Source organism: Peromyscus maniculatus, chromosome 3 (assembly GCF_049852395.1).
Source record: "Peromyscus maniculatus bairdii isolate BWxNUB_F1_BW_parent chromosome 3, HU_Pman_BW_mat_3.1, whole genome shotgun sequence".
In the NCBI taxonomy this organism is placed as follows: domain Eukaryota; kingdom Metazoa; phylum Chordata; class Mammalia; order Rodentia; family Cricetidae; genus Peromyscus; species Peromyscus maniculatus.
The window spans coordinates 163,269,472-163,410,165 of NC_134854.1; the positions used below are offsets into that span (position 1 = coordinate 163,269,472).

The following is a 140,694-nucleotide window of genomic DNA, read 5'->3' on the forward strand; positions in this document are numbered from 1 at the left end:
GCCACCCGGCAAGGCAGGCACTTTCTGAGGGGCCCTTTAATATATTAAGAAGGGGGAGCTGTAGAGACCCACAGGTTTCCTAGTGAGAACTTACTTAGGGTGTGAGAATCTGAGCTTGCTTTACCCAGCAGGGCTGCTAAGGTGATGATTTGACCACAGACATGGTTACCAGGTGTTTAGACGGGTCTACACTTGGGCTGTCCAGTGTGCTTTGATCTAGCAAGGGGGAGGTCTTTTGTCCCAACCCTTGGCATTGTTATAAAAAGCCCTTTTGAAGAAGCAGAAGGGGCCATTGAGTATTGACTCAGGTCCTCCTGAAGCTATCCCATGTCTGTCTTTCTCCTCTTCACTATCTTTCTATCTAATATTTTCTTATCCTTCTCTCTTCCTCATAGGAACCCTGGAAAAGGTGGGAGCTGGCCTCCCACAGTGGTAAACACCATAATGCTACATCTCAAACCCTGAAGATGACAAGAGGGAGTGAGGAATGGGCTGGAGAGAGAGATGTGGGCCTGGGACAGCATAGAAAGGCAGGGGAAATCTGGGGACATGAGAACCGCTTCTTAGCACTGCAATCAGGTGGAAGCTTCTTGCAGTGGAGAAGCTAGAATTTCATAACAATTGAACAACCACTTGGGCCCTTCTCCCTTTGCAGCCATGAGCCCAATCACCAGGAATATCAGCGAACCCCATCAGAAGGGAAGAGACATATCCTCACACCCCAAGCTCTGTGCAAAACTGTTGGTTCATGGTTTCACTTTATCAGACTCTAACTCTATCCAGGCATCTCTGGAGACACCTATTGTCTGGTTTTATCCAGAGTGGAAAGGTTTCTTAACAGCCTTCAGAGATGTAACTTGTCAATCTCCAAAAGGGTATAAATGGCTAACACTAGGACAATAGCTTAACCTTAAAGAAGCCCATCCACAAGTGTGGGTCCCTCTTACTTTTCCCTCCTTTCTTGGGAGCATCACACACACACACACACACACACAGTTGGGTGTGCCTTACTTTCCTTTGAATAAATGTTTCCTTTTCTTAACCCTATATTAAAATATCTTTAATAAAATCACTAACCCTGCTTGACTAAACTGGCTAGTACTCACTCGGTTTAGTGTCAAAGTTGTGAACCCCTGTTGGCCTGAGTCAAGGTCCCCAAGGCTACAGGAATGCCTGAGGCTGGAGAGGGTGGAGCATGGAGCTAGCCGTCTCATCACCACTGACAAGCCTGGGACCTTAAGGAAGGGCTTTTTCAGCAGTGCCACAGGCTGGCAGACTAGCTGGAAGAAGGAAGACTGAGCACAGCACTGTGAAAAGGACATCTGAGTGACCAGGAAAGGTCTCGTCTGCTGAGTCCTCAAAGGCTCTAATTACCTATGTCCACCAACTCTTCCTTCCTCTGCTGATCATTTATGAAACCCTGGCCATGTCCAGGGTTACTTCAGTATGAGACAGATGAGAACCTGACACACCAGAAGGTCCTATGAGGGGCTGAGGACAAAATGTCAGGGCACACTGGGAAGGAAACACTTAGAGTTAGAGGGCTTTTGTTATCTAAGAAATATCTAGTACAGCTCCTTCCCATCTGTCATGCCTGACATGGTGCCGCACAAAACTGCTGGGACCCAGCTGTGTGCCTGTACAGGGTCTGCACTCAAACACCAGGTTCCTGAGACAGGCAGTTGCTTCCTCACCTGGAAATGAAAGAATTTCCTCTGTGGACTGTAGATAATGAAATCAAGGCGTGTGGCTTGTTCAGCCTCTGTGGGGATGGTGACACTGCTCTCACTAGTATCCCTTCGATGCCGAGTGACAAGGGAAAAAAGACCAAACCTTTGAAAGCACATATTCTGGACCCAGAAGCATATTATGACTCCATTTATACAAAAGGTCCAAAATGAAAAGTCATAGCAACAGAAAGGTTAGTGTCAGCAAAGACCTGTAAGGGTTTGGGGTTGGAAAATAGAAACTGCTACTAGGTCTCCTGCTGTTCTGTGCGAAGAGAATGATCTGAGATAACACATGGTGGTAGCCAGGCAGCTCTATGCCACGCTGATCAGCAAGAAGTGCATAATAGGAGTAAACTTATGAGAATTCGATTTCAGCAAAGCTGTGGTAGGCTAAGAAAAGGTTAAACCAAACTGTTTATCAGACTCCCTGACACAGAGTATTAGGCACTACATACATACTTCAGAAATGCTTCAGCATGCAGGTCACTGAACTGGAAGATGCATTCGAGAACTTGCATACATTTGCTCCTGACCTACAACTATGCCCTGTGATCTAAAAGACATTCAGTAGCAGGTATTGAATAGCTAACTGCCCAAGGACAGCAGGAGTGCCATAAACACACACCCACACAAAATGAAGATGAGGATCCACCATACAGTAGGTGCTCAGGATATTTACTGACTTCAGGAATGAGTGTGTGGAGATGAAACAATGGTAATGATATGTATCACATCAAAAAGGCAAAGAAATAGGAATACTCTGTTTATAAACTTTTTATTTAAAAAATAAAATTATAAACAAAATACAGAAAAATATTGACACCTGTATAACAATAAGATGACTTTTCATCTTTAGGGTAATTTGTTGTTCTGAGAGAATAAAATCCTAAGTTTTATAAGGAAATTTTGTTGGGCAAAGGAGGACTTTGATATTTCATTAGCAGTGGGTACCTGGCATAGGTAAGACTTAATACACACATCCAACACTTCACAGCATATTCAAGTCTCATTTCCAAGTCTATACCAAACAATGTACCTCTCCAAAGTCCCTAGATTAGTAAGAGTGCAACTTAATATTATTAGAAAACAATCCTGGTTTTCCTAGGTTGACTGTATTTTCACTACTTGAATACATTTCACAATGGTGTCTCCCCAGTTAAAGCCAAGCCTCTTCTAGACAATTAAATACGAAGCAACAGACGGTTTTGAGGCATCCCCCTCCTTCCTCAATGTGGACATCCAGTCCTGAGGCATCTCCCCACTCCTTGATGTGGACACCCAGTCTTGAGGTGTCTCCCTACTCCTTGATGTGGACACCCAGTCATGAGAGGTGTCTCCCCACTCCTTGATATGGAAGCTTCCCCAGGAAGCTCCTTCGAGCATCAGACAAGACTGCAGATGCACTCTGTAGAATTTTCCTTTTAAAATATGGCTGAAGTACATTACCTGTCCAGCTAACAAATTCATTTCAAGCAAAAGGTACTGAGAAACCCACAGAGCAATTTTCTGAAAATACACAGTAGTTTCCTCCATTTCTCAAATCAACTATGGACTCATTAGCAATCTGGATTCCTGCTTAGTTTTCTAAGTTACAGAAGCTACTTATCGCAGCCTCTTAACAATCTTCTCATTTCATTTTTAATTATAATTTATTAAAATCAACATAAATTACAAATAACTCCCATAACTGAAGGTGCTAGATTCCGTGGGGTCTATCTGTGTAAACAGGGCAAATGAAGTGTCAAGATCAGAAATTCTTAAGTCTCCAAGACGTCCACACAAACCAAACCAACTCATACTCATTCCTCCTTAGTCATCTATCCCAGGCTGAGGTTTTTGGTCTGTGAAGATGACGACAAACAATGGAGACAGATGAATTTCAGTGAGCTGAGCTCCTTCTGTCTTCAGGTTGTAACTTCTCCAGTACACGACGGCTGGCAGTTGACAGCTGGCTGCTGAGTTGACATGACCTCTAAGTCAGATTCACGAACAAAAACCACCGCATCACCACTGACGTTGATGAGACACTGCGCCTGTGAAAACAGCAGACAGAAGCCCAGGTGCATGCAGCCACAGAGGTCAGATGCCTGCTGTGCAAGGGGTCTGGGAGAAACCCAAATCCAACACAGACCAATCAGCCACGAGATAAAAGAACGCAGCAGAAGCTCAGAAAAGGAAATGTTCACAAGAAAAGAAATCCAGAAAGTCTGGGGACAAATGACAAAATATTCAAGCCTGCCATAAACCAGAGATCTATACACTGGCAAAAAGAGTCCAAAGTGCCGTAGATACTGGGGAGCGGTGAAAGCTGGCTCTTACGAGGTGCTGACAAAGGCACAGGGCAACAAACAGTACTGGAGAAGAGCAACCACTCTGAAAAGCAACCTGTCAGTCTCTCACAGAGCAGAAAAAAGTATGTACTCTGCAATCACCATTCCGGCCTGTATTTTGTATTTTCTTCCTCTAGGGGAAAATCCTGGATGGGACTTTTTATGGCAGCATGTTTATAAGAGGAAAATACTAAAATTAATATAAATATTATCAAGAAGAAAGTGAAAATACAGAATAGTTATACCTGAAATACTGAAGAGAAGTGAAAATTACATAAAACTCTATCAATATGGCTGAGTGTCATAAATGTGATAAATTAGTGAAACTAATTAGAATGTGAAAAATAGTTTCAATGGGGGCAAATTCTGTCCCTGTATGAAAACTACAAAAATGAAAGGCCTTCCCTATGGATACACTCACTGTGCTAGCCCCCCCTTATGTCCATGTTAGTTCTTAGAGCACTGTATACATCAGAGAAGCAGTCAACAGCTACCTCCTACATCAATAGGGAACAGCTAAGGATTCTGAGTGACTAACACTATGGAGTGCTGAGTGGATGAAGGAACAATGAAGACAATCTTTTGGCCTCAAGCTGAGATAGTCATCCCCCCCCCCAAAAAAAAGAAGAAGTGAAAAAACAAGCTACAAAATCATGTGCATAGCAGTGTGCAGAAGTGATGTGGAATGTGTACTTGCTTGTGTGCAGCTAAGATACTCTCTGTATCCTCAGGAACAGAAGTGACAAGAAAATAGACAAGAAGAAAAGAAAGGCACTAATGACTTTGGCTGTATGGAGTAAAGAAACTGATTGGCTAGAACACAGAACAGGGAGAAACTTTTCTATTTATTTTTAATGTTTTTGAGACAGGGTCTCACTATGTAACCCTGGTGTGGTGATTTGAAAGAAAATGGCTCTCAAAGGGAGTGGCTCTATTAGGAAGCGTGGCCTTGCTGGAGTAGGTGTGATCTTGTTGGAGGAAGTGTGTCACTGTGAAGGCGGTTTTGAGATCTTATATATGCTCAAGCCATGTCCAGTGAGTCCAGACCACTTTCTGTTGCTTTCAAGTCAAGATATAGAACACTAGGCTACTTCTCCAGCACCATGTCTGCCTGCACACCACCAGACTGCATCATGATGATAATGGACTAAACCTCTGAACTGTAAGCCACCCCAGTTAAATGTTTTCCTGTATAAGAGTTGTCATGGTCATGGTGTCTCTTCACAGCAATAGAAACCCTAACTAAGACACCTGGGTAGCCCAAAGCTATGGGGACCGGGCTGGCCTCAAAGTCATACAGCTCTGCCTGCTTCTACCTCCTACACTTATTTTTTAATTGAATTTTTGAAGTTTGAATAGGGTACAACTTCTCCAAAACATACACTAGAATATCATAATATAAAAAAGACTACATATATGTCCATATGTATCTTGAAAATATAAAAACAACAAGGTCAGGATGGTTTCCTCAGTGGGAAGAACACACAGGCCCATGAAGTGTGTGGGGTGGGGTTAAGAGGCTGCAGACTCTCTAGTCTGAATGTGTGGAGACCAGATGTCAATGTGGTATCTTCCTCAAATGTCCAGCTGAGTGCCAGGGCCCTTCAGGGTGTGTGACAAGATTCTCTCCTTGTAACCTGCTTCACCAAACATACCAGAAAGCTGTCTCTGGCTTTCAGAATAGGACTATTCTTTAACATCTATTAACATTAATAGAACAAACTAACAAGAAGAACTGAAAAGACTGTTAAATGGTTTACCTTTTTCAAGAAATCGATTAAATTAATGGCTCTGAAATAAGGCTAAAGCTGTGTTTGACTCTCCTCTTACACTGCTTGCACACTTATGACAGAAACTCGCTGTGAAGCTAACTTTATCCAAAAAAAGCCAGGAGTACTGAGAATGTAAATAATTTGTCCTTAATTATAATATCTAAGCATAGAGCTGGCAGCAAAGTCCATACCCACACAGACACATACATCTCCTCTTCTCATTCCTGTGAAACCTGCATTACAGTCTCCTGAACGCAGTGTCTGCCTGCATATCCCATGCTCAGGGTGCAAGTACTTCTGTCCATTTATCATGTGTGTCATACAAAATATGATTTCTGTATGTACCAAGTGGAGTAGGATGGGGCATGCTGCCTTCAGGATATTTTGTTACTTATATAATTATTTAATTTTAGAAGAAATCTTTAAAATATTTGAGCTGTTTAGTTAAAATTAATAAAAGGACGATATTCTAAGGTTTAATCTAATAAGACCTCTTCTTCTTCTATACCCCATTTACGGAGTAACATTTAGTAGAAATAAATAAGCAATCTGTCCCCACTGTATGCTCCTCACCATCAAGGCAGGTAAAACCTAGGCATCCCAGCACACAAGAGTGAGGGGAGCCTCAGATCTTCTGAGAGAGGATATAGCCACATCCATATTCCCAAAGTTCACCACCGAAGTGGCAGGAGCAGTAACTCAGTGCAGAAATTCCAGCAATGCTTCATTAAGGGTGACAGCTAGTCATGGGAGATGTGGAACAGAGCCTGAGCAATGATGACCGCATGATTAATAAAGTCACTTAGGTATGCTTTAAGCATCTAGAATCAAATTCTAAAAAGCAATTCTTCTAGAAGGGCATGGATGTGAGCAGGCCAGAGGGTCATTCTCAGACTGCCTTACATTCGAGATGTTGAGTCGTCTCACCTGGTTCTTACTGGGATTCTCCATGAAGACACACTGCTTCATGATGTAGGAAACAACAGCATTCCCTCCCAGTGCAGCGACGTGAGCTCTTACCATGGCAAACACTTCAGCAATGAAAGCATGGAGGAAACCGCTGACTCCTCCTTCCTGCAAAGAGTTTATGAGACCATCATATCACATACAGGCTAGGAACACACATAAAATGTCAAAAGCACATACACATTCTAAATTGCCTTAGTGTACAAGACAATCGTTTACATTTTTCTCATAGTGAGGATTTTTTTGCATTAATAAACACACTTTTTTTGTTTTATTGTGGTTTTTTTTTGGTTTTTTTTTTTTTTGGTTTTTTGAGACAGGGTTTCTCTGGGTAGCTTTGGTGCCTTTCCTGGAACTCGCTTTGGAGACCAGGCTGGCCTCGAACTCACAGAGATCTACCTAGCTCTGCCTCCCGAGTGCTGGGATTAAAGGCGTGCGCCACCACCGCCCAGCAATAAACATACTTTTAATAAACACACCTCTGAGTAAGGATTTTAAAGTACTCCCATTAAAGCTCAGATAAACTGTAATTTGTCCATGACTAGCTTTTATTATACACAATGTATGATTTATGAATATGGGATGCTAGAGAACAACCCCAGGGCTTTGTGCTGCCCAGCAATTGCTCTACTCTACTCATCTACACCTATCCTCATCGCCATCGTCATCATCATTTGGTACACAGGGTCAGAATCATGACACGAGGCAGCGCACAGGCAGTCCTTGCTGCACCTGTTTTCCACATCATATACTAATGCACAATTCAGCACTACACAAGCAGCATCCATACGCATTGCCAGAGGATGAAAAGAGCAGCATGGGGAACGTTTTCTGTTACAAAACCAAACAAAACAGAAATTAAAAGTCAGTCAATAGCTTAAATGCTTTTCTACTTAAGTTTTCTATCAACTCTACTGGAGGTGAGGTTAAGGACAATCAAGGACATTTCTGAATTAAACTGGAGTCAAGGAACAGCAGAGTCTACTACTAGGACCTAAGTTATTTTCTTAAGTACATCTTTTAAAAAAAGTTGACATGCGTGAGTGCTTTGCCTGCATACATGTCTGTGCACCACATATGTGCCTGGTGTCCAGAGAGGACAGAATACGTGCAGGTCAGTTCTAGAAGCACAAACGAGTGTGAGAAGGATCTCACCAGGCAACGACACATGTGGGATGCTGCGCCCTAGGCCAATGATGCAGGTCTCTGCTGCAGTGAGATTGACCAGGCAGTACCACCGCAGCAGGGAGTAAGGAAATGAAAACGTGGACTCCAGTGTGGCCAGCAGCTTGTGCATGAGCCCCACTATCTATCAGGCTGAGACAACAGGATCATGTGTGCCGTACACTACTACCATACACTACCACCATACACTACCATACACTACTGCCATACACTACTGCCACACACTACTACCATACACTACTGCCATACACTACCACCATACACTACCGCCATACACTACTGCCATACACTACTGCCATACACTACTGCCATACACTACTGCCATACACTACTACCATACACTACTGCCATACACTACTACCATACACTACCATACACTACCGCCATACACTACCACCATACACTACTGCCATACACTACTGCCATACACTACTACCATACACTACTGCCATACACTACCGCCATACACTACTGCCATACACTACTGCCATACACTACTGCCATACACTACTGCCATACACTACTGCCATACACTACTACCATACACTACTGCCATACACTACTACCATACACTACCATACACTACCGCCATACACTACCACCATACACTACTGCCATACACTACTGCCATACACTACTACCATACACTACTGCCATACACTACTGCCATACACTACTGCCATACACTACTGCCATACACTACTACCATACACTACCATATACTACTGCCATACACTACTGCCATACACTACTACCATACACTACTGCCATACACTACTGCCATACACTACTGCCATACACTACTACCATACACTACCATACACTACTGCCATACACTACCATACACTACTGCCATACACTGCCATACACTACTGCCATACAGTACTACCATACACTACTACCATACACTACCGCCATACACTACTGCCATACACTACTGCCATACACTACTACCACACACTACTACCATACACTACTGCCATACACTACTGCCATACACTACTACCACACACTACTACCATACACTACTGCCATACACTACTACCATACACTACTACCATACACTACTGCCATACACTACTGCCATACACTACTGCCGTACACTACTGCCGTACACTACTGCCGTACACTACTACCATACACTACCGTCACACACTACCGTCACACACTACCGCCATACACTACCGCCATACACTACCGCCATACACTACCGCCATACACTACCGCCATACACTACTGCCATACACTGCCATACACTACTGCCATACACTACTACCGTACACTACTGCCGTACACTACTGCCGTACACTACTGCCGTACACTACTGCCGTACACTACTGCCGTACACTACTGCCGTACACTACTGCCGTACACTACTGCCGTACACTACTGCCGTACACTACTGCCGTACACTACTGCCGTACACTACTGCCGTACACTACTGCCGTACACACATACACTACCGCCGTACACTACCGCCGTACACTACCGCCGTACACTACCGCCGTACACTACCGCCGTACACTACCGCCGTACACTACCGCCGTACACTACCGCCGTACACTACCGCCGTACACTACCGCCGTACACTACCGCCGTACACTACCGCCGTACACTACCGCCGTACACTACCGCCGTACACTACCGCCGTACACTACCGCCGTACACTACCGCCGTACACTACCGCCGTACACTACCGCCGTACACTACTGCCGTACACTACCATACACTACTGCCGTACACTGCCATACACTACTGCCGTACACTGCCATACACTACTACCATACACTACTGCCATACACTACTACCGTACACTACTACCGTACACTACTGCCGTACACTACTGCCATACACTACTACCATACACTACTGCCATACACTACTACCATACACTACTACCATACACTACTGCCATACACTGCCATACACTACTGCCATACACTACTGTCATACACTACTACCATACACTACTGCCATACACTACTGTCATACACTACTACCATACACTACTGCCATACACTACTACCATACACTACTGCCATACACTACTACCATACACTACTGCCATACACTGCCATACACTACTGCCATACACTACTGTCATACACTACTGCCATACACTACTGCCATACACTACTGCCATACACTACTACCATACACTACTGCCATACACTACTGCCATACACTACTACCATACACTACCATACACTACTGCCATACACTACTGCCATACACTACTGCCATACACTACCATACACTACTGCCATACACTACTACCATACACTACTGCCATACACTACTGCCATACACTACCATACACTACTGCCATACACTACTGCCATACACTACTGCCATACACTACTGCCATACACTACTGCCGTACACTACTGCCGTACACTACTGCCATACACTACTACCATACACTACTGCCATACACTACTGCCATACACTACTACCATACACTACTACCATACACTACTGCCATACACTACTGCCATACACTGCCATACACTACTGCCATACACTGCCATACACTACTGCCATACACTACTGCCATACACTACTGCCATACACTACTGCCATACACTACTGGCATACACTACTAGGAGCAACTAGAAAAGAAAACAACAGAAAAAAAAAAAACACGCCAATTTTGAAACAAACCTATTTTGTCAAACTTAAGTGGACTTTAATTTCTATTAAGAGGTTCTGAGACTACATGGTTTATTCTCCACATAAACATAATTAGAGTACAATTAAGATAGATTATCTTAAAGCAAGCATACACCTAATTAATTAACCTGTCAGACATTATTCATTTATTTACAGAAAGACATATTGTGCTTGCTCTGTGCCAGGCAGGCTCCACGCTGGGAGAAGGAAGTGTGGCGTGGAGACAGCTGTTCCAAGAGCACAAGCACACAAGAGCTTCCCGTGACACAAAGCAAAGCACAGCTGAGTCATCTTGTAAGAAAGGCACTTTCCACAACACAAACTGCGAGGCAGTAAGACAGACAGAGATGACAGGTTTCACACCTCAGTAATTTCAAAGGTTCCCTATTCATAACACTCATTTGTTCAGCAGCCCTGACTCATAAGATACAATATAATTTCCTTTTCTGTTACAAATGACACAATAGAGTGGCCATGGTTTTGAAACCGAATCATATCACATAAAATTTCACAACCACTATGTAACAGTCCCCGTGTGCACTGAGAATGGGGAGAAACAGCGCTCTGTGCACTGTCAAGACTGAGAGCCAGCGGGAAGAGAGCAGAGGTAAATAAAGTATCTCTGCATCACACAGCTACTATAAAAATCCACTACTTCTAAATGTGGTTCCTTAAAACTGCTGTTTAAATATACCTCAAAAAATAGCTACTTAGAAAACTTAGGATGTCCTGTCAGGGCAGTTTTAAATCTTGGATCAAATATAAGAGGAAGTTATTTGTTTTACAATAAGGATCTAGAACGTCTAACAAACAAATGAACTTGAATCAGATACAACTCTTGTAAAATGGGTGACTGTATGAAATGCAAGTCTTATACAAAAATCCATCTGGACAGGTCACAAATAGGTAAGTAAAATATAAGAGTCCATGTTATTTAGAAGAAAACAATTTAAAACTTGGTTTTATTACTCATTCTTTCAAGAAAAAAAATTTTAAGTTTTGTAAAGTTACCTCACGGAGAGAAGTAGTTTCTCTAATAAAAAACATGTTAATGATGCCGAGATATTTTGTTATCTTTGCTCCAGGAATGAAAGAAAGAGGCGTCATCTTAACAACCCCGACTGTGGAACTTGCACAAGGTGGAGCAGAGCGATTCCGGAAATTTCCATCACCCATGGGACTTGCTTTCTCAACCGTCACAGCTAAAATGGGAGAAATAACGAAAACATTAAGAACAGACACTGGGAACTCGATAATCCCCTAAGGTTTCCAAACAAGTGGTGACAACATTCAGCTGTCTGTGAGACTAAGCCATGTCATGAAAGAAAAGAAATTATCATGCACCACATGCAATTCAGAGAGAGAGAGAGAGAAAGAAACATGAGGAGATGCTGGAATGGAATTCTTTGGGAAGGAAAATGGCATTCCTGCAAAGGAAAATGTTGATGCAGTGTAGCTAGACACACAATGATCGGTTACACAGTGGAGAAAGAAAAGCGCCAGAGCGGTAAGGTAGCTGCTGTAGAAACAAATTATCCAAGGAGAGTGTGAAAGTTGTTACATTCCCAGGACATTTTCCACCTGTTTCCGACACTCCATCCCTGTTGAGAGCAGGCAGCCTAGGTAACACTAGGTGTGATACATATTTCCTTCCCACACTTTTCTGATTAAAACAGCCACATAACTTTAACCCTTAACAAGCAGTCTTGGCTGTCTAAAGGATGTTTTGGGAAGTAACAGGTAAAATAGTTACCACCACTTACTAAGTAACTGCAATAAACACACATCCCCTTGTTTTCTTAACCTCACAACCAGCCACAGGGTCACCATCATGCCTGTTTCCACAAGAGGAAACTAAGGTTGTCTAGTTGTTAATTTAGCACCTCTAGGGTTAAAAATACGATTCTGTTCTATTTTCTGTATCACCCCCTTTAAAATGTAGCTCTTTCCCTTGTAAATTCACTCAAATATTGTTTTCTCAGAATCTGCCAAAACGCAGGCTCTAAAACATGCCTCTCAAGTCTGGCGGTGAGACAAGCTGTCAACTTTGTAGGCACACTTGACCCTTTCGGTGCCCTGTCTCTCAGGCTGAGGAAGCTGACAGCCATGCAGTCAGTAGCTCACTGGGTCCTGGAAGAGTGTCTCGTCAACAAGAAAGCTGGCCACAGCCTCCTGAACAGGGATGTAATACGCATCCATGTGCTTTCAGAAAGTTTCGTAAATATAAAATGTAAAAGACAGTTCTACAGCTAGAAGTAACCACTGACTCTATAGTAACTTCTCACAAAGGACCAAGCATCTGCAGCTTTCACACTCAAATACATGACTGATTGGCAATGTTGTTACTAGGCAGTAAGGTCTAGCCTTCACCACTGGGAAATCAGGGATATGCTTCTCAGGTCATCAGAATGTGGTAGAAACATCCGCCTACTTGTCTTAATTGATCCGCGCCTTATGGTCTGAGCTTTCAGTTTAATGAGCTCTATCCAGCTGCTGCATCTGTCTGCAAAGGAACTGTAATCAACTGACGTTGCTGAAAACACAGACAGAAAACAAAAGAAAACACAAAGAAAAATATGGATGACGTGTCTTACTTGCCATAATCCTCCTTGATGATGTAACTTAACTTGGCTGTAGCTTAGGGAAAGAGCGACCTTTTCCGGTCAGACCGGAGAGGGAGAACCAGTGGGGGGTGGAGCTTAGACATTCAAGTGTCCACACCCAGTATGGCGGAGGGCTGGGCGCATGACCCTGTGGTCTCAGGAGGACAAGTGCAGTCCAGCTGAGGCCTGAGCAGAGGACAGACTGCTTAGTTGTTCCCGCTCTCCTCCTTCTAAGAGTTTCATTGCTTCTATTTGATTTTAATTTATAATCCAACTTATAACCAACCCATTATGAGCAACCCCTCCCCCACTTTAGCCAAAAATCAAAACTAAAAAAGAATCAAGTGCTAAAAAAATACTTGAAGGGGAAAACAAAAAACAACAACAACAAAAACCCCACCACCTCACTAGCTGACCTGTTTCTTACTAAAGTATCTTCTTTCCACCATCATTAACCCAGCTATTAAACCGGTGGGAAAAACATGGGGTTGTTGTCATCATATGTTCTGCTTCCAGGTCGGATTTCTGGCTGCAAGGTCTCTGGCAAGATTTGTGGGGGGGTGCAGCTAGCAGCCCTTCTACGAACAGTAACTTTTACATTGCTACCATTTATAAAAGATTAAAGAGCTAAAACCTGAGAAACTAGAACGACTATTGCAATATTAAAAAATAATAACAAAGTAAATAGTCAATGAATTTGTAAAACATTCTAAATACAATAAAGCCATATCTGAGGTCTACTCCACTGTCCAGTGCATGTCTATGTCTATAACTGTATGTCGACTCAACCTCAGCCTCACACGTATGGTGACTGTGTGCTTAGCCGGGCAAACTCACCTCTCTGTGCAGCTGGTGTACCTGAGTTAGAACTCGCACTCTCCAGGTGTTCTAGTAAGACAATACGAACAGCATTAGCTCAGATGCGAAGCACAAGCCAGCAATTCTTCCTGCTGATTGTTAATATCTTCTGTGAGCCCGAAGAATAGAATAAATAAATCTTTACAGCTTCATTACAAAGGCAAACCAAATACAAGTATTAGGATTTAAAATGCAGTTCCATTATGTGAAAACTAACCCCATTAATAAATACCATGCCAAGATATTTGCTTACTACGACACAAAGTGAGTTTCTGGAGAAAATACAAACAGTAGCATGTTAATAGAATGATGGTACAGGGTAAGAAGATTGGACTGAAGAAAGGGTCAGTGTGCTGGGGAGGGCTCGGAAGAGGAAAATGGAAGGCAGTGTTTTAGGAGAGGAATGAGAGCTAGTACCACAAAAACCACACACCAGGTAACCACCCATGCTCCACACTTATCAATCCCACTTCCTAGCCTTGGCTCTCCTCACCTCAAACCTCTCCATCTGATTTTATCAGCAACTCCCTCTGCTGGTAACAAGACTTTGTGGTACTTAAGGGTGACTGACAGATCTCCAGAGAGATGACTAAGAATCCCAGGACCACCCAAACAGAATCACACTCTTCCTAACAGGCTGGAGAGTAGCATCCAGACAGGCATTTGTTGTGCATATGTAAGATATTGTGAAAATGTAGAAGTACTATTAAAGTCAATATATTTTTGTTGTTTATGTTTTCTCTGTACTAGCCTATCTGAATTTTTGTTTCAAGGAATTGTAAAACTGAAAAAAAAAAAGGAATAGCTCATTAGAAACACTAAAAATTATTTGGGACATCTAATTTTTTTAAAGTATCAACTAAGTAAATACATTTTCAATCTCTAATGTATTGATCTTTAGGTAATATTTTCAAATTAATAAAATTTAACTACGCAAGATATGATTTGTACAGAACATTCTCCTAAATGGAGTAGCCCTCTCAACTGGTAGCTAACACTGGAGAGCATGCAGGAGTTAACAGTCCTCCGAATGTGGAGCTGATTAATAAATGGGATCACTGGGTGCAGGCCACAGAAGACTGGGAAGGTGCCATGCTGCAGACATGCCTGAACATCAACCATCATGTCCACAGACTACATACCTAACTGGTACAGTCCTTGTGATTCAGGAGACTAAGGAACTTAGCAAGTCCAGAAGGAGATGGGAGTACAGGAAGAAGACAGGGAGGCCCTGACACGTATTCAGAGGCTCAACAGTCTCTAGAGACCACACAGGACAGAAAGGGACTCCATGCATACATGGAGAACAGCCAGCCTACTCCAGGCTTAGAGGTTTCCAGGGTTCTCCGGGGCTACTGCTGAGCAGGATAGACTCTGGGAGCATATATTTACAGGAAGTATAGTTGAGCTGGGTGTGATGACAAACACTCACCTATCAACTTGAAAGATAGAGGCAGGAGTTCCAGGCTTTCTCAAAAACAAAAAACAAGAGGTAGGGTATTGTAGCCTCATAATAGACTGCCTAGCATGCATAGGCTCTGGAACTTGATCTCCATCAAAAGAGAAAGACAGAAAGAGAGGGAGGGAGGGGGAGGGAGGGAGGGAGGAAGAGAGGGGGGAGGGAGGGAGAAAAGGAGGGTAGTTTGGATTGGGCATCCTAGGAACTGTTTTCTCAGAAGCAAGAAGGAATGACTAAAATCATCTTAGAAACCACTAAAATGAAATTCTCTCCCATAACTCAGTATTCCTGTGTATGATTTAATAGCAACCCTGAACTGTGCCAAGTAGAAACAACACAGTACAAAGCAATATGAAAAATGTTTGTGTTTGTAAACACACAATGATGAGCCAAGCATTTGGGTACACACTTGTAAACCGGCATTTGGGAAGAGGTGTGAGGAGGATCAGAAGTTTAAAGTCATCCTCAGCTATGTAGTGAGTCTGATCAGTCTAGGCTACGTAAGATCCTATCTCAAAATACACAAATAAATAAAATTATGTTATTTTCTACAGAGAATAAGCTAATAAGAGTACATGCTTTTGAGAAGGGAAATAAAAGGAAAAGGAAACTTTCAGATTACATGATTTTATAGTGCATACATTTCTCTCTGAAATTACCTCTCCCCCTAAATACTTATAAAGGGGGGTCTTTATTCCCTAATTTCAATAGTTTTCACAGACATTCTTCAATGTTCAAGGAGCCTTTTTAGCACACCTGGGAGAACAGTTATCACTAACATACTTGCTATGATCTTAATTCTTAGAGAAACGCTCAAGGTCAGCTGGTTTGGGGACAAGAAAACTTTGGCACCTCAGTCCAATCTGCACACCTTAGACACCGAAGCCCTCAGAATCTTGGGTCCTTCTCAGTATAGTCTCGTTTCCCAGGCAACAGGCTCTCAAGCTGAAGGCACTACAACTGTTTGCAGTGTGGCTCATCAACACACTGGTAACTAATTAACAATAAAACAATAAACAATCTCCAGGTCATTTTTAAATGGAGGACACAGATTTCATTTTTCTCATTAAGTAACATTCAAGCTCTGCTGGGGAGCTAGCACTGAATTCTGTGTCATCAGAACATCTACAAGGAGGAGACAAACAGTTCTCATTCTCATGTGAGAGTCCCACTTTTCCTGCAAAGAGCTGTTATCAAGACACACAGCTGTCCACGCTTTCACAATTTCTGTGTGTGTGTGTGTGGTTGCACACATGCCATGTGAGCAGTTAAGGGGCACTCTGCAGAGGGCATGCTTCCTTCTTCAATCATATGAGACCTGGGGATGGAACTCAGGTCAGTCCCAGAGCTGGTGGCAAGCACCCTTCCCTACTGAGTCATCACACTGGCCCTGCTTCTCATCTTTAAGTCATCCTCATCAGTGGGCATGTGGTGCATGCCTTTACCCCAGGAGTCTGGCTCAGGAGGTTGACTGAATATTTACAGCCAGTGTGGGGCTACATAACAAGTACCAGATCAGCCAGATCTACATAGCACAGCATGATCATGTTAGCAAACTAAAAGTAAAACAAAAAGGTATCATTAAGTGATAACTCTGTCACTCTCAGAGAAATAAATCTAACCAGGTAAAGCAAATACAGTTACAAATTACTCTCTTAGCTTACTCTAACAATACTTAGCAAACCCTATGGCCACAAATATGGAGAAAACAAACTCAGGCAAGAATGGGCTAGCAGAAATGAGCATATTAGTGACCAAAATAACAGCAGCAGCAGAAGTGGCAAGGCTTCCTCCTCCCTCCTTTCATACGCTTCTAAAGTTCTTCTCAGTTGTCTGTCACAACCAATGACAAAAGCACCTGTCAACCGTAGCTCCTTGAGGTACATGCTGACATTCTGTTACCATGAGAACAGTATTACAGCGGGTTAGGCCAGACAGCTCTATTCTCCAGTGACATGGGTACCACTGGAAAGGGTCAGGTTGGTCTTTCCTCCACACTACAATGCAGCAAGAAGGCCCTTCCAAGTTGCCAGAATATGATGTAGGCCTTCTCAGCCTCTGGAAGCCTGAGCCACTAAGTTTCTAAACTTTCTAAGTCACCTTGTTTTCTGGTGAGCAACACACACTGGACAAAGACCACTATAACACAAATTACTAACTCTAGTGACTTTTTACATCTCATTATTACAATATATCAATCATCTTTACTATAAATTTTTTTAGAGTAAACATCTTCTTAAAAATTACTAACTTAAAAATTCCTACAAAAATTACTCTCTTGTAGAGTAAAAGTAAAAAAATATTATATTGTAGCCCAGAGTCTTTAATTTTTATTATTTTCTCATTTAAACATTCAGTCTTAAGTTACAATGCTCACAATTGAGTTTTTACATTCTTTCAGGAATTTTTATCAATATAATAAATGATTGGATATACTTTATATGTAAAAAGGTAGCTTAATAACTAAGTTAATGATGAATCTAAAGATAGAAATAAACCTATCCATAATGCTACTTAGATGTGGATGGACTGATAAAGTAATTGCCATATAAGAGTTGTAAATTAAGGCATGAAGATAGAAATAAGAGCTTCAATTTGAATAGTGTATAATGGAAACCCAAAAGTAAGACATCAGTAATGTATACATTATTGAATGTGTAACACATAATGAACTTCCACATGGGTCACACTCTCCAACTCAAGACAAACATCCTCCACTACTTTGTCCTTTTTGAACTCCCTGTCATAGTCTTGCACCACTTCTGGGCATCTGTTCTTCATAGGACGATGCTTTGTGGCTTCTCTTCCGAATACTGTTCGCTCTCTCCTTCATAGTCTAGGTCTTTTTCTTTGCTTGCCCTCCTTGGCCCCTTCTGCACATTACCTCACTGTCCTCAAGCTGCCTGAAGATAGAGGGAACGCTACTCTATGCCCACTTTCATTAACTCCCTTCCTTCCACCCCATCTCTTGAATGAGCCTGACACTTGTACCTATCTTTACGTTTTGTTTCATTCCTTTGTTTGTTTGTTTTTGAGAAAGGGTCTCATACTCTAACATCTCAGGCTAACCTACCTCAGCCTCACAAGTTCTGGGGTTACACCTGGTTTGCCTCTCTTTAGTTTTCATATTCCTCATTTTCTATCCTGATAGCTTCTCTCACCTGCCACTGCTTTGGCCATCCAACTATATGAAGACTATTTACAGATTCTTTTTATTGCTGTCACTATTTTGATCATAATGTCAAAGTATACAGTTTTTAAAAAGCAGATTCAGCAGGTATATGAGACGATTCCTATATAAAGGTATTTGTAGTAGTATAGGGAGCTACTTTATGCAGTTAAGAATTCAGAAATATTTATTTGTAGGAAAAATAAAAGCTAATGTTCACAGATGTTCCTGGTGGCTACTGTAGTCAGTGACTGATTAAACAGAGACCCCTGCCCTGCAGACTACAGCACCTGCCACTGAGCAGAAAGGACTAAGCAAGCACCAAGCAGCAGAGACAGGAAACAAGAGTGTATGGAAAGGTCCTTGTCTGCACTTTAACCAAGAGACACTAAGTTATCCTAATGAAACTTTTTGATAGTATTAAACTATCAATATCCAAATGAATCTGTGATAGATTAGATTTATACCATATTTGAGATATATTTAAAGTAGTATATGGCTTATAGTTGTTTAAGTCCATCAGCTCACTGTAACTAGTATCTCAAGATTTATGTCTTCAGATTTTTGTATTGTTTTTGGTTTTTGGTTTTTTTGAGACAAGAGTTTCTCTGTATAGCCTTGGCTGTCCTGGAACTTGCAGAGATCCTCCTGCCTCTGCCTCCCAAGTGCCAGGATTAAAAAGGCAGGCACCACTGCCAGGCTCTGCTTATTTATTTATTTGTTTGTTTGTTAATGATGATAACTTCAGGTTTTAAAGTAGTGTTGTTTGTTTGTTTGTTTATGATAACTTCAGGTTTTAAAGTAGTATTGTTTGTTTGTTTATGATAACTTCAGGTTTTAAAGTAGGGTTAACCTTTTACAAACATTAAAGGACAAAATTACTGAGCTTATCCACATTCTATGAGAAAAAAAAATCTCATTTTTTTAATCCAAGAATATCTTTACTTAGATTTTACATTTTTACCGTATTTATCTCTCTCCCTTTTTTCTATAAGTATCATTTCAAAGCACCTTTAAAAAATGCAGGAAAAAAGCCTCGTGTGGATACTGATGAGGCTGAACCATTACGGTGGTGTAGAATTTGTGCTGCCCATGCTTTTTTACAGCACAATCTTCTGAGAAAAGCTGCAGGTGATACCACACAATCCACATTCCTCCTAAAATCCTGACAGCCTTCACATGACATTCTTTAAGAAATGACTGAAATCAGCACGTTCTAATATTTCACAGCAAACAAATCTAAGGAAATATCAAGGTAACACTGAGTCAACCAGAAATCTGAGACCAATAAACTTTTGTTACTTTGAAAAAAAACACCAACTGGGCGGCAGTGCCACACGCCTTTAATCCCAGCACTCGGGAGGCAGAGCCAGGTGGATCTCTGTGAGTTCGAGGCCAGCCTGGTCTACAGAGCAAGATCCAGGACAGGTACCAAAGCCACACAGAGAAACCCTATCTCAAAAAACCAAAAAAAAAAAAAGAAAGAAAGAAAGAAAGGAAAAAAAGAAAAGAAAAGAAAAGAAAAAGAAAAACATCAAATTCTTCATCATGAAATGGAAAACCTGACTATGGCTAGACAGTTCCGACTCTGGTTTACTCTATATGGTGAGTAAGGATAGATACATGTAATGAAAGCGGTACATGACATTTACCCTTGTTGATAACAAGAAAATAATGAGAGGTTTATCTAAAAGCAAAGATGCAATTGTTAATAATTATTCTTGGCTCTTCAAACTACTCTCCCTGTCAACATAAAAAGAGAAAAACAAGTAACAAATCCCTCTTTCCCCTTCTAAGAACATGAATCTGAGGGAGCAGGCTAGTCCCTGGGCATTCTTCCTAACCATACACGGCTGCTGTGGGATGATCTGTATGTCAAATTGCTCTTATTGGTCAATAAATAAAACCTGATTGGCCAGTGGCTAGGCAGGAAGTATAGGCAGGACTAACAGAGAGGAGAAAAGAAAGAACAGGGAGGCGGAGGGAGACACTGCCAGCCGCCGCCATGACAAGCCGCATGTGAAGATACCGGTAAACCACGAGCCACGAGGCAAGGTATAGATTTATGGAAATGGATTAATTTAAGCTATAAGAACAGTTAGCAAGAAGCCTGCCACAGCCATACAGTTTGTAAGCAATATAAGTCTCTATGTTTACTTGGTTGGGTCTGAGCAGCTGTGGGACTGGTGGGTGACAGAGATTTGTCCTGACTGTGGGCAAGGCAGGAAAACTCTAGCTACATACGGCTAAACTTAGGTTTTCACATACTTTCTATTTCTACTCAACACTTTGTCATGTTACAGTACATACACACTCCATTCACGCTATAAGACCACTGAACTAGTCTTCAGAGCTTTTATAACCCACCTTACCCTCAAATCTTCCAAATTACCTTGAAATAACTTTTAAAGGCATATTTAACCCATGTCCTGAAAAGATGGAGGAGGTAAAGCCAATCTACACATGCAACACAAACCAGAATCCACACAAGTGTGTGAAAGGGAGAGATACTCTAAGCACTCACTGGAGATGCTCATATTCCAGAAAAGCACGGGTGTTCTGCATGGAGCACTGGGTGGCACACGTTTTTTTTTTGTTTATTTTTTTTTTTTTTGTTTTTTTGGTTTTTTTTGAGACAGGGTTTCTCTGTGTAGCTTTGCGCCTTTCCTGGAACTCACTTGGTAGCCCAGGCTGGCCTCGAACTCACAGAGATCCGCCTGGCTCTGCCTCCCGAGTGCTGGGATTAAAGGCGTGCGCCACCAATGCCCGGCATTTTTTTTTTTTTTTTGGTTTTTTTGGCACACGTTTTTATGTACATTAGTAGACAAGATGGTTCTGATATTAAGATGGTAGTGAGGGTGGTGTGGTGTGGCTCAATGGTTTTCCAGCTCTGGCAACCCTTTCTCAGGTACTATCTAGGAAGCCCACGCTATAAGCATGGAGTTGAAGATCTCATTGCACACCTCTTGTCAGCACCTCCCACCCAGAGGCTGCGCTGAGACCGCCAACTTAGAGGAACTAGGCTGGCTGGTCTAACCGACTGGAGTTTCTTGGAAACACTGATAATTACGGAAACTCTCTGATCTCAGGCATGAATTCAGCTTTTGATTTCATCTCCCCCCCCCCCACCCCCCAGACAAGGTTTCTCTGTGTGGTCCTGGCTGTCCTGTACACTAGGCTGGCCTCAAACTCAAGAGATTCGCCTGCCTCTGCCTCCCAAGTGTTCAGATTAAAGGCGTGCGCCACTCCAATACAAACATGTTAATAATCATAGACACACAAAATACAGAAACTGAAGGAATTTTTAAAACTTCAAAGCTAAGAGGAAGTATAAGACTTTTCAGATTTTCGACGTGAGAGGCTGAGGCTGACAGAGGTCCGTAGTCAGTCAGTCTACTTGCACACCTGCTCAGCAGTAGTGCTGCAGACAGGCATTTCTACTGCTTTCCCTCCACCTCGGGCCTTCATGCTGCCTTTGAAAATGAGCTGTACACACTTTGGGCAGTTCACAAAAAAGATATTCCATCCAAATGCTTCTTTCCGTTGTTCTTTAGTTCACAATCATTTCATAATACTAATCGTATAAGCAGCAATTGTCGTTGACCCTGCAACACTATGGAAGCCATCAGTATAGATACAGCAAATCTGCTACATCTGGTCAGCTAATATGCACCCCGACTCCAAACATATACTCTTGTAAATTAGCAACAGATTCAACCTTTACTGACTAGGTTTTAGGGGTGGTTTCTTACTGAAGAGGTTTCTCTTTCATCCCAGAAAAGAGTGGCACCTAAGGAGCTCAAGGAAGATATTTTTAAGACTTATTTATGTGTGCGAATGTTCTGCCTGCATGTATGTCTACGCTGAATATGTGTACCTGATAACCAGTGGCCAGAAGAGGGTATCAGATCCCATCAAACTAGATATAGGTAGTTGTGAGCTGCCATGTGGGTGATGGGAACCAGCAAGAGGTTAAATGCCCGTAACCTCTGAGCCATACCATCAGGCCCCTCAAGAAGTCTCTTAAGGATGATGTTTTCTTCTCTGGAAACCATGTTTACTCAGGTCTGAATGCAGACACTTCAGAACTGGATTTCCCCTTCACTCTTCCAAGGACGTTAAGGAGTACCAATACTGTGTACAAGTCCTAACTTGGAGTGGAAAGCTGATACAAGGCAGATGACCAAGCTACCAGGTAAGAAAGTTCAGAATTGGACCATGGTTTAGCTCAAGTCTCTGGTAAAACATATACTCTTGCATGGAGAGACAGGCTTTGCACTGACTGATTTAGTACGTACACACACACACACACACACACACACACACACACACACACACACACTTACTGTTTTACACATAATTTGTTTTCAAATAAAAATCTTCATAGATGGAACAATTTCAAGTGTTACAATCATAGTAACTGATTTCCTGTTAAATAACTAATGAGTCATTTCTCATTTAAGAACTTTAGGAAGAATACAAAGTATATCTACTGAATATGTAATATAAGATTAGACACAACCGTTTTGAAAAGTTAAAATACAAATTATACTAAAAACAAAAAGAGAGAGAAAAAAGAAATCTTCCCATTCTTTTCTACGCACTGTAGAAAACTCAAGAGAGTTTTCCCATTAAGGGGAAATTATTTTGTATTTGAAAAACTATCTGTTTCTTATAAAAACAATATCCTTTGATTACAGCCATGGTGTAAAATGTGGAAACATTCATGGCTAACCTGAGCATGCCCCAGAGAATCTATGAAAATCCAAAATGTTTAAAAACCTTTACTAGAAGAAAACTAACCAGATAAAATACCAAATACACTATATATAAGTATTTACACTGGGAAATTCAAATCTTCAAAAGCTAAAACTTCAGTAGAAATGCGGTATAAGAATGGAACATGAGAAAAATGACCTTCACAGTTTATAAAGTAAAGAAAGAAGATTATTTCCCCCATTTATACATATGGAGACACACAATGACAGATGAAGGGCAGACTCCTCAGTGGATTCTAATGAGGAGGCAGAGAGGAGCAAGTGCCTCCCATGCCATGAGCATCCATGGAACCGACCTTTAGTTGCTGGGAAGGCATGAGAAGGCAGTGAGTCTGAGCAGAGTTCCAGCGGGAACTGCAGCAGCTCTTCGTTATCTGTGGAGGCTGGAGAGGAAACACACACCAGTTATTCAGCAGCCATCGACTGCCCTGTTTAAACCTAAGAACCTAGCACACAGCTGGGACAGACATCAAAATTTACCTCTCTGCAATGACTTTTCGACATGGGCTTTTGTGGTCTGTAAGGCCTGGTTTTTATCAAAAGTTATTGCAACTGCTGTGACTGTAACCTAGAATTATAAAAACAATCATGATTAGTAAAATAACTACTAATAAAATTAAATTTCTTACAATTTGCTTTCAGCACCGCACCATGGGACAACCTGTATCAACTTACTAGTTTGCCCTTCCTCATTAAGACTCTCAAAATTCTATGGAAACTCAGACGTGCACCATGTCTAGCTAAACCTAGACATTTCCGAAGAGCTTTCTCTGAAAGACAGGGCTGTTAAAGTCCTGGACAATGAGCCCCATTCTGTTTACTGTGTCCTCCCTGGGAGGACACAGGTGAATCCCCTGCAGATAACCAGCAATAACAACATTAGATACACAGCCTGAAGCATGCTAATATACAACTTCAGACAGTCTGAGTTCAAGCACTGTGCTGTAGTTAGCTAATTATGGTAACATTAAACTAAAACAGATCACAAAGGGCTAGAAGCCTCTTCTACAGTCAATGGCCCCTTCATTACCTGGATTAACTCGTCTTCAGGCAGAGACACGGTAAAGTTCACATGGCACAGGCAGCAGGGGGTCATGGAGCGGAGTTTGAAATATAAGCTCTGCATAAAAGAGAAGACTGGTGACTTAATTCTTCACTTCATGCTAATGGATTCACAGAGTTAACTCTGTCCATGAGCATTACATCACAAAGCTGAAAACCAAGAAAGGAGACCAAAACTGGCCCCTTCTCTTTGAAAGTACAGTGCCAGTGACTGCTGTCAGGAAGGTTGAAGTGCTTGCAGGATAGGATCATGTAAACACAGAGGGCATGAAATCACAGGCAGGACTACCTTCGAAGGGAGGGACTGAGGGGAGCCCAGTCACAGCATACACCACAATGAACTAACACAACTTTACGAAAACCACCACTCTATGCAAAGAGCACGCGCCAATAAAGGTTTAATGTTTGTCAACAACTCAGGCTCTGAAAACCATTCTCCAAATGTACTAGATTTTTATGGAAGTTAAGCTACTAAATTAAGTAGCTTTTTTCATAACAGTGTCTCTTAGGAGAATGAGGACAAGTTAGTGCCTCACTGTGGCACAGGTGGGGCCTACAGGTCACAGAAACAGCACATCCTGGGCCTGTGAGGTACTAGGGACAAAGGGGTTCTGAGTGGCGGGCTCCTACCTTGAGCAAGTTCTCACACAGGCCGTTGAAATTCTTATTGAGAGCTTGGTTAGTCAGGTTGAGGCTGCTCAGTCTGACCACTCTTACTGATGTGAACATCTAGGGGGAGACACAACAACACAACATCTTGTTCTTTTTTCCTAAAAGTCTAATAATTGATAAAACTGGCAAATAATGAAGAAATAATGGAATTAAAAAGGATAGTGCTTGTAATTTGTACTTGGTGTCAAAAAGAATAGGTATTTAAGTGAAACTTACTTATAATGTATATGGTATTTGTTTCAAATTAATAAAATGATTTACCTGTATTTCTGATGTCCAATTATTTATGCCAGGCATAATTTCTGTATTACAACTATAAAAACCTGCCGAAAGAAATTATAATTAAAATTGATATTTTACTGATGATGGTTTTAGAAATGATGGTTCTCAACAATCAAATCTAAATATAAAACTTTCATTACTTTTGACTATATACTGAGTTCAATGCCAGCCTGAGATACATGAGACCCCATTTCAAAAACAATAAATGATTGAATTACTAAGTAACTAAAAAGAAAGCTCTTACAAATAGGAACCAGAGCACTGATACACACAGGCTTTATCTCGGAGCTAGCTTGCTGTGTACCTGAAGGAGGAGGAACATCAGTAAGGAGGGAGTGCACATCTTCCATGGCATCAGTGTCATCGATCTGAAAACAAAAAGATACAACTACTAAATGACATGGCATCAGTGTCTTGGATCTAGAAACAGAAAGATAAAACTACCATATAACCACTAAACACGGAAGTTGTCCTGATTCCTTAAAATTACTTTCATTATCTGAAAGGAGATTTAAGAACTAGGAAAACGCAGAGCCATTTCCCCCTGCCAACACATTTAACAAGGGCTGGAGTTAAGGATACCTGCTGCTCTTTCCAGGACCCCAAACTGAGACACAACAGCCTGAAATGGCAGCCTCAGCAGATCCAATGCCCCTGTGGTGGTTTGAATGAGAATAGCTCTCACAGGCTTGCATATCTGAATACCTGCTTTCCAGGTGATGGAACTGCTTGGGAAGGATTGGGAGGTGTAGCCTTGTTGGAGGCGGTGTGCCATTTGGGGTAAGCTCTGAGGTTTCAAAAGCCCATGACATTCTCAGTTAGCTCTCTCTGCCTCCTACTCGGAGATAAGGATAAAAGCTTCCAACTACTACTCCATCACCACACCAACCAGCCTGCTGCCATACTCCCTGTCATGATAGTCAAGGGCTCTTAACCTCTGGAACCATAGCCTCAATAAACTCTTATCTTCTAGAAGTTGCCTTGGTCATGGTATCTCTTCACAGTAACAGAAAGTAACTAAGATAGATACCCTTTTCTTGCCTCTGCAGACACCCACACATATGCTCACAGACACACGGAGAGATACAGGCATATAAACAAATAAAAATGTAACATAAAACAAAAATTCTAGCATCAGCAATTTCTTCACAGTAACAACTTCAAATACTTCTAAGTGAAATCTCTTATATATTGAAGTATACTGACTGAAGTTATGCTTATGTAGACTTTTCAAAATGCTTATTAAAACACTCCCTATATAATATAAACAAGCCTAAATAACACCATAGTGTTCTTACATCACAACAGCCCACAGCCATGTTCCCCTCTACTTCAGCTTAGCTGCCCAGTCATGGCCACACGTCAAGCCACGACTCCCCGAACACTACACAAGCAGGATCACAAGCATTCCCCATCCTCCCCTCCCCTTCTGAATCTGCACCTTGCCCCCATCTTCTACCCACACTGGCAGCACTTTTTCTTGTGTGCCTCTGCCCAACCAGGATCCCAGCACTCTGAACCAAAATTCAAGTGCTGCTTAGCCACCTCGAGAGCTTGTTAAAACATTTTTAGGGCCCACTTTGAAATTCTCTTTTCCTATATCTAAAGTAGAGTCCTAACATTGCCCATTTCTTGCAAACTCCAGGCAGTAATGCTGTTTCAGCTGGGCAAGGTAACTTGTACAGCCTCAGAGCCTGTGACCTCCTTGAGCCACACTGCTCTTCCGCTGATCTCCCCGTTCCCCATCTCAAACTGCAGAACAGTGGAGAACAGACTACTACTTCTGCAAGTGAAAACTCAGGGGCCAGAGGCATGGCTCGGCAGTTAAGAGCATATAATGTTCTTGGAGAAGCTCTAGCTTTGGTTCCCAGATGCTGGATGGTTTATAACAAATTCCTGGAACTCCAGATCTGGGGATCTAGATCTCTGTCTTCAGGAGGCACCTGCAAAAACTCATGAGGGTGCACACACATACACATGAATAACAAACAAACAAACAAACAAATAAATAACCTTTCATCTCACTATAATTGCTCGTCTCTCATGGAGGACATCCTTAGGACAGTCACTTAAGACACTGTTTGGGACTCTCATCCCAACACAATTGTGCTACCAGCTTCCAGAGGCACTGGGTAAAAGCACCAGACTCTACTCCCTAATATTGTCCTCACAGCATGCATATGTCATTCATTTCCTTCCATTCCATATTAAAGAGATCTCCTGTCTCTCCAAAAGCTAGTCTCAGGGCAGGGCAAGAGGCACTGATCTGAAAGCAGTGAACTTCTAAGCACCAGTCTATGGCTACTCTCTGGGAAGGGAGTTTACTTGATCTAAGTGTCTTTTAATAAAGACTGTCAAAGTATCTCCTGCACTCAAAAGGAACACACATTACTTAGTATTCAATGAGATTATTACATATTGCATATTGCAATACTTATCAAATACAATCATAAAAAGTGAAAATTATACTGTGTTTAAAATGGTACATTTTCTGATCTAAAGTCATTCAAGTTTCAAAGGTAACTCCAAATGTTTACTATTACAGGTAAATGTCCTTTCCCCAGAATGCTGGGACCAAAACCCTCCAGATTCCAGTGTTTCAGACTCTGACATCTACACAGATTTAAAGAGTTGAACATTCCTACTCCTAAACTCAAAGACTAAAATGCTCCAAAATCCAAAACTTTTAACATGAACTTTCTATTTTTTTTCTTTTTAGTGGGGCAGGGGATAGGGGGACAGGTCTCATGTAGTCCTAGCTGGCCTTAAACTCACCATCCAGGCTGGAGTTCCAAGATTACAAACTTAAGCACCAGGTCCAGTTCACATGGTGCTGGGGATCATGCACAAGGCCTCAGGAATGCTAGGCAAGCACTTTGTCAAATGAGCTATATCCCCAGCCCCCAAATTTGGAATTTCTGGCAATTCAGATCTTAGGTCTTTGATGAGGTTGCTCAACTTGCCTGTTACTATTATTCCAACCCAAGTGGCTTCAGAGCTGCCAGCATTACATCAGGTACCCAGTGCTATCTTCATGCCTGTAACTTCTACAATTTCTGTGAGACTTGTAAGACTTATGGTATAAATTATAAATCATAAACTATTTATCTTCTCAAACTCTTAGGACAATATTCCAATGCAGTCTTACCTCTAAAACAAATGCATCTTTTTTCCCATGTGAAAGGTCTAATTCTGTAACTTCATCAGAACTTTCTGACTGCGATCTTAGAAGTCTTGAGCGCTGTCTAGGTTCTGGGATGGGTGACCCTAGAATCTCTTCAGGTACTTCCTGAAAGACATGCAATTATGGAGGCTGAAGTTTTGTTTGATTTTCAAGTTTTATATTAATAGGCAGTTTCCTGAGGAGAAAAAAAAAAACCCACACAGTACATTCAGTGAACTCTATATTTAAGTTTAACCTTTCAGATTATAGAAGACACAGATATTTTCTTTTATTTACAAAAGCTGACATCTAGTGCACAGACAGGGAACTACTCCAGGCTACAAGTATCTCTACATACTGTATGTCTTTTCTATGAAGAATTTCAAAGTACAATTGGCTATATAAAGATTTAACAATTTTCCAGGAAAGGGTACTACTTTTTCACAGCCTTTCTTATCCAGTAGCAATTTTTAAAGCTCTAACACAGTTAAATGTGAAGAATAAGAAATGTATGTGTATATGACAAGACAATATATACATATACAAATGCATGTACAAGATATACAATTTATAATGATAAAAAACCTTCAATGGCAACAAAACTGGTCTTCTATAATCAGAGTCTGATGGAATCATCCTGCATGGATGTGTGTGTTTTAAACAGCCAATGACCTGGGCTGCAGTGTGACAAAAGGCAAAGCCTGCTACTGATGTACCCGAAACTTCCTTTACAAAAATGAGGGTTATAACAGAGGTTTTCCAAAATGGCATGTTAAATGTTCACTGCTGGTGTGTGCCTAAGTAAAAGGCAAGCAGTGCAGTTCAAAGCTACCTGTGGAGTACTGTCACACACGCTCACATTATGCATAGAACCTGCCTTGCACACATCTAAAAGGATGTCATTATAAAGCACAAAAGATGAAAAAAGGATGCAACTCTTAAGCATCTTCTAACTACAAACTAAATGAGGAATGCATGTAAGGCAGCAGTTCTGGTGGTTTTTTGGGTTTTTTTTTTTTCTTCACTAAATACAAGACACTTCCTCTTGGGATTGTGTGTTTTGAATTCTGTGACTGCCTCTGTTTGCTACTAAATGGTAACACTTTGGTATTTGGTATATTTAAGTCTCATATGTTAGGCTTTTACCACTAGTATTATTATTATTATTTTAAAAGTTTCTCTTACTTTGATACCACATATTATCTTAATAAAATTTGAACATCAAAATATTTTCAATTTACTGAGGAAAATCCAGTAAGAACAGTCAGTTAGGGGTATCTTCCTAAGTGAAGGAACACTGGTCCACATTTCTATTTTAATATTAAGAGATATTGTCTAGATAATGTCTAGAGAGATATTCTGGATTAAGAGATTAAGAGCACACAGTTCTCTTGCAGAGGACCCCATCACCTGTAAATAGAAGTTTATGTCCCACCAGCAACTCCCAAATGCTAGGCAGCTGTTTTCCAAATTGTCACATAAAGGCTTATATTAATTACCAATGCTCAGCCGGTAGCTGAGGCTTATTACTAACTAGCTCTCATGCTTAAATTAACCCATAATTCTTATCTATGTTTAGTCACGTGGCCTGGTACCTTTTCTCAGTATGGCATTCTCATTTTGTTTCCTCTGCATCTGGCTGGTGACTCCTGACTCCACCCTTCCTCTTCCCAGCATTCTTAGTTTGGTCACCCTGTCTATACTTCCTGCCTGGCTATTGGCCAATCAGCATTTTATTAAATCAACTCAAGTGATGAATCTTTACAGTGTACAATAGGATTATTCCATAGTATTTCCTCCTTTTTGTCTAATTAAAAAGGAAGGTTTTAACTTTAACATAGTAAAATTATATACAACAAAAACCTTTATTAAGTAAGAATTACAGTAACACTATCTAATCCATTTGCATTTGGCAAAATTAGAGAAAATAATTATCCATCTTACCTTGGTGAGTCTAAAGTTTTGTGTCTAATTTACTTTCTATTATAACTAAGAAAAGCTATAATTATAACTATTTAGTCTTCAACTCCATCAAAGACCCAGAAGGATAAAATGTTACCTAATGACAGGGACATCAGGCTGCTCTACACTCCTGTTTACTCAGGTAATAGTATATCCTTCTCAGGTCTCTGATGAAGTTGAAGACTAAAACTAGTTATAGTTTTCCTTGTTACCAGACTCAAAAAAGAAACTCACTAAAGAGGTGTAAAGTGTATGAGGTTAGGAGACAAAAAAGATAGTTTTGGGTTGGTAATAATAGGATAGAAAGTGAATTAGGTACAACACTCTGGAATCACCAAGATAGGACAGATAATGGAGTATTTTTTTCTGAATTTGTCAAATGCTAATGGACTAGACACTGTTAATGTAATTATTGCCTATATATATTTGTATATAGTTATTGTACTTATTGTATATAGTTTTTCTATGTTAGTTAAAACCTTCACTTTTTCTTTAGACACAAATTGAGAAATGTGTGATATTTTGTTTGTGTTCTGACAAATAAAGCTTGCCAGGAGATGAGAGGGCAGAACTTGCTAGCCACTAGTTAACCATAGAGGCCAGGCAATGGTGGCTCACACCTTTAATCCTAGCACAATCAGAAGAAGGAGACAGGAAAATAAAGTGGGTCAAGACAGGATCTCAAAGTCTGAGGATTCAGAAAGCTAAGAAGTGACTGTGGCTGTTCCTTTGCTTCTCTGATCTTTCAGCTTTTATCCCAATATCTGATTCCTGGTTTTATTTGATAAAACTACTTGGGATCACGTTTCAATCACCTTTGTCAGGTAGCTAATAATCACCTGTAACTCCAGCTCCAGGAAATCTAACACTCTCTCTAGCCTCTGCAAGCACATGCACTCACATGCATATACTGCTGCCCCCCCAATACATACATGACAAAAATAAAATCTATAGTTTAATATTAACATATTAAAAGGTGGGTACAGAATGATTGCTATACAAAATTTAAAATGTGAACTATGGCATGGTCATGAACCCTGGGTATCAACTTTTAAAAATAAAGACAATAAAATACTTAGTGTCTGAAGTAAGGAAAGACATACTGGAATAAAATCTACACCTGCTGAAATTTTAAAAATCATAAGAGATTTTCTTCTTCCTCAAAAGTTGTGTGAAAGAAAGAGCAACTCAATGTTCACTGGGTAAAGTAACTTAATTTGTATTCTTATTAAGTACATCTCCAAGGGGCTCTTACAGCCATCCCTCAGTATTCATGGACCCCATGGATATTAAAATATGTGGGTGCTTAAGTAAGCTTCACCAGATGACATAGAATCTGCACATAACTTACACACAATTTGCTGTGTGTGCTTTAATTATTTTGTAGAAATGGAGGTCAAATCTAGGGCCTATCACATGCTAGGCCAATGCTCTACACTGACACTTGGCAGGCAGTGTGGCTGCAGAGCACATGAAGGAAAGTCTCTCCAGTGGGCGATCGCGATGGAGTCACATAGGCAGTCAACAGTGAAAGAGCAGCTGGCACCACTGGAACCAACAAACAGAAACGACATGGAGCTCCAGTGTAGCTTCATTGAACCCAAAAGGCATAAACACGGTAAGTGCATGTTCAAATACCAAAATATAATTACAAAAGGAAAACAATGTACTGCAAACATTATTCAGCAAGGGTTATGACAGCTTTTTAAGATTATTATCAGATATTAATATAGTAACATATCAGCATTTCATTGCTTTTAAGTTTCAAGTCACTGCCCAACAGAAACAAAGCAAGTGACACTAGATAATCAAGAGCTCATCAAATCCCTGAGCTCTCAGTTATCTTCACCACTTTGCTCCAAGAACATGACAAAAGATATAAATGAAGCGAGAATTCTGGAGCAGTATTTTAGAAGACCAGCCCAAACTAGAATAATGTATAAAATGACTAAAACATTACTCAAACAGTATTCCTTTGTGGGAGTTGTTATTATCTGAAACTTATAAAAAGATAGTTTCATTGTAACTGCAGTACATTTCTTTTCATTCAGTGATGGGAATGTTGTTCTGTATTCTGTGAATGTGTGTTGCTCTGATTTAGTTGATACATAAAATGCTGATTGGCGAGTAGCCAGGCAGGAAGTATAGGCGGAATAAGCAGACAAGGAGAATTCTGGGAAGGAAAAACAGAACTGAGAAGGAAACGCCAACCTACCATCGAGGGAGCAGCATGTAATGGCACACAGGTAAAGCCACAGAACACATGGCAACATATAGATTAACAGAAATGGACTGAGTTTAAGTGTAAAAGCTGGTCAGTAGTAAGCCTAAGCTAATGGCCAAGCAGTTTTAATTAATATAAGCTTCTGAGTGATTATTTTATAAGCGGCTATATGGTCTGTAGGGCTGGGCAGGACCAGAGAAAACTTCAGCTACAAATGGCCCCCAACGGCTCAAGTTTTCACTTACAAACTGAGAATACTCAATAAGCAATTCTAAATGGATCCAAAACCAGGTTCCTGCTTCATGTCTCATATAGGTGGCCACAACATGTGGGCTGAGTTAAATCAATGTGTATATTTTAAAGTTATCTTGATTTCAAAATTAATGTCTAAGGATATGTTGCTTTGGAAAAGAGGTTCTGCTTTTGTTTCCACAGAAGATGAGAACCTGTGGATTGCTTCCAGGCTAATATGGTTTGATCAGCCAAGACCCCTTGAAAGGTTTCAATGACACCATGACCCAGATCATCCAACATCCAAAATCAACTTCAAGGCAACTGGCTCAGAGAATACAGCATCACAGAACACTCCAGTCAAGACTTGATCCTAATTCTTAATTTTCTCAGGATCCTCATTAGATTGTCAGTACCTTCATCCAGCAAGAAGTAGTATGAAAAGTGATGCCCAAATTTCTAAATATTGTTTATAAATGTTTATTTTTATTTAAAGCAGGTTGGTTATGAATGCAACCTCTTTCTAAAGAAAAGGGGATATTATAGATATGATAGGATAAAGAGTAACAGCTTGTTTAAAATGTTTTCAATGCTATGGATTTTAGTTTATTGATACAAATTTAAAGTTAATTTCGTTATACTGTATTATATTTCTACTCTTGTTTAAGGTATTATGTTTGTGCAGCTCATTTAAATTATAATGGATAATTAAGAAATACAGATTAATAATTAGTCTTCTATGATAGTCAAACTTATAGTCATGCTAGTTAAGTTTTCTAGATATACATATATATAATTCAGTTAGGTAGGTAATCTTCAAACACTTCAAAGACCTACAGAATATGGCATTTAAAATGTTTTAAAAACTTAGACATTCTGGACAGTGAGACATGTCTGCTCCTGGCAGGACCAATTTACTTCAGAGAGGAGAATGGGCATCAAAGACACGCCATATGGAATTTATCTTCTTCTTGACAAAAATAGCCATTTGGACAAGAAACTGTTCTTGCCTGGAGTGCTTAACAAAATGCTGTATTGACTGGACATGCAGGACCCAAAGAAAGGTGACCACTGAACTTTGCAAGGCAAAATGGCCCTTCAGGTTCCTGTTTCGTAGAGGAAACTGCCAGACATTCTACAGGACACAGAGAGAAGTGACTGAGAGACTCTAGGACTGTGGGCTGAAGATGGATGCCCCAACGTTACAGAGGAACTTTGGGTAACTGTCCAGGTAGGCACTTGTCTCTGTCATCCTAGATTTTTGGAAGTTGCTTACAATGTTCTTTCTGTTTACTTAGGTAATATTATATCCTTCTGAGGTATTTGATGTAGTTGAAGACTAGATGGTTATAATTTTCCTTAACCTTAGACTCACAAATATAGGATAGATAAAAATTTTTTCTTTAATTTTACAAAATACAAATAGACTAAATATTGTAACTGTAATTCTTGCTTGATAACTGTTTTGTTATACATAATTTTACCATGTTGAAGTTAAAACCTTCCTTTTAAATAGAAAGAAAAGGGGAAATGATGGGAATGTCATTTTGTATGCTATGAATGTGTTGCTCTGATTTGGTTGATAAATAAAACGCTGATTGGCCAGTAGCCAGGCAGGAAGTGTAGGCAGAGAATTCTGGGAAGGAAAAACAGAACTGAGAAGAAAACGCCAGCCTACCGTCCAGGGAGCAGCATGTAATGGCACATAGGTAAAGCCATGGAACACGTGGTGACATATAGATTAACAGAAATGAGCTGAGTTTAAGTGTAAGAGCTAGTCAGTGGTAGCCTTGAGCTAATGGCCGAGCAGTTTTAATTAATATAAGCTTCTGAGTGATTATTTTATAAGCGGCTATATGGTCTGTGGGGCTGGCCAGGACCAGAGAAAACTAAGCTACAATTCAGAGTATGACTGAAGGCATCTGTAGTGTGTGACAGTGTGATGCAGCTACAAGCTTGGCGAGCTTGACTATGGCAAGAATGGCAAGCAACCTGAAAGAAGGAGCAGTCGCTGAGACATCCCTGCTACTGCACTTTCACACTAAGCAATCTTTTTTACCAAAAGGGATCTGTTTCCTTTTTTTCTCATGAAGAGTCTCACTCTGCAGCCCAGGCTGGCCTCAAACACACAGCAATTGTTCTGCTTCAGCTTCCCAAGGGCTGGGATTACAGGTGTCAATCAATATGCCAGCCAAAAAAGAGCATTTTAAACCATTTACATAACAACCATTTAACAAATATTTACTGAGAGGCTAGTATTTTAAAGAGACCTTTCTATGCCAAGAAACATGGCTGTAATGGAGTTTTACTCTACAGGTCACAATAGGCAAGAGAAAAATGTTTAAACCCTTTGGGTATGTACAAAAGTCAAGCATGTGAACATGCACACACACATACACTTAGAGCACACCCACATGGGTATCTCAGGAAACAAACAGAGGAAGCGACAAGAAGCAACACTTGAAAGGAGAGTTGCACCTTGTCCATCGATGTCAGAGGAGTCACATCCAAATGCAGATGCTTAATCAAAGATAGTAGGGAAGGTGGAAAACGTTGATGTCCAAAATAAGATCCCCTCCAAACACGCTGCATCCATCTACCTGCTACACTCACCATGCAGGCTCTATTCACTCACCGGAGGATTGATTTCATACAGTTCTTTGTTTCTGGCGATCGTGTCATTTATTTTCTTCTGCATGTGGGAGATGTGCTGCTCATAGGAGCCGTCATTAGGGGTCTTCCCAGCAATCTGGATACCACCGGGCGTTGGTAAAGCTGCTAAGTAGACCCCTGTGGCCGACTTGTGAAAGTAACAGGGATATAATCAGACGGAACATCAAATGACAATGGCTTCAAGTTCCCTACCTAGGAATGCGCACTTCGCTCTGTACAAAAGACACATGGCCAGGGCATGTCTGTAAGAACACACAAAAACACTCTGCTAAAAGGTGTTGGTCTACCCAGGGAGGTTCCTAAGTATATGGGAAGCAACTGTGAAAGGGGACCTGTAAGTAACCAACTATAGCTTTTAAAGCTTTTGCCTCATTATATTAAAAAAAAAAAAAAAAAGTTGTATTCTGAGCAGTTTGGGTAAGAGAATATGATGTTCTAGGTAAGTCTGTGCTTTCTTTGTGAGTTCCAGGCCAGTCTGGGCTATATATACCTTAGCAAAAAGAAAAAAGTTACTAAAACAGTTTTACCACCAATGAGTAGACAGTTTGCCTTTAGAAGGGCAACAACAAAGGAGAAGCGCTGCAATCACATATAGAAAGGATGAGGTAAGAAATGCGAGCAGCCTCATCCCTGCGTCTTATTCTCCCACTTACTCCATAGCCACCAACAGAAACAATTTATCTGACACATTTATTTTACTATTTAACACAGTGACAATTTCTCATTCTACAGCAGTCACTCTACATTATGAGTATTGGAAAATGATGGGAACTATAAAGCAAGATAAAATCTGCACGTGCATGTGTGTTTAAGCTATCACAAGCAGAGCAAAAGGTAAAGAAATCTAAGCATTTAGGTAGTGTAGAGGCACATGCCTGGAATCCCAGATCTTGAGAGGTAGAGCCAAGAGGATCGGAAATTCAAGACCAGCCTCAGCTACATAATAAGTCCAAGATCAACCTGGGCTCTACAAAACCATATCTCAAAAAGAGCAAAAAAAAAAAAAAGGGCTGGAAAAATGTCAAGGAAAGGCATCCTCTGCCAAGTGTGATGACCTGAGTTCCATGTTCCATCCATGCAACCCACATGGTGGAAAGGGAGAAGTCACTTCCACAGGTTGTCCTTTGGTCCCCACATGTGCACCGTGGTCTGTGCATCATGGGGTGCACATACACACAAATAAATATGAAACGGCAACAAGAGCAAAAAAAGAAGCATTAAAGTGAAGGCATGGGAAACAGCAGTTCTTTCAACTTTGGATATTTGTATATTTAATCCATCAACTGTCAACTTTTTGACATTCTATAATGATGTCTACACATCATCTGAAACTGGTTCTAGGCAGTAGTCTTCCAGAATGTAATCAGCATAGCCATAACTTAGGTCCTCATATCCACCACTAAGGAGCCCTGCCAAGCCTTAATATCACCTAAATACTTCTGCTCCATTTGCTGACTGATGTCACATAACAGCCTTGAATTGCAGAACCAGATGGGCCTGGGTTTGAAACCACTGACAGCACATACAACCCTGTCACTCTGGAATGCCAGCCTGTGGCAGCACTGTCTTCTCCTCTTCAGTGACACCCAGCAGGGGCTCCTATGTCAGCCATCACGGAAGCTAGCTTTTGGATCGTGAGGCTTGGGTGCACATAGTGCAGCAGCACAGGGAATGGCAGGTGGCTGTAAATGGCATCACTAGGAAACACAAAAGCACTACCTGGAGCAGGCCTTAGGTTACATCAATGCCAAAAACTAATCAATTCACCACAATCACATAATGATTTCCTACATACGAAAATGTACAGCTGAGAATGGTGGTGTGTTCCTGCAGATACAGCACTCAGGAGGTGAAGCAAAAGGATCATGATTTTGAGGCCAGCATGTATTAGCAAGAACCCTCCTCAAAATTTAAAAAATTAAATAAAATTTTCATACTTGTACTAATAAAAATAGGAAATGAAATAGGAAATAATTTTGCATCTTAACTATAAAATTTTATAGAGAAAAGACTAGAATATCCATAGATTTTATAAGTTAAATACTTCTACATGTCTTGAAAATATGGCATTAAGGCTGGGCGGTGGTGGCGCACACCTTTAATCCCAGCACTCAGGAGGCAGAGCCCGGCGGATCTCTGTGAGTTTGAGGCCAGCCTGGACTACAGAGTGAGTTCTAGGAAAGGCGCAAAGCTACACAGAGAAACCCTGTCTCAAAAAAACAAAAAAAAAAAAAAAAAAAAGGCATTAAGAATTAAAATTTGAAAGCTGCCAACACACAGATGAAAATCCTGTAAATGTCAACAGCCCAAAATATGAAAATACAATAACAGAGTTCAGATCATTGGTTTCAACTCAATAAACTAAGAATAATAACTTTTAGACTGATCACAATCCCTTAAAACCATGTAAAAGCCAGTCACCAGACTCACTTCCTAAAGTGTCTCCAACCATTAAAGGCTGGATGTCTGCTTCTTTAGCTAAGTCTACTTTTGTTTGCTTATTCTTCTGAGAAAGGTCCTTGCTGTGTGGCCCAGGCAGGCCTTGATCTCCTGATCCCTGCCTCAGATGCCTACATGACTATAAGAGTGCATCATCACATCTGGCTATGCTGTTTCTTGGACTATAAGGATGCACGACCACATCTGGCTATGCTGTTTCTTGGACTATAAGGATGCACGACCACATCTGGCTATGCTGTTTCTTGGACTATAAGGATGCACGACCACATCTGGCTATGCTGTTTCTTGGACTAAAAGGCTACACGACCACATCTGGCTATGCTGTTTCTTGGACTATAAGGCTACACGACCACATCTGGCTATGCTGTTTCTTGGACTAAAAGGCTACACGACCACATCTGGCTATGCTGTTTCTTGGACTATAAGGCTACACAACCACATCTGGCTATGCTAATCTTTATATAATCCTCTGAATCCCACACAATACACTCTACAGCTACAGAACTGACAAAAGACATGTAAGAGCTTCTCAACTCACCGCTAAGCCCATCAACATGTTTTCACCCACTGTGATCTGAATTCTTAGTCCAAACAAAGCATTCATTCCTTTGAGTTTAAGCTTGTTCATCAACTGAGTGTGGACTTCATACTCCATAAATGGCAGGAGATTACTGATAGCTGTAGCATTGGCTTCTGCCTGGGCTTTCTTTTTTAAGCGACATAACCTACAAAGGAGAATAATTCTGTCAGTGTACAGTATTCCTGGTAACATCCTAAGAAATGTCCAGATGGGGATCTGGTTCAGTGGAAGACTTCTTTAGATTTTTGATGTCTTGGGTCCAATCTCAAGCACCAATGAGAAACCGAAGGCTCCCTAAAAGCATGCTTAGTAAAACACTAGTCTCAAACATATTTGCTCTACTGTAATCTGTTGCTTTGCCATTTTTGTCACTAGGTGTGTTTTTACTGAAAGTTGTAGTTCAATTATACAGAAATTTAAAACCCCAGTGTCTCAAGAAATAAAATAATTAATGAACAGAACCACTATATAATTAAAAATCTTAGGTTCCAGGGCTGGAAAGATGGCTCAGCAGTTAAGAACACTGGCTGCTGTTCCAGAAAACCAGATTTCAAGTCCGCACACCCACATAGCAGCTCACAACCATATCAAACTCCAGTTCTAAGGGATCTGATGCCCTCTTCTGGTATCTGCAGGCACCAGATATGCACATGGTGTGCATGAATATCTCTATGCAGGCAGGCAAAACACCCCCACACATAAAATTTTTAAAAATCTTAGGTTCCATAACTGTGTGTGATAGGGAATAGATGAATAGCTGAGAGGAACAGTAGGTTATGCACACAAGTTATCTGAGTATTATGTAACAGAAAGCCTTTAAAAGGACCATACTTAGATCAACACATACTCATAAACAATAATGACCGCCAGAAGACTTTGATAAAGGCACTGTGCTAAGAAAACACTTGCAACATTAAAGTAAACACATTTTCAGACAAACAAAAACAAACATTCATCACCAACAGATCATCAAAATATACTAAAGGATATATACTTAGGGAGAAAGGGAGACAATCCCTGAGGGAAGCAGAAAATAGAAGAGGAAAAACACCAAATAGAATAGAAACATATCTTTATGAGATGGATAAGGCTGAAGGCACTGGGCCATGTCTTAAGCAAAGAAAGAGCTGTGACATGCACAGAGAGCACTCTGGCCAGAGGAAGCCTGACCCTTAAACTCCAAACTGGAAGGTGATGATATGCAGCCCCAGAGCCAAACAAGAAACACCACAGTAGCTAGGTGAAGAGCTCACCAAAAATCCACATATATAAACTCCAGCCCTTTGTTTAAATAAATGAAAGTTTGCTTGCAACCTCCCAGAGTCTGTGTCACTGACTCTGCGTCTACCCACCCCCCAACCCTACCCTACCCCACCATCCTAGGGAGCAGAAACAGCGAGACCCCAGCTGCAGAGCCAGGAACATCTTAGAACAAAACTCAATGTAACTTTGGAATTAAGCTGAGTGTGAAAGTTAAGAGAACAATATCAACAATTCCCTGGACATGTATGGGGTGCTGTTTACTTACAGAGATGAGCAGGAAGTAGGGGACCATCAGTTCAACTGGAACAATGTGAGACATATATGTCTCATCACATTAGGGTGCAAAGTAGAGAGCTCTGTAGCTCTGAAGCTCAGAAGCATGTTTACACTGGATTTTTAAATATGTGCTCACAGGCATAAACATAGCACACATACCTATAAGTTGACAGAGGGTCCAAACCCATGGCTCCCATTAGGATGAGTCAACTGACTGAAGAGCATTCACTATATTCAGATAAAGACTCAGTGTGACACTGTAAAACCAAAGGAGTCTCAAAGAGAAAAGGACCAAGTGTTTCACTACCACTGAAGTTTCAAAGTGAGGACAGAAATACCCAAGGGACCAGGGAACCTGGCAGCTGTTGGTGACCTAGACACTTTGTGGGGGAACAGCCCTCACACTTATTTACCAGGAACTCTTGAGGAATGAGGGATAAGAGACTTAGTCAGAAATAGAGAGGGAGAAACAAAGAGAAAACACAGGAAAGACTTGGGTGAGCCTGGATCCTTATCTACCAGCCCAGAACTTTATTCCAAAGGTCTATTTATAAAAATGCCAAGGGGTGGAGCAAAAGATCTCCCCCTTGCTAGTTAGACCCTTACAAACAGCTGGTACCTGGGCCCATGGTCCAATCAACCTCCCATGCAGTCCTGCTGGATACAGCCACTAGGCTCCAACAACACTTAAAGCTCTTTGCTTTAAGTGCCACACTGTAGGATGTCCTATTCTAATGCTGAACAGCTGAGTGCCATGTGAAAGAAACAGTATGAAACACAATTCTAAAAAAACAAAAAAACAAAACAAAACACCTAGTTCTAAAAATATCACAGGTCTCTAAAGCAGTTATGTTTAGCCACATTCCAAGCCAGTAGAAAAGTTAATGCATGCATATAATAAAAGCTTGTACAACAGAATTGTAGAATATTATTTTAAGATGTATTATATTTGTTTGTGCTGTGGAACATTTGTTTAGTGATGCAAAGATGTGTTGCATTCTTTTATGTTGTACTTGTTTAACTCTGTGACACTGTGTATCTTTGCCTGATAAAACACCTGGTGATCTAGTAAAGCGCTGAACAATAGTGAGGCAGGAGAAAAGGACAGGCAGGGCTGGTAGGCAGAGAGAATAGAGGAGAAATCTGGAATAAAGAATAAGAGAACAAATGGAGGATATCAGGGGCCAGCCACCCAGCCACCCAGCCACCCAGCCAGCCACAGAGTAAGGGTGAAAGTTAAGACTTACAGAAGTAAGAAAAGGAAAAGGCCCAGAGGCAAAAGGTAGATAGGTTAATTTAAGTTAAAAGCTTGCTAAAACAAGCCAAGCTAAGGCCGGGCATTTAAAATTAAGAATAAGCCTCCACGTATATTTACTTGGGAGCTGGGTGGTGGGCCCCCAACAAACCAAAAGAGCTAAAGAGCCAGAAGAGTAAAAAGCAAAAACAACCAACAACACAGAATTGAAACATTAAAGAAGTTCTTGAGTGTTATAGAAAGTGCTTTTTTTGTCAGCTGTATAAGGGTTAAAGACAAAGTTCAAATAGAATTGCCCAGTTGGTCCAGGATCAAACATATCAGACACAACAGGTATTGTACAATGGGTTTATGACTCTGTACCTCATGGTTTTTCAGAGACATCAGATACAGTTTTCACAAACATACCTTGCCTGAATAAGACAACCTTTTCCAACAACGACTGCATCAGTGGGCAGGTCTATTGTTGTAAAGAGAACATCAGGGACTTTTTGTTTCCTACAGTTGTAACAATATGTGAGATGAGCTGGAAACGGCATGTTTAGTTCATCATATGGTATATGGCAGAATCCACAGCCCACAGGCAAATTTTCTTCAATCCTATGCAAATATATTTAGAAAATAATTAGGCACTCTACTCAAGATCCAATACCTAGTCATCCTTAAAAAAAAGAAAAGAAAAAATAGCAAACAAGTGTCATAGAGCATTTCTACAATATCTATGACACTTAAACAGTATATATTACATACATAATATCTGTGTATAAACCCATACAACTTATACCAGAGCAGTGGGAATACTGCTGTGACTGATAAATTGCTAGCAACCATGAAATTAGAGCTATTACTAGTCCTCTAAGGAAAAAAGGAGTCATGTTATACTAATCCTGTTTGCTCATTTGCCATAATGTGACAGAGATGACTTCTGATGCAAAAATTAGGCAAGTGAATATTATAAAAACAGAAGGATCGATAGCAAGGGTAGCATTTCCCTAATGGTTAGTAAATACAAACACACACACATACCAAGCAAACAAAGAATAATAACTCTTGGTTGCCCACGGGAACTGAATGGTAAGATATTACTGAAGACACCATATGCTTTGGTTGCAGGATACATAGATACCAAACTAGAACTGACCTGCAAACCTTCACCCACCCTGCCAACCAGCTCACAGAATACTAAGTGATATTCTGGCTTCTGGAGGAAAGTGTTACCCAGTAGTGGAGCCTGTGAATTACAACACCAAAATGTCAGGCAAAATGTGGTACAATTGTGGCATGACTACTGTTAGTAACCAACTGCTTTCTGATTGGATTTGAAGCTCACTCCATAAGAAGGAACTCATACCTAGGACTAGTCAGGAGCCCATGGCTGGAGAGGTCAGAGAGCCAATCGAGGAACCTACTGTTGTCTTGCTAAATGGACATGGTGTCAAACTGCCTTCTAAACACTTACATTTACATCCATAAATGAATACTGATCTTAGCCTCCTTCAGAGAAGCTTCTATCGCAGTGGGTAGTGGTTAAAGCAGAGACTCATATGTAAAAGTGCTGAGAGTAAGTGCCTCAATGTTGAGTGCTGAGCCCTAAACAAAACATCTGGATAAGCCCCACTGTGGTCAGGGAGCATTGCAGAAGCAAGGGCGGAAAGAATTATGAACACAGGAGGCTGGAGAGGAGTTCTGTGAAACACTGTCTTCTGTAAATGACATGACCATTTACTCATGAACACACAGCCGCTGTAGTTACCTACACAAGATCTGCACAAAATAGGGACCACTGACATCCCATCGTGCATGAGGGAGGAGACCCTGAGACCCACTCCTGTTTGAGGCTACTGATATATAGATAGTTAATGGCTGCTGAGGGAGGAAGAACTGTCTTCGGTGGAGTGGTCACTGGTATGTCATCCATGCTCCAGGAAGTAATTTCCAACCCACGTTCCTAGAGGCAACCCTAATTAAATTTACTGGGATAGCGAAAGACATGAAGCAGAGGGGACCTGTTGGGGACAAGAGGTGTTCCAGTGGGAGCAAAAGGGTGATGAGAGATGGTAACAGATAACAAAATGACCATAATACACTAAACACATGTGTGAAATTACCAAAGAACAAAACGTAAGAATTATGGGAAATTTTTAACAACAAAAGTGTTTGAGATGAAAAAACAGTATTAAAAAAAGGTATACACTAAGATTTCTTATTTCTAGTAACTATTTTAACATTCCTAAAAGGCCAAAAGACCTACTTCATATGACATACATATAACAAATAAACCCAACCATCCCATTCACTGCAAGCAGTTCATAAACAGTGTGACTCCACACCAGTTACTTAACCCATCACAGCCTCTTCTATAAAACCGGAGTGACTATTTTGAAACTTTTTTTGGGTTTTCTTGTAAAATTAAGAAAGCTACAACTAAATATACCTACCTTGCAAACATAATCTCCTCCTGACAGATGTAAATGCAAGACTATTTAAGCTGAATCAGCTGGGATACCACATCAGCCTGCTAAGCCACAACTGACCTCTCCTTCGAATTACCATTTATTTGAACTCAGGAGGATAACTTAAGTAGAACCATTTTTACTTAAGCACTCTGCACAGATTTGAGTATCTACAGCAAAATCACCAATCACAAAAATCAGAGCAGTATAATTTATCAAAACATTTGAAACAAGAAGTACAGAAAGAATGTTCTCTGAATACTGAGATTAAGGGAATCATTTATCATTTTTCTTTCTACTCTGATGTTCTCCAAATTATGTCTAGTATGCCCTAATAATCCCATGAGTGTGGAGGGGATCTGGTGAGAGTAGTCAGCAGTAAAGGGAGCTGCCACCCAGTCTGACCACTTGAGTTGATCCCTGGGACCCACACGGTGGAAGGAAAGAGCTCACAACACATACAAGTTGTCTTCTGACTACTACCCACATGGCATGGCATGTGTGCAATACACACACACACACACACACACACACACACACACACACACACACACGCAAAAGATGTTTTAAAAATATTTTATTAGAATTTGCTATACCCTTCTAAACCACAAAGCAAATGCCAAGGACGTTTTGGAAAACTTATCAAATTAGGTTTCTAAGACACTGGGGATGTAGCTCAGTGGCAAAGCACTTGCTGAACATAACAAAATCCTAAATTTGACCACCAGTCATCTTCTACCTTACTCAAGAATGCAGTTAGATGGAGATGTCCCTGAGGCACAGCAGGCTGTAGCCTGCCCAGCAAGCATATGTCCTGGTTCATTCCTCCGCCCAGGAGCTACACTATGCATCAGGCAAATCCCTCAGTAGTATAGTCCAATTTCTGAACAATGTCCCCGACTTTGAAGGCTCTAGAATATAGAATGGCCGATATCCATTCAAAAGACACTAACTAAGGTCCTCTTCTTTACCAATGCTAGCATATCATTCTACATTATTTCCTCTTGCAAAGTTATACTTAATTGGAACATAAAGGACTTTCATATTTTTTCCTTAATTTATATAATTAGGTTATTTTTATCACAGTAGATGCCAATATTAAGCTAATAATTCTAATATATTTAAATACATTTACTTACATACACATTGGATAGTGTCATCTGTTGATAAAAACATTTTTTACATTCATAGACATTAACAGTTTAAAGGTTACAATAATTCAGTAAGTTAAAAGTAAGCTAATCTTACCTAACACTTTCATTTTCCATTTCACATGTATTAAAGTTATTTTTCTTTAAGCTTTTAAGCAGTTTAGCACAATACAGTAAGTGCTTTTCTTGTTTTGTGAAAGAGAAATTTATGAAAATGAATTCTGTTTGTGAGGTCGAGACAAAAAGAGAAAAATTAAGTAAAAGGAATTAAAAATGTACCCTTGCAATCCTTCTGCTGTTAGTCCCACATAGACTTCATCCAGACACCAAAATGATATGTAAGACAGAATGTTGTGGGATATTCGTGCACTGTGTGAAAATGTATTTCTGTGATTGGTGTAAAAAAAAGCTGAATGGCCAAAAACTAGGAAGAAGTTAGGTGGGACTTCCAGGGACAGAGAGGACTCTGGGAAGAAGGGAAGAGACACCAGGAGACAAGGAGAAGAAACAGGAGGTGTAAGATGGAAGAGAGGTAATGCCACATGATAGAATGTAGATTAATATTAAATGGGTTAATTAAAGTTATAAGAGCTAGTTAGAAACAAGCTAAACTATAGTCTGAGCTTTCATAATTAATAAGAAGTCTCTGTGTAGTTATCTGCAGGCTAGCCACAAGGGCAGAATCCTGCACATCGATTACTTAGTGCCTGGTACTGGCTATGACACTCCCCAACTACTGGCCAATTACACAGAAAACTCTCCCAAGCTGAGACTTAACAGTCCAACTCTCCCTTCTGCTTAGGAAAGAAGTTGTGACAACCTCTGATCCAAAGAGCCCTCCACAGTGCCTTCCTGCAGAAACCGTGGGTTCAGTACAGCTGCCGTGCCAGATGCCGATAAAATACAGACTTCTTCACTAGAAAAGAGAAAGAAAAACACAGGTTAACATTCCCAACAATAAACCTTCAGAAAACACTAAATATCAAGAGTGACAAATTGAGTCCAAGTCAGACAGTCCCATATGTTAGATAGTATCTGAAGACTACGCCCCTAAACCTAGGGCAGAAACATAAGCAAAGCACATATCAAATGCAGAGGGCAAAAATTGCTGCAAATTAAAAATTGAAAAAGATAAAATAACAGTAATAGCTTCCTGAAAGATTAAATAGTTCATACTGTAAATCTAGTAACAAGCTACCAAACTATATTACTCTAAAAGTCTCTGAACCTTTATTAAAATTATTCTAAAAGTACAACTATGAAAATTATCTATAGTGCTATAGTTTCATCTGAATTAGAATCACAAAAGTATCTAAAACAGTACCAAAATATATTAAATGAAATAAAGTGTATCATTCATATGTGTGTATATATGTATGTATATCGTATATATGTATGTATATCACAGTAGATGCCAATATTAAGCTAATAATTCTAATATATTTAAATATATTTACTTACATACACATTGTATAGTGTCATATAGTTTCTGTCATATATACATATATATCACAGAAAACTTATTTTAAAAGGAATTCTTTTAAATTCTTCATTACAAATTGCCTGTCTTAAAAGCAAAAATAATTAGGCAATAACAGATGTAATTGCTGAGTGGTATCACCCACAGCAAACTTCATCAGGCTGGTCTTCAGCCACTCTGACTCTTCCCTCCAGCACGCTCCACATGTGCGTGTCCTCTCCAGAATCCACACATGCCTCTTCTCTGCATTTGTGTCATTCATGTTCATTCTCCATGGCTTAGTGCAAGCGTCAGTCATCACTGACACTTTTAAATGACAGTACACTAATATTCCATTTCCACTAACTTTCCTACCCTATTTCAGACTTCTGGTCCTCGGGGATCCTGAAGCATCCTGGGATATCTCAACAATAAAACTTACTTCTCCAACAGAATGTAAATTTCAATGCAAAAATCATGTCTTAACCATCAAATCCTTCAGACATAAAAGCATATGGCACTAAACAAGGCAGCACTTCCTACCAGGGAGCAAGGTGGAGCAGTTACACTAAGCCGGCAGTTAACAAGAGCAAAAAAGCTACTACAGAGGCTGGAGAGATGACTCAGTAGTTAAGAGCACTTGGTGCTCTTGCAGAGGACCCAGGTATGAGCTCCACTACCCAAAGGGTAGCTCACAATCACCTATAACTCCTGTTCCAGGGCATCCAACAGGCACACACATAGTTATATACATGCTTGCAGGCAAAACATTCCTACACATAAAGAAATAAATCTTAAAAAAGAAAATAATCTATTCTGTGGTAATAGAAAGGTTTAAAGGTAGAATTGTGACTTGAAACAGCAAAAAAAACACAAAATAATAAATAGCATGGCTTAGTTAATGACTTTTCTCTGACAGTAATGGTCAACACACGAGCAGAGAGTCTGGTAGGAAGAACTATGCAGAGCAGAGCAGAGAAGACAGACAGCACAGGGTCAAATGGCTCTTAATGACCACAATGATCAACTTTCTAGAGGGGCATGAAGATGGGGTTCAAGGATGGTAAAATAGCCAAAGCCAAAGAAAAATATATGTGCTTAAGATAACAGGGTCAAAACTGAGTATAAAGGAGCAAGTGGTAATGGTGGGAAAACATTAGGTTCTAATCTGAGAGTAAAATTTCATAATTTCAAATTTTTAAAATGGTTTCAATGGCTCCATCAACAAGTCCAAAACATACTCAAAAGTGGCAATAGAAGACTTAACAACAAGAAAGGCTGATTCTAGCTGCAAGGAGGGAGAGCTGACACGTGACCAGGGCAGAAGGACAACTGGAGACAGGAAGCCATCAGCAGAGAGCATGGCTCTGGGCACAGCGGAGAGACGGTGCAGGTGAAAAGGTATGAAGAAAAGAACCCAAAATACGAAAGCCCCTCCCCAACTTAGCAGTTAGGTAGGAGTGTTTCACTAGCAAGAAAGTGTCCCATTCCAGCTTATGAATGAAAGCACAGTGGCTTTGCTTTTTTCTTTATAGAAGGTCTAGGTAGCTCTTGGCTGGCCTGGAATTCACTATGTTGCCCAGGCTGGCCTCAAACTCACTGAGAGACCTCTGCCTCCCAAGTGCTGGGATTAAGGCTGCCTGAAGACTAACTAGAGACAGTTGGCAATTCATTTACAAGACACCTACAGCTCCCTCCAAATGTCCCACTGGAAGGAGTCAGCAGAATCAGCAACTGAAGTGCCACAGGCCAAGGACTACTAAGTAGGTGTGCTAGTTATACACTCGTATGACCCTTCAAAGCTCAGGACAGTTTGTATCCTCATTTTAACAGGTAAGCCGAGGCTCTCGAGTTTACAGAGATCAGGTGTGCAGGAGGCACCTAGAACCTTATTGGATACACTCAAGGCCCAGCTGGCCCCCCAACTGTGCTCCTCTTCTCAGATGTGCATCACACCTCTCCCCGCTCACAAGACAAGCCCATCACAGTGTCAGGAAATCCAAGCAGCCATTTACCAGATGCTAGTTGACTCGCTGTAGCCCACTACAGCATGGCAGCCTAAGGCTTTAGCATGTGACTTTATCTCTTGTCTGATTTCTGCCCACCATGCATCTCGAGTTTCTGGTTCATCTGAAAAATAAAGTTTAAGTCAATTGACCACTTCACAGCACATTATACATTAACAGGACATGTCTGCAGTAAGCCTGACTCTAGAGAGGAAGTACCGCCCCATTCTTTACACTTTCCCTTTGTGAAAGTGCTGATTGCACACAAGAATCAAGATGGAGCTCTGCAACTTGACTGCCAGGACAGCCCACTCTGCTCTACTAGCTTTACCACTTCAAGGGACACTTGCAGGGCATTTATTTCAGTATAACGACATGCATTTTAAGAGCTATAACTTAAAATGGAGGACTCAACTTTCCAGATTCCAATCTGGCTTATTTGTTTGACTGATTTTGAGGACAGCATCTCCTATAGCTCAGGCTGGATTCAAACTCACTAAGTAGCTAAGGATAACCTTGATCTGATCCTTCTTCCTCTACCTTCTGAATGCTAGGGTCACAGGCATGTGCCATCACACCAGCTCAGATAATAAACTTGAGAGGCACATTGTGTCTCATTTCACTGAATGAATAACTTATATGTCTTATTCATAAATCTGATTTAAATTATGATTTCATAGTCTATCATCTACTTTTATGATTCACTACATTCTGAGTTCTTCCCAAGGTAGAGATTCACCAATATTTATAAATGGTATAAAAACTTTATTTGCCATTCTTTCATAAAGATGTAAGTCCTAGGGCAGAGTAAAAGGGTATAAAAGGACAAGCTAATCTAAAAAGAAAAAAAAATTGAGGGGGGTCAGAAAAAGAAAGTACATTTAAAAGGTTAACACAAATAATTTGGTTGATAAGGGAAGGGAAAATTTCAAACACATAATTATATACTCCATACATGGCCTGTGACTTCAAAAGTAGATGATGGGCATGGTCACCTGTGGCTGAAGTTGTGGCTACTTGGGAAGCTGGACCCATGAGTTTAAAACTAGCCTGGTCAACAAACTAGGGTTTCTGTCTCTACCATAACAAAGACTGCTTAGGGACTAGGGATCAGCTAAGTGGTACGGGCAGCATGTAGAGGCACTGGGTTCATCCCAGTCACAGGGAACTCTAACATCCCTTGTAATGGGGCAGCATGGATGGAGGAGTGGCCACATGCTTCTTAATCACCTGCATTTTGCAAGTGAGTAAGCACTGCAAGTGAAACCCAGTCTCCACGGGCAAAGGTGTGAGACTCAAAAGTGGACTGTAACAACGAGTGTATCCTGACTGGTTTCTTGGTGTGGTCACCGCCCATGTGGGAGGACTCTAAAAGCTTAACTAGAGTATAATGCTAAGCTCTCACTGTACATTTGTATACAAAAGGTGCAACTAGTACAAAAAAAAACAAGCAAATACCACTTTCTATTTTTACAAAGCCGTTATATCAAATGCTCAGCAGAGTTTTTCAAAATAAATGAAGTGGAAGTATACTCACTGGTAGAATAGAGAAAAGAGAAAAGAAGGAAAGGTTAAGAAGTGTGTTAGAACTCACATCCCTGTGATGAGTGTGTCTCCTCCGCAAGGAAGGGACAGCAAGGGGAGAGATGAGGAGGTAAATGTCAGCCAGCTCTTGATTAAGTCTGGGGTTAGAGACAGAGCTACCCTAAAACTTTCCTTCAGAGGAAAAGGAAGAGGCGCAGACTTGAGGAAACTGGGGAAAGATGAAAGTGCAAGATAAAGGAAAGAAGAAAGAACAGACGGGCTCCGTCTCATTCTATGAACTGAGAGCCACAGAAACATTCAGGTGGCCATCTGCATCACCAGCCATTACAAACCTGCTCTCACACTCCTGGCTGAAATGAAAACACTGAGAGTCTGCACTCACTTCAGCAAGCTAGAGACGCATGCCTGTTTGGTGTTTGCTTTGTTTGGGATAGGACTTGCCTAAGTAGCCTCAAACTCACTACAGAGATCAAACTGCTGGAACTTGCTGCAATTCTCTGTCTCAGCCGCCCCAGTGCTAGGATTATGCCTGGCTGGACATGTGTGCTTGTATGTTAATTTAAACATCCATGTAACCTTATCCTTTCCCAAAAGGAAATTATAGCAGAGAACAAACTATTACCTATGTAGTATTCTCATCTATCAAATTATTTATATTTCTAAGAAAATAAGTATCACAAATAGAAATAATTTTGTCTAGAAAATAATTATTTTGCTAAAACACTGTATCAAATAAGTCAAGCTTTTCTCAAACTCATGAATAGAATTTGCTATTTACTTTTTGAATCACTATAGAAGTTTGGACTATTTTCTAAGGCAATTATCGTATGCCATGTTAAAAAAAAAAAAAAAAAAAACAGTTTTCTCACAGTAGACTCACCTTATCTGTACCACGAGTAACACAAGGTAAATTCCCTGTTTTTAAAAAAGGGTTTTATAGGCAGCAATCTACAACATCATTTTAAAAATAATGAAATGGAGGGAGCTAGTTATTTTAAGCTTGAAATGTATTTGTTTAGAAATGCCCAGCATGTTGAAATGGAGAAATATTAACAGTTCCCTTGAGGTATGTGTAACCACGTAGAATACAGTTATTGCACATCACACTTACCTGGGTATAAATAACATAAAACAACAGATAGTTAAATCAAAGCCATGGAAGAAAAAGTGGCTGATTACACCTTGAAGAGAGCAGGAGCGAGAGCGAGCTGACTGAGCGCAAGTGCAGCATTCATACCCCTCAGGCAAGCTCACAAGCAGCCTTCATTTTGACACAGCCACACAAGTGCATGAGATGCCAGTACTACACTTAGCAAAGTATTGACGAGTGTAAAAAGCTACTTCTATGACATGGGCACCGAGGAAGCAAATGGCATGTGTCCACACTCTGGAAAATGTTCCACTTGGTTTGGGCTAAAGCAAAAGCTGAGGAACAAAGGGTTTGCAAAGCAGATTTGGCAAACAGGAGCCAGGAACGGTGATGTTTTGGCGCATGCTCGGGTCAGGTGAAAGCATGGACTGAAAACTATGGCAGCTCACTGAAATGGTCACAGAAAGGAATGGCCCTAGACTCTAGGTGAGAGCAAGGCAAGCATACAGGAGGAGCACTTCATCAGTAGTCACTCTGGCAACCATGGCCACTACACTGTAAGCAAGAGCAAGGGATGAAAGTTATTTGACTGCAGAAAAATTCAGACTATTCAGTTTATTTAGTATTCAGAAAGAGTCTATTTATCTTTAAAACCTGCACTACAATCATGGTAAAAATGAACCACAGACTCAGAGTATTTATAATTAGTATGATCTTATTATCAATAAAAAAAATCAGCTATATCACACTATTTAATCTCTATAAAGGGCTTTTTTAAGGTTTAATAATTACTAACTAAATTTTAATAGGAAACACACTATTGAACCTATTTATTTTATTCACTGTACCAAAGCATAAATCTGACATTCTATCATACTTTTATAAAAAGCAAAACAGACTCTGGCTTAAAAATTATCCATGTAGTACATGGGTACTATTAGTCATTTTAGAAAATACAGCTGAGATGTGAACTCATTTAAGAAGCATTCCAAAGGTAATAAGAAAATGATTTCCACATAAAATGCCATATTCCTAATATCTATACAATTATTTTTAATTAAAAAAATTTTTAGGAAAAATTCAATTTTAACTATTATACAAATTATATTTCACACTATTTTTAAGCTTCTTTTCTATGGGTCAAACTTACACAGATTATACAACTCTCTTAACATCTCCTTTTAACAGCTGACATGAACTAGGCTGTATTCCAGCATACCGCTAGTTCTCAGGGTGGTACCACTGTGGCTGGCAGCAGAGCCCACCCTTTTCTACTGGTGCTTTTCTAGAGCATGGTCACAGCTTGATATCTTGCCATCTTTTTGTTTCAGAAGTGTGGGTGGAACTACTGAAGATTTTTAAATGCCAGTGTGTATCTCTGGAAGTACAGACATGATCAGCTCAACAGAAAAGGCCTTTACTAAACTCAACCCTTTAGTGACTTTAGGCAATTACACATTCATAACCAAGACATACCTGCCTACCCAAGGAAATTAAAAATCAGTTCTGTTTAGAGTTATTCAACATAGTTTTTGTTTGTCTTTTGCTGAAACAAGGCTCAACATGTAGCCCAAACTAGCCTCAAACTCCCAACCCTGACTCAGCTTCAAACGTACCATGATTATAAGTATGAGCCACCACATCCAGCTTAATCTAACTTAAAAATGACCAGGAGATAAAGGTGTTGGGCTGGATAAAGCAAAGGCTGACTATGACCATCTCTAGCTGCTGAGGTATACAGAGAAGCTGCATTCCCAAACACTGGAAAGTGACCTCCCCTGGAGTAACAGAAATTAAAGAGTTCAGCTTCAACAGAGTACACAGCCTCAAATTGGGTAGGGATTAGAACCAGACTGAGAAAAAGATCCTCACTGCACTGGAAATGGTATGTAGGTAAAGAGAGAACATCAAAGCCTAGATGTCAGTGTGGTGGCTGGCATATAAGCCATACTGCATCTAACTGAACACTGCTACTTTTCAAAGCTAGACATAATTCACTGTTACCGAAACCTCACTGACTATACATCATGTAACAGGTGCATACAGCAAGCATGCCACACATGCTGCTGCTAGGACTTCTTGGCCTTACCACTTCCTAAAAACTGACTACAGTTGAAAATCAAAAGCTGTCTACATCCACCTTCTCACCTGAGCCTCGGTGCCCCAGAAAAGAACAGCTGAGGCCTTCAGCAGAATTCACACTCCCAGGGAGCCTGCATGACTTCTAACTAATGACTTAGCATTCTAAAACTAACGAAACCATTCATGAACAGGATGCCAACCTGACTTAATGATGTCCCTGGGTGCCAATGTAGTGCTCAACTCACATGAGTGTGCCACAAGCATTCACTGACGGTTTCCAGAGTGTTTAAGGTTTGTTAAAACAAACCAACAAAATGATGAACAAATTCAGATGTTATTTCCTTACACATCAGCTGACTCACATTTTTTTGTTTGTTTGTTTGTTTTTTTTTTTAGACTAGGTCTCTCTACATAGCCATGGCTGTTGTAGAACTCACTCTGTAGACCAGGCTGGCCTTGAACTCAAAGACCTGCCTGCCTCTACCTCCCAAGTGCTAGAATTAAAGGTGTGTACCACTACACCCAGTTGGTCACATTTTTTACAATTAAATATTTTGTAAAGTAGTAAATTTATTTTTCAAGTTTTTAACTGAATTTTTACTCCCAAAATGACCTTTCTAAAAAAATATGATTGTGATTAAGAAAAAAGCAGCATTTTCTAATTCAAACCACTAAAGCTTACCTTATAATTCAAGCCTATTATGATTGAAGAAAAAAATAAATATATGTCTTAAAATTCATGATTCATCTAAAAATATTCTTAAAACTTCAAAAAAATTCTCAAAACCAAAACCAGCAATCTCCTTTTAAACAATTTGTTTTTCCTAATTCTGGACATAAGACATCCAATCAAAAACACTGGGTGAAGATAACACCCTCCCCTCCCCTTGCCTGAGAGCTGTCAGGCACCTATTCTGCATGCCGCATGTACAAGCAAACCCTGATGGCTTCATGCTCCAAGTATGCTCCATCCATGGTTAAGATGTAGGTCCCAAAGCCAGGTCACTTAGGCTGCGACTGTGGCTCTGCTGCCTTCCACTGATCCCTTAAGGAAACTACTGTTTCGCTTTGCTCACCCACAGAATAGGATTAGAGTCTCCCTCAAAGATCTCTTGAAACTCAAATAACTTGCTATTGTAAAGCACTCAGATGGGATCTAGCATGTAGCAAAATCCTCAAGACTCTCTGGCTTGTCTCTAGGTCTGTGGAGAGGCAGTGTCTGCCAGGATGACCAAAAGGCATGTTATCATTATCTCATTACCATGATATCTCATGGCAGCCCAGAGTGTCAAGGAAGAGCAGTAACATCTCAGCCCCCTTTCCAGCTGCTAATATCCACTCTACCCCCTACCCCCACCCCATGTCCCATTTTTCAAATTCTGTTCACAAAACAGAAAAATCAGGAAACAAAAGGTAACATCATAGTAAGTTCTCAGGTTCATGAGAAGAAGGGTTCACTTCTTCCTAGTGCATAAAAATGCCCCATCACTGTGGTTAACTTGGGACAAGATGGCTAAGACAAAAGCAAAGGACAAGAGGCTAAGGCAGACCCTTTGTACTCTGTGAAGCAACTATCAGACCATCAGAGGAGCACTGGCTAAGACTGACTTAAATGCTGGAGGTTTAGAAGAGCAGAATATGCATTTGTACGGGGTTAAGTATCTTACTGAAAGAATCAGAAACTTATGAAAACCTGATATACAACCTTCAAACATGAGCTTAAGAATGAGCACAGCCCCCAACACAGTTAGCCATGCCTGTTTCCACTCTGTATATCACACAACACAGTAACACACTTAATACTTTTCTATCATCTAAGAACACAAATTTCATAAAGACAGAGTGACTGGCAATCTTTGTCCTCTAGTGTCTAACTGTACAGTACAAAATAAATACCAATTCAGTGATGTATCACTCAATGATAGAGACACGTGTTCTGAGAAATGCCACACTGACCAGTATTCACCACTGTGAAAACATCATGGTATGCAATGGCACACCTAAGGCAGCCAATCCCAAGGCAATATGATCTTATGGGACAACCATGATGCATGATCCATGACCAAAAAGTCATTATGCAGCATCCCATTGTAAATGCTATGTGGTGTATTTTTCATCCTGTAAGATTTCTGAACTAAGAAAGTCTAGTAACTAACAAGTGTTTAGTTTCTCATTCAGAATTCTCTTTTCTCTTGCTCTTCGATGACTATTATCAAACTGACTGAGGCCTCACATTATTTACGGTGTCAAAGAACTCAAGAAATAAAGTATGAATAATTTTGAAATTAAAACAGTATTGACAATTATTATTCCTACTAATGGGAGTCAATTCTTTGTTTGGATTTTTTGTTTGTTTGTTGTTTTTTGAACTTTTATATATGGGTGTTTGCCTGCATTTATGGTTGCACCATGTACATGCAAGTACCCCCCATGGAGGCCAGAAGAGGGTACTGGTTCTCCTGGAATTAGAGTTAGAGACAGCTGTGAGCTGCCATGTGAGTGCTGGGAATTAAACATGAGTCCTGTGGATAAACAGTGTGGTCAATTGTGACATTTTGACATTATGGGATAGCAATATCAAAATATATCCAAATTACAGAGGATATATAAAAATTATTTGAATATATTTACCAAACATAACATATTTTATTCAGAATTATCAAATTGTTTTTTCTAAATTAATATCAAAATCAGCCTTATTTCTAAATGTAACTATTCTAAGGCCTGGATCATAGGATGGTACTATGGACATATTAAACTAAAAGCATTATCTTTATACTCTTGCTGTTCTGTTATTTGTTTGGCTCATTCTTCTGAGAACAGTCTCACATCACAGCTTAGGCTGGCCCTGGAACTACCTACACAGCCCAGTCTGCCCCCTCTCCTCCACCCCTGCAACCCCTCCATGTGGCACAGCCACTTCTCTTCTGCACACTTCCCATATGACATTACATTCAGTGATGGCAAGATATACTGCTTCCTCAACCATGTCTGTCCTTGCCAAACTGTTGCTGTTTGCCTGAGACAGTACCCTTGTGTCCCAGGGATTTAATTTCTGCCCTTTCCTTTTATAAAACTTCTCTGTCATCTGACCAACAACTATCACACTCTAAAAAAGTGTCTGATCTGACAAGACTTCACTTCCTTAAGTTGTTAGTAGTCAATATCATTTTTATACACAACCTATTTTTTTAATTGTTCTAAGCTAACTGTGTATTGGAATATATTCTTACTTTATAAAACAAATCTAATAGGGTATATTTCATTTTCTCACTAAAAACCAATCAACAAAACTACCATTTTCATTTTAGTGAATGTCAGCACAATGGAAAAGCTTGTCTAGAAACAGAGGTAACTTCCTTAAAGAGTCAGAAATTAGGATCCCTCTACATTTGCACAGGCTGACAAGCCAGATCACGAACATGACTCACTCCTCGTCCAACAATACACAGCAGAGCTTTCATCTTTGACTCTTGCATACAAAGAATACTGAAAGGAAAGCGTTACCTGAAATGCTGAGCCCTTTGATACTTTTGCTTCACTATAAAATACGCTGACACAAAGAACTGAAAACATTCTTTAAATACCAGCTTTAGTGTTTAATTAAAATAGTTCCAAATTTAATCTCAAAAATAATTTTAGATATTTATATTAGTAAGAAAATATGTTTTTATCAAAAAGAAACTAGTTGGCATTACTAAAACACATCATCAGCTGTAAAGTTTTCTTGTTTTTTAATTGCTACAGACTATATTCCAATTACTTATAAAGAGAAATTGGAATGTCATGCGGAAGGAGGAAAGCTTAGAGATGTTAATCTCCCTGGAAAATCTGTCCTGCTATGAAATTTTAGAATACTTCTAGCATTATATATGAAAATGCTAAGAGTCACATTTCCTGGTAATTTATAAAACAGTAAAAATTCTCTATTAAATCTGATCATGCAGTTTAAACATGCTTTAAGGTTTATCTGGCTGGGTGTTTAATGTATTTAACAAATGCTGCTTGATGGTAAAGCTAATGCCTGTATCACTTACCAGATATGAAAACACTGGCCAAAATTCATAAATAGAATTTAATTATATTCCGAAAGTTAGTCACATAAGCAAAGTCATTCATAATTTATGGTATGGTTTTGATGTGCTTTAGCTCATGTATTTTTATACTTGCATTTCTATGCAAATTACAAGTTGTGACATAACTATTACAGAATGCATCCATGTAACTGAATTGATCTATTTAATCTAGAACATCTCTAAAACCTCACTGAGCTGCCATAATTTCTGTCAGCATATGTAATACTGAATGACCAGTAAAATACCTGAATTGAAACTATTCCAGTCTAGCAGTTTGTAAGATCTTGTGTTACCCATAATTCCGACAAAGGCTGAGTTCAAAACAGCAAATTAGTTGATCAGTTTTAGGTGCAGAATAGTAGGAATAAAAGGAAAAAAAAAAACTACAAACAAGAACACAATTGACAACAGCACTTGACAGGAACTGGAAGACAGACAGCAGAGTTAATAAGAAATAGAGACAGGAAAGGCAGGAGAAGCAAGCTACAGTCACCTACAATTAACTGTCATTTGGTCCCCTGGGTGCCGGAAACCACCCCGTCTGTTTATGCTTCTACTTGCCTGGTATTTAACAAAGGAAGGAGCGCTAAGAACTCAGAAGTCATCACCAAGAGAACTAATGGCAATGTGTTTGGTTTGGTTTGTTGTTTTGTTTGTTTTTGTTTTTTACAAGACAGAGTTTCTCTGTGTAACAGCTCTGGCTGTCCTGGAACTCACTCTGCAGACCAGGCTGGCCTCGAACTCACAGAGATCTGCCTGCCTCTGCCTCCTGAGTGCTGGAATTAAAGGCATGTGCCACCACCACCCGGCTAGGGCAATGGTTTTAAAATAAGGTTGTTTCCCTTTTCCACTAAAAATGAAATTAAAATGTTTCATATTCACTAGTTAAAAACTAACTGCAAGGAAACACACTGCACAAGCATCTCTCCCAGCACACAGCAGTGCCCATTCCACTACGGCATCGCTGTGCTACGTCTAATCCGGGGCTTCACCGAGCGTTACCATCACCTTTTCTCAACAAACTCTATCACTGTAACAGAAAAATTACTTGAGGGCCTGAGAGAAGCTGTTAGGTAAATGTTCCATTTTAGTGCATAATATGTACATAAAAGAATCCAAAGAAAGTTTATTTTAAATCAAAATAAGATATTGGAACCATTAGAATTACACTTGGTAAGTATTAGACTAAAAACAAGGCAAACTAAAAATGTAACTCTGTACTATTTCATAGTATTTGCATACAGATATATGCACTTGAACTTCTGAGAATAATCCACTAATAATAACTGAGGCTTCCCATGCATGATGGACAGCTATTCTGAGAGAGAGGAGGAGAAAATGGTGAGCAGCTAGTTATAGCATACAAAACTCATTCTAAAAGGACACTCTCTCTCCTGGGTTCTCAGGTTTCTAGTACAGCTGGAAGGAATTGGTGGGTATGATAAACTCTCAAGAAGATTTTGTAAATGTAAGCAACATTTTGAGATAATTATCTCCATTTAAAGCTAATTTAAATAACTTATTTGGAAGCAACAAAATGAAAGAAGACATCAATTGAATACACTTCTAAACTGTTTTGGACAGTATCATGTCAATGAGTGCCATCAAAACATCAGTCAGTCATCCACGGAAAGCACAGTGACTGTCAGGTTCCTTACACTTCTTGGAACTGAATTTGCTACAGAAAGTTAGAATATCATGTGCTACATGGTAGCAGTCTGACGGGCCACTAAGTACTACAGGGTGGACAATACAGTAAGAAAAAGGAGATCTTACACTGACCATAAAAGTAAGAAAGGGGGGAAAATAAACCAAACTGAAACAAAATACTGGAGCAGAGAGGATGTATTTGCTCACTTTAGAGCTAAATAAACATGAGTAGCACTGCCTTTCTGAAGTCACATTTGCAAGTTAGAAGAATTCTATTCTTCTCAGGTAAAATCAAACCACAGAGCACCATTTAAATTTAATTGTAAAGAATAGTTAATGCTCTGTTATACTCAAAAGCACTATCCATAATATTTTCCATCCCAATCATTTTCAGAGCATTCTTTTCTTCTTTTCCTACATGTCACAAAGAAGTTGCTGTAAGTGACGAATTAATGGCTTCTAAAATACGCAAAAGTACAGATGCCAACATTACTTCAGGTTTACGGTGCTTGAGCAAATGTCTGGGCATGAAATATAACTACCTAGGGAGCTACCATTATTGATGATGCTTGATGTCGAGTGAGAAAATTCACCTGGGGGTTCTAACCCAAGGCCCTAAAGTGCCAGGACCAGGCTTGCCTGCCTTCTGTGTCATTCACATGCTGTTCTTTACAGACATGAGCTACTGCTCCTCCTTGTTTGGCCATACGGGCAAGTGAAAAACATAAACAACTTCATGTAATGGCCATGAAGGCCAAACAGTAAAAACCTTTAACTCCTTAAAGCAAATATAAAGCTAACCCAAACATTAATTAATGAGCCCCTCAAAATGATAACCTAGCCAGAAATAAATCAAAATGTGCTCATTTGATATACATTAAAAATAACTAATATATACTTCTTAGTTTACCTTTAAGTGCAATTACTGAAAATATTTCAAAATAACATGTGCCAGTTTATATATCTGTTTTCATCTCTCTTCAGGTTAAATTTGCTTTCAATATTCATCAAAATCAATTTTTACAACCACACCTCAAGTAAAAGCAGTAAAATCAAACTTATCAGAAAACATACCAGGATTGTGGATCCGATCTAAAAGCTTCACAGAGCGTGCACTAACCACACCACCGACATGCACAAGGAGTCCAGGAGGAAAGGCCGTCAAGGTGAGGAAGGGGAATTCCTGGTGAAGACAAGGGCAGAACAGATGAGACCAAATGGATAGTAGAAGGCTCTGCTCATGCAGATCCTAACCCAGGAAATGCATGGCCTGAAAAAAATACACTACACCTGCTTTTTCCTTAAATTTCCCAGATGCTCACAGCTCCAAATCTGTTCCCCTACATCCGAGGTAGAATCCAGCAGCCTTATCAGTTCTGAGTTGGGGAAAATGTTCAATAGTCCCCAGCTGAGCTACTCATAACATACTCTTCTCTCTTCTCAAACTCTACTCCAACACCATTTCCCAATGGCACAGGGCAGGACAGCCTGGCAACCCATATGCCTTTCTCAGTAATGATGTCTCGACATGCAGGCACACAGGCTATTGGAAAGTATTTATTCCCAAGGCCTGCATGCAACAAGAGGCCTGGATAAAGGAAGTGTGGGACATGGAGTGAAAGGACAGGCAGTCTAGAGAGTGAGAAAGAGAAAGTAAACAGCTAGGTGAAGTGAGAGCCAATCTCTGTGTGACCAGGAGCAAAAAGAGCCACATACTGTATGTTAAGCAGAGGAAAGAAGCACACAGTAGAGTCAGGGAACACACAATCCTGCAGGCTCTCCAAGCTGTGGCTCCCCTTCTGCCATAAGGATGACAAGAAGAACTCAAAAGAAAAATGAAACGATAGGGAACTCACTCAACGAGCACCAGCAGGAAAGGGGAATGTCTGTGGGTGCCCAAACACGGGCCATGTGCCATGGAAAAAGTGGATACAAGGAAGAGATGATGGCTACCTGACCTGCCTGGCTGTGAGATGAATGCAGCTCTCTTAACCAGAAGTCATTAACCAACAGCCCTGACCACTTTCAACATAATAAGAGCTGGAAAACAGCCCAACAAACCCTCAGAGGACTGCAAGTATTAAGGTTCATGCACTGCATTCCCAAGGCATCTCCATAGAGGATGCTCACACTGGTAGAAAGTAGCTACAGATGCTAAAAATACTTGTCAGTCTAAAATTCATCATTATCAAATTTTCTAGGCCACAGCAGACTAAATGCAACAAATAAAAAAAAAAAAAGAGCAACGACTAAAAACAGGCACATATAAAAGCAGCAAGATGACCTTGAAGCTGCTTGAAGCATGGAATTACAAGACTGCTGAAGCACAATGCATATGGCAGAGCAACTTGCAATTTTTAGCACAAAGGAACCGTCCTGCACACCTGCATAAACGTAAAAAGTGCACATGGGTGTGCATATACATAAACACATTAAAATCCAGTCAAAACTCAGAAGTGATCTTTACTTTAACAAGGGCCAGAACTGCTACACTGTATAAGAAGGGTAAAAAGCCAATCCATAGAATTGTTTATGTTTGACCTAGACTGAAACATGGAAGTGAATATTAGGAAATATATGGCGAAAGGTATATAATACTTTGTGTCAAAAATGTATTATTTTCATCTGAACTTTTATACGTTAAATTTTAAATCAGACATGTATAAGTGGCTAATGTTATTTAAATGTAGTAAATTAGGTCCATAGAATTTTCCAGGTTTTTTTTTTCAATTTTAGGAACAATTCTTAAAATATCTAAGTTATATGATGGTCTCAAAGAATAAAATGTACTTTATACTTATTCTTTATACATCCATCTTTTAAATATTAAGACAAGAACCACTGTAAAAAAAAAAAAAAAGGTTTGTAAACTAAATGGAAGACTTCCAGCCCTGGGGACAGCAACGCAATATAGAGTCTGCCTAGCTGTGTGCAGGGTCCAAGGTGTGATCACCTCTACGAGGGATGGAGAGACAAGTAGGAGGGAAGGAAGAGGGGGAAGTGGAGGGGGGGGCAGATCAGGGGACTTGATAAAGGATGAGCTATGAAGTTTCATACTAAGACCAGTCAGAGCAGAAAAACACAATGGTGCTTCCAGAGGTGCCCGCTCGCTCTGCTGATGAGTCTCTCTTACACAACCCCAGTCCAGCCAGCCAGCACACTGATTCAATCAACAATAGGCAAAAACTATCAGAATTATTCGGGCCAAGTCCATATGCAAAGTATTCTCCAACTAAAGAAGTTATTGCCGTTACTGACAGCAAGTAAAACACGGCCACCTCCACATCGCACGAGACTGCGGGCCCATGCTGACCTATGCCAGGGCCTATGTTAAGTGCAGAAAATGACTTTCAAAAATGCCCCAACAAAAGAGAGGTGCTACTATAACTCCACATTTTAGAAAACAGAGCATGGCAGGGCCCTCTATTCCTGTCCTCCTTAGCAGTAAACCTTAACACCTACATTAGTTCTTATTTCTCAGTAAGCATCACTCAGAACTTGGTTGAAGTCGCACAGTCTGTGCATTACACCTGCTGGATTTACAGAGCTGCTCCTTTCTTCTCCCCTCTGACAAAGGCAGCTTCCCCACGATCAGTCCAAGCATGCTATGCTTTCAATGTCTGAATGTCAGTTTGAGAAACTAAAAAAAGACACATTCTCTAGAAAGTCCATTAATGTTTAAAGTATCCTTCCCTGTTGTCCCCAGACATTTTACTTGTTGACCTTTGATATAAGCTAAGAGCATGAATTATAAGAATATTTGATAGTGTGTCTTTAAAGAAAGGTAGTTGAAAAATCAATAAAACATAGCAGAAGTATTATCTTCAATAGATTTACATGGAGTTTTTCTTTAAGATATATAAATGGCTCAATTTTTATATCAACTCTTTTGTCATCCCCAGAGCACAGAGTGAATTTCTAAAGCTGGAGAGATGGCTCAGGAGTAAAGAGCAGCCACTGCTCCAGAGGATCCAGATTTGGTTCCCAGCACCCAAGTCAGTTGTTAGCTCACACCACCTATAACTCCAGGGGATCATGCCTTCTGCTGGCCTCTGCATGCATTCAAACACACATGAGCATACACATACAGACACATGCACATCATTAAACATAGAAATACATCTTAAAAACAACCCAGCACCATGCTAGATCCCTGCAATGGTTTATCATACAATTTTATTCTACTTACTAATAAGGAGATCTTAATTCACTATAAATCCACTTTTTATCCATGTTTCCCCAAATTATGTTCCTTGGGAATAGGTAAATAACTAGGCTTCTTTCCTTTCCTTTTTCCCCATGAAGTCCAGGCTGTTCTTGAACTCAGAACCCACAAGCCCCAGATTCTAAGTGCTAGGACTGTAGGTATATGCCTCAGCATCCAGTTCCAGCTTTCTTTACTGAGGAAAAATACACAACTAAAAACCTATGTGATTACTTTTAAAACCAATTATTTTTAATGCTCTTAGTATATCCTCGCACAGATGTTTTCATACACACCTGCACACTTCTGCAGAGAACTTACTGTACTGCTACATGCCTTTTCCCCAAACAAAAGTGACATCAACAGCAGCCAGAGGTGACTGGAAAAGCCAAAGACACTGCTGCTTTTGCTGCTTCTTCTGAACTTAGGGGAATGCTAGGGACTACTACTGCATATGGGAATGGTACAAATGCAAAACCATAACATGTCAGCTTTTACAAGGTCTTACACAAAACCGTAGTTCTTAATACCTTTGCTTTTAATCCTATGAAGACTGTCTACTAACATATACCTGTAAGACGAATTGCTAAACAATCTTATATGAAATAAAACCTGGAGCCAGGTATTGGGGTGAACACTGAAAGATCTGAGAAACAGAACAAGCCACAGACAACCTCACCTCGCCAATTCCTCAGCTGATCTTATTTCCTCATACTGGAAGCCTCTGTGTCCTCACCCGAATGGATCTCAGCTGAACTGCTGCTAAAAGCCTAAAAGCTTAACAAACTTAGTTCCTGGTCCTCACGCCTTATATACCTTTCTGCTTCCTGCCATCACTTCTTGAGATTAAAGGTGTGTGTCACTATGCCTGGTGGTGTCCAGTGTGGCTTTGAACTCAGAGATCCAGATGGATCTCTGCCTCCAGAAGGCTAGGATTAAAGGCGTGTGCTACCACTGCCTAACCTCTACGTTTAATATAGTGGCTATTCTGTTCTCTGACCCCCAGATAAGTTTATTGGGGCACATAATATATCAACCACATTTCCCCTTTTTTTGTTTAAAATAAAAAAAGTTATAGTATATGCCCAGTGCGCTGATGTGTCCAAGATTTTATACTCTTTAAAAGCACATCAGAGGCCATCAAGATGGCCTAGTGGGTAAAGACACTTGCTGCCAAGCCTGACAACCTGAGTTCAACTGACCACATGAAAGTAGAGAAGCCACTCCCATGAGTTATTCTCGGGCCTCCATATGTGCACCACAGCATTTATGCACCCACAAACTTACCTCCGCCCATACAAAATAAATTTTAAAATGTAATAAAATACAGTTTGAAAAGTACAAGTAGAAGCCTAATGTGTTTGTGATGCCTATAAATCCCAGTTTGAGAGGTAGAGATCATTCTTAACTACATAGTACGTTTGAAGCCATGCTCTGCTACATGACACTGTATCTCAAAAAAAAAAAAAAAAGCATATTAGAAAATACAAATCTGAGCCAGGCACACACCTTTAGAACCAGCACTCAGGAGGCAGATGATCTCTATGAATTCGAGGCCAGGCTGGTCTACAAAGCAAGTTCCAGAACAGCCAAGGCTACACAGAGAAACTCTGTCTCAATAAATAAATAAAAATAAATTAATTAATTAATAAGTAAGTAAGTAAATAAATAAGAAGAAAAGGAAGGAAGGGAGGGAGGGAGGGAGGGAGGGAGGGAGGGAGGGAGGGAGGGAGGGAGGGAGGGAGGAAGGAAGGAAGGAAGGAAGGAAGGAAGGAAGGAAGGAAGGAAGGAAGGAAGGAAGGAAGGAAGGAAGGAAGGAAGGAAGATAAATCTGGCCAAATTCTGTGGCACACACCTATAATACCAGCATTTAATCGGTAAAGGCATGGGCTGGGCATGGTGGCACATGCCTTTAATCCTAGCACTTGGGAGGCAAAGGCAGGCAGATGTCTGTGAGTCCAAGGTCAGCCTGGTCTACAGAGTGAATCCCAGGACAGTCAGGACTATGTGGAAAGACCTGGTCTCAAAAAACCTAAATAAATAAATAAGTAAAATAGCAACAAAAACAAAAAAAGAGGCAGAGGCAGGAGTTAAAGGTGATCCTTGGGTACACAGTTGGCTCAGGCCAACCTAGACTACATGAGACCCTGTCTTAAAAAAACGAAACAAAATCCTCTACATGTTTTCACTCAACTGACATTCCTATCTCCAAACCCTCAGATGCTCTGATGGGCGTACACAACCCGGACTAACCAGAGAAACCAAGAAAATATAAAGGGGCCATAGATGTGGGGCAGTGAGGGGCAGTTTGCAGGTAACACAAAGTAAGAAACATTAAAAAATGGGGAGTGGACTCCAACTACAAAAGAATGGAGCTCAAACATATGGTGAAGAAGGGAGGCAAATAATACCAGGGCTATGATTCCTTGAAGGTTGTTTGATAAACCTTCAATGAATCATTTTATAGTTACTTAAAATTATAAGCAATACATATGTGTATATATGGGTACAAACACAAACACACACACACACACACACACACACACACACACACACACACACACACACCAGCTTAAAGGAAGTTAAGCCACTTGGGCTAACAACACTCCCTTATAAGAACTATAGACTAACAAAAATCCCAGTACCAGACATGAGAAACCTCCTTTCAAATGGTTGGTCAGGGTAGTCCAAGGGACTCCTAAAACAACAAACTGTAAATGTAGACTTTTGCTGTCTTTCAGAGATCAAGGGTGGGCCCCTAGTGCTGAAGATACCACAGATTAAGGACACAAGACTCATAATTTGAGCTGCACCTGACGTGAAAGTTTCTTTTTCCTGCAATCAAACCTCCATGGTACCAGAGAATAGTATGCAAGCTATCAAAAGAGAGAGAGGATTGAACAGCCCTACCCAGCTGCAACACCTGTGAACCATGACAATGAACAACATGCAAGATATCCTAGAGGTTCAACAGGACACTCACATGGTGGTGGTGATCACAGCTGTTGAGTGGACTTAAAGCCCACTCAATGAGGGATATCATTGCTGACTTATAGCTTCCTAGCTAGTGAGGTCATGGACATTAGAAAAGACTCTGCCCCATTACTAACCCAGCATAATTCCTCATTACATTATAAATCTTATCCTTAGACACACAGTAAGTGTATAAGGACACACCACCACTCTTCAGCAATGAAGCCTCTCTTTACAGCAAATGAAAACCATCACAGAAAACTACAGGTGGACACAAGGAAGGGATTAATGGATCTGAGGATCCCAGCCCCAACAGAAACATCTACATCACAGCTCCTGCATCTATGGCTCAGAGAAGCTCTCAGAAAAGGGAGCAGAAAGACTGTAAGAGCCAGAATCCCAAGAAGTCTGCTGTAAAACATCCTCTCCTAGAAATGGCTACATAAACAAACCAGAAAGAACAATGGCAGTATCAATAATGGACATGCCAATGCAGAAGGGGTAATCTCATGGAGTGCCACCCCTAGACAAAGAACTACAAGCTACTAATGACTATTCAGAGAAGGATTAGCTTCTCTCAGGGATGAGTCAACTTACTGGTTGTCTAATGCAGAGTGGTCAGCGCTGAAACCATATGCATACAAACAACAAAAACAGACTTAGCAGGTTGTACTTACATATTTTTGCATATAAATAGATATGTATGTATGTAATAATGATTCTTATTTATTTATTTATTTTGGTTTTTCGAGACAGGGTTTCTCTGTGTAGCTTTGCGCCTTTCCTGGAACTCACTTGGTAGCCCAGGCTGACCTCGAACTCACAGAGATCCGCTTGGCTCTGCTTCCCGAGTGCTGGGATTAAAGGCGTGTGCCACCACCGCCCGGCTAGGCTCACAACCAAAAATAATAATTTTTAAAAATAGGCTATTAACTTGAGAGTGGGTAGATATGGGAGGAGCTGGACAGAGAAATGGGAGGGAGGAAAGTGATGAAATTCTATTTCAATTTAAAACATATTTTAAAGAAACACATACAACTTTTACTTAGGCATTGTAATCCCAGCATTTACAAGGTTAAAGCAGTACAATTATGAGTTCAGAGCTAGCCTGAGCTACATAGTGAGATCCCTGTTAGCCTGGGCTACAGATTAGACACCACCTCAAAAAATAAAAACAAAACAAAAAAGTCCACAAATTTTATCTAAACCAAATCCAAAATTATTTGAATATCTCCCATGAAATGGTTGTAAAGGTCTGTGACACAGACAGTAAAGTCACCAACCAGCATGTCACACAGCCACATTTCCAGTCCACTATCTCATCAACCAAGATTTTCTCTTTATGTGAATTCTAAAACAGCAATTAGATTTAAAAAAAGAATGGGAGAAGGCAAAGATAAAACCATTCTGGCCTAAAACATGATGAACAGACACGCACACCTCCACTCTGATCCTGTTCTTCATACTTTAATCTTTGGCTCTGACTGTGGTGGTGGTGATTGTGGTGGTGGTGGTGGTGGTGGTGGTGGTGGTGGTGGTGGTGGTTGTGGTGGTGGTCGGTGTGCTGCCAAGGCAGGAGTAGGTGAAGAGCAAGTGCAGTTTAATGGGGCACAAAACAAAGAACTGAAGGCTGAGGACACAGCTCAGTGGGAAGGTGCTTGCCCAGCATGTACAAGGCCCTGGGGTTCAATCCCAAGTACTGCACGAAAACAAGAGACCTGGCTAGAGCTCAACTCATTACCACACTTCAGCTCTGCTCACTTCACCCTTGTCTAAAAGGTAAACAGGACGTAAATAGCTACTTGCAACATAAGAAAAAAACTGCCTAGAGAATAAACTTATCGTCTGCAGTCAGAGAATCAGAAACAAACTGTTCTCGGAGGCAGACTGCAGAAAGAAGGTGTGCCTTTTACGGTGTTCACTCCACCTCACCTTTGTTCTCTCCCAAGTGCTGGTATAAAATGAACAAACAAAATAAGAGTCTATAAGTGCTTATAGCTTCCGAAGCAGACCCAAAGAAAGCTGTGGAGCGCTGTCTGAATTGAAGCACAGGACAGGACACACGGAACCATGCACTGCATTAGCAGAAAAGAACAGGAGCCTCACAGTACTAAGTTCAGAAAAAGGCAGCAACATTTGTTAAAAGCTTAAATAAAACTTAGATGAACAAGATGAAAAGTAGAAAAGCTTCTAACACAAGGCACAGGCTCTCATACGTGTTCAGAAACATACCCGCCTTCTACAGAACCTATGAGGCGATCCTCCCTTAGCAATGACGTTTATAAAGAGAGAGAGAGAGAAATCATCCAAAAACTAGACTCAGTTTCCCACTCAACAAATTAACTAAACATTAAGCATAATTAAAATATTATACTAGAGAACCACTCTATTAATTTTAATCTACAGAGATATAGAAAGTGTGTCTTATTTCTAATAAACAGGCCAGTGAGAAAAATTATATCAGCAGATAAATATGTTAATATACTAGGGCATTATTTTAATGTAATGTTATTTTACTGAAAAATATTAACCATTTTCTTTTCTATATTGTAATTTTAATGAAAAAAAGAAATGACTTCATCATTCAGTGGATATTTTCAGGAGAAATATTTTAAATTAAAGATTAGAACACAAAACAAAAAACTTACAGAATTTTTCCAACAGAAAGTAAGTACTGGTAAATAAATTACTGTGATATCTTAAAGACGTTTGATCATTAAAACTACAGCATTGCAGATATGATCAAGAATACCTTTCAGAAGTCTTAGAGCCCACAGCAGCCTGGGAACACAAAGCCATGGCGCCAGTGCAAGAACAGAAAGTAAAGTGGTGACTCTTACCCGCTGCTCCAACGCCGACTGAGTCTGTTGTCGCAGAAGAGCTTTAAAGGGCCCCCCTTCTTTTCCAGCACTACCACTTCCCATTCCTACAGGACATCAGCACACAAATAACAACCAAACAACTATAAAACAGCAAACCAGTGTGAGTCAAAACACAAGAAAATGATCCACACATGTCACATATTTTGAGATGGCAACTAACACATTTTACTCTACTATACTAAGACTTTCTTTAAAGCAAGACATCGAAGTTCTGGTCAGAGCTAGTTTTAGAATCAATTTATTCTAATAAGAATATTATAACAAGGTAGCAAATCTTCGATAATATTCTATATTTAAAATGAGACTTTTGATAAAAAATAATCAAAAGACTAACTATTACTATGCTAACAATTTAGGCACACCAAAATAGCTAATTAAATATAAAGGAGAAACATACTAACTGCTCATTTAAAATATCACAGGAGAGCTAAAGAGCATGGAATCAGCATTCAGAATGAAGTTTATTCTCTGCTGACACCCACCCCTGAAAATGGTGTCACACTACAACAGTGTGCTCATTCACAAAAATCAACACAATTTTTTGGAGAAAAAAAATTACACATGGGTAAATAAATCTCAAATGTACATAGTCAGGGATGAAAGAATTCTATTTCCTCCCTCTTAGATGTATTTTAATGTCACATTTCTTTCTCTGCCATTTGTTGTTCCTCTTGTTTTGATACTCCTACAAGAACAAATGTGACCCAAGACTTGTATGGACATGGGATGGGTGAGAAGCTAGTGCTGCAGACTGGGGTGAGCCCACCCTCCTGAGACCAAGATGCACACAGTCCAATTTACTGCAGTGCCTTAAAAAGGAACTAATTCACATTTACATTTTTAGCTGTTCTTGGATAAGGAAACAAAGGTTAGCATGTGTGTAGTCCCATTCTGTTTTTTAAAAATAAAATTTTTCTTATAGTAATCTAAACATTTTTAAGAGACTATACAATGCTAACCGGAAATAAAACTAAGATCTTTATATGAAGCGTATTAAAAGTCACAAAATAAAGATAAGTTTGCAGTGATAAATAAATTACCAGAAAACATAGCAGAATAACTTGATTAATGTAGTGGGTAGAAAAAAGATACAATAAAAGAATATCACCAAAATGAGACTTAAACTGGTTCAAACAGAATAATTTTCTCATGTAGCCTTATGGTTTAGCAACAGGATGGCACAGGTCTGATGTGGATGGAGCAAGTATGGAGAGAAGGGGGCAAAGCACCTACCACAGTCCCTTCAGAAGGACCTAGGTAGTGATAGTTACAGTAAACATCCACATCCGTGTCCTGAGACATAATCTTTTTAGATATAAAGTTTACTATATACTCATAGTTATCCATCAAACAACCTCCAATGACATCTTTGTAATTCTGATTAACTGTCAGTAAAATAACTAGTAGACACATAAAGCACACAATCATTCTTTATGGTATAAAATAATATGTTTCAAAGATGATTTAAAATAAAGGGATTAAAAAAGCTGACATAATGTGATCCTACCAGAAGCAGCCAGGAACAGCTCTTCACTGAAAGAAACACTTTTCCTCAGAACGGGGCTGACAAGGCTAGAGTGATGAGGGGTAAGGCTAGATTCCGAGAGGAGGCGGGACTTAAGGTGAAGGGAACCACAAGAGAGGGGGGTGGAGCTGGGGCACAGGTAGATCCCAGGCCCCTGTGGGTAAGGTGCTGTGGAGGAAAGTAGCAAAGATGCAGATTCAGAAGATCAGAAAATGCAGGAGAAGGAAAGCAATGATGAAGCAAAACATAACAGTCAAATGGATTTCAAATGCAGACAAATCAACACTGAGCCTAAGAACACCCACCCGCCAGAACCCTCTAGCCAACACAGTGCAAACCAAAGATATCTTCTAAATTAACAAAGCCCTTTCGAACTCTGCAGTCATTAAAAATCTTTAAATAACTAGCAAGATTTTATGCCATTTACATCACTTTTAACTGACTTCTTCAAACACTTCAATTGCCCACCAATTTTTGTTAGTTGGTTGGTTGTGTGTCTCAAAACTTGTATGGTTGAAAAACACCCCTCTTTAGTATTATGATGAGAAACCTGTTGCTTCAGTCATAAACACTTATTTAAAGTGGTAAAGTTTGGTACCTCCAAATGTTACTAGCTAAGATACTGAATATTGTGGTATTAATGGACTACTCATTAAAAAATAATCAAAGAGTACTGCCTTATGAATTCAAAATCCTTTTTTCTCTCCAATTTTGAAGTATAAATTAATACTTTTACTTTTCTCTAAAATTTTTCATACTTTAATCTGACCATAGTACTATTTACAGAGATTTATTTAAAGATTAAAAACCCTGTGGATAGTAAAAAGTATATACAACAGATTGTCTAAGAAAGTAAAATTAACCCCAAATCAAGTGTGTAAATCTTTGTCATATGCCAGCATTCAAAAATTTCACTCTTATTAATTGAGAACTTGGGGAAAATATTTTTAAAGTCTCATTTTTTAAAATGTCATAAATTGGATTCTAATAAATAAGAAAAAATTTAAGAAATCTAAAAGAAAAACAGCATTAATTATAAACAGAAAAATAATTTTCTCAGGCTACCTTTAATATGTCTGCTCTATTTTTGACTTCTCAGTTTATAAATAATAAATCAATAGTAATCAGTTATTCCACTATTTCTCGGAAGGCTGAGTCTTGAATGTAGGGAATTAGAAAGCAGAGAAAGTCGCACACTGAATCACAGCTTTAGGAATGTGAGAACATTATCCTGCCATTTCCTAACATAAGTGAAGGCCCCTCTGGACCACTGGAAGGTGATGAAGGACTGGCAGCAAGGCCAAGAGCCTGGGGATGCTAACATACACTAATTAGTTCCTGAGGCGAGTAAACAGAATCAAGCACTCAGAGTCCGCTTATAAGTAAATGTTAGAATAGCACGTGGTTTGTAAATGAGATTTTAAGAACCAAAATTACAAAGGCCATTGCTAGTACAGATGATGCCAGTCAGAAAGCTTGAGAGACCTGGTTTGGTCACTTATCTGAAAATCTTTAGGTTTGGCCTTTTATGGAAATTAAAAAACAAGAGGCCAAGAAAACACTTTCAAAACTTTATCTATGGTATAACAAAAATAATCAGTAAGTGTACGGAAAAGTAGCCTAGAACACAGAGTAAGTAGCCAAAGCCTTAAAACTATTGTTAGAAAATCTTACTGTTCATGAGGGCACAAACCCAGAGTCCCAGCTACACCTAGCAGCTAATGGGTGACTGCTTTGGCTCACAAGGCAGAGATCAGCCTCAGCAACTTAACAAGATCTGGTCTCCAAAAGCATCCAGGAGCTAGGGGTAAAGCTGAGAGGTAGAATGCTGGCCCAGGATGCATGATGTGATGTGTTTCATCTCCAGTGCCAATAAAAGAAGAGCAGAGACAACAGTACTATCCTAAGTCTATCTTGTTCTGACCATCAGGAACATTAAGGCCAGTCTCTTTTTTTTTTTTTTTTTAATTTCATTACAATTTGAATGGTTCAATTTTTATGGCACAAAGATAGCTAAAATGACCCATTCCAAAGCATCCATCACTATAAAATACTATATAAAATGCTACTGTATTTTCAACTGTTACTCCTAATTAACACTAGAGAGTCAACCTTCAGCATCTGTAGGGATTGGTGCTGGAGCCACCATCACCACCTTCCTCCAGTTTCTTGTCCAGTGTGGGGTATTATCTACAAATAACCTGTGCACCTCCTCCTGCCTATGTTAATCATCTTCACATTGCTTATGATAAGCACATGCTAAGCTAGAGAACAAGCTCTAAGGATGCATCGTCTGGGCAATAATGAAAAGGAAAAGTCACCTGTACTGGGAACAGATGCAATCTTCAAGGATTTTTGTCCTGCACTTGGTTTAATATGCTAAGACTAAGCATATACTTAGAAATAAAGTAACTGTGTTGGAGAGGTGTGACAGAGATGGTAATAAAAACAAAGAGAAAGAAATGGGTGCTTATAGTATTTCTATTCTGTGATCATATTTATAAAAAAGAAAGAAAGAAATTAAGTCTATAATAAATAACACTGCTTTGGAAGTAAGATTTTGTTTGATTGTTTTCACAAGATATGAATCCATTTTATATTCCTCTCCTAACAATAAGATAAAACATTAAAGGTTATTAAAGATGATAAATTCAAAATAATATAAATAAAAACTGTTTTAATCAATCTGATAGGAAAACTGCTAGAAATAGTACTTAAAATACTAGAAATAGTAAGTCTATAAATTTTCAATCTTTCTTTAAAAATTATTTAAATAATTTAATTCTTTAGGAAGAAGCTAATTTAATCTTTTATCAACTTTTTATCAAAAAACATTAACAAAAATCCAGAAACCATTCATAATACAAACAGGGGAGGGAAAATTATAAATTTAATGAATTGAAAAATATTCAAGGCCAAGGAAATTTAAAATGCAGTTTCAACCTGGAGAGCAAACCTAGCAAAGCTAAGCACCCTGATCCCATGGAGTCAGTATCAACAATGACTAAATAGTTACATGTCATTCATCAAACAAAATAATTTCCCTATAAAAATTAATTTTAATAATTGAAATGATCAGTATTTACATTATCTTTTTTGTTTGTTTTTTTGTTTTTCGAGACAGGGTTTCTCTGTGTAGCCTTGGCTGTCCTGGAACTCGCTCTGTAGACCAGGCTGGCCTGGAACTCAGAGATCCCCCTGACTGCCTCCTGAGTGATGGGATTAAAGGCCTGCACCACCACTGCCCGGCTATATTATCTTTTAAGTTAACGTGTAAACAAGTTAATAAATAGATGTGACCAATGTCATTTCCTCTTCTCTTTTTGACTTTTCCTTTTTTTCTGTTTTTCCAGTTAAACTCAGGACAATACTTTACACTGATCTAACCTTAAGCCAATAAGCAGATGGATAGACATCTGTACAGCTATACAACCATTCCAGTTCTGCAATGTTTCCATAATAAAAACACAGAACTAAGTTCTGAAATAAGAAGGATTATCTGAGTGCAGCCCACTCTGGCAGCTGTTCAAGCGCCTCCAGCCAGCACTCTTCTGGGCTTGAACAGGAAATGAACACGTCAGCACCCAAAAGTCACGACTTTGGACTTGATATCGGCAATGATTAAAGTAGTTAAAATGTCACTCTCCAAACAATGGCTCTACAAAAAATTAATAACTGAAATGATCAGCATTCACATTCACTTTTAACTTAAATGCAGAAATAGGAGGAAAGACTTGGATGGGAAGCTCCTAAGAAACAGAAACAGTTTTAAAAAGGAAACACGAAAGGTGGGTGGAAGTGCCTTACCAGTCTTGGGTGTCAAACTCAAGTCTGTGTCAGAAGAAGAGGACTGTCGACTGTAGGACTTGGAAGGTGAAAAGGAATAAGTTTGGTTTTTCAGAGGGGTTGAGGGTCCTGATGAGTGAGGATTGGGATTGGGATCTTCATTGAAGGGAATCCTGCCAGAAGAAGGTGGAGACATATTAAGCAATCATGTGCCAAAGGGCTTGACAGTTGGCAACATGATCCAAACATCGGGAAAGAACTGGGGTGGGGCCGGCAGTCATTTCTTAAGTGTGGAGCTGGGAATGAGGCCAAAGACAACGGACTGCTATTTAACCATTCATCATTCTCCAGATAAATATTCTCTGCATTGAAACAGTTAATAAGCCGAGTGGAAAAGCAAAGAAGCATGAAATGGTAGACTAATGGGGATTAAAAATACATATATTAAAAGGAAAAAATAAAAAGAATAAATAAATGACAAAATATTTAAATAAATGTTTTTGTAAGTTACAAAAGAAAATGATGGCCACAAATGGTGTGTGGAAATATCTGTAACTGTCTTCATATTTACACACACACAAGTATCTCGAAAAGAAAAAACTGTTTCCTTATCCTACAGCATCAGAGTGCCACAGCTAAAAACACAGCAGAGAGGACAATAGGTAGAGCTACATAGAAACACTGCGTTGCTTACCTGTTTTCCAATAGCTCTCTTCCACAGAATGAAACAGACCCTATCGTTTCAAAACCCTACAGACTTTGTACATAAAGAAAATAAGCAAATCAAAGTGTCAGTGTCTGCTTCATTAGAAGCATTATCGATTTCAATTCTAAACAAATACAGAAATAGTCACATAAACACAACTGGAGGGTTCTCAGAATGTAATCCACAAAATCATAGGGCTCTGGGAGGATCTGTGGAAGAGACTTTGGAAGCCGGAAAAACACCTTCGCTTCCATAGTCAGAGCCTTTGTGTCAGCTAAACAGAAGTCCTTTATTGAAGCTGGATTTGAAGTAAGAAAGGGAAGAAGCAAAGGTTTGTGGTACCTGCCTATGCTACCTGCCTGCCTGCCTCTGCAGCCACTCTGCCCGTGGCCTGCCTCTCCCCGCTCTGGAGTCTGAGCAGTCTCGTACCAGTGTAGATGAGAGTGGGAACAGACACAGAGAAGTTCTGAGAAAGCCGTGAGCCAGTAGCAGTGTGAACTGGGCTGTTGTGAGTCGAGCGGCATCCATGGCTTGGAGGGTGAACCAGCGGAGACCTGAGGGAGTTTGTGGTCAAAGTGGAAGAAAAGAAAACAATACACACAACAGGTTGCAAAAGTTGTGTTAAAATTATTTTGAAGGCGCTTTTGTTAAGGGAGAAAACTTATTTTTTAATCCCTAGCATGCAAAAAGTTAAAATTAAAAAAGAACAGCCAATAATTAATTAGTTAGGATATAATTTTAAAGGATCAGATTAATCAAGAACTGTAAGAAAAATAGCAAGTATAATTGTTGATGGAACTAAGAAAGACTACTTGAATTTTAAGTTTCTTTTTAACATACTTGTTTTTTGTTTTCATCAAAAAAGGACTTGCTATTATGTTTAAGGGAGGAAAGCACCCAAAAAGTGAAAGTCAAATACAGAGCTGTCAGTTCTTTTAAACTAAGATATGAATTGCTTATTTAATTATATCTTTCTATGAAAAAAGCTTAGCAATTATTTATGTTTTTAAGACAGAGGTACTTAAAGAACTGTCAGCAGGGAGAGATAATGAGGGAAGTGACCAGGTACAAACAGTTACAGTTCATCCTTTTAACGTACAACACATACTGAGTAAGAACAGGGTAATCTAGCAACTGGACAGCAAGGGAACACAACACGGCTTTCAAACTCACTGATGCTTTGCTGTGGCTAACGTAAGTCTAAAACGTGTTTAGTACGACTGACACTTTAAACCTCTTAGAGGTGGTCTGTTTTTATATGCACAACTGAGGGAGTGGAGTTCTTCTCTCCCCTAAAGCGAAAAAGGGCCTTCAAATTCTTCAACTTGGAAGGTCTACAACACAGTTCTGTGCACACAAGAAATCACATGTAAGGCACCTGGAAAGCATCTGTGTGCAGAGCAGTGATCAGTCACACTGAATGCAGCTTTACCACAAGGAGAGCTCAGTGAGGGAAATCAAAGGGATCAGTGTTGCTATACAACAGCTAAGAGAAACGAAACTTTACAGAGGGCATACATGCCATTAACGCAGGTAAAATATTACAAACACTGCAAAATTCCAAGTATGATATCAAATCAAAGTTCAAATATCTTAGAGCACTACCATGATAGATTCTGAGTTTTATCTGTCTCCTTGGATGAAAGGTTGCCTCAAAATAACACATTTCCAGTGTTAAGTCCATTCCATCCATTCTAATCCTTCATTCATTTAGATATTTATAAAATCCAATCTGTTTCTTTTTACCAAATTCCAATTTAAAACCAACAGTGTTATACAATAACCAAAGACTAGATTAGTTATAATAAGATAAATCATAATGAATGCTAAAGTATCACCCAAACTAATTCCTTATGACAAATACAGTATAGCCCATGGAGACACAGCAGCCTACATCCCAGGGGGCTTTCTAAACATGGCCTACGTTGTAAGAAGCCTTCCAAAGACCCTAACAATGCAGGGTAGAACACTTCACTCTATGTCTCACAAGTTAAAGTATATGGCTATGAGAGAAAAGGAGAAACAATTCCTCTAGGGTTTACTGAGGGTCTTTTCATGAGTGCACATAAAACACAACCCTGTGGTTTCTTCTTCTAAGGTTCCACCAAGAAAAACACTTTTCACTCAAAACCTCAGCGTACAGATTACTTCAGAGATGCATCTGCGGAAGCCAGGGCTCATGAGGTGGAGTTTTAAACCACATGGTGGCAACAGACAGACTCAGGTCTTTTGTGTGTGTGTGTGTGTGTGTGTGTGTGTGTGTTTTCATTCGTTTGTTTATTTATTTATTTATTTTGAGGCAGAATCTTACCAAGTAGCCCAGGCTGGCCTCCAACCTGAGAGCCTCCTGCCTCAGCCTCTCAAACATTGAGATTACAGGGATATACCATGGTAATTGGCTTCAAGAAGCAAATCTTCAAATTTGGTATAGAAAGGGGGACAGGGTCTGAATCTATGTGCATCTAACTCTATCTGTATCAGCTGAAAGTCCACACTCTTGCAGGACACATTTTATTTATGCATTTTTACTACAATATCATGAACGCATCCAGGACCTCATGCTTGTTAGGCAAACACTCTACATACCACAGAGCAACATCCCCAGCCTTAAGACACATTTTTAAAGCAAACAGAAGTTACAACTTTTTAAATAATTTCATTTGCAAATACATTTCCAAATAAAATTTGGTACTACTGTGATAAATCTTGTGATCAGAATTTAATCCAAATAACTATAAAGACCATCAAAGGAAGGGGCTACACAAGTATATGCTCAAGATAAAGAAAATTACATTTTTCACAAAGATCACAAGGGGGAAAAACTTTTTTGAGAATTGAGATTATTTCCATTTGCCTTTAGCCAACTACAGAATTTTGACCCCCTGATAATCTAAACTAGGAAAGTCAGCAGACTACACCTGAAGCCGATCTACCTGCCATCTGATTTGTAAAGGAAGCCTTACTGGAACACACAGTAGCACTCGAAGTTTTTATGTTGCTGGTGCTACAATGGCAGAGTTACACAGCAGTATCAGCAACATACCTGGGCACACAGTTTCCCAACCCTTAACTGAGAACTATCTCTAGATCACTGGTCCTTATGGAATTACTAAAGGCTCCAGCAGGGAAACCGTGTTACTTCACTTGCATGGAGTTGTTCCAATTACATAAACTGGTCAGCAGCTCTGGTCCCCAACAAGACTTTCAACATAATCATTACAACAGAAAAAGAAATCATCATTCAAACATTCTCCACTGGCAATTCAGAATAGCACTTATTTGAAATATTTGAGAACATGAGCATCTCAGACTTTAGAATATTTGAAGAGACTTTACCAGAAGCACTTCTAACCTAAAAACCCCAAAATTGAAATGCTCTAAAACACAAAGCTCTTGAGGACTGATACCCGAAGTGTTTCCTATTTTATTAGAGTATTCCAGATTTTATACTTTCAGATTAGGGATACCTAAGCTATCCCCCTACCACCCTTGCTCAAAATCTTCCTTTGATACAAGTGAAAACACACAAGGCAAGTCAATCACAGATGGGAACTTTGCAAGGTGTGCTGGCTAGTTTTATGTCGACACAAGATATGGTCATCTGAGAGAAGAGAACCTCAACTGAGAAAATGCCTCCCTAAGATCCAGTTGTAGGCAAGCCAGTAGATTGTGTTCTTAATTAGTGATTGATGGGGGGAGGGCCCAGCCCATTGTGGGTAGGGTCACCCCGGGTTGGTAGTCCTAGGTTCTACAAGAAAGCAGGCTAAAGCCATGAGGAGCAGCCAGTAAGCAGCACTCCTCCATGGCCTCTGGATCAGCTCCTGCCTCCAGGTTCCCGCCGTTTGCGCTCCTGTCTTGATGCTGTTCAGTGGGGAACAGTGGTGTGGAAGTGTAAGTCAAATAACCCTTTCTTCCCCAAGTTGCTTTAGTCATGGCGTTTCATCACAGCCATAATCACCCTGACTAGGCACCAGGTACAGAGCTTTCAAGCAATGTTTAAGTCTAAATACCCTTAGATCACAGACTGAGAACTCCTTTGCAGGAATTTTTATGGTTTTGGTTGTTGTTGGTTTTTTTGTTTGGTTTTGGTTTTCTGTCTAGGTCTGGGCAGGAGGGTACTTTCTGTTTTTGTCATATTTTATAAATAAAGACAGTCTACATTGCTAATATCTAAAATATTTACTAACTGGCCTTTTAAAGAAGTTTGCTTAAACAGGCATGGTGCTGGGCACCTCCATCTCAGTTCTTACAAAGCCAAAGATAGCTTGAACCCAAGAATTTTGGGTCAGCCTGGGCAACAATGTGAGAACTGATCTCAAAAAGGGGAAAGAAAAGATGAGAGAGAGAGAAAGTGAGAGGAAGGAGGGAAGCAAGGAAGGAAAGAAGGAGAGCCGTGAGAGATGTGTCCACCCTGCCTTACACAGACCCCAGTATTACTGTTTCATGATCCCCAATGTTTATTTTCATGGACTGTCGGCACATGGCAGACACCGGAGGCTGAGAACCCTGTCAAGACAATCTGCAGTCTTCCTTACACACCGCTAACAGTAGAGCCACATTTAAGCATCTCCTAGAAAGGAAGGCAAATTCCACACAGGACATGAACATTCATTTTATGCTTTAGATAGATGATGTCTAAGGATCTCAAATAGTTTAAGAAAAATCACACAAGTAAAAACTGTATGTTAACACTGCTACCAAAATGTGAGAACAAATGAAACTTCTAGGTAAAAGATAAAAAAAAACTCCATGAGAACAGTTTCATTGATTCATACTTACTCCTTCATTTCTTTGGATGGGGAATTACATGCAGGGAGGAATGCTGCTGGGCTACTTAATTTATCCAGAGTACACGCTGTTCCTATGGCTCGTACCACTAACCCAGACTCGCCTTCCAGATCAAAACACTGCAAGTACCCAACAACTGCATTTCCTCTCATCTCAAGTACTTTCAAGCCAATCTTTCTCTGTAATTCACCTACAGAAAGAAATAAATTCATTTTTAACTTTATATCTCTATAAAATATACTTTTAAAAGAAACATATAATAGACATACAAAAACAAAACAAAAGTTTAATAATCATAGATTCTTAGAATTTGAGGAGAACTTAGAGTTATCTGGTCGACGCTCCACTTTCAGGAAGTAAGATACTACTGGCTGCAAGATGAGGCGTGTTAAGTCAATGCTCACTCATTCATTCATGTGCCTTACTGAAAAAACAGCTTTGGGTTCTGCATTGTATGTTGGCATCTTCTCATCTCCAAGGTGTTAAATATTTGAATGAGCAAGAAAGATACATACTTCAAATCTAGGGGATGGAGAGAAAATTAAATGACTCAAGTATTTGCTGTGCATGAGGACCTGAGTTCAGATCTGCAGCACCATATGCTATGACAGAAATGACTCTCCTACAAGTTGTCTTCTGACACTCACACTATGGCACATGCATCCATGCAAACACACAAACACACACACACACACATACATGAAAATATTTTTTAAAATCTCAAATATGAGCCGGGCGGTAGTAGTGCACGCCTTTAATCCCAGCACTTGGGAGGCAGAGCCAGGCAGTCGAGGCCAGCCTGGTCTACAGAGCAAGTTCCAGGACAGGCTCCAAAGCTACACAAAGAAACCCTGGTTTGAAAAAAAACAAAAAAACAAAATCTCAAATATAACAGCATGCCCCTATAATCCCAGCAATGGGGAATTACTGGCTGGAGAATCCCTGGGACTTGCTGACCAGCCACTCTGGCTAATTGGTGAGCTCCAGGTTCAGTCAGAGATCCTGCCTCAAAAACACAAGGTGGAAAGGGATCAATGAAAAAAAAACAGATGTCAACCTCTGACCCACACATACACACACACACACAGAATGAACTCACACATCTGATTCAGATGTCCACTTGTTAAAAGTGTTTAATGGGATGGTACCTGGGATAAGGAATCAACACTTATAATTCAGTCTTGGTTGTGAAATTTCATGTACCATACAAAAGGAAAGTGAAAACATTAAGACTAAGTTAATCAACAGCTGCTTTACTAGAATACCTGACATTAAAGAAATAAGTCTCTGTCTGGCCTCATTTGATGCCCTTGGTGTGCGAATACGATCAATCCATTGATACTCAGGGTCTTCATTGACCACAAGTTCTTCTACAAATCCATGGATCACCACAGCTCTGTAGCACTTTGGAATAGATGTTGCTGTTAAAACAAATTACTTATTATCCTTCTATTAACCACAAAGCCAAACTTAAATTTAAAAAATTATATAGATCCAAACAAAAGGAGAAATAAAAAATAAAAGGCATCTGTGTAGTTTTTGTTTTAGATATATAAAGCAGGAACATCTACTCCCTAACCTCAACGCACCTGTAAGAGCTCTCAAACAACCTTTTAAGATCGGTTTATCCTAAAAATGATTTCCTGTCATGAAGCCTCTCACTTTTCTCACCTAAGAATAGCAAATATGTTGGGGCTGGAGAAATGGTTCAGCAGTTAAGAGCACTGGGTGACCGGGGTTCAATTCCCAGCACCCTATGGCAGCTCACAACTGGCTATAACTCCAGTTCCAAGGGATATGACACCCTCACACCAATGCACATAAAATAAAATTAAATAACTTATTTTTTAAGAAATGAATAGCAAATATAAACTGTACTTTTATGATCCAGAGTATGGCTATAGACATTAAATCACTGTTCAATACAAAGTTTAAGAAAATCAAAATATCACAGAGTACCACATAAATCTGTACTGTTAAGAATAAATTTAAGTTTATAAAAACAAAATGAAAGTTGGCCAGTCGATGCTAACATTATAGGCAGAATGTTCTTTCCATCTCACACTACAGCCCCCTTCCAAACATGTTGAGAAATCCCACAGTCCCTCGTTCCTAACAGAATCCATGCCATATACCAACTGTTGCAGTAGTCACGGACTAATTAATAGATCCACTGAATATGAAACTCATTTAAATAAATGTATCATTGGGTTTAAGTAAAATCTAGTCAGATTCAAAAGGGGGATCACCCACACCAAACTAGTCTCTCAGAAAATGTATTCATGCACTGAGGAGGACTACTTGGGGATGCTTGACCCACTAACAGAGATTGGCATGAGCTTCCAGAATAGATCCACACTGGTCACTGTCCTGGGGCCTCATGTGTCCAGACTATAGACTGCTCCATAGTGCCATCCACAGTTCTCCCCTCATTCAGCATCCTATACCACAGCAAAATGCCTTGGGATTTTTAAACAAAAATTTCCAAGAACTTGTAAAAATTAGCCATTATTTACTCTAAAAATCAAATAAACAATCACAGAGTTACAGTGACTGTTTCTAGAAATTTAACAATTTTTCTCTGTTATAAAAACTGAACCCTAATGCTTTTTCCATTAATTCATCTGAGTATTAGTTTTTCATAATTGAAAATTATTAAATTTTCCTGTTAAACAAGACAATGCATTTACTTACTGCAAAAGAATTTGACTCCACATGATGACTGTCTAAATCTGTTTAAATCATTGAAGAGGTCTACTTTGACAACCACATTGATTTCTCCACGGATACCTACAGATTTAAAAGAAAATCAAGTTTCTAAGTTAAGAAAACAACATACAATAACCCATGATGCAAATAGATGCAATTACTGATCTTCAAGTAATGTATTGTCCTAACAGTAAGGTTAGCTTTACTTCCTGGATAGTCTCACTCCCAGTTGGTCACTGGATACACTGAAGCTAAGTATAACAGCCCGAGAGAAGCATCATGCCCACTACTACCTAACGGTTCACCCACTTGAGCCAAGACCGGCTGAAAGAAGCCCCATTTTAAATGATGATGGCAGTGGTGGAAAGACTTGCTGAGTCCTAGGAGACAACCCACTAAACATTCACCGTGCTCACATCAACCCAGTGAGGTCACTCCTACAGTAGTACCATTCCCATTTTAAAGAAGAAATTAGTATTTAATTAAAAGTTTACCAATTCACATAGTGTTGGTAACTAACAAAGGCAAGGGCAAGGGCAAGAATAAAAAGTCAATTCTTTATAATAGCAAGGATAGACTCCTAATCCAACTCTGATTTAACATGAGAAGTTTTATACGTAGGGCTTTCAAAACATGCTGCAATAAAAAGGAATGACCTAGCCCTTACTGCTAAACATTTATTAAATAGCTTTACTCGACTGTCTTGATCTCTTGTCAACTCAGTGCTGATGGAAGAAGGCCTTCTAAGAAAAGTCTTTACTAATTTACTGAAACAAGAAGAGCTATTTCAATAACAGAGCCCATATTAAGCCAATCAGAAACTATCTTTAATGTTCTACGTTGGGAAACTATTCCATGCACATAGGTTTGTACTGCTTTAATCCAGGCCCATAATTAGCTCTTTAGCATCACTGACTGACCAGTGAGCTCCAGGGATTTGTCTATCCTGCCTCTCGAGTTCTGGGATTACAGAAGGTGCCTGCCATGTTTTCACATGGGTCCTGGGGATCTGCACTCAGCCTCTTGTCCTTATGCAGCAGTCACTTTAATGGCTGAGCCACTCTCCCACTCACCCCCTTCTCTCTCTAAACCCTGAACTCACTGCCTAGGCTAGGTGACCTCCAGCCAGAGGACCCCTCTGTCACTCCTCACGGTACTGGTATGCCCTGCTTTGCATAGCTTCTGAGGATCAAACTCAAGTCCTCACTCTTGTACAGCAAGCACTTTGATAACTCATCTCCCTAGACTTTGGAGCATATCTTTTTAACTGCAATAGCATTTGATTGTATTTACTTCCTGCCTATAAAGATAATACACTGTAGAAAACAAAGGGTGAGGGGAGCAGAGAAAGGAAAACATTTATAATTCAGAAGTGGAACTGTGCAAGCATAAGCATTATATCATACATTCTAGCAAATTTTCTAACGTTATTACATATTAAAATTGGGACCAGCATATTTTATAACGTACATTTTGCAACTCATAGTACATCACATTGATATACCTGTTTCACTGTTTTCTGAAAACTTCAGTTTCTTCTGACTATAAAACAGGGCTTATAATAGGATCTAACCTATTTTAAAATCCCACTTCTCAACCTGTTTATCATTTTGAATGTTAATAAATAATAGGATACAGATAAAGTCACAATGAATTTATACACGAATGTCTTGTTTTATTACAAACATCTCACTTCTTTATTGCTATCCCTCTACCAGTGGAACTGCCAGGTTAGGAAAAAGTAATGCAGCAGCAGCAGCAGCAAGGCGGGGCCATTTGTGTCAGCCCTGAGCAGCCCAGCCCTCAAAAGCAACCATACAGGTAGAAAGCAGGTCTCAGAGTGTTTGGTCATAGGACCCCTTTACAATCTAAAAATTAGGGAGAATTTCAAGGAATTTTTATAAAGATTATCATCTATCAATATGTACCATAATAAAAATTAAGACTACCAATTTAAAAAAAGTAATCATTGCTTTACTTACAATAAATGAGCATGAACTTTTACAAAGAGTTATTTTTTTAAACAGAAGAAAATTAGTGACTAGAGTGCACTGCACTGTGGCATCTTTACAAATCTCTCCAAGGTCATGGTAACGAGTCTGCCTTCTGCTCTACAGTGTGTCCTAACTCCTCTACAACAGCACGTTTGTGAGAGACTGAATAAAGACAATGAATGACACAATCACTGTGCTGAAAATAGCTCTGACCACTAAACCCACAGCAGCATTTCAGGGACTTCAGGTGCTCCTAGACCAACAGGCTAGCCTCAACCTCGCAATACTCCTAGTCAGCCTACCAAGTACTGGGATTAAAGGCATGCACCATCATTTCTGGCTAAGAACCCAGCTTTAAACAACAAAAGGCTTTATGAATCTTTCAGAAGACAAATATCAATATTAATCAGTTTGAAAACATGTCCTAAAAACATAGAATAACAATGGTATTCTGTATTTTTTTTTTTTTTTTTTGTCATTGATAGACACCATCCTGGAGTATAATGCTGGCTAGGAAAATGCTTCACCAGAGCCAAACTCAACCCTCAATACAGCTTGTAAATAACACATGTACTTTCTCTGTCACACGGAGTCAGCAGGCATGTTAACTGTGTTCAGAGAAATGTAGATTCTCTCAGCGACACTTGGCTACTTGTCTATTTCTCAAGGTATCTTTAGGAATATTTTAAAAACCACAGTGTAGTAGAAAAGGTAGACAGAGAAGATTAAGACTGTGTTTCATTTCTCCCAAACCACTCCTTACCATGGATGGTGTCATAAATTGGGAACCACCCTGAGATGACGGTCGCAGCTTCACTATAAAGCAAAGGATCGATGTCAATGTACACCTTGCCAATAGCATCGTTTGCACTGTAAGTATCGTGGTCAAGAACTGTGATCTGCAGAGGTTCATCTTGTAAATCTTCATCATCCACCTAAAAGTACACCCTGAAATTAAATCTTACACCTTTGAAATACACAAAGCTACACACTACCAAACCATAAAGGCATGTTAGGGATTTATCTGTAAGGCAAAGGTAAAGAGATTAGCATACTCAAGTGTGCTAACTAGGCCCAACACCATAAACCAGTGGTAGAGTATCTGCCTAGCATATATACTACAAGGCCTTGAATGCAATTCCAGAACTACAGAAAGTAAACACTTCCTCGGGAAAAAAAGAAACACATACACACACACACATTGGAGACAGGGTCTTTCTATGTAGCTCTGGCTGTCCTTATATGCCCACTAAAAGACTACATTTCCCAGCCTGTCTTGCAAATGGTTAAGTTACAGGCACAACCAGTACCCAGAGCATGGTAAGGTGGGAAACCTCTTAAAGGGATCCATCTCTTTAAAGAAAAGCTACTTCAGGGAAGAACAGTTCCTGCAACTGAGTCCCTTGGTAGAAAGCTCATACACAGCCAAGCTGCTTGGAAGTGGTTCTTTTGAGAAATACAGGCACACCCCACAAGGAGATCATTAGGAATGGTGACCACTGTCCAATATGACAATATCCCAGTCAAATATCTTATTGGCTATGAGCTAAAGTATAAATAGCTTTTCAACCTGCAGTTTTGTTTATTTAGCATATGTGGTAGTTTGAATAAGAATGGCCCCATAGACTCATATATTTGAATGTTTAGTCACCAGAGAGTGGCATTATTTAAAAGGATTAAAAGGATTAGGAGGTGTGGCCTTCTGGGAGTACATGTGTCACTGGGGGTGGGCTTTGAGGTTTCAAAGGCCCATGCCAGGTGCAGTCTCAGTCAGTCTGTGTCTATGTGTGTCTCTTCCTCTCCCTCCCCTTCCCTCTCTCTCTGCAAATCAGGATGTATCTCTCAGCTACTTTCTCTAGAACCATGCCTGCTCCCATTTAGTCCATGATGACAATGGGCTAAACCTCTGAAACGGTAAGCAAGCCCCCAATTAGATACTTTCTTTTATTAATGTTGCCTTGATTATGGTGTCTTCTCACAGCAATAGAACAGTGACTAAGTCAGAAGTTAGTACCAGGAGTCGGGTATTGCTGTGACAGGCCTGAGCATGATGCTTGTTGACAGAATGTAGACTTTGGATTAGGAAAGCAACTGAATGTTTTAAGTGGCGATTAATGGGACAGAGTAGTAGACGCATGGAAGACAGCAGTGCTGAGAATGATGCAGATTATGATGGCCTTGCTTGAGAAGTGTCAGAGAAGGAGGATATTAGTAAATGGGCTAGAGACTGTCCTTGAGATATTTTGGAGAAGAATGTGGCTGCTTTCTGCCCTTGTCCGAAAAAATCTGCTAAATTGAAGAGTTTGGGATTAATGGCACTGGCAGAGGAGACTTCAAGATAGCCTAGTATTGACTCTGTCATGTGCTTATTAAGTGATCATTCTTATGCAGATCTGTAATTAAAAGGAGCAAGCTAAGAAAGGAAAAATACAAAATGTACAGTTTGCGGAGAAAAGGAGCACCGGGAAGTGTAATGGAGCTGAGTCTAGTGTGCAAGGAGATAAAAAGTTTAAACAAAAGCCTGATGCTAAATGGAATAAAGGGAGTAATGACCTCAGGGCAAGACCCCACTCAGTTCAGCTTCCAACTTGTGAAAAGTAATTTAGAAAAACTTAAGCAGTGAAGGAAACCATCAAAAACAGAAAACTGACGAAAATGTATTTGAATGAGGGGGCTATGCTCCAGCCCCAATTAGTAGAAGAACTTGGCAGCTTTGGCCATGTAGTTCTAGCTTATAAGTCAAGGATACAAAAAAGAGTTGTAAAATCTCCCTCCGTGGCTAAGGAAAGCGCTGAGACCAAGTGTGAGTCAGAGGTGTCTCTGCATGAAGGCCCAGAGAAGTCACTGTGTGAAGCTGTGAGAGTGAAGCCTGGATTGCCTTGGAGACCCCAAGATGTTGGAGATGCCAGAGTTGTTGGATACCTGCCAAGGAGAGCTGCAGACCAGGTGTGGAACTAGCCCAAGAGAGAGAAGTATGATGCGAGCAACAAAACGGAAAGGAGTTGGAGATCTGAAAAGTGCTTTGATATCAGACATGAAAATGTATAGATGGAAGTTTGCCCTGTTAATTTTAGGTGTTGCTTTTGTCTAGTATTTCTCCACTATACTCCCTTAGCCCACTTGGTAATATGTATTATGTGCCATTATATGTTGGAAGTATGTGATTTGCTTTTTTTTATTTTGATTTTACCAGAGATTACAGTTAAGTGATTGTCATGAGTCTCAGAAGAGACTTCAAATTTTGGGCTTTTAAACACTGTTGAGACTGATAGACTGGGGTCTTTTGGAATGCATTTTTTTCATTATGATATGGCTATAAGCCTATGGGGGCCAGGAAACAGAATATGGTGTTTTGAATAACAATGGCCCCCACCAGCTTATCTAGTTGAATGCTTAGTCACTGGGAGTGGTACTATTTGAAAGGATTAAAAGGATTAGGAAGTGTGGCCTTCTTGAAGGAAGTGTATCACTGAGGGTGGGCTTTGAGGTGTCAAAAGCCCACACCAAGTTCAGTCTATCTCTGCCTGTGGATCAGGATGTAGCTCTCAGCTACTCCTCTAGCACCACATCTGCTCCTACTATGAGGATAATGGACTAAACCTCTGAAACTGTAAGCAAGCCCCCAAAATGCTTTCTCTTATAAGTGTTGCCTTGGTCATGGTGTATCTTCACAGCAACAGAACAGTGACTAAGATAGCATACCTATACCACTTACACCTCTACATTATCTAAAGGATGCAACTGTCTCAAAATACCAATATTCAAACAACTTTATGCCTAACTCATTTAAGAATATCATCCACTTTCACTGGTGCCAGCTCATATTAACATACACATAACTCTCCTGTATGAACACATTATTATAGCCACCGTCTGAAAGGACACACACTGAGGAAAATGGAAGCTCAAAATGGGCAGCATGTGTGCAGACATGTATAAATTAGCAAGTACCAAGAATAGGACTTCTATTTTCTCCATTTGGACCTCAGTATTTCACAACAGGCAGCTAGTCAGCATCCCGACTCTTATAGATTAAGCTTTCTGGCACTAAAGGAGAGATCACAATCCTGCCATTGACCAGGAGCAAAGCAGTGTGATTTCCTTGCTTCTCCGGTAGGTTAGAAGGCTAGTAGCAAAACCAAAGCAACCTTCAGACCAGTCAACACTCTGATGCCCCTCATTCACTTTCCTTAAAGGGAACGAGGCTACATTTTACCCAGGCTTACTGCAAATGACTGCAAAGCAAGGCTCAGAAAAGAAGACACAGGAATCATTCTCTGCACTGCATAGGACCATAATGGAGACATCGAGGAGTGAAAGCACACTAGTATATTTTAAGTGAAAGCTTCTTCAATGCTTCATTACCTTGTCCCCAAAATGTAAAACGGTGGAGTTGGACATGTCAGAAAATGAAACAATCCACTTAAAAATGAATAGGTACACAAAGGGAAAAGGCAGATACTACCAGGAGATAGCCAGGTACATGATTTTTTTTTCAGAGAGCAACCATAAAGAAGCTACAGAGCTAGAAAGACTAACACATCCTAGGCAGAACAAGAGAGACTGGATTAGGATAGGGGAGAGATACTCCAGAAGTCATCAACATCCCATGACGCCAAGAAAGGATCACTACTGCACAGGAGACAAAGTGCAGGGGAAAGGAGGAGGAGAACACAGACCTGGATGAGGAGCTGGGAAGCACCTCCACCTCAGAAAAGATCTCCAGGTGCAGGTGTGCTTGGACATGAGCACTCCCCAACCCTCCACCCAATCCTTCCATCTCAGAACCTGCCACTTAGCCAGGCTCTTCTGTACCAGAACCTCAACTTCTGCCCCACCTTCATCATCCTTGACCCTCTGTGAGCCGACAAACCCCATACAGTCACAACTGCTTCCAATAACCCACAGCAATCACAGCCAATGAGAATTAATCCCTAGTCTTGGTATATAGCTCACATATAGCCCTGTGCTGACTTCTTAGAGAGAGAGAGGTCACAGGTGCATATGTGAGTACAAGTGGTCAATGAGGCCAGAAGACAGCATTGGTTCCTCAGGAGCTCTCTAGGCAATTGTGAGCTGCCACATGAATGCCAGGTATCCAACTCTGGTAGGTCACCTGGAAAAGCAGCCAGTGCTCTTAACCACTAAGCCATCTCTCCAGCCCCAGGCTGACTTGTGAAGAGTGCTAAGGCTCTTAATGGAGAAAGAAGTCTCTTAACATATGGGGATTAAACATCTGAATTTCTATACATACAAAAAAGAAATTAGCTAGCCACTTACCTCATACCACTAAAGAAGTTAACTGAAAATTAACCAATGACCTATATATATATGAATCTGTATGTACTGAACTGCATCAAAAGAATCTGTACATCAAAAAAATTATTAAAAACGTAAAACCTACTGAATAGAAGAAGCATCTACAAGTGGTATATGATAGGAACAGATATTAAAAATATATAAAACATATAAACCCCAATGCTCAATCCCTAGTACAAATACACATATGAATACACACACACATACACACACAAAGAACTTCTACAATTCAATAATAAAAAAGTCAATAATAAAAAAAAAAAAAACTGGGTGGTGGTGCACGTCTTTAATCCTAGTACTTGGAAGGCAGAGGCAGGTGGATCTCTGTGAGTTCAAGCTAAGGCTACACAGAGAAACCCTATCTCAAGGAGGTGGGGGGAAAAGCCCTTGGGGCTGGAGAGATGGCTCAGTGGTTAAGAGCTCTGGTTGTTCTTCGAGAGGCCCTAAGTTTAACTCTCCAAGCTTCTTTGGGCACCATGCACATACACGGTGTTCAAACATATAGACAAGCAAAACAACTATACACATAAAATAAAGTTTAAAAACAAATGTTTTTTAGAACTCTGGAGATAGAAGCAGAAGAACCAGAAATTCAAGGTCATCCTCAACTACATGATGAGTTCCATCATAAGCAAATTCAAAGAAACAGAAAGCAGATCAGAAGTTACCAGGGTCTAGAAAAAAGGGAATGGAAATTATGGCTCAAAGAGTACAGTTTCTGCTTAGGGTAATAAAAATGTTTACGAAATAGTAGTAATGTTTGCAAAACATTGTAAATGTAGTTAGTACTATTGAGATGTACCGAAAATGAAGCTGAGCAGGGTGGAATGCATCAGCTATGTGGGAGGCTGAAGCAGAAGGGTCTCAGTTCAAGGCCAGCATGGATAATATTGCAAGATTTGGCCTCAAAACAAAAAATACAAAACTGGTCAAAATCAGGCATGGTGTCAGATGCCTATAATCCCAGTACTTGGGAGGAGGATCAGGAGTTCAAGGCCAACCTTAGTGACTTACAGATATAAAGTAGTTAGAAGACGACTTTGTTTCTAAGTGTGTACACTGTTCTTCAGATTTGATACATGCTAGGACCCAAAGAAAACTACAAGCCCATAATGCCTCTGAGGAACCGATTTTTCTCCTGCATTAGCATATATTTTAACTATGATGTAATGCTTCAAAAGCTCAATATTCCAACCAGGTGGTGGTGGAATACACCTTTAAGCCCAGCACTTGGGAGGCAAAGACAGATGGATTTCTGTGGATTCCAAGCCAGTCTGCTCTACAGGACAGCCAGGATGGACACACAGAGAAACCCTGTCTCAAAAAACAAAACAAAACAAAAAAGAAGTTCAATATTCCCAATAGACAAAAAAGGAACTACTTCTCAGGTATAAAAACTAGTATACTTAAAGTAGAAAGTCTTTATCATTCCCAGGAGAAAAGGGTACACACAAACAACAGAGATATTCAACAGCTTACCTCAAATTTAAACCACTCCGAGTTCCACTGAGGATTGAGTGACTTGAGGTACACATCTGTCTTAAAGGTTGTATTACCAAATTTTACCTAAAAAAAAAAAAAAGAAGAAGAAGAAGAAACTATTCAAATACAAATACCAAAACAAGGAGTAAATGCTAGGCTGGGAGTGGTGGCACACACCTTTAATCCCAGCACTCAGAAGGCAGAGGAGTCTGATCTCTAAGTTCACATCCAGTCTCATCTGCATAGAGAGAGGTCATCTACAAAACTGGGAAGGGGGTGTTTCGGGGAGGGGTAGCAAATGTTAGTAGCAGCTACGGCAAAGTGAGGGTTAGCAAAATGACGGGGAAAAGACAGTCATCCTAAAAAAAAAAGAAAGTTGATCTGCCCAGATAAGCAAGTAGGGTACAAGGTACAAAGGATCTCCTATTGGTCTACCTGACCAGCTCCACAGAAAACAGAAAACATGCATCCTGACATCAGCCCTGAGGAAGGAGCTGGCATGTCTACTTGAAGGAGAATAGCTACAACAAAATCAGAAGGTAAAGAAGACATCCTCTTAGCATCTAGGCATGAGAAGCCAGAAACACACCCATTAATACAATGATGGAGTAATAGTTCCTTGTTTTCTAACTTCCACACACTTATTATTTTTTACATCCCTTACTTGTGCACACAGTGGTCAGTGATAAACTACTGTATTTCATGTTCACATCCTCAAGGACAATCAATGGAGCTGTATGGAGAGACTATTTCAGTTCACAGTAATCCTGGCATGCACTAAATCACAAAGGCCCAAAACTAAAGAGGGAAGAGAGCAAGTTAAGCCCCTGGTATTTGCTCCTCCACCCCCAAAAAAAGCAACTATGAAAGCTCAGACTGGATTTGGAAGCGGTCAAGAAGCCTGAGAGCAACAATACCAAAAGCGGCTTCCTAACCTGCCTCTATGATTCTAAATTCAATCTGTTTTTAAAGGCTCTTTTAATAAAAATCTTAACCACATTCATTTAGAGTGTGTGTGTGTGTGTGGTGTGTGTGGTGTGTGTGGTGTGTGTGTGTGTGTGTGTGTGTGTGTGTGTGTGTGTGTGTGTGTGTATTCTACTGTGTAGGTCCCAGGCATTAAACTGAGGTCCTCAGGCTTGGCAGAGGACCCCTTTACCCACTGCCACCTTGCTGTCTCCTAGCTACCCTTTAAGCCCTTCCTCTAGGCCCCCACCTTTGCCAACAAGGACTTTGACTGACCTTGAGAGAAATTAAAGGCTGCCATTTTATCACAATACTTACATAGCACAGTTATGTATATATAGATACTTACAAATGCTGATTCAATCAGCTAAGAATTCCACTTGCTGATCTTATTGCTTAGTCTAAGAAATTTAAACTATACAAACTGTACTTTTCTCTTCTACATACTGTTCTACTTAGTTTTACAGTTTTAAGTACTTGGTACCTAGGCAGTTTGATTAAAGAGTAAAAAAAATAATTTGAAGACAAATTTAAGAACACAAAAAAATTTACGTTATTACAATATCATAAAGTCAGTCAGGACAAATAAGAAACTGAAAAAGGCATTTGCCAAATATATCATCAAAAACTAAGTTCCCGAATTTGTCCCAGTCAGCCTGGAGGGATAGCACATGGCTATAATCACAGTACTTACAAGGCTGAGCAGCAGGACCACCAAGGTATAAATCCAGCCTTCCCTACAGAGTCAATTCAAGGTCCACAAAAAACCCATGACAAAAAAAATTAAAGAATATCATAGAGAACTAAGTCCCTCAGTTTCCTTCGTTTAAAAAAAGTATTTTCTTCTACATATAAAAATATGTAAATATGTAAATTAATAAAAATAATAAAAATGACAGCCTAGCATAAAATTTGTTGAGGTAACGATCAACACGTATTAAGTTTTTCCCCTCTAGGAATGCAGTCTGCCTTTCATCTACCAACAGCACAGAACACAATGGTAAGGTTACTTTAAGTGAAGAATCAGCAACTTTCAAAAAAAACTAATTCTAAACAAAATCAAACATATTACTAATAAATTTCTTTAAAGAGCAACATTTTCAACCTACAACCTTACATAACACCAAATGAAAACCTAAAATTTCAGCTGGGCAGTGGTGGCACACACCTTTAGTCCCAGCACTTGGAAAGCAGAGGCAGGCAGATCTCCATGAGTTCAAGGCCAGCCTGGTCTACAAAGTGAGTTCCAGGGCAGCCATGGCTACACAGAGAGACCCTGTCTCAAGAAACAAACAACAAAAAAAAAAAACAAAAACAAAACAAAACAAAAAAAAAAACAGTTTCTTCCACAAAGGCAGTTAACTGGTGTTAGTGCAACAAGCTATCAAATGAAATTAACATATTTCTAAAAAGAAAAAGCCTAGCAAACAAACACGAATTTTAAAAGTTGACATTTTCTACACCATATCCTAAAATGATTGACTAATAATACCTAACAAAGCACAAGTTCTAAGAACTGTCATTTTAATACATCCCTAAGGAAATGCTTAAAAGAACATTAATATATCCAAGCTAAAAGACTTTTTAATTCTTGTTTACAGCTATAAAAATGCAACTTCTGGGGCCGGAGGGATGGCTCAGAGGTTAAGAGCACTGACTGCTCTTCCAGAGGTCCTGAGTTCAATTCCCAGCACCCACATGGTGGCTCACAACCATATGTAATGAGATCTGGTACTTTCTTCTGTATACATAATAAATAAATAAATCTTTAAAAAAAAAATGCAACTTCTACTTAACTATAGGTACTAAAATACACTTTAAAAGCATAAACAGTTCATCTGACAATCTTTAATACTGGCTAAAAACATTCAAATGTTTCTTACTAATGGAGGGCATTTACAACAGGAGGTGAAAACATGCAGCCCAGAGGTGGTAGCCCCTGCCAGCTTCACATGCACTTTGAGCTTTTGTCTTCTGTCCACAGTTTACAGAGGTCTGATCTAATCATAACACCACTGCATTCAAGGAAGAGCTGGACTTCTAAGTACTTTAGATACATCGTTTAGTTTATCTAAAACTGCTATAAACATTGAAGAAAAAGGTTTGCTAGAATTATATATCCACTCAAATGCCAAATATATTTAAGGGTTCTGGCTCACTGGCAAAGAGAGCACACATGTTTTAAGTTCTAAGTTGCCAACCCTCTTTTCTCCACAACAGTAGCTGTGCTAATATTCTTCTTTTTTCTTTTTTCTTTTTTTTTTTTTTGTCATCTGTCCACTCAAGATAACTTAAAAATCTACAGTCCCCACACTTCAATAGACAAACAAAAAAGGGGGCAAGTTAGACCAAACGTGGCCATTGTGTGATTCCCCTTCCACAGAGAACCAGTTCCTACAATCCTGTTTACTTCAAAAGAGATTTTATTACTCAGCAACTAAACGAACATTACAACTTCCTTTAGAGCAGCAGAGATTTTAACTGAGAGTCCTATAGTGAAGTAGAGCATTTTCTACTGACATTACTTAATTACATAATCTCTTCAAATCAGTTTTTCCTCTAAAAAGGTGAGTTGCAGGGACATTTCATGATTACATATTATCCATGAAAACACCCAGTATGATGGAAAATATTGATCAAATATTTATTTTCCCCTCAGACTCTTGAATGAACACAAAATGACAGCATGATTTAGCCAATTTGTAGCATGAACATTAATATGAATAGCTATTTATTAAAACTTCCCTTGTAAAAAAACAAAAAATAAAAACCTTGTCTTATTCATCTTAGGGACTGCTGCGAAAAGAACTTTTTGGTTTTTGTCCATGGTGGCGATAAAACGGAGGGTCTTACACATTTCACCACTGCGCAACATCATGCCCTGCTCAGGAACAACAATCTTCACTGTTTGGTCTTCTCACGTCATTGAGGAGAAATTCCCTCAGCCAACACAACTTAGACCAATACTTGATCTGTTAGTCTAGCAAATTTTGTTAGATCACAGAATCACTAAAAACTGAAGTTCAGTGGGAAAATGAATTGCAAGCCTGACGACCTGAGCTTCATTCCCAGAACCCATGGTTAGCAAAAAGAGCCCGCTGACTGCCACGTGTGCACCATGGCATGTGTACAACACACACACACACACACACACACACATGCGAGCACACGCGTGCGCGTGCACACACACACACAACACTCTTTCTAATTACAAGTTGCATGACTTACAATGAAATATAAAAACATGCGCTTGTCTTTGAAGGCACTGCTCTTAAACACAGGTCTACTATTTATAGTTTAACATCTGTAGTTTCTGCATAAACTACACTGATGGGACCTGTGATCTGGTGTACATGTATGTGATCTGGTGTACATGTATGTGGTGGCACAACTCAAAATTGGTTGTAATATTTTTAAATTTTTAATTCTAATTTACATTTTAATGTAAACAAAGAATTCTATTTTCAATCTTTTCTACTAATTCAAGGACAATTATCAGTGACTATTTCTATGAATCTTTATATAGCATTAACTTTTAAAACTCAGTTTATCAATTTACACATAGATTACAATAATAAATGTAGTTGACAAAACCCTATCTGGGAATAAACTTAAGTGCTCCTACAGTATATTAGACAAGGGAGGAGACTCCGGGCACACTGGACAGCAGTTTATAGTATGGCAGCATGCAGAGTCTCAGCGACAACAGTGGTCAGTAGGAACTAGTTGAGAGGGCTGCTAAACAGACTTCTTGCCCTGACTTCAAGACTGCTTAGCAATCTGAACCTCCTTCACCAAACGGGACTTATTTCCCAATCTATTCAATACCAACTCTCCTTCCAATGACATGTGTTTTATACCTGGCTTCGCCTTCACCGGGTTTGTCCTAGTCACACTCAAAAAGCACTTTTCTATGTGCCTATGACATTTAACTATACTCCAGATGCAGCATCAAAAGTTCTCGTAACTTGCCAAGTGTGGCAGTGCACACCTATAGCCTGACTCTGGCAAGGCAGGAAGGAGGGAGGTGGGTTTCTCATTAGGAGCTGGACACCTAGGTTCTGTTATCTCCCTCTCCTGGGAGCTTATAATACTTACAGTCCACATCCTGTAATCCTTTATTATCATCCTCCTCCTGCTCTAATTTTCTCCTTCCTGCTGGATTATTCCTATTAGACAAATATGCCCAAGAAGCTTATTTCTTTAATTACTAAAAGCTATATACACATTAAGGACCACAGATTTCTCTCCTCTCTTCAAAGCCCTATTTCTTGCAACAGTTGCCAATTCATGCTGCTTTCTCACACCAAGCATCCCAGTTCTCTGCAAGTCTTTAGACTTCACAAGATTAGTAACAATTTCCATATTGACCCATCTAGACAATTCCACGTTTTCTTAATTGCTTCAAGGTGTTAATACTTGAGGGTTGGGACTGGAAAGATGATTCAGTGGCTAAGAGGTGCTCTTGCAGAGGACCTGGGTTTGATTCCCAAAAACTACATGGCAGCTCACAGCTGTCTTCAATTCCAGTTCCACAGGACTGATGCTCTCTTCTGATCTCCTTGGACATCAATCAAGCATGTGGTGTACACATATACATGAAGGCAAAACATTCATACACATAAAATAAATCATTTTTTAAAACTGAGGGCTTCCTCTTTCTAGAAACTTCTCCAACCTAAGCCATTACTCATTATTTTCCTTATTTTTCACATACCCATTAAGTGTTTCCTTCCCTTTATGTTCCTACTCAAATGACTTGGGTTTTTTTGGGACAGTCTCACTATATAGCTCTGGCTGGCACAGAACTTCCTATGTAGACCAGGCTGGCCACAAACTCAGAGATCCACCCGACTTTTCTTCTGGAGAAAAAGACATGCACCACCACACCCCATCTTCAAATGACCCTGTCTTCAATGTCCAGTTTTTTCAAGGACAGATACATTCTACTTCTCTAACACGTTAGAGGACAGGGCCAGCCCCAAAGTGGGTGTTAGAAACTTTTATTACACTAATTAACTGACATTTCTTTGTGTGTATATGTATGTTTGTGTGCACATGCACCTGTGAAGGTCAGAGGACAACTTCTGAAGTCAGTCCTTTCCTTCCACCATACATGCAGGTTTGGAGACTGAACTCAGTTGCCAGACTTGGCTACAAGCACCACTGCCTGCTAAACCATCTCACTAGCCTCAAGTTTGAGAAATTTCCAGCCTTGTTTTAGAGAAAGTGAGACAGTACATAAGATCGGAACACTGGGTATACTGCAATGCAAGACTCCCAACAGTGATTTCCCGTGTCATGGTTTTTAACAGCCCGATAGTCACATGACTAAAAATCTAAAGCCAGGCAAGGCTGCACAAGTCTGTAATCCTAGCACTTGGAGATCTGAAGACTTCAGAGCCAGCCTGGGCTACATAGTAAGACTGTCTCAACGGAAATCTACCTAGACTCTTAAGTTAGTTTTACAGATCAGAGTTTTACGTAAGGTTTTTTTTTTTTTTAATTTTTATTTACATGTATGGATGCTTTGTCTGTATGGATGTCTGTTTACCACATGCATGTCTAGTGTCCGTGGAGGCCAGAGAGGGAGTCAGATTCCCTGGAACTGGAGTTACAGACATGGTGAATGGCCATATGGGTGCTGGGAATTAATTGAACCAGGATCCTCGGAAAGATAAGATTTGGTGCTCTTAACCACTGAGCTATCTCTCCAGCCCATACAACTGTCTTTCTACGTGATATTCTTATTCACATGAATTTATCCACAAGAGACATTCCCAGACCAATTTTCTCACCATCTAGAACACTATTTAATTATATTACATATAAATTACCTCCTCCTCCCAAAAGGAGAAAATTCTTATTGCATTCATCACTATATCCCTGGCATCCACTACAGTGTCTGATATACACCAGAGCTCAATAACTAGTCAATGACCCAATCTGATTAGTTCCCATTTTCTACTACATTTATAAATACTTCAATACTAAAATAACACACAGACACACACACACATAAACCGTGTCATACTATTTGAACCCAGTGCTCATTTATCATGAGTACAGACAAATTATATTTTCTATGAGTATGGTTCAAGAAAGACTTCAAAATATGTGATATAGGGTCAGCTAGATAGCTCTGCAGGTAAAGACCCTGCCACACAGCCTAACAACCTGAATTTGATCCCTGAAATCAACAGGAGAAAATCAACTCCCAAAAATTGTCCTTTGACCTCTATTCTCAAGCTGTAGCATGTGCACACTCATACATACACACACATACACACACACACACACACACACACACACACACACACACACCATAATATTTTTTAAAAAGCCAAGTGTGGTGGTGAAGACCTTTAATCCCAGCACTTGGGAGGCTGAGGTAGGTGAATCTCAGAGTTCCATGACACCAGGCTACACAAAGAAATCCTCAAAAAACAAACAAACAAAAGCAAAATATGTTTTATTAAAGGGGATGTGGGTAACATGAACTGAAGCACTTTTAATCTACAACTCAACCAAGAAAATAATAAAGAAGTGCTTGGTCTCACAGAATTGAGCAATGTTGGCCTCACTTCTAATTCAAACTGCTCTTTTGAACATCACAGTCACAAATCCGATTTCCTCTTTGACAAATGTGATTAAAAGACATCTCAAGTCTAACATGCCCAGATGGAAACTGTCTCCTCAGTCCATCCAGATCCTCCTGCAAAGCTCCAGAAAATGACTTGTCTACTCCAGAAAGCTAGGTATTGCCTTAGTTCTCCTTTGCTTGGTCCCTGGCTCCAATCTACCAACAAATGCTCTCATCTACTTTCAAAATAGATTTGGAATTTATTCACTTCTTTCTATTACCAAATCCACCATGTGGACCTATCTGAACTACAACAGACTCTCCACTGGATACAACACGCTGCAAATCAAGTGCCATTTAATAAAAGTTACCCACTGAATGTATAAAATTCAAACCTTAACCATAGCCTTGCAGCACCAGCCACTTGAGCATTCCCCCACTGTGCCTCACACTGCTCTCCCTTGTGGTGGTATTCTAATTGTACTGAAATGTGATTTTGATTGTATGTTAATAAAGTTGCCCGGGGGTCAGAGCTATTAGAGCCATAGCAAGAGTGTGGTGGTGGCACACGCCTTTAATCCCAGCACTTGGTAGAAAAGCTAGGTAGATCTCTGTGTGTTCAGGGATACAGCCAGCATTGGAGACATACGCCTTTAAGACCTGGGGGGGCTGTACATACAAGCAGTGATGAGGCCGTCACGTGTTTGGGTTTACAACCAATGAGAAGGCAGAACAGAAAGACTATTTAAAGACAGACACACAGGACGTAGCTTTTTTTTTTCCGGAGAGCTAGGAGCACCGCAGGAGGAAGGGTGAGATTTTAGCTCTGAGCTCTGACCTCTCGGCTTTCTCTTTTACATTGGTTCTGTGTTTCTTATTTAATAAGACGGTTGGTTACATCTACACCCCCTCCTTTTCCTAAAAGATGTCTACTACAGACTCCTTCCCCCCATAACACACCAGTCTCCTCCAGCTTCTCCTCTGCCTCCTCGTCCTTTTACACAAACTCTCGTCTCTCAGGAGCCGATGCTTCCCTCCAACAGGTGTCTGCTTGATTGACCCTGATTATTCAACCTAAAACTGATGTACAATATCATTCTCTATTGTATTCTCTTGTGGCACTCATAACAATCTTTTCCTAATTTTAATTTCAATATAATTAAATACTTAATAAGTTCTTTACTTTTTAAATGTCTTAGTCACCAAGATAAAAGTTCATTAAAATCAGAAACCAACTCCTTCTCATAAATCATACATAATCAGCTAGACCCAAAACAGCCTAGGGCCTGGCAAACAGCAATCAGTGACTAGTTACTGGAAGGGCTGGGTTTAATGGGACATGTCTGTGATCCCAGCTGCTCAGAGGGCTGAGGGAGGAAGATTTTGTTTTTATGGTTTTTCTTTTATCTATTTTTAAGATAGGGTCTCAATATGTATCCCTAACTGGCCTCGGAACCATGTAGACCACACTGACCTCAAACTTAGAAATCCACCTGCCTCTACCTCCCAAGCACTAGAATGAGGAGTGTGCAATATCATGGCTGGCTTGAGACAGGATTTTAATATCAAGGTAAGCCTGGGTAATTTAGTGAAACTCTAAATAAAATAAATATTAAACCCATTCAGGCCATCCTATGGATAGCCTAATTTTTTTTTTTTTTTTTTTTTTTTTTTTTTTTTTTTTTTTGGTTTTTTCGAGATAGGGTTTTTCTGTGTAGCTTTGCGCCTTTCCTGGAACTCGCTTTGGAGCCCAGGCTGGCCTCGAACTCACAGAGATCCGCCTGTCTCTGCCTCCCGAGTGCTGGGATTAAAGGCGTGCACCACGCCCGGCCGGATAACCTAATTTTTAAAAAAAATTCTCATTTCTGCTGAAAACCCTCTCCTGGTTCACTCTCGCTTACAACAGGAGACTAGAATAAAAAATGCGGCTTGACTCCAACCCATCTTTCCCGCTTCTTCTCCACAAACCTCAAGACCCACATTTTATTCCAAGTGCATCTTACACTAAAATGGCTTCCTGGACATTTCATGTACCACATCCTGTGTGTTTGCTCTTTCTTTTGCCTGAAAAAAAAAATCCTGAGCATTCCTCAAGGCTCAGCTCAACTGTCAGCTCCTTAGGAAGTCTTCTTAAACTATGATACAGAATTAAGTTCCCTCAGTCACACATAACCCCCATCATCTTGCCTGCTGAGGCAGGAAGAGTATACTAGAGCAGACTGCCCCCAGGCTGTGGAGATTTACCAAGTAATTTTAGGCACATTATTACCACCGGTAGGCCTCCACTGCCTAACCCTATAATATGGGATAATACTCGTAGTAGGACTGTGGTAAGGACTAAGAACTTAAAAGTATATGGGATAAATATGGCAATAATGAAGCTCAATACACATTAGCTATCAGTTATTAGTATAAGCTGTATGGGTCATTCTGCCTAATACTAACTCCAGTTATCTGTAGAGCTCTGTTAACATCTGACCCAAGAGAAAACAGACTTTTTCAATGAAAATGAAGTTAAGCTTAACAACTCTCATTAAAAAATAAAAAATAAATGGGGTGAACTGCAGTTAATTCGGTTCTAGAACCTTGAAGAATATTTTATATTAAGCAGAAGTATGCCATCATTGCCGGGTGGTGGTGGCGCACGCCTTTAATCCCAGCACTCGGGAGGCAGAGGCAGGCGGATTTCTGTGAGTTCGAGGCCAGCCTGGGCTACCAAGTGAGTTCCAGGAAAGGCGCAAAGCTACACAGAGAAACCCTGTCTCAAAAAAACCAAAAAAAAAAAAAAAAAAAAAAAAAAAAACAGAAGTATGCCATCATATATCTTTGAACCCTAGGCATTAATAGCCCAAATGATTATTGCTCTAATGGTCTGCCTAATCATGTCAACTTTTATTATAATTTCTCCTTGGCTTCTTTCAGGTTCTGAGTTATTAATTTCCGGGCTGTAGGCCTGCGCTAATTTGCATGACTTTTAAACTAATCATTAGATTTAAAAAGCAATTTTGCAATTGAGATCCATGGCACTTAATTGACTTCCTACCTCAAGGCAATAAATTACCCTAAGACAGCTCGTCTCCCTACCAGTCTACACAAGGGCGGGTAAAGCGCCACTGTGGCGTGTGACTTGCACTGAGGATTCAGGCAGCGTTGGGGAAAGGGCTGCATGTCGTCGCACCGTGGGGCCGCGGCTGTCCCCCGAGAGCTGGCTGCGTGGACACGCTGCAGCAAGGGCCCTTAGCCGCCTCATCACAACCGAGGTCGTGCGAGCCAGCGAGCAGGCGAGCGAGCCAGGTCTCCGCGGCCACGCCTCGGACTGGCAGGTGGCCGGGCGGCGTCCTGACCCGGGGGACGCCGCGAACCTGGCGGGCGGCGGGACGAGTCCCCCGGGCTGGGGCGGCGGGCATCCCTCCGCGGAGCCGCCGCGGGCAGCGGGCCGGGCAGGGCTGGGCGCCCCGTGCTCTGAGGGGGCAGGACCGGGCACCAACCTCCACGAAGGCATCCGTCAGGTCGCTGGCGCGGTCCATCACCGGCAAATGGCGACCGGCCACGATCTTCACCTTCAGCTTCCCCGGCATCGCGGCGGCTCCGGCCTCTCCTAGGATTCCTGCAGAAACAAACAAGCGGAGTCTGCGCCGAGCCAGCGTCGGGGGGGGGGGGGGGGGGGGGGGAGGGGGGAGGGTGCGACGCGGGAGCGCGCGGGGCGGCGGGAGCGCGCGGCGGCGGCGGCGGGAGCGCGCGCCAACTGACAGCGGAGGGCGCGCGCGCCGCACTCACGCTCGGAGGAGGAACCGGGTCGTCCCGCGCGGGCGCCGAAGCCTCATTCCGGAGGCGCAGCCGGAGGAGGGGCGCCGGGCCACCGTGCCGCCCTGGCCCCGGCGCACTACCTCTAGCCTCCGAGTCCAGTCAGCATCCCACGGAGCCGGCGCCGCGCCGCCCCGCCTCTCTCCTCCCACCTTTCCAAAAATGGCGGCCGTGGGGCGGGAGCGATCGATCACTCGGCTCTCGGCCGCTTCGGCGGGGCCGATTTGAATTCGCCGGGGCCCGAAGAGAGGGGCGGGGCCGAGCTGGGGAGCAGGGAAGCCGGGCGAGCCCTGCATCATCCACCCAGCCAGCCTTTTCGGGTGCGTGTGCAAGTGTGGCTCGCAGATGCCTGCGCTCCTCCGGGACGCGAGGTTGGTGATAGAGCCACGCCGCGCTCTGCAGGCTCCTGGACAGACTGCTGCAGCCGAGCCTGCTAGAGGAATCTACTGTTAGTGTTTCCTAAGACGGCCACCACGAAGGGGTACTAGTGCGTCTTCAGGTCAGAGCCGGGTGTGCGGACGCACACCTGTCAGCTCAGAGCTTGGAAGGCTGAGACAGGAGGATGACCTCGAGTTCTTAGCCACCCTGGGCGACAGACTATAAAACCCTGGCCAAAAAAAAAAAAAAAAAAAAAAAGACACGCCTTTAAATCCCAGCACTCAGGAAGATCTATAGGAGTTCGAGGCCAGCTTGGTCTACAGAGCGAGTTCCAAGACAGCCAAGGCTACACAGAAAAACCCTGTCTCCAAGGGAAAAAACACACACACACACACATCTCAGATAGTGAATAAGTATTTTTCTGAAAGACTTGTTTCAGTCATAGACATTTGTACCTTGTCCTGGGTCACAGAGGTCACTTCACACTCGCCCTAGTACGAACTTTTGTTTGTTTTTTGAGACAAGGCCTTGCCTGTAGTGTATAACCCTGGCTGGCCTCTTCCTTGGTATGCAGCCCAGGCTGGCTTTGAGCTTGTGGCATTTGTCCCAGGTGCTGGGATGATGGGCTTGCACGGGCACACCCAGCTCTCTAATTATTAGGCATTTACAAGCCTAAAGGGAAGGCCTACAGTGCTGGCTAAAAGTCTCCAAGTAATGAACCTGCAGCAGTAAATGTAGTCAGTGTGAGAGATGAGCCCGAACAGCACTGACCCCGCACTCTGTACTATGTGAGCCAGCCACAGTGGAGTATTTGTATACAGCTTCAGACTATCAGAAAAACACTGGGGTTGAGTGACGCACACAGGGTGTAACAAGATCACTCCATACCATGTGGCAAACCCAGAATCACCAATATACTCATAGCAAATACGAAAATCAACATTTAAAATGCCAGTGAAAAAATTATAGCACTGAGTTTATTAGGAATGGAAAATTCCTAAATGAAGATATCAGCATGATCTTTTTAGCTTCAAAAATACTAAAACAGGATAGTAACAAGCCAGAAATGCCTTTTCAATAAAAACCCTCCTGAGGAAAGAATTTTGCCCATGTGAGAAGCTGAATTCTTCCAAAGAAAATGCCCTGCTCAAAAGAAAGAGAAAAAAAACCTAAAAGATAAATTGTTGCAGAGTTTTTGGACTAGAGAATGTCTGTCCATTTAGACTACAACAAAAAGGAACACGATCTCACATAATTGCCTGGGAACCACTGGTGGCTTTTTTTCCTAAACACTGACTTTCCTTAAAATGCCCTCGCCAGATTCAAAGGTCCAGCATGCGTAACCGATGTTCTTTATATTGTTGTCTTCCTTCATTTAGCCAGTGTTTAATTGAATGCATGTGTAAGATGGCTCTGACTGAATCTTCTCTGTTACAGGCTCTTCCTCGCGTTTGCCGCTTACCCTTCTAGCTTGGTGAGGTTTGGCCTTCTACTCCAGAGCCTTTTGGTAGTCTCTGTCCAGCTTTTAGTCGGGTGGTAAACACCTTGATGGGGTAAATGCCCACATGGACGTTTGTGCCATTGGCTTTTCTGCTGTCCCTGTTCATTGTGGGTGACATTTCCTGCAAACCTGGGCTCTTTCGCCAAATAGCTGACCTTTTAGTGTCCTCACGCAACCTGAACTTCTTCCTTTTGGACACACAGAGATCAAACCTCTGTCTCAGATCTTTGGGGAAGGTATAGGTACACTGAAATCCCTTTTACCTTGCTCATTTAGGAAGAGCTGAGAGTGGTGGTGTACACCTTTAATCCCAGCACTGGGGAGGCAGAGGAAAGCAGATCTCTGTGAGTTCAAAGCCAGCCTGGTCCACTTAGTGAGTCCCAGGCCAGCCAGAACTACACAATGAGACACTGTCCCCACTCCAGCCCCTCACCACAAGAAAAAATTCACAAAGGTCCTTCAGTTTGACAGTTGCCCACCAGCAACGGTAGCTGAAGACAAGAGCCTTTTTATTGTTTGGATGGTGTGATTGAGATGGCTTTTCTAATGAAAAGACATAGCCTTATTAGCAGTTCCTTTTTTAAAATGCAAAAGCAAAGGAGGATTGCTGAGACTTCAGGGCCAACCTGGGCTACAGAGTGAAATTAAGAAAGAGCAGAAGCAAACAACAACTCACTGGGATGTAGCTCAATGAGCAAGCATTTGCCTAGTACACAGGGGCTTTGGGTTCAACCACAGAACCACAAACAACAACAAATCAAAAAGATATACAGGAAGATCCAAGAAAACTGAAGTTTAGCGATAATTTTTAATGGGACATAATTCGGAGAATCCAAGATGTTGTGATGTAGAAAATATTTGCAAATTGCACAATTAGAGGTTACCAGCTCAGCCTCCTAATTAGTGGACCATAAAGTACTTGTGAGTACCTGCTGCCCGAGGCGCCATCAACGGGAGATTATAATTAAGACACTTCCTGGAGACGGTTTTTTAAGAGGAGTTAAGCCGGGATTCAGCTTAACTGGTTCCTAGTAATTGTGCTCGTTTGTTTTAATTAATGCTGGGAGTGGTGCTCACTTTCCTGACAAATAAATCATGAGATGACCTCTGATTAGCATCTTCAGCTTCATAAGCTGTCCTTCTTCTTGTAGATTAGTTTTTAAATACAGTCTAGTGTGTATTGAGTGTTTCCTGTGAGTTAGACACCAAATCCAGAACTTGACAGCTTTTAAGTTCACTAAAATCCTGTAAGAATTGTCAGACTTTGTTCTTCTGTAGTGTTAGGAATGGAGTCTTCATTAAAAAAAAAATATTACTCTTATGTTTATTTGTGTGTCTATGTAGGTATATGTGTGGACATGTGCATGCCACAGCCCACATGTGGAGGCCAGAAACCAACTTTTGGTAGTCAATTCTTTTCTGCCACCATATGGATCCAGGAGAGAATTTGGGTCATTAGGCTTGACCACACGCACTTTTACCAACCAACTGGACCATCTTGCCAACCAAGAGCCAGCATGTTATGGATAAATAAACAGTTTTTGAGATAGAATTTCACACTAGTCCAAGCTGGCCTAGAAGTTACTATTTGACACAGGCTGACTTAAAATGCACAGCAGTCCTTCCACTTCAGCTCCCAATACTGAGGTAACAGGTGTGTTCCACAATGTCAGGCTAGTACTAGTTTTGCAAAGTGACAGTGGTTATCCAGGGTCTCAGAGCCAATAGAGAGAGAGGCAGTCCTGTTGTGTGTGATTCCTAAAGACCTCTCACATATGTCTTCTATCATTAACTTGTGGAATAAATTTTTGGTATACTGTGAAGATGTGTGTCACTCTGAACAGCCAATAGCTAGGCAGGGTTTCTGGGCAGAGAGAACACTGGGAAGAAGACACCAGGAGACAGAGCAAGCAGGATGGGCAGTACAGAGATGAGATAATAAAGCCAGGAGGCAAAAAGCAATTTAATAGAAATGGGTCAATTTAAGTTATAAGAGATAGTTAGAAACAAGCCTAAGCTAAGGCTGAGCTTTCATAATTAACATAAGTCTCCATGTCCCTTTTGTGAGCTGAGCTGGTGGCCCAAAGAAAAGCCCAACTACATTAACTGTCACATCAACCACTACTCTTCTCTGTCCTCCAATCCATTCATGGCAAACAGCCCAAGTAATTTATTTGTTGAGATAAAGTTTCTTTGTGTAGCTCAGGCTGTGTTCAAACTCAAAACCTCTTACCCCAGCCTCCAGAGTACCCTGATAATAGAGATTTGTTTTTAGGTCCCATGTATCCCAGAATGCTCTTGAATTGCATATGTAGCCAAGGATGACTTCCAACTTTTGCTTTTCCTGCCTCTATCTTGAGAGTTTGGGGATTGCAGGGGTGTACCACCACGTCCAACCTATGCAGTGCTAGTGCAAGCACACCACTATGGGTTGCTTTCCCAGCTCCCTTGCAGAGACAGACAGACAGACAGAAAATTGCTGTTTTAAAACATACTTTTTATCTTGGACAGGGCCAGGCTTTGTAACTCTGGCTGACCCTGAGCTCACCAGACTAGCCCAAGCTGCTCTCAGCTTGCTCCCTCGATGCCCAGCCCCTCACTGCTAAGATTACAGGCACGCACCAATACACCCAGGAGCACACTGCTGATGTTCGATAATGACACCAGAGCAATTCCGACAGTTTTGCCGGTACCTCGGCCACAGTGGTCAGCCACAGTAAAGAAACAAACATCATGCCTGAGGCGGTGCAGCTCAGGTGGTAGAGCGCTTGCCCAGCATTCAGGAAGCCCTGGGTTCCATTTTCCAGCACTTCATAAAACAGGCACACTGGCACACACCTGTAATCCCAGCATGCTTGAGGTAGAGGCAGGAGGATCAAAACTTGAAGATCTTCTTTTACACAAGGAATTGGAAATCAGTCTGGGATATGTGAGACATTTTTCTCAAAAAAGAAAAAACTAAAAGAAAAGAAATATTCAACTCCACCACCCTACAAAATCAGAAAATGTTGTCTTTTCTTTTGTGACCATTTCTTTACAAGAAATTTGGGGAAAAAACTGTTTAGAACTTCAGGGGGAAAATAGCAGTTAAAAGCAGATTCCTAGCCGGGCGGTGGTGGCGCACGCCTTTAATCCCAGCACTCGGGAGGCAGAGCCAGGTGGATCTCTGTGAGTTCGAGGCCAGCCTGGGCTACCAAGTGAGTCCCAGGAAAGGCGCAAAGCTACACAGAGAAACCCTGTCTTGAAAAACCAAAAAAAAAAAAAAAAAAAAAAAAAAAAAAAAAAAAAAGCAGATTCCTTTCACTTTTCATTCTTTGGATTCTCCGTGGGTCACTGATTCGCCCCCCACTGTTTCATTTCATCTTAACATTTTCTAGAAACTGAACTGGGCCCAAGTGACCTCAGTTCATCAAACTCAAGTTACAGTTGCTCTTACATCTTGAGATTTTAGCCCAACACTGTATTTCCTTTTTGTGCTCGTCTTTTTTTCTTTGCCAATCAACTGTCACTAACAACTACATTTTTTATAGACTCTTTGGTCATTATCTTTTCAGAGGCCACTGCCATTAATTAGATTAATTAAACTGACATATCACTTCCCAACTCACTTGCTAACTTCCTACCTTTCTTTATTGTTAGAGGAACACTCTAATAATGTATCAAATGGACCTTGAATAGAAAAGCTGTAGATAATAGATATATCTGATAAGTTTATAATGAGCACAGAGCCCAAGCAGAGCTCACTGTGAACTAGCACTAGTTAATGGAAGACCACGGATGGTGCACCAAGTACAAATTACTGCAAAATAGAAAAATAAAAGGGACCCTATCCGGCTCACAGAAGATGGGCCCAGTCAGCCAGCTCTAGACAGCTGCAGGTGGGTTCTAAACTCCCTGGAGGATATGTGGCTTCCCCCTAAGGGGAGGAGCTCCGCATGTTACCTTACAAAAGCAATCCTCACTCCTCACCCTTGAGCCAACCCTCCAGTTCCACATGACCTTCTTCTAAGAAATGGAAGCAACATTTTTTAAAAGTATGCACAGATATATTATTTTAACTGAGAGCTATGCAAAACTAATAAAAACATTTACATATTAGAGAAATAAAAAGGGCAGTATCATTAAGTTAGGAGTGAAAGGAAACATTTCTGAACATTTCTTAAGATTTACCTTTTGAATTTTGTGCATGTGTCGGGGGCAGGAGATATGTGCACATGGGTGCAGGCACATGTGGAGACCAAATGAGGGTGTCAGATCCCCTGGAGCTGGCAGTGTGACTCGCCAGACATGGGTGCTGGGAACCAAACCCAGGTCCTCTGCAAAGAACCTCTTAATTGCCATCAGTCCCATCTGAATATATGTTATAGCATCAACTTTGAAACCATGTGACTTGGATAATTATAAATTAACATAAAAATATCACTTGAAAGCAAAGTGAAATAAATAAACCTAATTTGTAAAAAGATTGAAAAGTAACCACAGAAAAGAATTAACTTCCTCAATAGCATTAGAATTTATGTGTCTCCATCTGAAAATATCCTAAGAACAAAAGTAACTGCCAAGAAATCTTAAACTATTTTTATAACAATGTGGCTAGTAATGATATTGATGTACATATAATGTCTGGAATTATATGTGTATAAATGCATATATATATATATATATATATATATATATATATATATACACACACACATACATATAAATGTGTGCTCGTGTACACACTTAGAGAGACTATGGTGGTTTGAATGAGGATGTCTCCCATAGGCTCATAGACTTGAATACTTGGTCCCTACTGTATGGGAAGGCTTAGGGAGTGTGGCCTTGTTGGAGGAGGTGTGCCGCTGAGGGTGGGCTTTGAGGTTTCAAAGGTTTCAGCTCGTGCTCCCTCCCTCCCCTCCCTCCCTCCCCTCCCTCTCTCCCTCCCTCCCTCCCTCCCTCCTGCCTGTGGATCTAGGTGTGAGCTCTCTAGCTAAGCATGGACTCACAGCCTTTAATCCCAGCACTGCAGAGATAGAGGGTGGCAGATCTCTGTGAGTTCAAGGCCAGCCTGGTCTACAAAATGAGTTCCAGGGCAGTCAGGGCTACACAGAAATTCTGTCTCATAAAACCAAACAAAGAAGATGCCTGGGTCCCAGTGTCTCTTCACGACAATAGAAAGGTAACTGAGAAGGAGACCACTGCCACTTTTCCTTCAAGTTCATCAAGAAGCAAGATTTTCAGAGTAAAAAAAAAAAAATTAAGATACATGTTAGGAACCTACAATACAGTTATTGTGACTTGCAATTTAAGCTGTCAGGGGCTGGAGAGATGGCTCAGAGGTTCAGCGCTCTCACTGTTCTTTCAGAGGACCCAAGTGTGGCCCCCAACACCCATTTTGTCAGCTCTTAGAGCTGCCTGGGGCTCCAGCTCTAGAGGTCTGACACTCTCTTCTGGCCTCCACAAGCACTGGACACATGTTCATAAGTCACACAGACTACACACATATACACATAATTAAAAATAAAAAATTAAATCTTTAAAATGTATGAACCAAAATTAAAACCATGAACAGCATAACTCTATAACTGCTTTCTCTATTTTGGTTTTGGATGTTTGGTGTTTTATCAGAGGCCTCGTGTAGCCCAAGTGGTCTGGACTCACTCTGTAGCTCAGATGACTTCCACGTCCTAGTTCTCCTATCCCTCAAGTCTGGCTTATTTCCAGTTCATTTGTTTGAGACAGTCTCTCTGGCTGGTCTGGAACTCACTTTGTAGGTCAGGCTAGCCTTGCACTCACAGACAGCCTCCTGCTCCTGCCTTCTGTGTGTGAAAATTAGAGACATGTAGAGAACCACTACACCCAACTTTATTTCAACTTTGAAAAATAATTTTTCCTGTTGTGGGTGGTGATGTATGACCCAAATCTCACCAGTGGGGAGGCTGAGACATTAAAGCTTGGGCACTAAATTAAAGGCCAGACTAGCTAGCATGTGGGAAGGGGGCGGGTCCTAACTGTATTCATAGAATTATCATCAATATATTGAATAAACATCGACAAAACAGGGCTAATAAATTCTTCTAGTTCTCTACAACATCCAACAAACCCAGACATCCTTAAAGAAGGGGCTGGTCATAGGAGTGGACCAGAAGGCTCATCAAGGACTTCAGGGTCATGACAAAGGAACTTGGGAGTCCAGGCTTTCTCTGTCCAAAACTGCAGTAATCTGAACCTCAAGAGGACCAGTGATGGCCAGGTGGTGGCGGTATACACCTTTAACCCCAGCACTCGGGAGGCAGAGGTCAGCCTGGTCTACAGAGTGAGTTCCAGGACAGCCAGGGCTGTTACACAGAGAAGCCCTGACTCAGAAAACTACAAGGAGAAAGAGGAGGTGGAGGAGGAGGAGGAGGAAGACGGGGAAGAAGGAGAAGGGGAAGGGGAAGGAGAAGAAGAAGGATGATGATGAGCAATGACTAGCAATGACTAGTTAGATATAGTGGCACATGCCTGTAATCGCCTGTAGTCGCCGTACTCTGAGGCTGAGGCAGGAGGATCATGAGTTCCAGGACAGTCTGGGCTATATTGTGAAAAATTATTTGTGTGTGTGTGTATGTGTGTGTATGCGTGCACGCACATATATGGAGAAATAAAAATAAGGTCAATAATTGCAATGAATTGAAAAACATAAAATTTATAAAATGCAGAATCCATAATAATATTAACAGCAATGGAAAAAAAAAACCTTGGAGATTTTCCAATGCTGGAAACCCAATACATAAGACTTCAGTTTTGTGATAATAAGAAATCTATATGCATTCAGTGGATACCATACTTCAGATTCTGAGTTTTGCTCTTTTCAGGGGTAAAAAGTTCTTCCAGTCGGGAACTATGGCATGTGCCTGTAATCCCAGCACTTGGGAGGTGGAGGCAGGATTATAACGGAGTTGAAGTCATCCTTAGCTACCCAGGGAGCTTCAACCCTGTCTGGGCTACACGAGACCCTGACTCAAAATGCAACACTGTTTCTTCTTTTCTCTGTGTCTAGAATGCCCATAAGCCCTTCCTTCTCTCTGCTTCTGTCTTCAGTTAAGTGATTCTTATTCATGACTCAGATTTCAACTAAGATGTCATTCCCTACAGTCTGTGACCCCCCCCCCCCCGAAGTAGATCAGCTTCTCTTGTTATGTAGTGCAGTAACTAGCTCAAGCCATCCCTTCTGATGCTACAGGCCTCGTGACAAAACACTCACAGTTAGCTGTTTCCTCCCCACTGCTAATAACACAAGCCCCACGAAGCCCCATCACCAGCTTCCACCGCACCATTGCGCCCTGGCTCATGATACCCAGCAGGGATTTTATCACACACTTATTAAAAGAGGAAACGGCAGTCATCACGTGGTGTTAGGATGGAGCTGGGCATAGTGACTCATCCCTGTAATCTTAGCACTCAGAGCAAGAAGGCAGGAAGATTGCAGCCAGTTTGAGGCCACCTTGGGCTACACAGTGGACACCAAGCCAGCCAGGCCTACATAGCTAACACCCAGTCTAAAAAAGAAAAAAGAGAGAGCGATGGAGATCTGTGTATCTAATGATGCTAGGAATTAGCTAATGGACATTAGCCCTGGGTTAGAATCTTCACTTTGTCATTTACTACGCATGAAACTGAGTGAGTTACTTACCTTTTCCTGTAAAAAAAAAAAAAAAAAAGGATGTCTGAGAGATGTGTATTTATAGTTTCTAGCACAAGGAAGTTCAAAAAAGCTTAGCTACTGCTTATTTATTCATTTGTGCATCAAACATTTGAATATTGCAAGAACTGCTGAGGGAATAAGAGACAGATTGTGTGGTAGATGATTTCTATGATATTCCTGGCCTCATGGGATGCATTTTACAGGCAAGTTTCACTAAGTGTGTATGAATATGCGAGTCCTATGAAGAATAATGGGAGACAGTCTTTTAAAATAGGAGTGGGCAGATGGCTCAGGGGTTACTGTTCTCGCAGAGGACCTGAGTTGGGTTCCCAGCATGCACATGGTGGCTTGCTGCGGCCTATAAATCTATGTCCAGGTGTTCTGACGCCCTCTCCTGGTGTCTATGGGCACTGCATGCATGTGGTGCACATACATACGTGCTAGAAAATACTCTACACATTAAAATAAAATAAATCTAAAAAACTACTTTTTTAACTTAAAAGCAGCCCCCAAGAGTTAGAGCAAAAGAGGGAGCAATGCAAAAAATACAGGCAGGAGAGGTGCAAGAAATTAACCTCCAGTTATGGTTTCAGTGGGAATGTCCTCCCCTCCCATTCCCCCTCCCCCTGCCCGCCCCCTGACACCCCCCACTCCGCAGGCTCGGGCACCACAGCAAGCTCATGTGTTAAATAGTTGCTCCTCAGATGGCAATATTTCATCAGGAACAACAGCTTAAGAGACGGAGCACAGAGGGAGGAAGAAGTAGAGCATGTGTGGTCCCCATCCCTTCCTCTCCCACCCCCACCCCGTCTACCATGAGATAATGGGCCTCCTCCGCCACAGGGTCCCCCGACAGGATGTTCAGCCCCCGTGGATGGGGCCCAGAGACCGTGCACTAAAACCGTGGACCAAACCAAAGACTGTCCCTTTAAGTTGTTGGTGGCAAATGTGACACAAAAATCTAACATACTTCTGCATAATAACCCGCGACAATTGTGGATTTACTTCTTCACTACAATAAGTTTATTGCATTTATTGTAGAGTGTGTTATTAGGCTTTTAGAGCCCACAGAAGCAAAACTGTTGCAACTTAGAGAACCCGAGCTTTTAATTACTATAAAGTAAACTAATAGACTTTTGAAAAGATCCTTAAGTGTATTTCTATTTTTTCAAGATTTTATTTTTATTTTTGTTTTATTTATTTAGCTAGCTAGCTAGCTAGCTATTTGTTTGTTTGTGTTGTCCTTGTTGTTCTGGAACTCACTATGTAGAATAGGCTGGCATCAAACCTACAGAGATCCAATTGCCTCTGCCTCTAGAATGTTAAGATTAAAGGCATGCATCACCATACCTGACCCTTATTTTTCATTTTTAATTATGTGCATGTGTGTACGTCTGTGTGGGAATATATGCACACGAGGTGCTGACAGAGGCCAGATGTTGGATGCTCTGGGGCTGGAGTTTCAGATGGTTCTGAGCCATCATATGGGTGCTAGGAAGTGAACGCCCATCCACTGTAAGAGCAGAAAGTGCTCTTAAGCACTGAGCCATTTCTCTAGCCCATGAGGACTGTTTCACCTGCATGAAGAAAGCTACATCAACTTCTCTTAGGAAAGTATTCTAGTGGTATATTTCTTTTGGTCAACTTTGATGCTTATAAATTTTGTTTATTATAAGCAGAGTCATTGCATTAATTAATCTGAAAACAAAAGAGAAAGTAAAGGCCTCATCCAAACTTCCCAATGTTTTATTTGACCAACCTTTGACCCTTTCAAATACATTCGCCTCATCTTGATTTTGTTTTATTTTTTCAAGACAGGATCTCAATATGTAGCTCATGATGGCTCTTCATTTAAGATGTGACCCAGGCTAGTCTAAACTCATGATCTTCCTGCCTCAGCCTCCCAAGAGCTGAGATCACTGGTGCACGCTAGCATGCCCAGCTCATTCATCCCTTTTCAAGACCTTCTAGGACCTTCTGACCTTAGGGCTCAACCTTCCCCTCACCCTGCCGGGTGCTCTGAGATGTTTCCTCCATCCTAACCACAGGGTAACTCTAGCTGAAGAGCTGTGAGCACAAAAACAGGCCCCTTGGTTTTGTATTTTAAGAAACTGGGCTAGCATGGGAATTTGTCTATGTTTTGTGAACACCCCCTCTTTCCTTCCTGTACTATGTAAACAATATCTAATTTTAACATTCTGTTTCAGTGATCATATTTTCTGCAAGCACAAAAATCTGGAGGCAAAAAAAAATGAGTGTGATTGTATCTTGAAGGAAAATACACAAGATAAAAACTAGTGGGCAAAACTGACACTGTTCTTACTGTTGCAAAAAAAAATTAAGTTGGCTCATTATTTGATGTTATATTTCTCTAGAAAAAACCCACACATTTTCTCACTGTTGATCTTGTTTCCCCTACCTTAGGATAGCCCTATTCAAATCTGACCCAAATTTTGCTTCCTCCCGCCCTTCATTGTTTAATGATAACACACTGTACATGGCAGAAGATCTGAAGGTGAGGCCCTAGAAGAATGCCAGGGTTCTTCTGTGTCACCTATTCTGGTCTGTAAATCATGCTGTAGCCCAAGTTAGTCTTAAACTCATAGCAATCCCCCTGCCTCAGTCTCCCTAGTGCTGGGATTAGAGATATAAGCCTGCATGCCCTTATGGTTTTTTTTTTTCTTTTAGATAAAGGCACATGTAGTCCAGACTGGCCTCGAGCTCACTAAATAGCCAAGGCTGTCCCTAAATTTCCTCCTGCCTCAGTTTCCCAAGTGCTAAGAGTACAACCGTGTACACCACACCCAACTATCAGAAAGTCACAAGTTAAGTGTATAGGTAAAATATCTATGAATGAAAAGTATAACTATAATAAATGCAGCAAAGTAACTGTCAACTGAATGGTTTGAAACGTAAATAGCAAATGGGATAAAAAATGTTAATAATAGTCTGAGAGTAACTGTGGCAGAACCTTCTTCATGTCACAGGTGGAATCAGATGGAAAGTCAGGGTTCAGGTATATGACTTTAACGCCAGCACTCAGAAGGCTGAGGTGTATTGATAGCCAGGATCTTGAAAAGAGGACAGAATTTGAGTTGGACATTTTGAAAATATTTTTATTTACTTGTGTGTATGTGCATGTGCATGAGTTTACGTGCACCATGTGTGAAGAGGGCCAGCGGGTGCTGGATCATCTGGAACCAGAGCTACAGGTCCTTGTGAGCCACCAATTGTTTTCGCTGGAAACTGAACCCAGGGCCTCTGGGAGAGCAGTAAGTGCTCTTCACCACAGAATTATCCCTAAAACCTCTGATCTGGACATTTTTAATCTAAGCGAAATCTGAACAAAGGAAATTCAGTTTAAAATACTCAAGAGCGAAATGGCCTGGTCTAGAAACGATGACAAAGCTAATTGGCTGGAAGTGGGACTTGTGCAGAAGAGCAGTAAACTTAGAACAGATAAAGGTAATGTCTGGAAAAATAACATGACAGGCAGGACTGGGAGGAGGGGACCCGGTAGGGAGACGCCATGGTGTTGTCAAAGGGAGCTGTGGAGAGAAACGTAGAAAAACTACTGTGTTTTCCAGTGACTGTCATATGAGAGGTCAGGGGAAGCTGCAAACAGAAAAGCCAAGGAGTACTCTTGTTCTTTCATTATTAAGATAACACAAACTCGGTGGCAACGCGTGCGAATGAGCGGGCTGAGATGAAAACCGTTGTGCTCCCTTGTCTGATGGGTTGATGAGAACGGGGCACCGTGTACAGGGGAAAGAAAGGCAGAGATGAGGAAGAACACGTGGCTCGGTGTCTAATGGAGTGAATTAGCAGTGGTGGTGTGATTAGAACAAGTCCAAAAGCCAGGATGATGAGCCCAGAGCTGGCAACGTGGCTCAGTGGGCAGAGCACTTGCCCAGCACACATGAAGCTCTGGGATTGGTCCCCAGTATCACATAAACTGGGCCTGGTGGTGCAGACCTGTAATCACAGCATTCGGGAGGTACAGGCAGGAGGATCAGGAGTTCAAGGCCAACCTGAGCTACAAGAGACCCTGTGACCCTCAAAAATATAACCTGAGACCCAACTGTGAGCATAATTGGTTCGGTGAAGTTATCCAACTCTTCCAACTTGTTCTGAGCACTTGAACATGGAGAAGCTTAATGGAATTTGTGATGCTTCTGTGGGCTGGGCTGGCAGTTTCTCTGCCTTGTGCCTCTTTGTGTTGCTGCTTGCACGGGTAAAGAGCTGCCTTGTAGCAGGCTTTCTTGGCCGCCAGCCCCCAAACAGAAGCTTGCTATTAATTATGAAAGCTTGGCCTTAGCTTAGGCTTGTTTCTAACTAGTTCCTATAACTTACACTAACCCATTTCTCTTAATCTACGTGCTGCCATGTGGCTCGTGGCTGTCACCTCTTCTCCTGCATGTTCTGCTCCCTCTCCCTCTCCTCTGGCGTCTCTCCCACACCTAGATTCATCCCCTCTTTTCTCTCTGCCTGGAAGTCCTGCCTAGCTATTATTGGCCACTCAGCTCTTTATTAAGCCAATGAGAAGGCACCTTAGCAAAGACACCTCTTCACAGTGTACGAAAAGGTTATCCCACAGCACTGCTTCAGCCTAGCGGCGGCTTCACAAGACTGTCAGTGTGGCTCTGGCCATCTTGTGAGTGAGTCTGGTGTCCTGTGCCTGGCCCCTGTGGTCCTGTGACATGGCAGATTTGCTCTTATCCCATGGTGTCAGGCAGCCTTCCAACAGGGCAAAAGCTGTCTTCAAGTAGAACTGGCTTTAATTGTTGGCAGTTTGAGAAGTGTTCCAGAAGCTGGACCCAAGCACTTCCTTCCTTGCAAAGTTACTTTTCCTGGTCGTGGGGCCTAAAGGAATACCCAATTAAGTTTTTCTTTTGCAATTTATTTAGGGTATAGATTAAAACAAAATGACAAGAATGCCTCAGACCCCCCTTCTAGTACTTGTTATAATATTTTTTAGATTTATTTATTTTATGTGTATGATGTTTGGCTTGCATGTATGTATGTATGTATGTATGTATGTGCATCATGTATGTGCTGTATCCACAAAAGCTAGAAGAGGACATCAGGGGATCTCCTAACACTAGTTATAGGCTCTTCTGAGCCACCATGTGGGTGCTGGGAACCGAAGCCAGGTCTCCTGCAAGAGAAAAAGTATTATAATTTTTCTTTGATATTCAAAAGAGGGTTTCATAGCTTATGCTGTCATTGGACTCATGACCTTGAGCCCCTGACCCCTCCTTCCAAGAGCTAGGATTACAGATGTACACCACTGCACCTGGCAATTGTTTTTAAAGAGTTGGTTGTTTTGTTTATAGGGATAAGGATTGAACCCTAGGCCCTACATATGCTGGGTATGTGCTCTATCTACCCTATCCCCAGCCTGCTTGTATTCTCTCTCTCTCTCGATATATATACATATAGATGTCTTCTTTCTTTCATTTTTGATTAGCATGTGAAGAAATGGGTTTTACCATGAAATTTTCATATATATTCATATCCCTATGCAGTACATACATACATGCATACGTACATTTATACTTCATTCTTGTTTGCTCTTTCCACTGCCCGTACCCATATCCTATTCCCCTCTTTTCTGGCCCCCTCTCTTCCCCCTGAGTAGTCCCGTTTCTTGTCAATTACGTTCTGCTGCTCTGCTTTATTCTCTCTTCTCTGTAGTCAGAAGTTTTCCTGTGTCCCACCCGGCCTGCGGTCAGGGCAAATCTCTCCCACTGGCAACCCGAAGCCGCTTAGACCCAAGTAAACACACAGAGGCTTATATTATTTACAAACTGGATGGCCTATGGCAAGCTTCTTGCTAGCTAGCTCTTATAACTAAACCCATGTCTATTTATCTATAAGCTCCCCCGTGGCTTCATGGCTTACCAGTACTTTCTCACCTTGCTTCTCCTCGTGGTGGCTCTCAGCCTCTCTTCTGCCTCCTTTTCCTCTTCCTTTCTCTCCAATTGGAATGTACAACCTAACCTTATTCTGCCTCACCATTGGCCAAACAGGTTTATTAATCAAACAATCAGAGAAACACATATTCACAGGTGCGGGAAGACATCCCACAGCACCACTCCACTCTTTAAACCTGCTTTCCCCTTCCTACCCTCTTTTCTACATTCACATATGTATAATTTAAAACATTCCACACCAAAGAAAAATATGCAACATTTTTCTGGGTGTGTCTGTCTTTTATTTTTTGGTTTTGGCAGCCCTCTGTAAGGAACCCAGGCCCTTGTGCATGCTGGGCGAGTGCTCTGCCACTGAGGTACATCACTGCCCTGATCGTTTCTCATAGCAGAAATCTAACTGAACCAAGGGCTTACCACAGCCCTTTTGTGTGGTGGTATTGTGCTCCCCAAAATATTGTGCACCCTAATAAACTTATCTGGGGTCAGAGACAGAACAGCCACTAGATATAAAGGCTAGAAAATGGTGGCACTCACACCTTTAATCCTAGCACTCCAGAGGTAGAAATCCCTCTGGATCTCTGTGAGTTCAAGGCCACATTGGAAACAGCCAGGCATGGTGACACTCGCCTTTAATCCCAGAAAGTGAGCCTTTAATCTCAGGGAGTGATGGTAGAACACAGAAAGGTATATAAGGTGTGAGGACCAGAAACTAGAAGCATTTTGGCTGGTTAAACTTTCAGGCTTTCAGCATCAGTTCAGCTGAGATTCATTCTGGATGAGGACTCAGAGGCCTCCAGTCTGAGGAAACAAGACCAGCTGAGGATCCGGCAAGGTGAGGTAGCTGTGGCTTATTCTGGTTCTCTGATCTTTCAGTTCACCCCAATACCTGGCTCAGGTTTGATTTTATTAATAAGACCTTCTAAGATTCCCTCTACACTCTTGCCCCTTTGCCCAGACCTCATCGGTCCTGGAGAACACCAGCATGGTTTTCATAGTCACATGGCAGTGGCAGGCATCACAGGAACTATGTCTAGAGGAAATAGGTGTCTTGCTCCTTGAGGCTATTTTTGTAATCGGGTTCTTTTTAAGTGGTTACAAAAGTCACAATGTTGATGCTTAAAATATTTACTCTGCCTAATCTGATGGAAACTTTGAAGGAAAAAAAAGAACTTTGCATTTCTATTCTGAATAAGGTACAAATTCCAAAATAGGAGTAGCCAGTTGACCTGCTAAGTAAAATTTCAACGCTGTGACATTAGCTGAGGGGGAGCTGTCTGGAGTTTCCTCACTTTCCATTGAACTGTCCTGAGATTCCTTGGCCAAGAACATCTCTACTCCTCAAGCTTCCAATTTTATCCTGTCTTCCATTTGTGCTTTTTTGAAATAAGGAATTTTTTTTTTTCATGGTCAGACTCAGACTTGGGACCTTATTCTAGGCAAGTGATCTACCACTAAGCTATAACTCTAGCCCCACATTATTTCTCTCTCTCTCTCTCTCTCTCTCTCTCTCTCTCTCTCTCTCTCTCTCTCTCTCTCTCTCTCTCTCTCTCTCTCTCCCTCTCCCTCTCCCTCTCCCTCTCCCTCTCCCTCTCCCTTTCCCTTTCCCTCCCGTCCTCCATCCCCCCCCCCCCCCGTTCCTTTCTTTTTCGTGTTTTTGTTTTTTTGAGACAGAGTTTCTCTGTGTAGCCCTGGCTGTCCTGGAACACACTCTGTAGACCAGGCTGGCCTCAAATTCAGAGATCCATCTGCCTCTGCCTCCCGAGTGCTAAGATTAAAGACATGGACCACCATCACCTTTTTTTTTTGCCCACATTATTTCTTAAGACAAAAATATTGCATAGATTCCAGGTATCTGACATGTAATATCAATATATAATATGCCACCAACACTTGGATATTTTTATTTATTTATTTACTTATTTATTTTTATGTGTGTGGTTCCTACACATGTATGTCTGTAGACCATGTGCATGCAGTACCCAAGTAGACCACAAGGGGGCATCAGAACCCCTGGAACTGGAGTTATAGATGATTGTGAGCCATCATGAGGGTACTGGGAATCAAACCCAAGTGCTGTGGAATATTTGCTTAACTGTGCAAAGATATGTTGCCTTTGTTTTGGACTATGTAAAGATGTGTTACATTTGTTTATGTTGTGGATTATTTGTTTAACTATGTGAAGATGTGTTGCATTTGTTTAATTTTGTAGAGAAGTGTTGCTGTTTTACCTTGCCTTCCTAAGGCACCTGATTGGTCTAATAAAAAGTTTAATGGCCAATAGTGAGGGAAGAGGTATAGATGATACATTCAGGCAGGGAGAAGAAGTAAGAGGAGGAATTTAGGCTTGAAAAAGAAAAAGAGGCACCAGGGAAATGGTAGGGGCCAGTGAGACACAGAGGAAGCAGGAAAGTAGAACATACAGAATGAGAGGAATGTAAAAAGCCCCGAGGCAAAACGTAGGTGAATAGAAACAGGTTAAATAAAGTTAAAAGAGCTAGTGGGACAAGCCGAAGCTAAGGCCAAGCATCCATAATTAATAATAAGTCTCCGTGTCTTTATTTGGGAGCTGGTTGGCGGCACAAAGAAAATTCCAGCCACACCCAAGTGCTCTGGAAGAGCAGCCAGTGCTCTTCTAAGCTGTCCCTCCAGCCTTCCGCGGTTACTTTTCAGACAGGTTATTTCACTGACCCTGAAGTTCATCTATTTGGCTAGACTATCTGGCCAGTGAGCTCCAAGAATCTTCCTGTCCGCGCGCGCACACACACACACACACACACACACAAATGGGGGAGAACTTGATTTTATAGATACAAGCTTCCAGACCTGGCTTTTTAACATGGTTCTAAGGATCTCAGGTCTTTGAACACATGAAGCAGACACTGTACAACTGAGCCATCTCCTCACCCCATAGCTCTAACGTTTCTAACAACTGCACTGGGTTTGCAACACACTCCTTCCATGGCCAAACCGGATATTTTTCAAGTGATTCTGCTCTGCTTTTGGTCCCTGATTTCCAATGCAAACTTGTCTAAGAGGAGCCAACAGCGTCCACACCACAGCCTAAATGCTCTGCTATCTTGAAATCCTCTGCCAATTTAAGTAATCTGTCACCTTTAAACTCGGTGTCCTAAAAGACATAAACAAAAGGTAGACAATTTTGTTTCAACAAGGTAATGTGAATGACTTTCATTGTCCACATTCCCGTTGACATTCTGGCTTTCTGCATTCCCACCAGAACCACCCATTAAGCTGATCTTACAACACATAAGGTATCATTAGCTCACAGCTCCAAACCTTTTCAAATACTTCTCACAAACCAGTTGCAAAGGCCTAAGAGCCACGTGCTCAAGTTTAGTCTCAGCATTTCCCAATGCTAATGACTTCTGCATTATGATGTCCAGATTCCTAACAGAAACAACGTCAGGGGTGGAAACATTTAACTGGGTTCATGGTCTGACACTGTCCTCGGTCCATTGATTCAGGGCCTAAGTCAAAAGGGCCTGCGACAAGATACAACATCCAAGCACATGCTCATAGGAGACCCATTTCTTCCAGGTAGACCCCATCTTTTAAGGATTAGAGAACCTCCTAACAGACTGAATTGTGAACCAAGTGCTCAGCACACATAGCTAAGAACTTAAGGGGTCAATTCATATGTAAACCTTAACACCCAGTTTCCACAAGCTCATGGCTCATGCATTCACACACACATAAGCTTATACTTCCAAACTACTGCTAAGTATAATAAGGTGGAGAGCAACCAAAAAAGGCACTTGACATCTGGCTCTGCTCTCCATAAGCGCACACACACACACACACACACACACACACACACACACACACACCACAACTGCGAGAACATTTAAAAGGATTTATTTGCAGTCTTAGGAGTTGGGAATTTAGGAGACATGGATTCTTTTTTAAAATTATATGTATGTGTATGTATCTACATGTAGATAGATAGATAGATAGATAGATAGATAGATAGATAGATAGATGATAGATAGATAGATAGATAGATAGATAGATAGATAGATAGATGATAGATAGATAGTGTGTGTGTGTGTCTGTGTGTGTGTGTGTGCACAGACACATAGCATAGTTTACAGATGAAGGTCAGAGGATAATTTTCTGGAGTTGTTCTCTCCATCTACCTGAGAACTGAACACATACAATCAGGCTTGTGCGCTGTGCTTCTACCCACTACTAGTAAGAACAAGCCCAGATGTGGATTCTAAAACCTCTGACTCATTGTTTCCAAAGAACCAAAAGAAGTGAGAGCTGTTGAACAAAGAGTGGGTGAAGAGGGCTGGAGATTGGGCTCAGCAGGTAGGGGCTCTCATAGAGGAGTGGGGCTCAGATCCTAGCACCATACTGGGTAGCTCACAAATGGCTGGGCAGCTGTAACTCCAAATCCTCTCTGGCCTCTATAAGCATGTGCATGTGTACACACACACACACACACACACACACACACACACACACACACACCATAAATCTTTTTTAAAGACTGCATACAGATAACATAAGTGCCAAGGAGAAGATAAACAGGAGCAGTTGATCTAAGGAAAAGAGGTCCAAAAAGAGCGTGCAAGCCCTGTCCATTTTGGACAGTCTAACAAGGTATTGTATTGTTGGGAAGTATAGGCAGGACAAGGAGAGAGGAGAATTGGGGGAACAAGAAGAAGGAGGGGGAGACACTGCAGCCACCACCAAGACAAGCTACATGTAAAGATGCCAGTAAGCCACGAGCCATGTGGCAAGGTATAAATTTATAGAAATGGGTTAATTTAAGATATAAGAACAGGGGCTGGAGAGATGGCTCAGAGGTTAAGAACACTGACTGCTCTTTCAGAGGTCCTGAGTTCAATTCCCAGCAACCACATGGTGGCTTACAACCATCTGTAATGAGATCTGGTGCCCTCTTCTGGCCTGCAGACATACATGCAGACAGAACATTGTATGCATATAAATAAATCTTTAAAAAAAAAAGATATAAGAACAGTTAACAAGAAGCCTGCCATGGCCATACAGTTTATAAGTAATATAAGCGTCTGAGTGATTATTTTATACTATACATGGGTTGTGGGACTGTGGGGCTCGGTGGGACCGGGAGAGAAGCTCTCCAGCAACAGTTTTGATTTTTTTTTTTTTTTTTTTTTTTTTTTGTGACAAGGTTTCTCTGTGTAGCCCTGGCTATCCTGTAACTCATTCTGTAGACCAGGCCGGCTTCAAACTCAGAGATCCACCTGACTCTGTCTCCCAAGTGCTGGGATTAACTGCATTAGTTTTCAACCTGTGGGCTATGATCCCTTAGGGGGTAACATATCAGATAACCTGCATATCAGATATTTACATTATGATTCATAACAGTAGCAAAATTACAGTTATGAAGTAACAAGATAATTTTATGGTTTGTGGGGCGTTTACCCACCACCCCCACAGCTTCCCAGAGTTTTCTTGAGTGCGATCAGCAGGAAATATTAGATGGAAGGATTTATAGCGGAGCATCTTGCGGAGATAAACAGATAGAAAATAAAGGATAGCCTCGAGAGGGCCTGGAACCTATTCCAACGGGCCCCGACTGTCTCTGGCCCAGGGTTTTTATAGAGACGCCAAGGGGTGGAGCAAAAGACCTCCTCCCCCAGCACAGCCAAGTGCAGACCATCTCAGACACCTGCACTCAGGCCCATGGTCCTGATCATCCTCTATTCGGACCTGCTGGGTAAAGCCACAAGAAACCCGAGAACGGGCTCCCACAATGGTTGGGGGTCACCACAACATGAGGAGCTGTATTAAAGGGTATCTGCATTGGGAAGGTTGAGAACCAGGATTAAAGGCGTATGCCATCCCCGCCTGGCTCCGACAAGCTGTGTAAACCTGCCCCCGCCTACATGACAAAGTTTCAGTTTTCTTAATCAATGGCCCTGAGATCACTCATGGACCTTGAACAGTCTCAAACGAGTTAGTGAGAAAACTGCAGTGGTGTCTTGGTAACTGAGTTTCCTAATGGTCAAATGCCCCCTTTGTAAATGTCCTCGAGGCTGCAGATAAGCTGTTCCTGGTAGATCAAAAACTGAAAGAACAGAGCGTTTCCCCATGTACATGCCTGGACAAAGGACCTGTATTGTCAAGTAGACCCAACTTCTCTAGAACATGATAAGACGATCAACATTGTGGTTTTGATTTCTGTTGTGAAGAGTACATACTGCTCTTGCAAAGGACTGAGTCTGCTTCCCAGCACCCAGATCTGGTGGCTCACAACCACCTGTAATGCCAGCACCACAGGGTTTTGACACCTCTGATCGCTGTGGGCATTGCATTGGTGTGCCCATACCAACACAAAGACATACACATGATTAAAAGTAAAAGTGAACATAAAACATATATACAGCACAGAATCCACTGTGCTGCTGCACCCCCTCTTCAGGGACAGCCCATGCTAACCTTGCTTTGGGGTGCTCTTCTTTGTTCTGCTAACTAAACTGTCTGTACCTTTCCTCTGAATTCTTTCCCTTGAGAAACCAAGAACAAAGTGACCACTGCATCAGAAACGTCAATAACACAAGAGACCAATGGCCTCCTGGTCAAGAGACCTTGAGCCTCTAGCCCAGGATTGCTGTGGTCCTTCCAGACGTCATCACTGAAAGCATGGAGGTGGCCAAAGTTCACATTCCATCCATATAGCAAGTGAAAGAGACGGAGCCCTTTTACCTATTTGCCTTTCAACTATACTCTGAAAAGTTTTTCAACATTGCTCTCATCATGATTTTCCTGTTATCTTCAGATCCCTAATGGGAGCATCTTACTAAATGATAGTGGAATCACACAACTTTACTTCATAGTTTTAGCTTTAAAAAAAAAGTTTTGCTATTGTTTGTCTACTAATTAGATAACTATGTGACTTCGTCAGCCACTAGGGTGATCTGCCTTATTGATGTGATGCATAACTTGGATTCATCCTGTTAATCACGTGCAATGAGTTAATCACGTGCATCCTGTTAATCAGAGCAATGAGTTCATAGAGGCTTGCACCAGGGTTTGGAAAAAAGCCACTGATTCCAGACAGTGCTTAGCAGGGAAAGAAGACCCCCACCCCACCCTTGTGGATAGGACTATGAGACTCACACAGAGAGCTGTAAGGCAAAGGTCAAGTTGTAGTGGAGACTCCAAAATGATGGAGATGCCAGGAACATGGGATACCTGCTGGGTAAAGCTACACACACAGAGTTAATGCAGCCCGAAAGAGGCCACTATTTACTTGGTGCCATCATACACAAGACGTAACTTGCTTTTTACTTTAAGAAAATGACAGTGGAGAATTTGCTGTGATTCTCAAAAGATTCTTTGGGCTTTTGAACAGTCTTGAGGCTACTAAGACTATGAGGGAGACTTCCAAAGCTGAAAGCATTGGATACCAGGAATAGCACGTTAATGTTTACATCTGAAATGTCCCCCACAGGCTCATGTATTTGAATACTTGGTCCCCAGCTGGGAGCCACTCACTAAACCTCTGCTAGGCCTGCACCGCTGTTACGCTGCTGTAACGGACTGTTCTTTCTAAACCGTGAGACAAAATATATCCTCCCTTCCTTCTGATCTTTTGTTGAGTCTTTGGTCACAGCAATGGAGTCAGTTCAGACAGACAAGCGAGATCAAAGGGATGTAGACTGAAGCTGTGTCCTGGGAGCAAGAGAGGGAACAAAAGTAAAGTAAGATGAACACTGAAGACAACAGTCGTGGCCATAAACAGTGGAGGAAGAATAAGCCTGAGAAAGAGGCTAATGTGGGGACCTGAAACCGATGGGGCTGGGGCTGGAGAGATGGTTCAGTGGTAAAGAGTTGTCCTGCTTGTCTTAACCACTGTTCTGTTGTATGAAGAGACACCATGACCAAGGCAACTCACATTTTTAAAGAAGCATTTAACTGGAGGCTGGCTTACGTTTCCAGGGTTCAGCCCTTTACTGTGGTAGTAGGAGTGTGGCTGCACTCGATGTGCTGGAGCAGCAGTTGAGAGCTACATGTTGATCTGAAGGCCAAGGCAGGAAGAGAACTGGGCCTAGCATGGGCTTTTGAAACCTCAAAGCCCACCCTCCACCTCCCCGACTCCCACCTCCTCTAACCTTCCCTCCCCCCACACCTCACCTCCACCCCTGTGACACACTTCTTTCACCAAGGTCACACTTTCTAATCCTTCCCAAATAGTGCCACTCCCTGATGACTAGTCCTTCAAACATAGGAGCCTATGGGGGCCGTTCTCACTAAAAACAACCCCTGCCCTTCCAGAGGACCCTGGGTCCGTTCCTAGCACCCACATCAGGCAGTTCACAACAACCCATAACTCTAGCTTGACAAGGGCTATGACACCATCTTCTAGGCTCCAAGGGCAAATGCGCGCACACACACACACACACACACACACACACACACACACACACACTCACTAGTAAGAAAGAGCCAGGCAGTGATGGTGTACACCCTTAATCCCATCACTCAAGAGGCAGAAGCAGGCAGATTTCTGAGTTTGAGACCAGCCTGGTCTACAGAGCAAGTTCCAGAACAGCCAGGGCTACACAGAAAAATGATGTCTAAAAAAAAAAAGAAAGAAAGAAAAGAAAAAGAAAAGAAAAAAGAAAGGTTGTTTGTTGATTGTTGATCTTGCTAAGGTCCCTTTCAGCGAACTCCATTGACCATGCATTGACGAACTGGTTTTTGTTGCTTAGCTTCGTTTTGTCTTTTAAATAGGGTCTTGCTGTGTACCCCCAACATCCATCAGGCTTGTTACTCACTGGGTAGTGCAGTCTGGCTTCCAGCTGCCTCCGGCCCCCAGTGCGCGGGTGTCAAGTGCGCACCACCACGGCCAGATCACATGCAGGAATTATGAGCACTGTCAGCAGCCACACGTGTGTTTTAGTGTTTTAGTTGATAGGGCTAGAAGTGAGCACAGGATGAGGTACTTCACATACAAACCAAGAGGAATGTCCTTTTAGTACATGCTTTAGAAAATCAAATTAAGACCAAGGAATTAGATGATGCATGACAAGAAGATCTGGAAAGAAGATGTGGTCTTAGGGAGTTCCTTGAAGGATGATACGGCCATTCATACTAGGGATGACCCAGGCCCGAAGTAGAGGAGCTGTAGTGGATTTGAGACAGTTGGATTGACTGAGGAAAAGTACAACAGGAGCATTTGCATGTTTGGGGTGGGGAGACGGGGCCTTTGGCTATGCCGATTACCAGAGCACAAAGAAATGAATAGAAGGAAAGAGCGGTGTGTCCAGGGAGAAAATGAAGTGCTGTTTTGGAAATGCAGAGCTTAAGAAGCCTCAGAACATCCCCCTTGGAGAGTCCACTAGGTGGCTAAATAGAATGATGGATACAGATGGCTCAGTAGATAATTGCTATGTGGAACAGCTCACAAAAGCCTGTAACTTCAGGGGATTCAACACTCGTTTCTAGGCTCCTTGGGCACCTATACACTTGAAGGTACGAGCACATGCCCACACGCAGAACCTGGGCTTTTGTGTTCCTTGCCTTTTAGTCTTTAGTTTCTCGCCGGTTTTTTGGTTTTTGTTTTTTGTTTTTTTCCTTGCCAGAGGAAAGGGACCTTAAAGCATCTAAATCCCAAGACAACAGAAGCATAAGTTGAGAGCTGGTGATTGAAAGGGAAGTAGCATGGTTTGACTATCATCCGCCACCATTGGCTCCAGGGTTTGAAGACTCGCTCCCCAGCTGGTGGCGCTGTTTTGAAAACTGTGGAGTCTTTGGAGGAAGCGATTCCACGGGGGCAGGCCTTGAGGTGTCCTAGCCTGACCCCCACTTTCTTTCAACCCTCAGCTTCCTGCAGAGGCAGTGCAAGCAGCCAGCTTCTTCCTCCTGCTGCAATGTCTCCGTCAGTTTGATGGACTTTACGCCAAGATAAACCCTCCCTCCCTTAAATGTCTTCTCAGACATCCAGACACAGGAAGAGGAAAGTAAATCAGGAGGCGACAGAGATAACAAACGCCACCCACCTGTGTGAGACACTGTCCTGGACCATTCACGGGCACTACACTTCCATTCTCAGTGTTCTATTCTGGTTCATGTATCTGACGCTAATCTCATCTCTCTGTCGCTGACAGCCTGGTCATTCCTTCTTTGTTGGCAAAGACTTTGACCTGCACATAAAAAACACACGGCATCTCCTCATACCAGAAACTCTACTGATATCTGAGGTCCACACACACCACGCCAGGACCTTTCAACTTCCCAGCCTTCCTGAAGTCATTACTATGGCAACAGTTCTCCGAACTCAGTAGGGCTCTGTGGCCCTTGATTCCCCCTTCAGGAAGTCCATCAGTCACTCTTGGCCTTCCCTTCCACCCTGCCCAGATTATATCACAAAGACACGTCACTTCTGCCACAGCTTTCCATTGCTCCCTTCCCATGTGTGTGCCCTGTTATCACTTTATTTACTTATGTGAGCATGCTTGTGTGTGCGTGTGTGTCTGTACCTATGCACATATGTCTGTGTGCCTGTGTTGCTTTTGTTTGTTTGTTTCTGTGTGTGCCTGTGTGTGTGTGTATCCTCGGGGACACACACACATGCATGCACACACACATGCACACATGCACAGAAGTCAGAGAACAACTTGTAGGAGAAGGCTCTCTTTCCACCATATGGCTTCCAGGGCTAGAACTCAGGCTGTGGGGTTTGACAGCAAGCCATCTTTCTGAGCCATCTTGCTGACTCTTCTGTTGTCACATCTTCTGGTGGGTCCCTAGCTCTATGGTGACCACCACAAACACAATGGCTGTTTTTGTATCAGAGCACCCTGCAATAGAAATCAAGTTTTGCTTAGAGATCTTGGCACCTTTTTCTAATCTACCACATAACCCAAACTAGAGGTTGCAACACTAGCCAAATTTACCCATTACCTATTTCTGTATGACCTGTAAGATAAGAATTGTTTTCATATTTTCTTTTGTTGTTGTTTTTGTTTGTTTGTTTGTTTGTTTGTTTGTTTGAGTCAGAGTTTCACTGTGTAGCTCTGGCTGTCCCTGAACTCACAGAGGTCCTTCTGCCTCTGCCTCTGCCTCTCTAGTGCAGGGATTAAGGGCATGCACCACGACACCTGGTGTTTTTGATATTTTCAAACACTTGAAAGAAAAATCAAAGAAAAAAATATTTTGTGAAAAATGAAAATTACATTGAGTTTAGATTTCAATCTCTACAAGTCAAGTCTGACATGTGATGCTGCAGAAACACCGGTGTTTCCCACGCACATGTGTGGTGGTATTGTGTTCACCAAAATATTGTGTACCTTAATAAACTTACCTGGGGTCAGAGAACAGACAAGCCACTAGTTAGTCAGTGATAGCACACGCCTTTAATCCTAGCATTCCAGAGATAGAAATCCCTCTGGATCTCGCAAGTTCAAGGCCACATTGGAAACAGCCAAGCATGGTGACACGCCTTTAATCCCAGAAAGCCAGCCTTTAATCGCAGGGAGTGGTGGTAGAAAGCAAAAAGATACATAAGGCGTGAGGACCAGAAACTAGAGAATTTGGCTGGTTAAGCATGTGGCCTGGTTAAGCTTTCAGGCTATGGAGCAACACAGTACAGCTGAGATTCATTCGGGATGAGGACACAGAAGCTTCCAGTCTGAGGAAACAGGACCAGCTGAGGATCTGGCAAGGTGAGATAGCTGTGGCTTGCTCTGTCTCTCTGATCTACCAGCATTGACCCCGATAACTGGCCTCGGGTTTGATTTTATTAATAAGAACTTTTAAGATTCCTACTACACACATGTCATACCAGGAAGACAGCTGAGGAACTGTGGTAGTGACTACACAGGGACACACAACGACAGCCTACCTGCCACACGCAGCTGAGGGTAGCTGTCTGTGAACACAGCCCAACACAAAATCTTAACTCACTTAGAACACTGAATTTTTTGCTGTTTTTTCTTGTAGCTCAACTGCATGGTTCTGGAATATGAGGTATGTGGAGGATAGTGTATTTTCATGACAAAAAGCAGAAAGGGCCACAAAGGTTGCAAATCTTCAACTAGGAACTCTCAGCCGGCAGTGATCAAGCAAGCAAGTATTCCCAACCCACAGGAGGCCAGGGTCAGAGGATTCCAGTGAGCCTGAGGTGAGCCTTGGCTCTTACTCTTGTAAAGGTCTTTGTCATTATATTGGGCCTGACCAGATATATCAGGAGAACCTCACCCCCTCTGTATTCCAAAGCTGCTTGGCACAGTTAATCTAATCCCAGCACTGGGGAGGATAAGGCAGGAAGATTGACATGAATTCAGTGCCAGCCTGGATTATATATTCCTGGCCACTATGAAGCTTTATCATATAACAAAACCAGTTCATAACCTAATCTCTGAAATCTCTCCTTGCCTATGTAAGGCACTGGGAACACAAATTGGGATACTGACATCTGGGGCAGGAGTCTACTTAGACTCACATAGGAAGTAAGCAAAGGAGGAAATTGGAGTCTTCTTGGCAGTAGAAACTCAGAAGATTCTAAAAGATATGAAGGGAATTGTGGAACTTTAATCACTTGACATTTTAGCTGTGAAATAATATAGGATATTGGGGGCTGGATATATAGCTTAGTGGGAAAACATTTGCCTAACATCATATGTAAAGCCCTGGGTTCCATCTCCAGCCAGCGGCTTTCCTGATTGACTAGTTGTAGTTGGAAGTTTTCCTATGACCTGCCTGGTCCCACAGCTGCTCAGACCCAAATAAACATACAGAGGCTTATATTATTTTTAAATTATGGCCATGGCAGGCTTCTTGCTAGCTAGCTCTTATATCTTAAATTAACCCATTTTTATGAATCTATACTTTGCCACATGGCTTGTGGCTTACCGGCACTTTACATCTTGCTTCTCATGATGGCAGGTGGCATCGTCTCCCTCTGCCTTCTTCCTGTCTCTCTGTTAAGATTTCCCGCCTGCCTCTAAGCTGCCTTGCCATCAGCCAAATGGCTTTATTTATTGACCAATCAGACAACATGTGTTCACAGTGTGCAGAAAGATATCCCCCATCAACTAGTGGTTAAGATTCATGTCAATCCCAACAACACAAATGCACGCGTGCACACACACACACACACACACACACACACACACACACACCAGGGACAAAATGGAAGACATCACGGTATCTATATGACTTCATCACATAGGACGAAATAATACACACAAAGGTCTAAAGGCACATGCTTATTGATTATTAGTGTGACTAAAATAGGTCATAGGAAAACCAGTGCCCAAGAGATGAGTGCTGGGAAGAGGCAGTGGGCTGGCATCCTGGGTAGGAGACCATTATCTCTGCTTCCCCTCCTGTCATTGGGAACGTAGAGTATTTATATGAGGACAATGTCGAGTGCTATAAGTAGGTTAGAGTTTTCCAGAAGTTTGAGTGATGCTGTCTGCTCTCTCCATATGGAACAGAGGTAGTAAGCTCTTCATGATGATGTTCTGTCTTCAGGGCAGCACATCACTATTTTAGGTCATTTTTATGATCAATAGTTTCTGGAATCATCTCAGAAAAACAAGACCATAGGAATGTGGGCGGAAGGCCATGCCCTTCCTGGGGCTGCGGATCAAAGTGTGAAGCACCTCCTACAGACTTGGTTGTTTGAACTTCAGGTGTCCAGCTGGTGGCACTGTGCTGGGAAGCTGTAGAGCATTGGGGTGATGGAGTCCAACTGGAGGATGCGTGTCATGGGAGGACAAGCTTTCGGGGTTTTATTGTGGTTCTACATTCAACCAGAGCCTTCTCTGTTCATCACCTTGCATGAAGAAATTGCTGCAAGCTCCCATTGCCATGCACCAAGCCTGCTGCCCTGCCTTCCGTGCTGGCTGGTTCTGTGTGTCAACTTGACACAAGCTGGAGTCATCAGAAAGGAAGGAGCCTCAGCTAAGGAAATGCCTCCATGAGATCCAGCTGTAAGGCATTTTCTCATTTAGTGACCATTGAGGAAAGGCCCAGCCCATGGTGGGTGGTGCCATCCCTGAGCAGTTAGTCCTGGGTTCTTTAAGAAGGTGGGCTGAGCAGGCCAGGGGAAGCAAGCCAGTAAGCAGCATCCCTCCATGGCCTCTGCATCAGTTCCTCCCTCTGGGATCCTGTCCTGTTTGAGTTCCTGTCCTGACTTCCTTCAGTGATGAACTGTAGTGATATATTGTGTACCCTAATAAACTTACATGGGGATCGGAGGACAGAGCCAGCCACTAGATTAGACATAGAGGCCAGACAATGGTGGCACACACCCTTAATCCTATTTCTGGGGAGGCAGACGTCCAACTGAATCTCTGTGAGTTCAAGGCCACACTGGAAACAGAGCCAGGCAGTAGTGGCACACGCCTTTAATTCCAGTACTGAGAAGCACACGTGCCTTTAATCCCAGGAAGTGACAGCAGGGCAGAGAAAGGTATATGAGGCATGAGAAACAGGAACTAAAGCAGTGCAGCTGAGATCCTTTCAGGTAAGGACTCAGGATTTCAGTCAGAGGATTCATGGAGTTGATGAGGTAATAGGTGGTAGCTGTGACTAGCTCTGCTTCTCTGATCTTTCAGCCTTCACCCTGATATTTGACTCTAGGTTTTCTATTAATAAGACCTCTAAGATTTGAACAACAATGAACAGCAATGCTGAAGCATAAGCCTAATAAACCCTCTTCTCCCCAACTTGCTCTTTGGTCATGGTGTTTTGTTGCAGCAATAGAAACCCTAACTAAGACACCTTCCTGTCATAATGAACTGTTCTCTGTAAAGTATAAATAGAAAGAAGAAGAAGAAGAGGAGGAAGAGGAAGAAGAAGAAGAGGAAGAAGAAGAAGGAAGAAGGAAGAAAGCAGAGAGAGAGAGAGAGAGAGAGAGAGAGAGAGAGAGAGAGAGAGAGAGAGAGAGAGAGAGAGAGAGAAGGAAAGAAGAAAGCCTCTCTGAACTTGGTCCTGTCAGGCATTTATTTTGTCACAGTAATCTGATGGTGATGTGCAGCCGCCGCATCCATCTCCAACCTCTCTGCCACACACAGCTGAGGACAGCTGTGAACACAGCCCAACACAAAATCTTAACTCACTTAGAACACTGGACAGTTTGCATGTTTTCCTCCTAGCTCAATGCATGGTTCTGGAACAAGAATTCTATGGAGGATGATGTTTCATGTCAAAAAATGGGACACAATGCAAGACCTTCAAGTATAACTGCCAGCCAGGAGTGATAGTACAAGCAAGTATTGGAAGCCCTTGAGAGGTTGAAGTAGGAGGATCCCATTGAGTTAGGGGCCAGCCTCAGCTACAGTGTTCCAGGCCAACCTGTGCTACACAATGAGTAAGGTCTTGTCTTTAAAAAAAATGTTTTGTTTTGTTTTTAAGGCACAATAGGAACTACCTGACTTGTTACAGAAAATGCCTGCCCTTGGTTTAAACTGCCTATTTTCTGCCTTCTATGTGCCAACCCCTGGGCCATTCAATATTTACTGAAGAAAAATCCATCAGTTATGTAGATTGTGCCTCAATTACTTCATGATTCTGACCACCTGGAAAGTCAACACGCTCTGGAAACCTCTAATTTCCCTAGTCACCCCACCCCACCCCCTGGCTCTCCCTTTTTCACTCTTTACCTCCTCCCCATCTCCCCAGATGCCTCCCTCCTACTTCAAAGTGAAAATAGAAGCCATCAGTTTCCTGCTGCTGTGGCCTCCTACACATTTGCCTGCGATTGGCTCCTTCCTTTGTTTACTACCCACTGCTTCAGAGCTGGGGCTCTCACTCCCATAAAGCCAGAGCTGGCCTGTGCTGTGATGGTAAATTTTGTGTGCTGGTTTGTCTGGTTAAGGGAAACCCAAATAGCAAATGTAGTATGATTTGTGGTGTTTCTGAGATGGTGTTTCTGGGAGCCATTAGCATGAGAATCAGTAGACTGAGCAGAGAAGACCCACCCTCACCAGTGTGGGCAGGTGCCAGCCAGTTCTTTGAGGGCAGGGGAGGAACTAAAAAGCAGAGGAAATTGTGTTAGTTAACTCTGTTTTGAAACAGGGTATTCCCCTTCTGCCCAGGGCACAGGGCCCGAGCTTCCCAGGCCTTCAGATTGCCACCAATCCAACTTGTTGTTCCGTGAGAGAGAGTCCAGAGAGTCGGGCACAGAGAGGATGACACTTGCTGAACAAACCTGGGGGCCTGGTCTGATCTGCAGAACTCAAAGGTGAAAAAGTGAGGTCCAACTCCACAAAGGTGTCCTTTGACCTCCACATGTGCACTGTGGCACACGCATGCCCCCTTCCCCAACAATAGGAATTTGGGCTTTTATTCTAAGCTAGATAGAAAGATGAGATGTCTGTGTGTATTAAAAATTAACACTCCCAACAGAATTCCTGATGTTTCCCTCTTCCCTCAGCTTACCATTTCTGCATTCTTAACTACCTCATTTAATGATCTGATCATCTGTCTACTTGTTTGGAAAGCAAAAAAACCCCTCCAAACCTCTCTTAATTGTTTAAACCACCATTAGTGTGTGTGTGCACGTACATGCGTGTCCTTCCAATGTCTCCATCTTGCTTGTGTCCGGCACTGTTTGACTTGCCATGGATGTGACAGTTACCTGAGGAAACACCTTAGAGAGAGGAACTAGATACCTCAGCTCATGGTTTCCGAGGTTTCACCGTCATCACAGAACAGTGGGACAGCTCACATCACTCAGGCAGGTGTGGGCTGAGAGGAAGCCGTTCTAGCTGGCCTCCTCTTCCCCCTTTCTTCTCCATCCAGGTCCCTCACCCAGCAGATGGTGCCACCACATTTCAGATGGGGCGTCCCCCTCTGTTAATCTCCCTAGATAAACCTGTTTACCAATCTCCTAGGCACGTCTCAAGCCACCAATCGAGATTCACCATCATGGTTGTTTTCAAAATACCAACATGTTATTGTAGATTCAGAACCCAGATTGGGGCCTTTTCTCACTTTCTGTCCTTAAAGTGGTCTGAGCACCAGCATGTCATAGCGAGCTTACTGCAGCCCCCTCGTGATAGAGCGCCTGGTTGTTTCCTAGGCTCTCTGGTTCTTGTTTTTCAGTGCAGCAATCAAAGCAATGGTTTTTGAAAGGTCAGATCATGCCACTTCTTGGCACACAACTTTCTTTTTGTTTCCTGTTTTCTTTCATTACCTTTCCATCTCGCTTAGGATAAAAGCCAAAACTGATATCATGGTAGGCTAATTATGCATTGCTGTATGAAAATCAAACTTCACAGAACATTGCTTTCAGACAGGGTCTGTTGTTTGCTCATAATTCCATGCATCAGGGAATCTGGGCTGGGCTCAGATTTGAGATTCAAGTACTGTTCTTGCCTGGAGCTATGCATGTGCCTGAAGTCCCGCTGGCTTAATTGGAGCTACATTGTCTAGCTCACTTGTTTGGTGGTCAAGGCTGGAGTTGGCTGGGCCACATGGCTGCATCATATAGCATACTAGCTTAGGTTTCCCATGGCCATCTCAAGAACAGAAACCGCACAGTGGGCTGGGGAGAGAGAGGACTCAGCAGGTATGAAAACTGCAGGGAGAGGTCTTAGCACCTGTGCTTGGTGGCTTACAGTTGTCTGTAACTCCAGTGACAGATCTGATGTCCTCCACAGACATCTGCGTCATACACACACACACACACACACACACACACACACACACACACACACACAAATAAAAAAAATAAAATATTTCTTTAAATGGCAAAGCAAACACAGGGCCGCACCAAGAGTCAACACGGGAGAACACCCCACATGAGTGTGGATCAGCGATGCCCCAGTGATAGAGAGGAGCACTCTGTCCTGGAAGCAGTCACGGAGAATGCTGAGACAATGCTAAAAGCTCCTAAGAGATGATCAGACTTTTCATTAGCACTGTGATGATAAATTCTGAATAATTCTGGATGACGCTAATACTGCTTTCTGAACATTTCTTTTGTTGGCTCAAGTTCTAGCCATTGTTATAGGCGTGGTTACATTTTAATAATATCACAGCTAAGAAAAAGTGTGTGTGTGTGTGTGTGTGTGTGTGTGTGTACACGCACCCTTGGAAGCCAGAGGCAGCAGATCCCTTGGAGCTAGAGTAACAGGGGTGTGTGTGCTCCTGATATGTTTATCGTGAATTCAATCCTTGGCTCAAAAGAAAGGAAAAAAGGCTTGTTTCTTGCTCTCCATATAAAAACAAACTGAGAAAATTAAACATTACATTAGTAGTGTTATTTAGTAGTTACTCCCACTGAAGACATTTCCTTTTAGCAGTATCCACAGTTATTAAGTGGTGAGTTACATCACACCGTAGAGAAATCAAGGTTCACACTGTTTTGTGACTATTAAAGCCAATGAGTAAATAACCATGCTTGTGACTTTCTATGCAGAAATATTCACCTTTTATTTTCTTTTGTATTCTGCTAGCACAATTGTATAGAGAGTCAATGCAAGACCATTTTCCATGGTGTTTCTTCCTGGCCATTAGAGTGACTGAGATTTTTTCCCTTGGAGTTATGACTGAAAATCATTTGTCATCTGAGAAAGGTACATGGCGATGACTGGAGCCGACACGGTGTGCGGCTATCAACGGGGCGATACCGAGCGTAATCACTTGACCCAGGAGTGCAGTCTAACAAAACAGAGAGCCCAGTCACAAATATAACTAAGAAATTAATTTAAAACCTGCTTGGGAGATTTAAAACAAAGTCTGGTGGTGGATGATGCACTTAGATGTCAAACCCATGTTAAGATGGAAGGAGAGACATGACTTCACAAAGTGGTTCTCTGACCTCCTCATGAGAGTCCACATGGGCACACCATGTGCGTACACACAATACTAATAAATTAAACAAGGGTTTTTAAAAATTAAAGTGGTGAACCTTATGGCAAATATATTTTACCCCGATTTTTTAAAAATTCTGTTCAGGGTTTAGAGAGATGGCTCAGCAGTTAAGAACACCTGGCTGCTCTTCCAAAGGACCTAGCATCAATTCCCAGTACCACATGGAGGCTCACAACTATCTGTGACTCCAGTTCCAGGGAATCAGACGCCCTCTGCTGGCCTCTGTGGGCACTGCACACAAGTGGTGCACAGATATACATACAGGCAAAACACCCCTACACATAAAAAAATCTATTTGTTCTCTTGATTTTTGTTTGTTTTCCTGTTTTGTTTGCAGATACTGGAGACCAAGATAAGAGTTTTTACATTTCTTAGGGAAGCACTGGGTTAAACTCCTGACCAATACCTTCTGTATTTGATAAACATAAAATTATAAGCCAGATGAGGCCGTTTGTGCCTGTGACCCAGGCCTTCAGGATGCCTATGCAGGAGTATACTCCTGAATTTAAGCTGACCTGGTCTACATGATGAGACTTGGTCTCAAAAAACATTCATTCAAGTTATTTTAACCAGGAAGAAGCATGATCTTTGTGAAACAAGAATCTGAAGGCACCACATAACAGAAAGATGGAGGTACATTTAAAGACTTGACATCATAATTAAAGTCTAGAGAGAACTGGAGAGTTGGCTCAGTGGTTAAGAGCGCTGGCTGCTCTTCCCAAGGGCCAGGTTTCAATTCTCAGCATCCACACAGCAGCTCAAAACTGCCTATAACTCCAGTTCCAGGGCACCTGACACCCTGTGCAGGGAAACCAATAAAAAATAAATAAATTTAAAATTTAGCCTGGCTGTGGTGGTGCAGTTTAAGGCCAGCCTGGTCTACAGAGGGAATTCCAGGATAGCCAGGGCTACAAAGAGAAACCCTATCTCGAGAATAAATGAAGAAATAAATAAATAGATAGATAAATGTCTATAGCAAAACTGGTAAAGAACAAAATTGGTATTGGGGAAAGTGTTATTAGTGGTAGAAAGGAAAATTTGGTGCCGTGTGAAGAGAAACAAAAAGAAAACGTGAGCTAAGGAGAGAGGAGGTGACACAGACTCAGACAGAACATTGAGGAAAGTTCCGGTGTGATGCTGGAGGCTGGCCAGCCCCATAATGGCCGTCTGCAGCTTGGACAGCCAGAGAACCTAGTAGTGCCGCAGCCCACAAAGCTGAAAGCCTCAGAACAAAAGTTCTAATGAAGTACCCCGAATCTGAGGCCAAAGGCCTGGGAGCTCCCTGAAGGGCCCTCGTGTGTGTCCACCGTGAAAGCAGGAGAAGCTGGGGTGTGGTCACCACGGGTGAGCGCAGCAGTCAGAGACGGGCTTGCTTAGAGGACAGCAGCTTGGACATGGTTTCTTCTTCCTCCGCTGTTCCATTGATGCCCTAGCCTACCGGGCAGTGTGGACCTTTCCCCCTCGGCTTCCGTCCCCCGTGCCAACAGTGGGAAATACAACGTGTCAAGCTGAGAATTGGGATTTTTTTTTTCTTTAGTTTTGAGGCAAGATGCCATTCTGTAGCCCAGGTGACCTCAAGAGTCACAGTGTGTAGGAGGCACAGAGGTCCTTGTGCTCACAGGTAAGCACTTGGGGAACCTGGAATGTTAAACTCGAAGGGCTGTTCCTTCAAAGGAAGGGATGCATAACCTGGTATCTCCCCAGAAGGCTGGCCAGCCGTGACCTTGGTGCTATTGGTACAGCAAGAGACCACACCGGATCCTCCCCCAGTCCATTACTGTAAACTTGTTTTTCTCAGTCAATCTACAGAACACATCTTTATAGGTATCACATGTGGTCAATCTACAGAGCCCATCTTTATAGTTGTCACATGTAATCAATCTATAGAGCCTATCTCTATGGAGGTATCATATGTAGTTTACAAAGAGTCTGGATGAAGTCATCTCTGATCTTTATTTGGCTTACTTTGTGCTTTATTGTGCACGTGGAATTGAGTTAATTTTCACCAAGTTGGTGTGATAGTAGGAGTGGGCTTACTTCAGGTTACCCATCATCCTACCCATTATTTTCAGAATGATGTTCCCAAGCACAATTCTCTCTCTCTCTCTCTCTCTCTCTCTCTCTCTCTCTCTCTCTCTCTCTCTCTCTCTGTCTCTGTCTCTCTCTGTCTCTCTCTCTCTCTCTCTCTCTCTCTCTCTGTGTGTGTGTGTGTGTGTGTGTGTGTGTGTGTGTGTGTGTATGAATGCAGTGCTTGCAGGGGCCAGAAAAGGGTGTGGGATCCCTCAGAGCTGTAGTTACAGGTTGTTGTAATAACACAAGTCCTCCACCTCCATGTAAATGCCAGGTCCTCTGCAAGAGCAGTATGTGTCCTTAACCAGTGAGCCATCCCTCCACATCATAGCTGGAAGTATTCTAAAATGAAGATGCAAGATTTTCTCAGCCAAGGTCCTGAAGTTGAGATTAAGGGACCTCTGTCCCTGAGTGTATCTTTAGGGAAGCTGGGTCACAGACTGCTTGAAGTTCAGCTCTCAGTGGGAGACAAGCACAGAGCTCAATCTCGGTACTTCGGATCTGCTCTGGAGCACTGTCTCTGACTGACTCCTGTGCACAAAGACCCTGACCCCAGCCCTAGGGGCAGAGGATAAACAGCTGTATCTTGCTGTGACAGAAACTCAGTCTTCAAAGGTCATACACTTCATGATAAGAATGTTGGTGACCAACTAGGAACCTTACAAAAAAGATTCAGGAGAGGTTTGGTTGCCCTGAGGGGTTTTGTGTTATTTAAAACAAAGTCCAAGTCTGGCTATATAGGCCAGGCTAGCCTTGAACTGGTAATCTTCCTGGCTCAGTAGCCAGAGTGTTGAGGTCACAGGCATGTGCTTCCACACCGGGTTGAAGTGTTTCTTTGCTGTGTAAACCACATTTATGGGCTGTGGTAACACATCTGGACTTCTGATCCTCCTGGCTCCACGCACTGTGATGTCCATCTCCCCCACTTCTCACTGATTGGCATGTTGACAAGGACTGTTCCAAGTCAGCAGAAATGGAAATGGTGGGGATTGGGAGAGGAATACTGGGTGGGGGGAGCTACCAAGAACTCAGAGAGGAGTGCCACTTGGGGGCTAGTAGCAAGGCCAAGTCCAGCAGTGACAGTTTATCACGCTCATGACTGGGGATTGCAGAACACAAATGAGGATTTCACTCATCTACCCAAGCACATGTCTTCAGCATTTAAAAGTTCTGCTTGAAAATGAAATCAAGGGGTTGGGGATTTAGCTCAGTGGTAGAGCGCTTGCCTAGCAAGCACAAGGCCCTGGGTTCAGTCCTCAGCTCTGGAAAAAAAAAAGAAAATGAAACAAGTATTAATCAAAGCACAAAGAGCCATAGCCCAAACCACTACAATCCAGGGGTACAAAGAAACCAATTTTCTTTTTCTCTCTTCTTTTCTTCCAGCTTGCTTGCCTGCTTGCTTCCTTCCCTCCTCCCTCCCCTCCTTTCTTCCCTCCTTCCT

The 140,694-nt window shown here is 41.4% G+C and overlaps 1 protein-coding gene across 33 annotated transcripts; it reads right to left on the minus strand.

Annotated features, from left to right (window-relative positions):
* Positions 1–2,488: 2,488 nt before the first annotated feature.
* C2cd5 (C2 calcium dependent domain containing 5) lies at positions 2,489–103,059 on the minus strand. Of its 33 annotated transcripts, none has more exons than XM_076568242.1 (30): positions 102,830–103,059; positions 102,541–102,659; positions 91,504–91,590; positions 85,469–85,640; positions 82,697–82,792; positions 81,268–81,423; positions 79,994–80,192; positions 74,530–74,681; positions 70,705–70,890; positions 69,156–69,241; positions 68,548–68,580; positions 60,213–60,321; positions 57,734–57,799; positions 48,705–48,819; positions 46,051–46,146; positions 42,035–42,226; positions 38,791–38,977; positions 35,755–35,919; positions 28,688–28,828; positions 25,844–25,907; positions 25,519–25,580; positions 25,216–25,314; positions 24,554–24,643; positions 24,004–24,091; positions 23,820–23,906; positions 14,097–14,147; positions 13,088–13,159; positions 11,668–11,858; positions 6,760–6,906; positions 2,489–3,763 (listed from the first exon to the last, which is right to left on the minus strand). In XM_076568242.1, the coding sequence occupies exons 2-30, from the start codon at positions 102,628–102,630 to the stop codon at positions 3,635–3,637; spliced, it is 3,408 nt and encodes a 1,135-aa protein (XP_076424357.1). In that variant the 5' UTR covers positions 102,631–102,659; positions 102,830–103,059; the 3' UTR covers positions 2,489–3,634. The 33 variants fall into 33 exon arrangements, with proteins under 33 accessions (XP_076424357.1, XP_076424355.1, XP_076424356.1 ...); XM_076568240.1 differs by having other exon boundaries at positions 13,088–13,189; XM_076568241.1 differs by having other exon boundaries at positions 13,088–13,189; positions 102,940–102,958.
* Between the last annotated feature and the right edge of the window lie 37,635 nt (positions 103,060–140,694).

What these genes read in the sequence shown, in the direction of transcription:
- C2cd5 (XM_076568240.1), bottom strand. Translation starts at nt 102,630, where the DNA reads ATGCCGGGGAAGCTGAAGGTGAAGATCGTGGCCGGTCGCCATTTGCCG. An exon ending in GGTTGTCTTATTCAGGCAAG is followed by an intron (nt 38,978 to 42,034) that starts GTATGTTTGTGA and finishes TCTCCTTTGTAG; the next exon opens with GTTATGTCGCTTAAAAAAGA. An exon ending in AAGATGCATTTGTTTTAGAG is followed by an intron (nt 25,908 to 28,687) that starts GTAAGACTGCAT and finishes TTTTGTTTTCAG; the next exon opens with ATCGATGACACTGATGCCAT.